The sequence below is a fragment of the Vanessa atalanta genome, chromosome Z (assembly GCF_905147765.1).
Source record: "Vanessa atalanta chromosome Z, ilVanAtal1.2, whole genome shotgun sequence".
Lineage (NCBI taxonomy): Eukaryota > Metazoa > Arthropoda > Insecta > Lepidoptera > Nymphalidae > Vanessa > Vanessa atalanta.
The window spans coordinates 11,782,188-11,894,597 of NC_061902.1; the positions used below are offsets into that span (position 1 = coordinate 11,782,188).

Consider the following 112,410-nt stretch of genomic DNA (forward strand, 5'->3'; position numbering starts at 1 on the left):
TCCTTGCAGGCGAAATTATGAATACTCTACTTAGGTGGGATATTCAAGCGGCGGTTGTGCTTTCGAAGCGGTATTATAATAATAATAATTATAAAATTAACTCTTTATTATATAATGAGGGTTTGTCCTTGTGTCGTTGACGTTTGTTACAGAGACTGAATTAGTTTTTAGACTCTTACTATACAATATATATCATCAGAATTGTTCAATTTCGTTGTCCAACTTGCTCAAATTGATCATGTGCAGGCAGCCTCTAACATAAGTAGTCTTCTCTATAAGTAGCCTCTCAGATACTTAGGTCGATTACGGATATAAGATCATACCTTCTCTAACTTATATATTATCTAAATACTTAAAATATAACGAAGAATGATGAATGTGCCCTTGAGCTATATACGCTTATTACATATTTTAATAATGAAATCAATATTTAAAATATATTTATTAACACTAAGTAAATTGATTTTATATTACTGTTTCTACTGAGGTCTTCGTTCGAAAGTTTTAAAAAAGAGTGTTGATAGATTTAACTAACAGTTTTTTTTTTTTATTTTGACTCCTCTACACTCATTTCAAGCTTTTTATATCAGACAATGTAAAGACTAAGTCATTATTAAAATAATATATCACGATTAACGATGAACAAAATGTTTTTGTGTTCACAAAATAAATGAGTTGTAATAATCTCGGAACAGATTATCTTTTTGCTAGGTTATATTGATATTAATTTGCGCCATTTATTATCCCGCGTATCAATAACTATACATTGTGGGCGTAAAATGAACCGTTCCATAAAAATACTGTATAAAAGCATATTCGTGTTATTCTGTTAACTACGTATTTTTTGGGAGCTCCGTAACTAAAACCGAATATTGTCTTTTTCATTTTGTACGATGCTGTCGAGCTCGTCGAGTGTTGAGACGAAGAGAACTTCACCCAATTTAAATGGGCAAAAGTTTTTCAAAAGGTTTATATTTCGTTTACGTGTGTATGGTGTTCATTCCTTTACTATGAGGTTTAAACGGTACATTGATACGATTCATTGATACAAGCAATCAAGTAAATTTTTTTTTTACTGTCAATAAAATTGTTGGTTAATATTTAACCATCTTCGTGACTCAGCGATAAAATGCCATTTTTGTCACTGGTGTAGTGATCGCAATTGTAAATCGTAAAGTAATTGATTTCAAAATCATCATATCATAGTTATTGAGTTTTGGTCGCATATATGAAATTTCAGTAGCAGTCCGGAGTTTGGAAGTTTAAAGTGTACATTCCCATGCCTCGAATAGCACTTAAAGCTGTTGGTACGCCTGAACTGTCGCCCGATCGTGTAGTGTATTATAATATTTTGCTTTTAGTTTAGATGTCCAGGGACATAGCACTCTACCAATTTAGAAACGTCGATGTACTGTATCAATCATTTAAGAAACTTGTAAAGTTAAGGTATGTTGTTACAACAGAGAAATATTTTTGATAATAATTCTATATTTTTTTCAAAGCCAGTTCCAATATACATTAACATAAAACCTCTAATTATATGAGTGTGGAAGTTTGATTTTGACTCTTTGGGCTTTATTCGTACGAAAAGATCTAACATCTAAAATAAATTTACAAATGTTCTACAGATATATTGAAATATATATTTATTTATTGTATCATAGTGTTTCCTGGCATCTACAGGTCTTCATCAAATCATGAGTTATTGAGTAAACTTCAAATGGTAAAATGAATAAGTCTAGATGACTTATTCGAACATTCGCTACTCACGAAAAATTAGCTCGATAGTAATCAAGTGCAAAAATGTACCATGGATCCTGGACTGAATTTTAATAAATCGTGTATGCAATATCTAGCCTCCAGTGAAGCAGACTGGTTAAATAAGCCCCAGCTCCTCGACTTTATTAGGAGAGAAGGCCTTTGTCCAACTGCAGCATGGGCATCCACTGGGGCATGACGATTAATTATTTTTATATACTTTTACCTAAGGGAGCTCAGTTGGTCCGGTGTACAGAATCAAATGTGTGCAAGCAATAATTAGATTTTATGTATTTATAGCTCATGTCGATCTCTGTAGCAAAAGAATAAATTGCGGGATAACTTACATAATCGACATTCGTATCCATTATATTATTGTGAAGCGACGAGCATTACGCTCCTAGATTTCTTCATTAGAGGAAAAGACGCCTCGTCCAACCACAGTCTACGGACCTTAGTTACTTATATATAGATACTAGCTGTATCTACTCATTTTTAATCAATAGCCCAAAATAAAGTTTCATGCTTCTAACTTCAAAAATGACGTCGGACGTTTATACAAACTTTCAACCCTTACTTCAACCCTTTAGGGGTAAAATAACCAGAAATGCTTAAATGTGTATATAATTATTTTTTATCAGTATACCAAAAATAAAGTTCCAATGTTTCAAACTTAAAAAATGACGGACTTCCATACAAACTTTCAACCCCTATTTTACCCCGTAGGGGTAGAATTTCCAATATTCCAATAAAACGCTCGGCGATGATAAATCAGTCAATCAGGACATGTTATTTTATAAGTATATATAGATAGATAACAATAATATGATTTATCACATAGGTTGATTATCATTATCCTTTTATTTCTTATAAATGCAAAAGTAACTCTAAGGGGTAGTGGTTTGTGCGCTATTGGTAAAGTTATATAAATATTATTACCTACCATGAATACAAAACAGAACAGCGCATATCGATATTTGATATTTTTCTGACAGCTTTGATAGTATTATTTTTCAAAAAATGCATATTAAGGGTTTTTCTGCAATATTTTCATAACATTATGTAAGATCGTCAAGTAAAGCTACACCAGTTAGTAACGAATACCGCTTGTTTTTCGCCTTTCGAACATTTCTTTTTGTAGTGCTTCTATCAGTGTAAACAGTGGCTTTTGTGGCTTTTTAACAACATTTTTTTAATTATCTTCGTAATACTTTTATAACCTGGAATAAATAAATATTTTCAGGCCTTTATATTTTCGTTGCCAAGCTGATTAAGCGCAAACTCTATAACCGTTTATTCTCACGCTAAAATAAAACCAGCTTTCGACTCACATCGCATTTTGTCTTACGGAACGTTATTATTTGTATGGTTGTAATTAGATTTTACCTTCGTTTTTTTGCGGCTGTGAAATAAGGAACAGGAAATATTTTTTAACGTATTGTTCCTGCGACAAACACTGTATTCATGTTTCGATGTTTCGATATTATATATTTGGGATGATAATGTGGCACCATCATAAAAATCTGAATCATATGAGGTAAGATATCAAATAGATAATTATACAGATATACAAATAATATACGATGTATATAAATATACGACAAATAAAAAACTTTATTGCGCTCAAACCAAAGTCAAATGTTTAAATCGCCTGATAAATAGATTAGTTTAATTTAATTGGATAGATAAATATAGATTACTTTTCATATGTAAGTTTTTATTCGTACTATTAATAACAGCAGTAATAGTAGCCGAACTAATCACCCACTTATAAGTGGTCTCAACCACCCAGTGATATTTTAATTGTGAGAATTGTGGTACTATTTATGTTCTCTGATGGGATATACCACTGGAAAACACTGCAACGATTTTCTTTTACTTGTAAACAGAATCACAAACTAACTTCTAACTTTCAAAAATGACAACCTATCATAAAAACTTTAAACTTAAGTTTCACCATATTAGGTGAGGATTTTTCAAAAATCTTTAACTTATGTCTTTAAGTCAATGATATAAGTCTAAAGACTGATTTCCATATTTGGAAATATCAGAAATGATGAATTACCATCATACAATTAATCACCCCTTACGAAATATTTTTTTTAAAGAGAGACCTCTTAGTGCTCATCTACATTCCATAAGGAATTCCTGTGCAAAATTTCATCCGGTGTAGGTTGTGAGTTTTATGTTAATTATCGAAATGTTATTAAGTAGATTAAGTATAATATCGCAAACTTTAAGATCGAAGATACTATGCCCTTTTGTGTTTCTAATCACACTACCTCACTCTTCTCCAACCTAAAGAGAAATCCAGGTTTGTTTTGGCGTTTGAAAAACTTAAGAGTGATACATACATACTCAGATGAGCTTCAACAAAGCCATACCTCAAAGTTAATATATATTAATTTTCTATAAAAATATTTGAATTATACGGTTACTAAGTCTGGATATAACGATATATAATGCATTGAAAATCACAACTTTGGATGTAAAAATGGCGCTTCCTTTTATTATTTATGCTCTAGATAGACTGTCAACGCTGAGAACGCCAAAAAAAGGTGGCCAACAGTTGGCTACTAAGTACACGCACACTAGTAAAGTAGTAAAGATGTTTGGCGAGTGTCAAGCGTAGCTGTTATGCACTTGAAGATTAATTTTTCTTTCATTATAAGTAGGTCCGCTTATTTAATTATTTTATAGTGCTAGAATCTATCTAGTTACATAAATAATTTAAGGTTGTGTGTTATAAGTTCGTATATGCATTTACGCACGCTTTTCAAATTTCTCGTGTTTTCTTTTCATCCAATGGCATAGATTATTATACTGTGTAAATTATTACAGGTTTAGGTTTCCAAGAAGTTAACTTATTCAAAAATGATGATTAAACTATTTTTTAATATAAAAGCAAAACACTAAAAAAGTTATTTCTGTGAAGGATAAGGTTTAAAAGCAATTTTAACGGTAGAGTGACTAACTTACTAGCTAAACAAAAAAATAAGTAAAAAATGTCAGTTTCCAGCAGCTTCAACATTTTGTTCCGTTCGCCTTTGAAACGATGGTCAGCTAGAGTTCTGATGTCAAAGCCTTTGTAATAGACTGCTGCCGCCTCCAATATAGGAAATGTGATCTTGGCTTTTGCTTTCATTGTGCAACTCCGCAAGTCTTATTAAGGACAATATTCCTATAACTGTAAGACCAACCTGTGGGGCTATTACGGTCAGAGCATAGCAATTGTTGCTATAAAATATTTGTTGCGGCCTAATATCAAATCAAATCCATATTATGGATCTATACAATATCATAATACACCATAAAACTGATTTATCGACTACAACATGATAGCAACAGTTGCTAGGCTCTAACCTAACCTAACCTAATAGACCCACTGTTCTTAACCAGCTTCGAAAAATGCAGGACGACACACAATTCGACATATACATCTTTTTTACGTATGTTCATCGATTACTCGAATACAGCTGGTTTCTTTTAAGCTTTCTTCTATTGGGTGACTTATTATTTATTGAGACATACATATTATTAGTCTTATATATTTTTTATTTCTCAGTAAAGTGTCAGCCGATTTCGATCCTTCAAACTGCAATATATCTATAGTGATTATGAAACTATCAAGTATTTTCTAAACACAAACAAAAATAAAAATAAATAAATTAACACCAAACCTTTTCCTCAAAAGGCAGAAAATATCTTAGCCCAGCAGTAGAACATTAGAAACTTTTAGTTTATATGAAATTTTTAAAAATAATAAAAGTTCTTTCTGAGAAACTGGTCCACGCTTCTGCTGACCCACGAGCTGGTGCTTACTTAGCTCAAAGACTGAGCCTCGCGATTCAGAGAAGCAATAGTACTGAGTCCTGGATAGAATGCTACAGGACAAACTTTTGGTGGCGTGTTTTTTTTATAAATTATATCATTTCTGTTTAGTTTATTTATTTTTGATAATCTTTTATTCTTCTTAATTTTCTTAGTTATAAATTACAAATTAAATTGGCCTTTAATGCTTTCACAAACATTAAAACAGTATAAACTTTACGAATTATAAAATTTATACATTGATTATTTTAAAGCCTTTTTGTTTTAAATATTCTGACTTAAAAATTCTTATATTTTTAAATTGTTTTTTTATTATTATTATCAATGTAAATTATAGACCAATTTTAAGTATATCTATTATTTTAATTGATAATTTTGTAAAACTTCGTTTAGATTTAAACAGCAATTTTAGCAACGTAAAATAGTAACGACGTAGAAAAGTAAAGATAACGATGCAAAATCGACATCGTCACGCGAGGCCTTTAATTAATGAATAGTTTTTTAATTCGAGGCGAATTAAAAGAAAACATAATATTAATCATTATATGTATAATTAATTTAAAACATATATTCAGATTAACAAAAATAACAATCAAATGATACATGAATTTGAATTTATCAAATGAAATTATTAACACCGTAGATAAAGGATCGTTTTCTATAGATAAGAAAAGGACTGATCGATTAACGTGCTTATTGGAGCACGGCGACGGAACCGAAATGGACAATCATTAAACTACCTAAGTCTACTTACCTATACCGAAATTATGAACGTATCTTTTCTAACTCGCATATTAATAGTGTGTTTTTTTTATTTATTTCAATAAAAATAAATGTTAAAATTAAAAAGAATAATACATTATATTTTCTGTAAAAATACTGAGTATTAACTTATAATATATACCTTCGTTAATTCTCAGTATTTTTACAACTGTTACCAAAGAATACGGCTTCTTCTTCTATCGTGAGAAAATTCGCACGTGTCAATTGAAAGTTTTGTCACATGTGTACTGACCATCCAGATTGGACGTTTACCCAATATTGAGACACTTACATAATGTTAATTTACTTTTGAAATGACTCACAGTAGATAAAAATTTGTAAGCAGCTTATAAATAAACTTATAAAATCTCTCTATCTCTTATAAAATACTGATAAAATAAAAGTCACTTAAACCATACATTACCAGATATTATAATTAATTATTCCAGGTAAAAGGCCAGACTCAACTGCCATTTGGAAATAATATAGTAGTATAGAACAATTAATTTCATAATTGTACGACAAACCGATGCGTAATATTATAATAAAGAGAAAATATGATCGTTTTGAATCATTTAATCTCATTAAAAAAACAATATTGGCACGCGAATAAAGTATTTTATTAGTATTATAAGGTGTGTGGTCCTTTTTACTTGCCGCAACAAGTAAAAGAAATTCTCTTTGTTATTTAATTTGTATCGCTGATGATGGACTGGTTTTTCTTTTAGAATTTTAATATGTATAAGCAATTGTATTTAAGGTATAGGTTACGGCTCTCTATAATAGAATTAATCCTGTACTGATTTTAATTTCAATGATCTTTTCTTTATTTACTTTAATTAACAATACTTTATTCTTATGTTGATTTTATATATCATGCTAGGTTATGGAAGAGATGGAGGGACCCCCTATGACAAGATTACGTATTATACTCACTAGAAAGCCCCAACCTTAAATATGCTATGTATACTAGGGTAAAGAAAAAACACTTTAATTTTTTTAACTGATGTAGAATGATCCACTCAATTTTCTATCCTTACTTATATTATGAATTTGAATTTAAGTTTCTGTTGTGAGTAACTGTTAACTCAAAAATATAACAATATTTTTTAGGTTTTCTTGTAGTATAATTTGATAAGAATTTTTAATATTGTTTTACTCGATAAACAGTTAAAAATATATATTCTAGAATCAATTTTCCCGCCATTACGAGTATCTGTCAATTTTGATGTTACCAGATTAAAAATATAATGTTTAATAGACAAGTGAAAGATACTCGTCAGTAATATACAGATAATAATAATTCATATAATATTCAATATAAAGTATTACATTCTTCTTGAGTCTTACACTATATTGGTTTGTCTGTTACGCTTTCATATCTAAGTACTCAACCTATCATCATAGAAGTACCTAGCACCCCATAAACGCGGGCGAAGTCGCGTATGGAAACTAGTGTCGTTTTAATCGGTACATTCCGTTGTATGCATATTATATGATTTTTTTAACTTTGCTTCGAATCTTCTTGATTCCGTTTTTTGGAATAATTTGTATTTATAGGTCGTGTCCTTGTGTCTATGTACGTATGAATGTTTGTGAATATTTCTTCGAATCTAACTGAATAGTGGCTTAAATAGTAATTGAAAAGTAAAACGTGACTTGAATGTAGGGCACTGGTCTACGAGGCCAGCATCACGTCAAGGACGATATTTGTTTTTATTATGCATCGTAATTCGTACTTGTCTGTGAAATATGGCGAGGAACCCTGCATGTGTCGTGAGAAATATATGATAATTCGAATATCTTTTCTCCTTCCACCAAAATTAGGCCATAATCTAGCAGAATTTATGATTAGTTTTAAATAACGAGCATTTGATTCGACGGATAGGCGCGATTAATTTTCAATTGTTTTGTAATTATATTTACTCATTTTCATATACAGATTAATCAATGCTATAATGATAGACGATGGGGGAATGAACATTAATATACAAGGCAAAGTTGTTTGGAAATTATTAGTAGCTAAATGGATGCAACGAAACATATATTATTGTAATTTAATTTTAAGGTAAAAATGCATAAATAAAATCGAAAAATGAATTGAATTTAAATATAGAACGTATTTAATTACTAACCGTTTGGCTAATGGGATATCTCAGCCGTAAAATATTTAAAGAAACTATTCGAGTTTTTTTTGTAATAGCACACTTTAAAAAAACATAAGACACACACCAACATAAAATTGTCTAATGCTCTAATCTAACAAATCACCTTATAATTGTATTATTATATTATTCATTTACTTACCGTAAAAACTATGCCAGAAAAACTAATCAAAATGTAAACTAACATTCGTAAAATTAAGGAACATTATTAATTCATATAATTTTATCTTCAACCCTATATGCTATACTAATATACACCATATAAAAAGGATCTTGAGTGCTTGTTTAATAAAGTTAAATAAGGAATTCCGCAAAACAATAACAAGTTGATGTCTTAATCTGTTTTCAAAGTGACGTACTTACTTCGTAAAATATTATAGTTTTGAGTTTCCCTTTTATGTTATGCGTATTGATCATGTCTGGTTATTATTTTTATAATATATATTTATTTAATTGCATTTCGGCAATATTATTAACGCACATTATGTACCTTAAAGCATTATTATAACTCAATAACTTTACAAATTTTTTACTTATATCAACTCCACATCCTGTGTGTTTCAATTAAAATATTAAATCTAAGCCGAGATGGCCCAGTGGTTAGAACGCGTGCATCGTAACCGATGATTTCGGGTTCAAACCCAGGCAGGCACCACTGAATTTTCATGTGCTTGAGGAGGCCTTTAGCCCAGCAGTGGGAAAATTTACAGGCTGCTAATGTGAAAAAAAAAATTAAATCTAAAATCAACTGCCCAATGTTAATTTGGTATATGAAGAAATATATTTTATACACTGATAATATAATATCAAAGTGAGTAATTGCAATGAAATTCTAATATATAACATTGGATAATTAAACAAAATTGGGTCTAAATCAAAATTAAACCTTATATAGTTTGTAATTAAATATATGTATAGTATTAACTCACGAGAGAATTTAATATAAATATTAAGTACACGCTATTCAGCCGTCACACGCACGTAATACTCATACTCTTTAGTTTTACAGTTAATATTAAAAAAAGGTATTTATGACTTAACTATATCACTATATGCGATACGGTACAATAAAAAACGTAGGACCTGTGAAACAAAATTTAAATGTAATTTCAATATAAATTAAAAAAAAAAAATTTAATTTCCTTCTTATATTATAATGCTGCGGAACCTACAGTAAAGATCCCGAGGTCGGTCCCTACTAAATATTTTTAGTTATTAAATTGGTCTTTCGTGCTGTAGAACATTTTCTTTACCATTGGTACGGCGTCATGCGGTCGTGTCGGATAGCTTCGATCTGATTGTGACATTGATTAAAAATTGCACCAGTGCTTACGCATACCCTTTTATAACAATATTCTTTATTCAAAATCCTTTGTAACGTATCTCAAACATAATAATTATATAATATATGTACAGTGACAATTATACTATATTGTATAAAATATTTAAATAATCAAAATGATACAATATGGCATTTTATTTATTTATTTAAATACTTTATTGCACAACACACGAGAAACCAATAATATTTGACAAATGTTCACAAAGGTGGTCTTATCGCTTATAGCGACCTCCCTCAGACAACCTTTGATGATAGAAGCTTAGAATATCAACAGGTAAGTGCATATATAGTTAGAGAGGGGAGATAATAACTATAATATAAGAATACTTTTATGAAATTATAATAATAAACTACACACAAGTACATCCCATTAATATACACATAAAATATAATATATATTATATGGACTATCAAAATATATATACATAATTAAAAACGATATATTATTTCATACTATACATACATTATTCAGATATAGTTTTCAAACGATGCTTAAAGATGGGCAAGGATTTAGACTGCCGAATATAAGTAAGTAGTGCATTCAAGTTTGATAGTTTTCAAAGTAAAAGAGTAACTATAGTTTTGTGCCCGGCTGCAGGGTGTTATCCTCACTAGAGCGCATGTTGTTTATGCTGTCACATCCAAGAAATTTAAAGCGTTCTTTGAGGTAAGGTTATGTTATGTTCAACATATAGTATACCGATAGATAGTAGACCGATATTGAGAAATATGATCAAACGTACGCAGACCAAAGATAAATCTTATGGCCGAATTTTGCACGTTTCTTGTAGTGGTAGTATGTGGCCATCAAACATGATTGTAGATAGTAGATGTCTTTAAACCTTGACAAAAGCTTAAGACTGCCAAAAATAGCCACTTACGACTTTCTCAGATTCACTTGGACACCGTAAGATTTACAACATTCACTGATTTCGCAGCTGTTTATATTTTTCCAGATTATCGATAGTCGCATTTCTTTCATATTTAGCCTTCGCAGCATTACGTTTAGCCATGAGTGCTCTGATATCCTAAGTTAGCCAAGGAGCCAGTTAGCGCTTAAGCTTAATAAGGCATGTTCTTTATGTACATCCAATAAATCGCTTAATGCTACTTTTTCATTGAGCTGGCATTATAAATAGCAGTCCAGTCGATATTATTCAAATGTTATTAATTATTATGTTATTAAGCTCTTGGAAATTACGCCGCATCACTATAGTTGGTTTCGCCCGCGGATGTCGAATCCTATAGGATAAATCAACTTAATCATGGTAACAAATGGCTTCAGCGGGAAATTGACCATGAACATCAACATGACTAAGAGAGAAAACAACCATTAAGTCCAAAAGTGAGGGAGAACAATTCGGAAAGAAATGAGTCGCATTCGTTAGAAGTACATTAAGGTTACAGCTATCAACTACATTCTTAAAACGTCTGGCACGTTGGTCATCTTTAATTAAGCAGGTGTTTTAATCACCCATAATTATCTTGTGAACAACAGAGGTACTAAATTGTACTAATACATTTTCAAAATTATTAATATAATTAATATTGAGCGACGGACTATAAAATACGCCCGGAATTAGTTTGAAATGAACGAATAAGACCTCAAAAAAGATGTGTTCCGATGAATGACGAGCATTGTGAAGGAGATATACTTAAAATTGTAAAGTAGGATATGACTACGGTATATTGATACACCAGTGCAGCCTTTTAAATTTAATAATTTATTTTAAAAGGTATGAATCCTTTTCATATTCTCATGTCATTTTAACGGTTTCAGTGCCATTGTTTAATTCCTTTTGACATTGCATTGACATTGTTGCACAAAAGCTTTATTTGAAACAAAAGCTGCATTTTGGAGAGCGTCACTTCTTTGTGCATCAAAATGGCCAATTGTCATTATGTTCATACGAATAATCGACGCAGAGGACATCAATGGAATCAGCATGTGTAAGTGCGAAGCTGAACTTTGGTCAATTTAATACTCCTTATAAATATTTAACAGGACTATTTCTCTATGACTTATGTAATAAATGATATATTTAATTTCCCGTGCATTTGCTAGTTCATGTTATAAGGCTATTAGCGAACTGCTTGCTTATCAGTACTGCTTTATAATTAGTGAAATTAATAATTCAAAGATAGAGATATTTTATTGAATTTACAAAAAAACATAGATAATTTATTGTATTATACAGAACAGGTATGTACGAATGCGTTTGAATTCGTACGTCAATGTCATGTTACGGTCTGTCATGTCAGCTATTCACACAGCTCTCGCCTGTTCGAAATTTTCTATGTACAGAATCCGGAAAGAACTCTGTTACGGTTTAAAAACTTATTTCTTTTGTCGAAAAAATATTTTTTAAATGTAACTTGTGTTTGTCTGTCTATATCTTTTTATAATATAATTCATCTTCAAATTCGCCATGACATTGTAAAAGTAATTCGAATGTTTTCAATTGGACAGTTCTTCGCTATTGATTTTTTATAAAGTTTTACAAAAAAAGTTGAGAGGTGTCAAGGGACACCCGGATGGAACGAAGTTCTTATTATTATAAGAATTTATTATTATTATTTTTTATTATTTATTATGTACAAAAAACCTGTATACACTCAACAAAAATAATCGTTGCGACACCACACTGTTCAATGCGAAATAGAAATGAAAATATCTGGCTTGCTTTCTATAAGAGAGAGAGAGAGAGTCAAACAGAGAAACATGCGCACGCCGCACAGCTTACAATAGCTTACTAATATGTTTTTACTAAATAAATAATAATTGGTAATTTCAAATCATGCATTTTGATTTAATACATTTTTAATGATATAACAAACATAACGTTGCTGAGGAACAACATTATAAAAAAGGATATGACACTTACTATAGCAAAAAGTGTCGTTACAACTTTTCGTTAGAATTTTTTCCGTCTAGCCCCCTTTCACAACGCGCGATAAGTAACTTCGTTTCAATAAATATTATATAAATTAATAATTGAAGTAGAAATTTAAATTATTTTTTACAATATTCTTATTTTATTTTAATTATTGTAATGAATTATAAAGTTACTAATATTGTATAGTAGTTTCAAAATCTGAAAAATATCAAAACAAAATGTCAAACGTTGGTTGGACTGTCAAAATTATTGCCTAAGCCAAAACTATCCACGCTTTACTTAATAAGTTATCCATTGATCGACCTTTCAGAAAGCGGACTTTAGTCGACTCTAAGCTCCGATCATATAAGCGTTCATAAATATGTCGTGTAGTGTCTTAAGGATTTAATGTTCAGTTTATATAGTAAAGTAAGCAAATGTTTGCAATTTCAAAATTGAAGAAGCAATTAATACTAAGGAACAGACGAAGAATAGTATACGGAAGATAATTACAAAATCCTTTAAACAGAAATATAACGTTTAACGGAATCTTGTCCTTGGTATTCAAATTAAATACGAAACTTGCTTAAAGCGTTAACTCGAGCTAAAGCGTTTTGTTCATTTGAATTCGGACTTTTTGGTTTAGACATCGCATGCAAGTGAATGAAATTTAAGTTAACGGCATTAAAGCCCTAAAATCGAATTCAGCAAAATAGTGACTGTCATTTTTCACTAAGTATAACCGAAAATGCGTTTGTTTGGCGTTGAATCTGAAAACGTTCCCAGAATAATATTGGGATGAAACATCGCCAACATTTGCATCCAATGTGTAACCGATGATGTATACGCTAATGCGTGGTGACGACAGACAGCTTTTTGCCTTTTTAATTATTTACGATGGGTGGAAGTGTGTTATGGTTATTTGCATATTGAATTATATAGAAATATCCATTAATTTATAAATGTTATTTAATTCTAAGCTACGAGAAAGATCATATTACTTTCGGTTAATCGGCATCGAATTGGTGATAGGGCTTTCTGCAAGTCCTCTGGGTATGTACTCCCACTCATCAGATATTCTACCGCCAAACAGCAATACTAAACAACAATTTTTAGTAACATTGTGGTCTAAATTGAAGGGTGAGTGAGCCATTGCAACTACAGGCACAAGTGAGATAACATCTTTATTCCCAAGATTGGTTGGCGTATTGGCAAAGTAAGTTGTTCTATGTATATATGGAATGGTTAATATTTATTACAAGGCCTATGTGTATGGGCGGTGGTGACTACTTATCATCAGGTAATCCATGTGCCCATCCAGGTGGATAAGTTTATAAATATCATTAAAAAAACATTCGTTAAAACATATATTATAAGTACAATTATTTAAAACGGGATATGTTTTTTTATTTTTATGCGGTGGAGGTCTTTGTCTCGTGAACAAGACATTCGTAGATAATATCGAAATATCGAGCTCCACCAAACTTAAATAAAAAAAAATGGTAAATATTCCGTTTTAAATACTTGCAGTAACAAAAATAACCATGTTAATTTAAAATCTTAAATATTGTAACGTAATTTTTACAAGACTATTAATAACAAATTATGTCAGATATGTTTGTAGAATGTTCTTTGCTGAGTCGCAATGCCTGTCTCTGGGTAAAATTGACAATTATTCTTTCACCAGTTGCCAGAATAAAAAATAATACCAACATTCAATACACCGAAATGTCGCGTCTTTACCACAAACACACACAAACATTATTTCGTATTACAAAGTAACAATTGCACGAAATTGGAATTTTCGCCGTTCACATCCTCAACGCCCTTTCCCTGTCTCAATACTTAGACGGTACTTAATCGCATGTGTCGTTTTATGAGAGGATCTCTTTTCCTTAAGAACACAGTTCATCGTACCATTAGGCAATTTGTAATTACAGCTTACCTTTCCAAAATCTTAATTAAGAAAATCCAATATATGTGCTGCAACTGAATACTGTTAAAACCTTCTCCGTAAAAAATATATATCTAAAAATGTTAAAATTTCAAGGTAAGAGGTCAAACGGTCTATCAAGCACAAACCTATATACCAAGATAGTGTACCTGTGAATAAGTATTACCATTTTGTTGTACGTATAACGTAATACTTTGAAAATCCTATCAAAAGACTTCTGGTACCGCATTATCCGTCTTATCATAACCCTTTACCGTAAGTATCTGTACTTCTGCGTAAAAATCATCTTTAAATAAGAATAATATGTTTGTTTGCTGCTATAATAAAGTGACTGCATTAAGTAAATTATATCTATATAAATTGTTTGTCTATTTTATAAAGAAGATTTAAATAAAAAAAACGTCGTTATAAAATTGTCATGACAAATTTTCAAATGCTTCTTGTTTATAGAATGAAAGTTTGACATTTATTACGCATAACCGGATTTATGAACATATTATCATTATGATATATCAGTTTATGAAGTTCGTATAAAACTGAGAGCAATATTTACAATCTCTGCATTTAATAATTGATAGCTTCGTTCGTATCTTATATCGCCGCAGAGTCCAAGCTCCCCAAAAAATTAAGTCGTGCCAATGAAAAAGTTATTTGGTTTTTCAGTCGAAAAATTTTCCTTCTTTCAAGACTCCGGACTACTCTTTTTAACAGTTCAGAGTATTTCCAATGTCGTTATTTTAAAACCATTTAATAGAGAGAGTATTCTTGCACTATAATATGGATATATCAGTTATCTAGTTTTTGCTTCCTCGAGTATAGTAGCCGATGCAGAAATCTGTCTGAAGGTTATCATTATTTAATTGCTAAAGTTGATAGATTTCCTTTATTTTAAATATTATAAGTATCATAAAAAAAAAAATTCAAGGTTTACCAGTATTTATGTAGCTATACATGTACATATACATATATTTATTTATATGTAAGCTCACTAAGCTATATAATTAATATTAGATGTAAACGATCAATATCGGCTCCACCCAGAGTTATAAATATAAAATGGATGATCAAGCTTGACTAATTGCTTCCAAGCAGACGTTCTAGATTTAAATTTTACCTTTTAGCATACAAAGTATTAGCGTATATACAATGTGATCAAAGAAACCTCAAAGGCGCTTTGAAGCAACACTTTTGCAATATTTAGAAAACTGTGCAGGTCGTGAATTACTGGTGCAGGTTTAGAATTATACAAAATATGTGTAATTATCTCGTTTTAAATAAGGAGTTTCAATTAAGCCTTTGTACTTTTTATAGCCATACAGGGAGTCGTATAGACTAATAAAAGCAATACTAATTTATACAATGCTATAAACAAGAAAAGTAAGTAGTAGTAAGTCCTTATTATTTGATATTATGTACTTGCATTGTTAGAATTAGTAGATACAAACTAACATTGTTGTCAGTCTTAGAACTAGTTAGGCGATCGCATCTGTATACCATTGTTGAGGAAGAGTTTGGAGTCCACTACCACATACCATCAGATGGAGTGGTGTATGTTTACCCGTTTATATAAAAAATTGCCTTGAAGTTTGTTCCATTACGCTATTGTACCCCATATTGCATAATAACATCCGACGTATGAAAGTTTTGTCACGACGTATCACCGGCGAACACGAAATGAATTTTAAAATCAGTGATACTGGTCCGGGCTTAAAACCACAATCTTCGGTTAAGTCACGTGCTATATACCACTAGGCCTTATCGATTCACTTTGGCTAATGAAATAGGTAGGTGGACGGAAAAATGTGCCGCTTGAACGTAAATGGTTACCACAGCCCGTAGACATTGGAACTGTAACAAATAATCACCTTTCCATACATCACCAATGCACGACCAACCGTAGGAAATAGGATGTTAGTCCTTTTGTGCCTGTAGGTAAACTGCCTCACTCACCCAACCGTTACATAACCATACTAAGTATTGTTGTTTGGCGTTGGGTTGTATTTACTCAGGCTTGTATACAGCTCTATCACCAAGTCGCAAGCAACATCAAAATTGTATATAACCAAAACAATCTACTTTGACCAATTGTATATTGATTTTTGAATAATTATATGCTACTGACGCAATTTGATTCATTTGACATTAACAAAGAAAACAATATTAAACGTGCGGTGGATTGATAAAATTAACATTTTATTGGAATTAGACACATTATCGGCGGTCGTGATTTAATTTTAACTTTATTATTAACCTAGATTACAAATTTAAATCAGTGTTAATAAACGCGATATGTATTATATTGAATATATTGCTAATGTAATAAAAACGAACGAACTGTAATTGTCCGTTTGTTTTAAGCCTCAATTATGTCAATTATTTATCACAGAGTATCTTTTACGTAAGTTACAAAGTGTAGTTACACTTTTATGAGTTAGCTGATTATATAAATTAACTCTGAATTATTGTCTGACGAAATATCTACTGTATATAATATATATATATATGTCTACAAAATATGAAAAGAAAAAAAGATAATTTAATTTAAATCTTTATAAAAATTAATAAAACATACATATTAAGCTGTTTCTAGTAATAAAACATATGATATTATATAACCTTATTATTATTTATATTTAACTGTTTTAAAAGAAAATATTATTGTTCGAACTTTCGGAATTCAATTCAAATAATTTTACAAAACACATTATGTGCCGACCAGTACTTACAAATTATACGTCTTAATTATGATTTATTTAAAGATGGCCCTTATTGTATGCCTTTTCGTGAAAAGCGAATCTTTGCTTTTTTTATTAAATGGAACGAGAATTATGTTACAAAACAGACTTCGAACTATTCTTAAGATCTCTATCTTTATTTGAAATCAAAATTAGGAAATCGTGAGAAATATTTTAGTTTTTGTTGGTTAGGGCTTTAAGCAGCCTTTCTGGGTGAGATACCACCCATTCATCAAATATTCTACTGCCAAGCAGCAATACTTAGTATCGTTGTATTCCATTTTAAAGGTTGAGTAAGCCAGTGTAGGTACAGTTTTACTCCACACGGCTTTTGGTGATGTAAGGAATGGTTAAAATTTGTTTTGTACCAATAGAGGAACATACTATTTTCACGCGACTGCCTCTACCTGGTAACACAACATACCACAAACGAATACCGAAATCAGTAAACTATTACTAAGTAATAACAGTAAGTTACAAACATTTTTACGGAGTAATTCAATAAACAAAATCAATTTGATGTCAAGTTAAGGCATAAAATAGATCGAAAAATAATTTTGTTAAGATAAAATAAGAAAGAAAAGTTTTGACGTTGACATCAATTTATTTTCTTATTTAAATGTATATTTCTTATAATATACATGACTATTCTTTTTTATTTTAAGATTCTGTTCAGAATACGAGTATAATGGTCTTCTTCAAGCGTAGAATCTCAAAACATTCGATCAATTATAAACACAATTTTAGCACTTCAATAAAGTTAAAAAGGCTTATTCTGATTTGAATCCGTGGCCTCTAGTTAAGTGTTATGATAAAGTTTAATATATGTCATATAGAAGCGATCTTGATATTTGGCCTACGTTCTTATGTTTTTGTATACGCATAAATAAATGGACGATGAAATTGAGAGATTACAAAATATTACAAAACTTACGATTATCCATAATTCTTTTCGATAAACCTTATTTCTGCGAAATATATATATGTATATATGGTATGTATACATGTATATGTATATATTTATATGTACATATATATATAGAAATGATATACCAATCTATCGTATAAATATTTCCATAGATAGGTATATGTTATACTACATGTAATGAGTAGTTTCGTACATATCGGACGTGATAGGTGTCCATTGCAAGCCGTACACGTTGCATAACAATGTCTGAAATCCATCAGCATCTGAAAAGTGGAATAACGGCATTCAGAAAAATCATTTTGAGCAAAGTCTGATATACAGGATGGTAGTGCGAAATTCGCATAACGAGGCCAGTTTTCAATTAATCACTCACCTCGACTTCCCAGTATGTGCGCTGGAGCGATGTCTTGTTAGATCTATTATACACATCACGGCTATCCGAGTAACTAGTCCGCTTTAAGTCTATAGTTGAATCGTATGTTGAATCAAGTAGTATGGGATTTTATTGAAATTGAACTTATTGACAACTTGTCGTTACTTCGAAAAAGTTTTTACTTTTATAACTGTTTTTTCGACACTATTTCAAATTTTTTGTTTATTCGATTTTTCTTCACCTTCCCTTTTATGAAATATTTTTGGTTGGTTTTCGATGAATTTTGAATCATCCGAATAATATAAATTATAATGACCACAAGCAAAACATTAAAAGATGCAAACAATATTATTAATCATTACAAAATGCTTCCCGTGGCATTGTTCGAAAATGTATGAAAGGAATAAATAATTTACCAACAATGATTTCGTACTTTGAATGGCGTTACCAGACAACTTGACTTCCAATTTCAATGTGAAATGCATTGATATCATTTATAATAAAACAATTATTGTCTTTTAAATGGAATTTCCCGATGGACATATTCATCTGGAAACAATTATATTTTAACACTTCACAAACGTGTATTGGTTCAGTGCGTTCAAACAAATGAAATTTCGGTTTAACCTTTAGTTTACTGAACGTTTCAAGCTTTACTCGAGGTTTTGTGACAAAGAGCATTTCGTAATAGTGGTGTAGCATACCCCTTATGCCCAAATTTTATGCGTTCCCTCGCTCTTCGTGCGAGAGCGTGACACGTACTGTGTCGTAACTAATCTCTCTCTATACTGTTTGTCTACTAAATACTCGTCATCACGTTCAGGTCCTGGTTACTTATTCCGAAACCTACCCCTGGCTGCTCTTGCCTGCTGACTGCCTTTTCGTGACAAAAATATTACTATGTTACAGCTCGGTCCATTAAAAATCTCTGTCTGCTAAAAAAATGTTTGAAAAGGGGTAAAAGAACAAATACACTTTCGTATTTATAATATTTCTAAGATTATATTTAACAAAAGGACACTTTTAAGCCTTGTTGAAACAAACTGCATATCACATAAAGCACTGAATGAAAATTGATTAAATTTGTTATGAAGCAAACTTGAACCCCCCTCAACACGCAGGTGAAGCCACAGGTGGATTCTTGATTTGTTGGTTTTGTTATTTTTAAATAACAAGTTTTATGTTATGTTACGTACATGATCTGCAAACGAATCTAGATAGACTTGTACAATGGTGTAAAATAAATCAAAAGCAGTTGCAAACAACAACAAACAACAAATTCGATACATCTGCGATCTGCATATTTGACAATCATTAAAGATTCGATAAAAATGTTTATTCTATCGTAGCAGCCTTTTTTAAGTTACTTGGCATTATTTTAAGAAAATATAAGGATTTCAAAAACACATCAACAATTGTACAGCAGCTTGGTCCGAAGTAAACTTGAATACTATTGTCAAGTGTGATCCCTCGCTTAGAAAACCGACTCAACCGTTCAAAAGAGACTCGTTAAACATTTAGTGTTTCGTTTTAAGATTTCAAGTCATTTAGAGTCCCACAAGGAAAGACTTAAATATTTTAAGATTAAGTCACTGGCTTTTCGAAGATCTCTTCGAGATGTGAAATTACTTTATAAAGGTTTCAGTGGAGAAGTAGAGGGTTATAGTTTGTTAGGTAGATTTAATATTAACTCACCTAGAAAACCTTCTCGCTATCCATATCCTTTCTTTAAGAATAATAGAACTCAAATGAAACTCAAACGGAAATGTTCCAACATCATTTATTTCGCGCGAATATAAAAACTGTGTAAAAAACGAATATAATAACTAAGGTAATATTGGACCTTGGTGTGATGGGTTCTCATTGTTTACGACAAAGTGTGATGTGATTCTTACTTTAGAAAATATTCGTGTTTACTTGTTTTAAAATTTTTAGTTACAATTCATATTGTTTCGGGTAGAATATCAAAAGCGCCATTGTCTATGGGCGATCGTGACCACTTACCATCAGGTGGCAACCTTTTACTCGTCAACCTATCTATACGATAAAATTATAATAATAATATATAATAAGTAGTCTCATCGATTTATTTCATTATATTATATTAATAGCGCACATAAAAAATCTGTTATAGTCTCATTTTGAAGAGCTCCAGCCGTAGATGTGCAGAAAAATAAAGAGGATTTTTTATTGCAATTTCTTAAATTGTTATGATTTAATAAAAAAATAATCTTAAAGAGCGGAAAAAGTTACTGGCCACGTAGAGAGCGGCGTCTAAGGCCATATAAAAAAAAAAGAAATTTAAATTGTGCGAACAGACGTCGTCAGTAACGTTGGTTTACAATGAATTAAAATAAAAAAAAAACCTGTCATAGATTTCGAAATTTGTAAACATCTGTTCAATAAACGAGAGTTTCGCGTACGACCCACTAGTAATTATATTAAATGCGAATAAAATATTACAAATTGAACATTATTTTTTAAACAAAGTTCTTCCATCCCGTGTGTCTCTCTCAATGTCCTAACGCGATAAACTTAAAATCTACCGCATGGATTTTTTAACAGTGTTCACCAATGGGCGGATCGATTCGTGCGGAACATTTAAGTTTATAATTCATTTAGGCTTTGTGTAAATTGAATGAAGCTTTACTGGCGTGCTCCGCGTTAATCAATAGAATTATACGTGTTACGACATAAACCCACGCGAAGTCGGAGGGAGTCACTACTAATATTTGAAGCGATGTTGACTTTATCATTAGTAGCAACTGGAAAACCATTCCCAATTCGTGGACTCAAAGGGACCAGCTACGAACAATATTTTAATTGTTCCGTCTTGAAAAAACATACTTAGCTCGACTTCCCTAGAGACATATTCAAAACGAAATGCTTATCAAATATCGATTTTATTAATATTTATTATACTGCTATTATATTTTTATTTATTGCCAAATTTAAAAAATGTATTAGAACGCTTTTATGCGAAAGGTTATTATATAATTAGTGAGTTTATAGCACACCTTGGGAATGAAACGATCGCCTCCTGGCTATTTCTTTTCATATTGTAAATAATAAAATTGACGAAAAAAAGACCCGCTGAGTTTTTTTCGCCGGTTCTTCTCAGATCATTTTCTTTTCCGAAACGTAGTATTTAACTTGACAATCAATGAGTAAATTTAATTCTTTTAAATTGTATAAAGGAATTTGATTACATTTGATTCTTAATTGCGGTTTTAAAAATATCAAATATAATTTATGTAGTTATCATAAAAATCCATACTAACATATTTAGTAAATACTAGTCTAACAATTGGGTTAAGAAAATCCACCATCGATCTAATGTCAACTAAAAGAACTCGTAGGTTCATATTATGTCGTAGTAGACGTAGCCCGTTTTCATCTACGCTTCAATTTTACAGTGTAATATTTTGTCTAACAACTTATACTTAGTCTGTAATCATTTAATATAAGCGTAGCTCGTTCGCTACGCTACGCTACGCAGCGGCTTGTCCCGTCTCCGCACGGTTGCAATTTATTAATAAAGAAAATTAGAAGTGCGCTTAGCAAGAAAATATTAAGTAGGTAGTACCTACCGTACCTAGTAGATATTTATTTTATAATGTTTATTCTTAAATTATAAAAGTATATGTTACAAATGAATAATGTGAATAATATAATTATTTTATCAATATTCAAGGTTTATAGACAAAGATTTTAGTTGTTTTAAATTAAACCAAAAGCCACCCTTTATTATTACAGTCACAGAAAGAATTTTTGTTTCATGTGTTTTTGAATCGATTATATTTTTTTGAATATTCAATGGAATGATATAGCGTATAAACAATTACAATCTAGATTAAATTTTGGAGTGGATAAGTGTATTTATCTGAATAAGGATTAATTATGAATTGGAGAAAATGACTTCGAAATAACCGATGGTTATTTACTAATTTGTAATACATAGACATATTTATGTACAGGTATTTATCTGCAAAAATGTATGTGACTGACACGGACTTTCCTATAGGCCAATTTAAGACTTAAAATTTTCTAGTACGTATAAACACCATCATGCAGCAATTTGTAAAAAATATTTAAAATATTATTATTTTTATCTTTTTTATTATGTAGTTAGACGGGGCAAATGGGCTTCTTGTTGGTAAGTGGTCACCCCCGACATCATCGCTCTGCGAAATGTTAACCATTCCGTATAACACTAATGTACCACGAACATTGGGAGCAAAAATATTATCTCAATTATGCCTGCATTTACCCTGGCTCACTCACCCTTCGGAACAATGCTAAGTTTGGCTGTTTGGGGTAAAATATCTGATGAGTAGATGGTGCCTACCCAGACCGAACAAAGCCATATCATCATTTACGAACCTTCCTCGTTTATCGCTCATACTGTCAGTTAAAACTCATTGAAATTCATTAACATGTTCAGAAGAAGTTAGCGGAGATACAGACAGAGGCGGACAGTGACTTTGTTATACTCTGTTTGGAGATGTAAGACAGATTTACTGGCTTTAAACGTCAAATTTACTTAGTAGTTCTAACTTTAAGTTATAATTTTTCGGAAAATGATTGTATTGATTGTCCAATCTCAATCACCGGTTCGGAAAATAAAATTGAATAGCCTCGAACTTCGGAATCATCAAAAGTAACTAAGAACGTCTTTTACAGGTTTTTTAATATTGATATCACTTGTATGTAACCAACAGAGTGTATATGTAATTGAGTTCGACGCGTCCTACACAGTTGCTTACGAGATTCTGATGATATTAAAATTTTTCAATGTATAACTTGCTATTAAATAGATTAGATTAAAAAATATAGATAGAAGAAAAAATAAACGCCACTTTTTTAACTTATAAGTAATACCTACGGCTTAAAATTAAATTAAAACCCATAATAGAGTATATAAATTAAAGCGTTTTCTTATTATTTTTTTAAATGATGTATTGTGATTTTATTTATTTATTTTTTTCTTAATATTATTAAAGGGACTATTTTAATCCGGTTTCAATGTTATTTCAATTTAAATATAATTATTTAAAATAAATAAAACTATTAACTAACTCTACCACTCTGAATGGTTATAAATGCAAGACAAGAAATCTAACGAGTTTTCAAACTGATGTATAACTGAGTTATCTCAGTTGTAAAACGTACGACGTCACTGCTACCAGTTATTGTATTATAACAAACTCCTAAACTCCTCGACGTATGCATCCGTTAGTCGGACTGACGTCACCAATTTACCACCAGAGCTCAATCTTTATTTAAATACTGTGTCCATTACCGTTTCTGAACGCCGACTATTTACACATCAAATCAATTAGAAATATACTTTATTCAAATTTGATTACTTTTGAATCGTCTTTTTCCAGTTTGGAATATAGATTCTACTATAGTAAAATTTACATTATAGTAGTAGTAATGGCAGTATATATATAATTAATTATCGTTTTCATTTGAATCTAGAAAAGCAAGCAAACAAAAATTTTCTTATTATCCCTGACTTTTTACGGGAAATAATGGCATACTTTCAAGGAATTAAGTACCTTAAATAAATTGTGCTTTTGATATAGATCAATATGGCCCTTACATTTGTAATTTAAATGAATATTTTCGAAGATATTACAGATTTATAACGCAGGGACAATTAGGCTTTGTGTTGTCTAATGTGTGAAAAAAGTGAACAGCACCCGTGCGTGCACCCGTGCGAAGCTGGGGCGGGTTGCTAGTTATAAATAATTTGATTACATAAAAGTAGTCTTAGAAAATTGCGATTACGTTCGCCCATTACTTACTTTTAATTGCAATTAGAAATAGTTTGAATGTTTTTATTACACGGAAAATTAATAACTGGGATTCTTGAGGTTTTATATTAGGTTTTTTATGAATAAAGATAAAAAATAGTAAACGATTTTAGACTTAGACCAGTTTGAAACTCATTATAAGAATAATTCATTATGAAAGATATCATGCTCGATAATTATTAAACCAAGTGTTTTAGGAATCAGTTTTACTTTTTTACTAAATTAATAAAAATAAAAACTTATAACGTGGCCTGAAATTGAGGCCCTATATGCCGGTCGATTGGTCGCGACGCCTAGCACACGACGGTCCTCGCCATAAACGAAGTAAATAATTATGAAATATTTTACATCTTTGCATTTAATTTTACCTACAGTAACTACTGTTCGATGTGATAACCACAATAGGTCAAGGGTAAATATCGAAGGTTTAATGTTTTACACTGTTTTGAGTTACTGTTACACTGAGTCTGTATTTGTTAGTTAATTATAAAATTCGTCATGCTATCTCAACGTCGTATTTCAAATTTAAACCATTAGCGCTATAAATATTCATAGATCGTCAATACCACCTGATAAAATAAATAACTAATTAAGATAAATAAATAAACAAATGGGAACTACAATCACCCAATCGTCAGTTATTCTAATGCAAACATCAATACTATCTGTTGCTGCGTTCTAATTTAAAGCGTGAGTAAGCCAGTGTAATTACAGGCACAGGGGATATAGTAGACCGTGATTGATTGCAGATTGGCGATGATAATACATTTATATTTAAACATATTGTAAACCACTAACACCCGGCCACTCGGTCATATGATTCGTAAAATTGCATATACTAAATTTGACCAAACCTGAAAACCTAAAAAGTCGTCACTTCACCACCAGTGATGGGATATATGACATTATGTCCCCATGACTTAATTATACGGTCACTTCAAATCTATAAGTTTATTGCAATATTTATCAAAAAATATTTGAAATCGTTCATGAATTGTAATCGACTAAATTTACAACTATTTCTATTAATGATTGTCGTCATTTGTGAGTTAACAGCTCAAAGGAATATCTGATATGTAATAGACTTTGATCACGGTAATTAATGTGTCAGTATGTGCATCGTTGAATGACGTAAACTGTAATTTGAGATATTAAGCAATTTAAACGCAAACACCAGCCCGACCACAAATCCACCAGTGACCGGCATATTGACAAACTAATGTTTCTTTCAGTATAATTTATTTACTCGCAACTTTGCTTGGTAAACTGCTACACCGTCGTTATACTGTAAACATTTTCTTTTGTCCAAGCATTCATCTATTTTTGTATTTAATCAGATTTTATCCTCGCTTATACTTACCTTTATTTGCCCGAAGTTGTGCATTTGCATTTAAGGATCGAAAAAAAATCATGAATTCGCGTGTTTAGTTTAGACTCATATTATCTAATTATTTTTATCCGAAATTCCAACAAAAGTTGTCATAAACGACTTTATTGCATTATACCATAACTGCTTCGTTTTTATATACGGTAAATTATTTGAATCCAAATGTCTTCGGCGTGGGATTTAAATCACGAGTTAGGCCAATATAAATAAATAATTTTTGGGCAAATTATTCTTAGGTGAAAAATCCAAAATTCCTATTAGATGGAAAAAGTGCACAGATAAAATGCCTTTATATAAGGACCTAATATATAAATAAGTAATTACACTTCTTTTAAGAGAGAGAAGAGAGAAAATGAAATGTAGTATTTTTGAAAAAACATTTTAAATAGGATTGTTATTGTAATTATATTTTCGAAAATCTAAATATGGAAATTGTTCTTTAGACTACTCAGGTTACCAAAAACTTTTAATACTTAAGAAAAATCAGAGAGTTATGTATAAGTTTTCCGATCGGATATCCAATTGGGTAGACGGTTATATAAATAGTAGCGGTACGTTAGTACTGGAACTTAGCAGAGTGGAAAGAACTGCAAAGTTGTATAATAAAAATACCTATCGTTATCTGTTGCACTCAGTCTCACATGAATTACTAATACGGCCTGAGAGAAATTATTTATCTGTCCTTCTTGACTTTTATATATAAGTGTTAAGAGAGAAATGTCAGTCACATTTACAGAAATAGCACAACGCAGCACATTTCGCTCGAGTTAGATGAATCGAGTGACAGAGATAATGATATTATATTGTGTGTGACCGACAATAAGCAATTATAATCGTATGTGTTAGTTAAAGAAAAAATATTGCCTTTAATTATTATGTTTGTTAGACTAAGTTTTAAACATTACCATTGTTATTTTATATTTTTTAATGTAAATGTAATGTATGATTGTTTTATGTTTAAGTATTTATATTAAATATTAGCATAGATTGTGACAGCCCGTCATAAATACATAGGGTACCATTGAAAATCTGCGTTGGGTTTTTGGAACTCAACTTGGAAGCTGAATGGTACACCTATTTAGGACATGATAACTATCATTGTTTATCAAATTTCTTTTTTTATATCTTCAATCCTTTTTTGTAGATTAAGTTACTAATTAGATTACCAATAAAAAAAATTTGTTTTTTATACTTTTATAATTGTGTCGTGTCCTAAATAAACATTTCTTTTTTTCTTTCTAATTACACATTGATTTTCAATTTAACGATTAACGTTTACGTCTTACTTAGAATTAGTAAACAGTTCTTAGTTGAATTACTTTCGGAGAATTTTTTAAAAATTATTTCATGATTATATTATTGGGTCAACAATTGGTTGGTATTTTGTGTGACAAATACACAATTCCCAAATGTTTTATTTAAATCTGCTAATGTGCTGAATGCTAGAGTTTAATTCATATTTACATATCTCTTCAACCAGAACATAATTAACGAGATTAATAAATCAATTGTTTTGTGTTTATCAAATTACATTTTATTGAATTAATTGGGAATTGTAGTGGTATTCTGAAATAAGAAACTCGAAACTAACTACATATCCCGAGTGTAAAATGTCAGAATTATTATTATTATTATTCGCTATGATAATATCATTATAAAATTTATAGGATACATATCAAAATGGTAAATTGCAACATAATTCGGTTGTCAACATTTTTCGAGTGAGACACGAAGTTAATTCTTACAGAATCACACAATTGGTAATTATTAATTTGTCAAATTAATTATAATTTATAATAATAATTGGTGGTAACGCTTTGTTACAGCCCATCTGGGTAGGTTATAACCACCCACTCATCAGATATTCTACCGCCAAACAGCAGTATTGTTGTGTTCCGATTTTAAGGGCGAGTTAGCCAGTGTAACGATAAAACATCTTAGTTCCCAAGGTTTGTGACGCATTGGTGATGTAAGGAATGGCGTATTGATCACCGACCATCAGGTGACCCTTTTGCTCGTCCGCCTATATATATAAAAACACCGGTATAATAGTATGTTTATAATATAACAAATACGTAGATGAAAAAAGATTAATATTATTAGATAGATTATTTATTGCTCAAAATTGTGTAATAAATATTTAACATTAGTTTATATAAAATGACAATGCTCAATATATTTTCCAGTTTCGGTATTACGGAAACTAGATAATAAAATTTCGTTCAAATTAAAATACACGATTGTAAGTTATGATACAAGAAGTAAATAAATGCAGAGAAAAGAAACAGGTCGTGATTAGGGTTGGCTCAACAGGTGTGCCTTCTTGAAATGAAAGCACGTGTGCCTTTAGCAACAACCCTCATGGAGTGCGGTTAGCATTTAGTGGTGAAGTAACATAACATCATATTAAACGGCCGTTTAATGCTACTTTTTCAATGTAACTGTAATATCATAAACGTAAAATAAAGAAGGAATCCACTCACACTCGGTGTGTTAAAATTTTTTTATTCAAGACTTTTTGGACATAGTTTATGGGTTGGAAATTGGGAAATGTATTCTATTTTGAAAAGTGAAATCACAAATAAAAATGTTATTAATAATCATAGCAAGAATTCCATAAATATCCGAAAATTGTCTTTTGAACTTAGATCGTCCTTATAAAAAATTATTTCGATTGTATTCTGCTGACAAATCAAGGACGTATTCCAAGTAGTATAGTGTTAATCGTCTAACACCTATACTTTATTCAAAAACCAAAGCAGCAATAAAAAATTGATTCAACCTTACCGAACATGGTTTTAATTTTTTATTCACGGTTTACTACTACGAGGAAATACTCTAGCATTATTTCCACCATTTGAATAATATACATCTTAATTGGATGCTAAGCAATATTACTTACATAAATAATCAAATAAAATATTTGAAAATATAGATTGACATAGGCAGTAAAATAAAAGTAAAAATGTTTTATATATAAAAGGCACATACATTCAATATAAAATAAATGTCGCGATGTGATATTAAAATATCGCCAGTGAAATTATATTACCTCGCAATTTTATCATTCGTATAAATTTCATACAATATCCTGGACAAATACACGTTTTATTGTAACTTCACCAGTAATAACATCACGGCTTGGGTCATGTTGGGCTAGTAATATTTCGATATAGGATCAAATTTCTCACTTACAGCGCGGAGTCCGAAAGCTAACAACGGCGTTTACCTTTCCGTGTCTCAGCATTGGCATCGGCAAAAGCATGTATCCTTGCGACATATTTAACATTTACGTCATATTTATTTAAAAAGAATAAAAAATTATAACCATTTATTTATCTTTAAAACCACACAGACATGTTTATAGAATTCTATATAAACACCAGACAACACTCTAACCGCTAACTTCTGTGTTCATTTGCCGCCGGAACTCCAAATAAACTGGGTCGAATTTAACACGTCATTGTGCAACTTGCTCTAGCTGTCAAGTAAAGTTACAGACGCAATATTGCAATAACGCTCGAAAAGACAATTTTGTGCATCAGAAGAGTAACTATTCATAATAACATCATTAAATATAAGAATCGCGTTTAATAATTAATTTAATGTACTCTTAAAACGGAAAATACTATATTTATATTTCCAGATTTCGTTGCATGAAAATGAATTTTATTAAAACATTTTATATAATAATTAGTTGGTTATAACGAAAGCTTTACATGACCAACTACGACAAGTATGCTCAGCTCTCTTTAGCCGGGCATTCTAATCGTACATGGTTTCCTGTAAAGTCGCTTTAATCCAGCCATTGGGTCTACTTATGAAAGATTCAACGCAAACTTGCATCGTCCTTTTCCTAGTATCAAATATGAAGTGGTATTAAAATGTGTCTCCGATAAAGTATTAATAACAACAAAATAACAATTAATTTTTTTTAATATTAACCAAAATCGAGATCAAATTGAGCCGAGATTGCCCAGTGGTAAAAATGTGTGCATCTTTTGAATTTTCATGTGCTTAATTTGTGTTTATAATTCATCTCGTGCTCGGCGGTAAAGGAAAACATCGTGAGGAAACTTGTATGTGTCTAATTTAATTCACATGTTTATCAACTAACCCGCATTGCCGCAGCGTGGTGGAATATGCTCCAAACCTTCTCCTCAAAGGGAGAGGAGGCCTTAGCTCAGCAGTGGGAAATGTACAGGCTGTTAATGAAGTGAAAATTAATAGTTTTTAATTTAAGCTGGGTATAATTATCCATTATCAACGTGTCAATCTCGTTCGTTCCGTTCTCTGTTCGTAGTAGTTTTAATTGATTAGATTACCACCGTGGCTACGCGTCACGTGGACAATAAAGAGAGGCCTGACAGCTGATGGACATAAATCTGATATTTCTAAATCGTTCTGTATCTATTTTATTGGCTAACTGTCCCGATGTCGCACGGATTAAGAGTGACTCTTTATCTCATGTAATTTATTTAACGGACAAATATTCAGTACTGTTTTATGTTTATTTTTATTAATTTTTACAATATAAATGTTGTTTATTAAATAACTTTGCTCTGTGATAATAAAAATATGTCCCTTTTTTTCAGTGTGGCAAAATCGACCCTGTGGTAGTTTACTTGGTGGCTTTGCCTAATCTGACGGGCTTCCCCGTCAGATTAGGTACCACCCACTGTTCATATATTCTACCGCCAAGCAGAAATACTGAGTACTGTTGTATGGTTTGGTGGCGTATGTGCGATGTAAAGTGGTGACCACTTACCAAAGGATGTCATATTTTTCCGTCCGCCAACTAACGTTATTAAAGTATCAAATAAAATGTTATTAAAGTATTATTAACGTATTATTTGACCTCACCTGTTACATTGTGCAGGTCAAACATTGCAAATTCATTCGAAACATTTATAAACCGGTTTCACCAAACCAATTTATTTAAAATTCGCTAACACTTTTGGTTCTAACAATACAGCAGGGAATGTAGAATAAATTTAACTCATTTCAGTATGCGGTTGATATAAAAGTTTGTTTTTGAATCATATATTCATAGTTTAAGTCGTTATTTTTCGAATATGTTTAAAGTCTAATATGTTGTAATATAAAAAAAATACTTATTTAATCTAGCAGTAGTCAAAAGGCGTAAGAGACAATTTAAACATCGTTATTGCAAATGTGTCATTTTAAAACATGACATTTTATGATTATTATTATTATCTATTATTAATTTTATCATACTTATTATTTATTGAACTAAAATCCAATATATCTTTATAAAAATTGTAATAAATTATATTGTAACGAGTTGACTCTCTAGAATTCGAATTATATTATTAATTATTTAATTATTACACATCGTGTCAATGTATTTTTATGATGAGAATAAATTTGATACGGACAAATCAATCAATCAAAAGTTTACCACGTTTGACATGTTCATTGGTTTCTTATGTTTTGTTACAAAAACTTGGTGATTTGCCTAATAAAGATAAGATGATCGATGGGCCTAACGAGGGCATCGCAGGTGAGATACATGTTGTTGTTACGTTGCAATATTTTCATAAGTAAATGTTTCATCTATGATCTTCATATTATTATTCAAAAAAGAGAGAGCGGATATTTCAACCAGCTTGGTTTTTAGTTAGCACTAGCTGCGGTTCAAGACGCGGTTAATCGATTTGAAGTTTCATTTGGAACTTACTCGAACCTTAACCAGTATTGTAGAAAGGAGCAGACAGTGTCATTCACGATTTCTCGGCTTTAAGTGTTAATTACTGAGCAATCGCTAAATACGTGAATTTTATTCTAAAATCTGTCTTATTTTCGTCGTATTTCAAGGCTTCGTCAGAGAGAGGTTAATAGTACATTCTAGATTATTCTAAAACACCGTATGATGACGGTAGAATTTATGGTCCAATTACCTAAATTAAAATGGCCTATTTATCGGACTATAAAACACAAATACTTTATAAAAAAACCTCCCTTAACGATTCATTTAAATATTAAAATTGTATATTTTGAACGTTATCTGGGAAAAAAAGAGTTATTAACCTTTTGTAATCAGGTAATGGTAGTTTCAAGCCTGTGCCTGTTCCTACTGGTATTTAGAACTTTTGGAAAAATCTTATACGTAATTATGAAATATATATTAAGAAGCGACATTCATTGTTTTAATTACTTTGGATTGAATATTTTGGGCCCAAGTTATAAGTTGCACGAATAACCCGCTTTTGCAGAACAAAATCGAATAAATGTCGGCTGCGTTCCACCAATTGCCATTAGACATTACACTGTGGAAATAACTAAAATATACTACGAGCCGAGCCGTATCTAAATCGGTGAACAGTCTCTATTTTTACTGCTAAAGCTGCAGACCTAACTCTATTTAAATGAGGGACACATTGATCCTCAACCCTCACTACTACTAACATTTACATTGAATTAGGCTAAATGACTAACTTAGGTAATAACTTAGGTAGAGGTATATAAAAACTAATCGTCACGAGAAATTTTTCAACCACTGAGCAGAGTGTAGTTCAAAGAAGAACTTTACCAAAAAGTTTAAAGTAAGAAATTTATAGCGTAAAATTTTACATAGAAATGGGTACTTAACTATTATGAGAACTCTCAAAACGAATAGTTATGTTACATTAGGTAAGAAAAATGAACTGAAAAGAACGAGACAGTCAATGGAAAACGACACTAATGTATATTTTTCAGTTATTAAAAACATTCACTCGGTGGTAGGGCTCTGTGCTAGCCTGTGTCCCACACACCGCTACCGTTACCGCTCAGTCGTCATATATTCTATCGCCAAACAGCAGTACTCGGCATTATTGTGTCCCGGTTTGAACGGTGAGGGAGTCAGTATAACCTCAGGCACAAGGCATATTAGTTCCCAAAATTGGCGGCGCATTGGCGATGTAAATGTATGTATTTCTTATAACAGCATTGTCTATGAGGTATGGTGACCACTTACCATTAGGTAACCCATTTGAACGTCTGCCTATCGATATCACAATATATAAACAATATGTATTACAGAGTATATAGTTATACATACGTATGTTTAATTTTCTTATCTTAGTACGAGTAAATGAATTGGGCATAAATTTCTATTATAAAACATAAAATATTTATAAAATAACTTAAACGATTTTCAAATGTATACAAAAGTATTCATCAACATTAATTCATTAAAAATATATATATTTTTAAATCACAAGTCAAAGGCACTGGCTCCGTAAATAAAAACGGCAAAGTTAAAATGTATATATAGACATGTGACCGCAACAGTAAATAAATAAACATATGAAATAAGTATTTTGCAGAAATCTCAAACTGAAATACTAAGTTTTTATTCATATTTAAAATGCATATTAATGAGTATGAATGTTCAACGATCGTAGGTTTTTAAACGGCACAAATTGATACTAACTAACAATGAGTTCTAATTCATTATTCACTTCCAATAGAACTAGTGTTTCTTGGAATGACAATAAAAAAATATGTTAGTTTTCCACTCGAATGTCATTTGTTTCTACTTTTTTCGTACGAAATCGAAATACGGAATTATTTCAATCGATTAAATACTTCGGGAAAGTTGCTACAAGAACGTGAATTGAATTTAAGTGAAAAGTAAATTGAGGCCACTAATCCATAATATTAAATTTTTCTGAGAAAGTTTATTAATATTGAGATTGTTTTTTAAAATATACTTATATAATATACAAAGATATCATTTTAAAAGGCAATTTAGAAAAAACAATATCAATAAAATTATTGTCCAAAATAAACGATTGAAACGATTACAAATAAATAAATTACGACCCCGGCATCACGAGCTTAATTGCTATTTTTAATACAATATTTTTCTGGTATTATTTTCAGATCCGTTGTTCTTATACGCGTACATATATTATTTATGTATATATGTGTATAAATAACACAAAAGCGAGTATGTATGTGTGTGTTCACATTTATATATTAATGCTTGATATCCAAATAACTGACTACCATACAACGTATACATACATACATACATACTGCATGGTTATAATTATATTTTAATTTTATCTTTAATAACTACGAGCACTCCTTGATTTAAATCTATACTCTATAGTAATATTATAAATGCGAAAGTAACTCTGTCTGCCTTCCTTTATGTCTATCTGTCTGTTTGGGGTCCCGAGAACCCCCTAGGAATTGGAGGCCCGCAGAGTTAGGCCTACCGTCAGGATGTCACGGTAGTATGCGCAAGTGATCCCGTGACGTCTCCCAAAAAAACGAAGTGGTTTTTAGTCGGTTTTATATTGACTCACTGTACCTTCAAAGAAGAACACAACAATATTAATTATTTCTGAGTGGGTGGTACCTACCAATATGTCCTTATAATATATGTAATTGATACGTATTGATATGTATTTGTATATTTATACCTTCCTCTGGATCTTCTACAGAAATTATAATAATAGTATTACAAAGATACACGATAGTTAAAAACATGATAATTGTATTTTTATAGGTAATAACAATATACATAACTTCATTAAAAGTTAAATAATTCAATTAATCAATAATGTATTTGTTTAATGATAGTATCACACGTTCGTTAGCTTCAAAATAAAGCTGGACTCCAGATTCCCGCAAAGCTAGTCCAACTACCATTTGGCATAATATCCTTTCCCTTAGTCATTTCAATTACGTTAGTTTATTCTTGATTTTGTTCGTAATGTAATGTCGCCCATCGTTCATCCTATTACAGTAAAACTCTATCCGTAGCATAGTTTCTAGTATAATATTTTATACTGATGTTGTTTCAACATTTCAAGTTTTTCTATAATAAGGCTCACCTGCTGGTAAACTATTACTACTGCTCATAGACATCTGCAGAACCGAGGCTTTCAGGTGTGTTGTCGGCCTTTAAGGTGCAGGCTCTTTTTTGAATTTTCATCAGTCAGTCAATTTGGCTCTACAAAGTAAAAAAATCCTTAAAAGCTTTTGTGAATTTCCAGACATTAAGTGTTATCGATGGAGTTTCGATTTTTTAAGTTAAATTTAACATTTTATTCCTTTGAAGATTTTCGTTCAAATATCCTTTACAATAAATCTAAATCATTAATTTATAATACATATATTATTCAACTCTTATAAATTTTTTCGATGGTAACTAGATATGAACAACTTCGAGGTTCTTAAAGTTTCATATCCAGCATTAATATCTCGGATATGAAACTTCTAGTGTGAGCGATGAGATTACGAGCAATAATTTCGGGTTGAATATTTTCGACTCTGAGTTTTTATTACTCTTTATTTACAATCATTACTCTGAATGGATAAAATTATATAAATCCTATTAACCAATTTCCAATTAATTGCTTAAGAGGTTATTTCCATAAGCCACACTGCAAACTTTCTGTATAAAAAGTGTTAAAATCTCAATAGCTGGAAAATATAACTGGCTTTCACTGTCAAAAAATCGAAATACAAATGTATTTTATTCAAGTAGGCTTTTACGAGAACATTTTAATCATCATTTTACAGAACTATATTAAACGCATTTATTAAAGCTACAACCGGCTCGGAATTTAGATTCTACCGAGAAGAACATACTCTTCCAACATTTGAAATACATTGTGTTATTTAAATAAAATTATATATAATGTATCCTTTCTAAAAGGCAACAAGTACCTATTAGGTGCACGATTTTTTTATCGTGTATATAATCTTGTGTTAAATAATATACCTTATTCATATATGTATTTTAACAAATTTACGATACGGCAAAGTTAAAAATATCTCTAATAATTGTGTTGATGAAGAAATAATAGTATAAATATTGAATCGTTATGTATATAATCGAAATTATACAACATTATACTTCTGAAACAATATTTACTATTTATTACCCAACTAAGAGTTGGTTTAAATTATGAATGGACATGGAGTTTGGACACTATTATTCCGTAATTGGCGGCCGATGAGAATTAACGTTCATCTGTATAGTACATCTATATTTTAAAATAAGTTTAAAACCTTTACAGCGCAATTTTATTTAATAGCACTTAAATGATTTATTATAAATTATTTCATTAAATTAATCTTATCAGTTCTACACCAAAATTAACGAAGACGAAACTCAATTCAAATTTCATAGAACACCGTCGTGACCTTCACATTGAATCGTTCGGCAATTTAAACCTGATCGTCGATTTTACGGGCAATATGATAGCAAGAAAATTAGTTTAATTCCCATCCCTCCTAGTCTCATATAAACTTCCAACACATTTCCGATAATGTATATGTACCTACTGTAATTGGATTTAAAATTTGTTATCATTGAAGTTTCCCTATCATCGATATTCCAAATTCATATTCCAAAACTAATGACACTTCAATATAATCGATACCAATTATAGTAAAATAAAACAAGTGAAGTAAAATGACCTAAAAATGACCCGCATCTGAGTTAAGGCCTCCTCTCCCTTTAAGGAGAAGGTTTGCAACTTATTCCACCACGCTCCTCCAATACGGGTTGGTGGCATTATTACATATAACTTAGACATTTCCAGGTTTCCTCAAAATGTTTTCCTTTACTGCCGAGCACGGAATTAAACAAAAATTAAGAATTAAAATTCAGTAGTGCATCCCTGCGTTTAAATTTGTTTGAAATCTTCGGCCTCACATTATAGAATACTAATCAAAACACTTCCTCTTACCACTATTTTTCAGTCTGTATTAATTAGTTAATTAAAATGTTCTAGTCATAATTATTACTGTATTAATGTTTCGTTTATTTTATAGAAAAACAAGCTGTAATAGCAGGTATTAATATTTATAAGTGAATCTGATCTTGCAACTGAATTTAAAACCTGTACCAATCAATTTATTTTGTTGAAATTGCGCGCATCATTTTATTGCTGGTATTAATTCCTACCAAGTACCTACAGTATTTTAACTTTACAGTTTGTTTTATATCGATAATAAATTAAATCTTCATTCGTAATATTTAATTAAAGCTGAAATCCCTATAACTACAAAATACCAATTAGCGAATTATTAAATAAAGAATATAATTGTTTATCATAAATATTATTTAGCGTAACAACATTACTATTTCGTTCAGTACAAACTTCTAATCTGTTGACCCGTATTAGTTGTATGTATTACTTGTATGTTAATTCTTATAATAAGCGGTCATGTTTAGTCGATACCCTTCACGTTATTTACTTACGGGTGCGCTACCAGTAATTGATGGACGTTGTGACCCTCGTGTACAGTGTAAGTATTGTAAACGATTCTTAATCGAATATTGATTTTACAAGGTATATTAAATAAACAAATACTCTTAATGATATATCAATAAACAAGTAGCATGAACTTTAAACGCCTCCAATTAAATATAATAAAGACATTTTTCATACATTAAACATTTTTAGACGTACACGAAAACGTATAGACATTGGATCTGTAAGAAATATAAAGCATTCCTAGCATCGCCAATATGCCGCCAACCTGGGTAACTGAGATGTAATGTCCCTTGTGCCTTTAGTTTGCACTTGCACTTTATACCGCTCTCTAAAATTAATTCTTTGTTAAATCGTAACAATTTGTTTAATTGCAATCAAGAATCCTTTTTATTTTTCTGCTCACCTACAGCTGGAGCTCTTCAAAATAAGACCATAACCGATTTTTTATATGCAGCTATCGTTAAAATCCGGGACAAAAATCGGCTTACGCATTAATAAAATGGATTGTCAAAACGTGCCTTGTAGGAATTTTTGGTTCATATTCATTACAAACTCTCCCAGTCTGCGCCAAAGTACGTAAAAACTTATCCGCTTTGCACGAGACTCAATAAATCAATTCCGCATTGACGCTGTGTAACGAATGAAAATTAAAATGTTTATTAGCCGTTTAAAAATAAATATTTTCGTTTTATCAGAGAAAGTTCTCTTTTTAAAAAAAAAACACTTTTATTTCGTGTGAATTTTGTACTTTATTTGTAATGATACAAATATGAAGTAGAGAGTTTACGCCCCAAGCGAGCAATTAAGGTCATACGCTTTTTTTAAATATATTTTTATAATTTCACAATTTCTAAGTTCAATTAAGGTACAGACATGTCTTTGCATACCTAAGGTACGTATAGTCACTAAGCAGCATTGTATAATAAAATAATTTATTTAAAATAAAGTTAAAATGTTTTTTTAAATTTGCAATACTTATTAAATAAAAATTAAGCATGACGAAAGTGATATAATAACGGAGAATAATGTATATAACCAACATTATCATAACCATATATTTAGGTAAGCTACGTCGACATAAACCGATGCGGTTGATGTAGCGACAAAAGCGAAGCAACAAGCGCCACAAACACAAAGCCTTGTTGAGCAATACATATTTGCCCCGTTTGATGTGCACCTAAAGGCTGGAAGCAAAGCGCTGCAGTCTAGGATTACGAATATATTCCAGTAACTTCAGGGGAATTATTAGAATTAAATTACGTTCATATTAAGGAACGATGTGATGATGTCATCCTGATGATAATGATGATGTCCCCGATTTCAATCATGGTGGCCATTCTCAAGAGAATTCAGTCAACCGTACAGGGCATATTATAGTGCACAAGCAAAGGTGCACACTCATAATCAGATAATCGGAATGTGTTCAGGCACAGAACACGGCTTTACGAGTTTTACAAAGCACGTGAGTGTACCTCAACTCCCAGACTCCGGGCTGTGACTGACAATTTTTCTATAGAAAAAAAATTACACTGCACAAAATTAAAATACAACTATATTCAAAATATAAATTAGTTTCAGAAATATAACTAAAATAATAAATTCTGTTTTACTAACTGTACGAATGTGCCACTTTCCCCAACACGTCTTCAGACGGCCTCAACGGACATTGATGCTTTTAATGTTAAAAGATCACGGGTGTACGTCGCCTAATTTTATAAAATTGAAACCCGTATATTCCTCTATGGTCTGATCATATTCTTTTAACTAACCCTTATGAAGAAGTAAATGTACCTAGGGATTGAACCCATAACCTCAGGCTTTGTGACCTTATAGCCAACAACAGAGGCAGTCATAATAAACGTAATATAATAAACAAGACATGAAATTCATGCTTGTCATGTCAATAGTCTAAATTTAAAATTACAATATAATATTCCAAAAAATAGTCTAGTTCTATGAGTTTGGTAGTTTGTTCAGTTAAAAAAACGTCTCCTAATTTAGTAGTATAGATTAAGCATTGCATTAGTAGTATGCCAAATCATTAAATACAATAAATCTCATTGAAAATATATTATTTTGAGTTTAAGCGACTGTATTGCAACCGTTGTCTATTAAAAATAAAAGACTTGACGAAGAAAATCATACATCGTTCTGCTTGATGTTACGTATATAATATATATCTTATTTTAAAGAAATGTTACTTACATTTCGTATAAATTCTACGATTGCTAAATGATAGTATTATAATAAAAAGTTATTTCTATAAAAACGAGAACGTTGTTTTTTTTTTAAATATTTCTTCGATCATAATTTATATGTATTAATATAAGAGCATAATTTTAGTTATTACATACACGAAGCTATTCCAACGCTTTCTCAACGTTACACTGTGCACTATGTGAATATACACAGTGTAATACAAATAGTTTATTTGGTTGAATATGTCAATAAAGACTAAAAGTCCAAATTTAAAATATTAAGCTTTTAATATATTTTGATTTCTGATATAATTTTTATCCTGTATGATGACATTTACCTTTATTACACAGTTTCAATTAAGCGATTATTTATCACAACTAGCAACACTAGCCCTACAGTTCAAATTAAAAAAAATGTAGCTCACATATCAATTTATTTATGTAATTGCATTTTATTCAAACAGAGAAAACAGTATTATTGATGTCATTCGATCGATGTTAGTTGTCATTCGTTCATGTCATTCGTTACGCTTAGGTTCATTTCCATGATATTCATTGTCTGATATATTTATTATCCGAATTTAATATGTAGGTAAAGATTCTTCTTTGAATTTGATGTATTTCATATTATATTTCCCGAAGATTTTCTAATCATTAAATGTAACGCTCTTGAGAAGTTAAGAAAGAAAGAACAACAAGAAGAAATTAAGGACTCAATATCTATTGAGAACGTTGAAAATATAAGCAACTTTTATATTGAAGAGGTCTTCAATATAAAAGTTGCTATAAAAATATTAATTGGAAATATTACTCGATAACTTACTAAATAGAAAATAATTAGTAAGAGTGTATATACCAATTTTTTTACCAGATTAAAACATCAGGTTTCTTACGATGTTCAACTTTATCTCCGGCATAAGATGAGTTATAAAGGCAAATTAAGCATATGAAAATAGTGCATTCAGTACTTATCTGGATATGAATCGGCATTATTTTTTTAAGATTAAGTTTCACCACTATGCCATTACGGCACTCAGATATAAGAGAAAAAATTGTTTACTTATATTTCGGTTCCATGCGGTTACTACTTATTAAACTTACATTAATACATATGATTAGTATCATCGTTTATGGTTTCGATATACAAATAAGCCTCTTTAATTTTGTATATTTTACGAAATATACTTAAACTAATGTCGGTATATACTTAACGTAATCTTTATCAAAATAGACCGCATAAGCATGTTAAGAAGATTCTCATAGTTTCAGTTGCGCTTAAACTATCCATTTTGCAGCTCTTAAAGTAACAGTAAAACGCGTCGGAAAAACTGTGTGGGCCGTATGATAAGATTTATTACCACTTTCTAGGCTGACTGAGCACGGACGACGACACACAACGCTGATTTGTTTAAAAGCATAGTTTGTTTAAAAGCATCCTTTTAAAAACGATAAATTAATTATATTGTAGCAGGGTTTATTTTGTCTAAAAAATTATGATGTTTTAAGGTCATAAGTAGTATATGACTATCTACTAGACAAACGGGATAATCAGCATCAGATCCTATATCTGTGTGTATAGGTATATAATATATAATATTATGTTATATGCTTACAAATATCTGTATAGAAATATTTGGTAAGCCGCGAAACCTATTGAGCTTATCCCACTAATTGTGTTATTAAGTTTAATTCTAATAGGATAATTATGTTTACAGGATCGTTGTTATTGATTTCTCTAGCCAAACATTAAGGTCAAGTTAAATTTATAAATAAACAAATGAATTAATGTAAAAAAAGAAACATTTAATTCGGGATTCTTCTTGTTATACTTTACAGATCTAAATTAGTGAAAGATGAGATATCTTTGTGATGATGAAAATTAAAGATGCTGCTTTAATTATCCCATAGTTGGGGAAATGCCTATACTCTCGAGACTTGGAGGTTATTCCATCACGATGCTACACAGGTTATGGTATGATGTTATTCTTAACCTACGTAAATGGGATGAAATTTGTAAATTTGGCAGTTGCTCTAGATCGAAACCGCAAACTCTTGGTTAAGATATACCTATATAACCACGTCATTGGATACAAAGCTCACCAAGTCAATATAATAACTAATCAATGACAGGAAATACTTGCATGTACACTCGAGAATTTAATTTAGTTACAAATCAATAAGTATATTTTATTCAATACTAGCTATCCGAGCTGCGTTTGCAAGAAAAGATCACACACCACTTAAATTTAAAGATTAAATATAGGCAATTTTAAGCAAGTTTTGTTTTTTTTTTGGTCAGTTATCGGACCATCCGTTTCGCAACAAACGACTTTTTTAGAATTATGTCGTGTAAAATCCAATTCTTATTTAAGTATATTAAATGACAAAATTTATAAACATATTTATCTAACTTAGGATCGATAATTAATTAGAAAGAATGGCTTCTTATAAAACGTATAGTTCCCACTAATCTTTAATAAACAAAAATTTCTATTATGAGTGTATCTTACACACATGCTTCATCTTTATTTATCTTTATTTATCATAGATAATTTTCTGGTGCACTGTTTCGATTTACCTCATTTGGTTTCGCCATCGTTAGCCATGTAAGCAAATGACTACAGTTTTTCGACAAAATACCATCGTAGTTCCATTTCGTACAAAATATTTACAAATTATAGATAAAAACCTCAAACGCTTATTGCGCTTTCTATTACTGAAAACTGCATCTAAATCATATGAGAGTTGTAGAAAAAGTAAACGGAGATGAACAGACTTTGTTTTAGAATTGATGAAGCTTCTGTGGAAGCCCGTCTAAGTAGATACCACACAGTCATTACATATTCTACCGCAAAACAGCAACACTGAGCAGGTACTTTTGTGTTTCGGTGTGTGAGCCGGAGCAACTACAGGTATATACTTACTCATTTTTGATGTAAAGAATGGTTGATATTTCTTACAATGCCAATGATTATTGGCACTAGTGTATTGTGACAAATTACCATCCAGTGGCTTACCTAAAAAATATGTGCCATTCGTTTACGTAATATTTTTACCTTTAAAATATTATTAATCAGTAACCGTTTTTATATATTTTTACGGCGTAAAAAATACTTTTATGTTATAAAAGCTTAAACCGATTTCGAAATAAAAAAAGAAGTCTACTCGTGGCCTGAGGGCTTGCACCGTCACGCGTACCATACATCAAACGGATACAAATACACCGACGGGCAACAAAGTTATCCTATTGGGTTCCGTTTATTTAATTTTGAGGTAAGGGCTCGGCTTCCTCTTTGACAAACACATAGACAAGATGACATACATTTATCTTTTTTTTACGTTGCGAAAATATTGAAAATGTCACCGGCTAAAAAAGGAAGTGACTAGCCTACAGAGCAAATATGAGAAAAGTATTTTTTAATATGTGATAATAAAACTGCAAACATACATACATAAAAACACATAAGCAGCCCGTAAATGTCCCACTGCTGGGATAAAGGCCTCCTCTCCCTTTGAGGAGAAGGTTTGGAGCATATTCCACCACGCTGCTCCAATGCGGGTTGGCGGAATACACATGTGGCTGAATTTCGTTGAAATTAGACACATGCAGGTTTCCTCACGATGTTTTCCTTCACCGCCGAGCACGAGATGAATTATAAACACAAATTAAGCACATGAAATTTCAGTGGTGCCTGCCTGGGTTTGAACCCGAAATCATCGGTTAAGATGCACGCGTTCTAACCACTGGGCCATCATCACAAAACTGCAAGCCATAGTTAAATTTAAGATATTTATCTTAACTTTGCTTAATATATAGATAAGAGGTTAATGATTCATTTAAAACTTACTAATTAAGTTAGTCTACCAATAATAAAGTATTTTAATAGATATTCATTTTAACGATTTTCCTATGTGTAGGGTCCTTGACCAATTTGCCTTGACGCTTCATACTAAGATTATCGACACACCAGCAACACATCGTTTAATGGACCAACTGCCTTAAGGGCTTCGGATACAGCTGTGTCAATTTTAGGGAATTGAAATGCATTCAGTAGTCCGAGTTAAAGAAATTACTATATTGTCACTAATAAGTACGTTTTAGCACAAATGTACATAGTTTTATTATTATTTATTGAGTTAGTTACACCGTCGACTTAACGCCTAACACTTAAAATAAACAATTTAAATAACTATACGAAGTTTAAAGGTTTTAATAATATTGTATAAGTGTACAAATATAGATGGAAAAATACAACAGACATAGATCTCTGTATCAGAATAGACCCTGGCACAGCAAATTTTAGCATATATGTTATAAAATGATATAACATATCAATATTATTATTTATATCAAAATATATTAATATATCAAACATCTTCAATATACTTCTTACATTTAATTTATGTTACAAATATTATTCAAATCTTATACAGTATGTTAGAAATACTTTCATCTTGAGAAAAGGAAAATACATAAAACTACCCATACTGCAATGTAATGAAAAATGATATTTCCGGAGAAATTCTAGTGATATCTTAGATATAAAAATCATACGTAACATTAATGTTTGCGTTTCGTGCATTTATTTTAATGTATCTAATATTTTATTAAAATAAGATTGTACTTTGAAATTTTGGTCAATATCCGAATTTGCATCTTTTTCAATTATTCTTTACGACTTAACTCTAATATTAAGAGTAGCCCACTTCGAATAAATGTAATAATAATGTTATTATTAAAATATTTTTACATGCTTGGTTAGAAAACTGACGTCATTCAATGAATGGAAATATATGATTTGGTCGCGTGACAGGCTGTATTTACAGTTATTATGCTTTAAGAAACTATTGCTCGTTGGTCATCATGATAGCGCTGGTGTGACTTGTAGTTTAACATAAATCACATATATTATTAATGCACGTTTACTTCGATGCTCAGAATCAGTCTTAAAATAAACAGAATCGAAAAGGCAAACTTTAGCAGCAAGGCAACGGTAAGATCTTTGAACAATTCAGTACAATTAGAATGCTAAAAAATCGACACCACTTTGTATTTGTTTAACACCTTTCGTTTGAATTACTAGCGCTTTAACAGTGTCAAAAAAATGCTACACCATATATTCATATCTGATACCTCAATTTATTTTCATATTTCTTATAAACAAGATGAAAATCGTTGAGGCAGACACAGTCTTATTATATTCCGAAAGCTATTTGGATAATTTTAAAAAAACATCGAAAAGAAACTTCTAGACCTTCTATATTTGAATATAGAGTACTACTTATATTCGATTATATTGGTTACATATTATAATAAAAAACTTTAGAAAGAAGATGAATTAAGAAATATCTTAATCCTGAATACGAAACATCGTATTCAGGATGTCATAGTGAATCAAATGGGTGGAACTATGAGCCAACGATTTACACAAGTAAAGACATTTTATTTTACTTCATATCCCTTGATAATGCATAAGCCTTTCATGTCATTATTGATTTTTTATTTTTAGTTTGGCTTTGTCTTTCAACTCGAGAGGCTATACGATCCTTGTTACTTAAAGAGCTGTAACGCGAAATCGTGGCAGACGGACATAAATTTTCTGAAACAAACGATGCATCGAGTCGGAAACATGAAATAAACATAATAAGCCGAAATACTCAACAGCATCTGTTGCGAACATTAGGCCATAATTTAAAACTATTGTATAATAAATACATTTAATATTAGGTACTTTGTTAATTTTAGAAAATTACCTCGTATAATCAGACGATATTGTCCAGTGGGTACAAAACTTTGTCAGAATTCAACTCGATATAAAATTTATTAAAAATTACTATAATTATTTAAACGACCTTTAAATTTATGTTATAAATGTGTAGGTGTACTTGTTTGTTACGCTTACTACTTAAAGAATTGTTATCAAATTTTGAATACACGTTCCCAGAGCCGAGAGTGCCCAATGGTTAGAACACGTGCATCTGAACCGATGATTGCGGGTTCAAACCCAGGCAAAGCACCACTGAATTTTCATGTGCCTAATTTGTGTTTATAATTCATCTCGTGCTCGGCGGTGAAGGAAAACATCGTGAGAATGCATGTGTCTAATTTCTACGAAATTCTGCCACATGTGTATTCAACCAACCCGCATTGCATGCATTACGCACCAAGCAGCAGTGGTTGGATATGCTCCAAACCATCTCCTCAATTTGAGAGGAGGCCTTGGACCAGCAGTGGGAAATTTACAGGCTGTTAATGTTAAAATGTTACCAGAGTTACAGAACAGGGCAGGCAAACAGCTGATGAGTTAAGTATATGTATTAAGAAAGGTTATGGACCATAGACCATTATACGCTACGAACTAAGAGGGGACTATTACTACAGGAACGTTTAAAGCGGGTGAAAAAGCGCGCAGCTACTCTACTTATATATAGAGGTTTACGTGACGGATTACGAATACATTCCAAATATAATTTGTTCTCATATCAGCAGTCAAATGAAAATTCTTGGACAAACTGTACAACAATGACGTATGGACCGCTTAACTACTGGAATTTTATGAAATACGTACAGTACATACGTATATGGAGTAGTTTGAATAAAATACAGTCGACATACAGAAATATATATATATATATATATATATATTCCTGAATTTATTTTGGTTTGGTCACAAATACGTGATCTAGGTACGTAGTGTGGTTTTAGTTTGTGGCGTTCATACAAACTCTCTGCTCCCTCGAGCCCATACTATGGACGCACACAAAGTTGAGCCGACAATTGTAGAGAACTTAACGTACGTGCGTACAAACATATATCAAGAAGAAAAGTGGAATTTGTAGATCATGACTAACTTTGTCGTACTCTCTGTGTGAATCGTACATTCTATAGAATGTCATACGATACTTGCTATCTCATTATAATGATTTAATTTACATCCGAAAGCGAGTTAAATTAATATGTATTGCGGTTCCGGACTGAAATGAAATCTGAGATCGTCGGTTAAGATCGAAATGATCGATTCAAGCCATTGGATCATTGCGATGACTTTTAAAATTTATTAACTTATTAAATTATAATAAGATGGAAACTAGTGAAAATACCTATTAATTTATTCATCTTTTCAAAAATAATCAACAATACTTAACAATTTCTTGGTGGTAGGGTTTTGTGCAAGCCCGTCTGGGTAGGTACCACCCACACATCAGATATTGTATCTCCAAATAACAGTACTCTGTATTGTTGTGTTCCGGTTAGAAGGGTGAGTGAGCCAGTCTAATCACAGGCTCAAGGGACGTAACATCTTAGTTCCTAAGGTTGGCAAGGCAAATAAGTGATGTAAAGAATGGTTAATATTTCTTACAGCGCCTTTGTCTATGGGCGTCGGTGATTACTTACCATCAGGTGGCCTATAAGCTCGTCCGCCAACCAATGCCATTAAAAAAAATACAAATAACGACAAACGCATCGTGAAATGAAAATGTATCCGATTCTATCAATTAGAAGCGATGAGTATTCATCATTACCAACTATAATTAATTGCTTTTGCTATCTTTGTGCTGGTATTTAATCAGATTTCCCGTCTCAGAGCGTGCACCCCAAGATTAAATCCGTATACGTTAGGAACGTTAACGTTTGTAAGACGAAATCAAACTTATCTATACTGATATTATAAATGAAATAGTAACTAGTCTGTCTGCCTGTGTGTTTGTTAAGCTTTCGCGTCCAAAGTACAGAACCGAATTTGATAAAATTTAGTATAAAGTTTACTTGGTGGTAGGGCTACGTACAAGCCCGTCTAGGTTGGTTACTACTCCCTCACCAGATATTCTAGCGCGAAATAGTAGTATTCAGTATTAACGAACTCCGTAGTCGAGTAGTGTATATACCGGTTTTCATGGTTATGCCACTCCGAGGTCCCGGGTTCGATTCTCGGCCGAGTTGATGTAGAAAAAGTTCATTAGTTTTCTATGTTTTCTTGGGTCTGGGTATTTGTGGTACCTTCGTTACTTCTGATTTTCCATAACACAAGTGCTTTAGTTACTTACATTGGGATCAGAGTGATGTATTTGATGTTGTCCAATAGTAATTTATTTATTTATTGTTGTATTCCGGTTTGAAGGGTGAGTGAGTCAGTGTATTTACAGGTACAAAAAAACATAACATCTTAGTCCCCAAGGTTGGTGGTGCATTGGCGATGTAAGGAATGGTTAATATTTCTTACAATGTCATTGTATATGAGAGTTCTACTTAAATCATAGAATAATGAAGCAAGCTTGAACTTTCTTAATTTTTATAGGTTATATACTATACTATAAAGGCTACATTTTATACCTAACCCCTGACAACCAACCCCTAAAACGAGAGAGTCACATACGTCGTATAATATAAATCTTTGAGGTAATTGATATGTTTCAATCCATGTTTCATGTAAAAACTAGTTGTCTATAAAAAAATCGTGCTTGTATCGCATATTAAAATATGTTGTATGGTTCTAATCACAAAAAAAAAAAACTATAAATTGTTTTTTTGTTCATGTGGCACTATCAAATCTGAACGAATTTAATAGAAATCAAAATTATATAGTATAAGCCACATCCAAACGTTGTGTTGCATTGTATCGTAAAAGCATTGCAGTATTGCAGTATTGCATGCATTACATTTTTCCGTTCCCTATTACCGGGGAAGCCTGTACCGACTTACAATTTAATACCTTAAACAGATAACTCGGCAAAAGGAACTGCACCAATCTGTATTCTAATTAGAATACATTTAAAGAAATATAATTTCATTGCAAATGCGATGGTATAATATTGAATCCGATAACCATTCATAAATTAATATTGCCATTAATAAGTACAGACAGAGATGTTCTGTGAAATAGAGACCAATATACCAAAATTGTTGAAGCTCACAATAATTCGCATAAATAAAACCTAAAATTTATCAAATGTTATCCATTATTTACCGAACACCCTGAATATACGTCATCGGACGTAGGCGTGTATACTATATGTACTAATAGACTTGAGTGGGAACAGACATGATCTATATAGTATATGCTTTATAACTTTCCTCAGAGACACTATTATCGAGTCTTGACGTTATCGCTTCAACAATAGTTGAGTTAATCGATACATGGAACCTTCCATGCTATAATATAACTAAATTATGGATCATTAAAGAGATTAAACTTTGTTAACACTTACATCACTTTTTATATGATCGTGTAATTATTGTCGCTTTAAACGAGTAATGTTCTGAAAGCGTTTATTGCTAAAACATTGCATAGTCACCTAGAGAAATGTAATCTCGCGAATAACGGTATGTTTATCGTGACGCTTGTTAATTATTCTTTAATTATAGCCCTTATCGTTGTTAAATAAATTTATTTTATTTTATTTTGTTTTTACAAAATATTTTTCGTTTCTACCAAAGCTATGTATAGGAGTGCTTTCTCCGAATTCGTGACCAGTACGCTTTCATAAATACAACTATGAATATTATTTTTAAAGGCTCGTTGGTTTTTATGCAAGCAATATAGTTTCAAAGTTATAATAATATAAAAGGTTAGTTATAGAGCGCTACAAATATCAACTTAAATTAGTTTTATTTATAACGTGGATAAAGCAAGTAATGACGTAAGGTTTTATAATAACTTCTAGTTTTATAAAAATAATATTTTTTACATTATAATAAATGATTAAATATATCATGCTACCGTATGTACATATCTTCCTATATGACTTCTCGCCGCCGCAGCCATTCCAAAGGGTGATTACGTAAGACTTACTAAAGTGCGCAACTGTGCGTGAAAGCACAAATACACTGTCTATTCTCTCATTCTCATAATCCGATAGAATGGCAAATCTGACCCGTTTGGAAAGAGTTCAGTGGCAGGACCACAGTCTTTACATATTTTCCTCGGCTTGATTTCCACTTTCTGCCTTTCCAGGTCTTATCTAAAAAAAACTCACGACGATATTTTATTGAATTGACCTAGGATTTGGATTCCGATTTTTTGGCCTTATAAGGTAGTGATCTTGGTCTGGTTGCAGACAATTTGTCTCCCTTTATAACACGCATTATTCAAATCAAGAAGCTTTTTCAATTATTTATTATATAATCACAATATTAATTACATTTATTTATTATTATGACATAAATTGTATATGTTATCTCGAGTTATGTTTTAGTAATAAGGATGATTTATTTGGCGTAAAGCTGTTGGTTAGCGCAGTCGTAACTGCAAACTAATGTTTACGAGTTAAACACAGGACATTGGGGATGTGAGGTCTAGTCGAGGATAAGATGCAAGTTTGCTAAATATTCCTATATATCATACGACGCTTCACCGCCGGTTTTTCTGAAGCGACCAATATTCAGACAAACTAAAACAAAATCTTTCCACCTATAAAACTTAACGGACTGTTATATTCTTGGAAAATAAAAAGACATTTTTATTTTCAGATATGCAAAGGCTTCGGGACGTGGACTGGGCGGCGCTACGTCGTGATGGCCACAATATATTCACCAAATTAATTCGGACACGTGATCCTCGTTCGGGGGATGGCGAAGAGGTCACCGTGCCAACCAGACAGCGTCTTTCCGTAAGTGTTACCAATAATTTTAAGATTATAACAGATTATAACAGAGCTTTGTTAAAGATATGCTTTAATTGCATTTGTATTTCTTAAGCAATAAAATCTAGTATATAATCCATTTTTTAATACGCCTGAATTTACTTTACTTTTATAACCCAAGTCTTAACATGTTAGATAGTTTACATTATATTTATGAATAAAATTCATAATGTCAAAATTGAAAGTTTACACAAAGTAAATATTTTGCTTATCTCGCTAGAATTATGCCACGATAACTAACGACATATTGACCGCATTTAACGCAAAATTGCCTGGCAGAAAGGCGTCATAATTTTGTAACGAATTTAGTTATAACCGCTTTAGCTCAACAACACCGAACAAAGCCCGACTTTATTCATAAAATGCTTGCAACGACAATTTTGTTATTTTTAAAAAGGTACATTCTTATGTTTTTGAGCTAGTCTATAAAAAGTGAAAATATTTGTCGTCCAATTGTGAAAGGATCGTTTACTCGTAGAATCACAATTGCGGTAGCTACTTTTCATTCGCATTACACTTTCTATAAACATTTTAAATAAGTTCTGAATAAATTGAAAATATAAATTATGCATTTTACGTAACAGTAGAAATATTTTTATGTTACTATTTAGTTTTCATAACAAGAATTATTTAATAAAATATCGTCTCAATTGTTTCGAATAAAATAAAATAAAAATATTTTTATTCAATAATAGGTACTCTTACAAGCCCTATTGTTTTTAAAAGGCGCGATCCATTTATTTTTATTTTTTTGGATTTGAGACTGGAAAACAGACCACGTGATGTTAAGGGGTCACTACGGACCATAGAAATTGGCTCCGAAGGCATATTATTTATCCCTTATCTATACATGATACCTACCTTGCACTAATACTGGCATCTATAATCATTTTTCACCATCATAGTAATAGCATTGGAAAATTATCTGCAAGATAATTTCTTATAATTACAAATATATAACATATTTATATTTTAAATCTGTGCACATCATAAATGTACCTTAATTTATTCATATTAAATACCTAATAATTGTAAAAGAGAAAACACGTACTATTATTATTGATATATAAAATATTACTATGATTTATAATGTAAAACATTATTTTAATTTAAAAATGTAGATGTGTGATAAAACCAATGGACCATGGGAACTTCTGTATGTATGATAATATATTTTATTCATGAACATAACACAAATGCGCGAAAAAATTACAAGGATGAGAAATATTTCCATTACGTAACAATGCAATGCAATTCTCAATACAAATGCAGAACGAACGTACTAAGTACGCGAACCAGAATATTTCCGAGACTAAGATGAACGTTTTCGCGATATATCCGGCGCGAACAATCAACATTTCATTTGTTCCATTATTTATGGCAATGAATGCAGGAACTAAAGGTTAGTTGAGCACACTTGACAATAAAAGCACTATCGTAGAATGAAATAAATAGAAATAAAACGTTAACAACACAGCAATACTTGTATGAGAAGTTATTGTAAGAAATAGTGGGAGTTTTAAACTGCTCTCATTGTATATCTTCTTCTATCTTAACATTTATTTTATTTTATTATGAACGAAGACGCAATCTTTTAGAAACCACTCGTAAATGTAATCTATACTTATATAATGGTAAATAATATAATATATTTTATTGACAGCTTAATTTAACCTAATCATCATGAAGCTTTAAGGTCAGCTATCCTAGAGGTTCGGTGAAGAATGTCAAGTAGATCATAGAAAAGTTACCGATAGCGGTATTCGATGTAAAAATTATACGCCTTCAGCATATTCATAAACATTCTTCACGAGTAGAGTTCTGGAAAAACTTGCCAGTTTGAGAAGTTTTGCACACGCGGCTCTGAATTCCCTTTGACGTTGTACATTCTTTCACTACGAGTCTGCACCGGCAAATGCTAACAGCGAATTTTGAGTAACCCAATAGTACCGTCATCAATAATTATATATTTACATATTTATCTATCTTTTTGAGAATAAATAACTTCAACTCTCATTGGAAATTTATATATAATATAATAAAATACATGAAAGTTGGTAACTTCTATGCCGCCACAACGCAACGCTAACGATATTAATAATAAATACTTTGTTCTTAAAGTTCATATTTAATAGTATTAACTTTATATATGTATAGTAAGATTCACTTGGTGGTAGCGCTTTGTGCTAGCCCTACCCACTCACCAGATATTCTATCGCCCAACAGCACCCATTACCCAGTATAGCCGTGTACCCATTTTAAGGGTGAGTGAGCCAGTACAGTCACAGAAACAAGGAACACAACATCTTGGTCCCCAAGGTTGGTCGCACATTGGCGATGTAAAGAATGTTTTTATATTTCTTACAACGCCATCGTCTATGGGCAGTTCTGACCACTTACCATTAGGTGCTCTTCCACCTATATCATAAAAAAAAAACAAAAGAATTGTTCTTAAAACGTGAATTTCTCATAACAAGAATAGTACAATAATTATTATCAATTCATTATATGAAAAATATACAAACGCTTCAAGCGTACTACGTGATTAATACTGTATCAATAATAAACACTCGAGACATTAAACCCCTGCAACAATTAACGTTGTGTATGGACTCTGGGGATCTCATAATGAAAGCCCCGGATTTACGCCGGAATATACATAGGCTGAAAAACGTTTGCCCTGTTTTCCTTATAATATGAAAAAGCGAAAGGCAGGGAACTGGGAGCTTTGGCGCATCTTAAAAGAGAGCTAAGTCGTATCAGTGGATTGCGATTGGCTGATGATGGATCGGTGTAAAATTATATAGTTGTTGTTTCTATTATCTAATTTCATTATCATTATACAATAGACGGCTCACTAGTCGTTGCGGATAATGAAATTAAATTATTCTTTATACGCTCACGTATCGCTCAACGAAAAGGAGGTGGCGCGCGTAATTTGAAGAAATTCTCCCCCCTCATGATCTTCAAGTGAGCCAGGTCGTCCTACTTGAATGTAATTTACTATTAAGCGTCTCTTGTTCAAAAATTAAATTACGATTGACTCAGATACGTGAAATTTGGCAGGCTTGAAACGTTTACGTCGTTGTCATGTTTGGCTAACGCCCAGTGTGCATCCAGAGTCGATAAATTTATTACATTTACCTTATGCGATTACTATGAGAACTACATTAATCCTTTTTATCTTTTCATTTAATTATATTGTAAATTGATATCATTTTCTTGTCGTGCGGCTACCGTAGACTAGAAACAATAAACCTTATTTCAAACGGGGTAAGGGGCTACCATTAAGTGCATCCACCAATGGAGCATGTGAGACTTAACCACTCGCATGATTTATCCAATTAAAAGGGCCGAGATGTCCCAGTGCCTAGAACATATGAAGCTTAACCAAAGATTAAGGGTTCAAACTCCACAAGCATCATTGAATTTAAATTTGTTTAATGTGTATTAATAATTTATCTCGTGCTCGCTGACGAAGCAAATATTCGTGAAAAAACCTGCATGTGTCGGATGAAAATATGCTGCACGGGTAATGTACTAACCCAGTTTACCTCAAACGGAGAGGAGGTAAGACTTCCTTCTCAGGTAGCTTTGAGAGATTTACAGGAAGTTCCTTTTATCTAGTTTATTTAAAAGTAATTATGATTATAAAACCGTAACATTATTAGACTTGAAAGAAATGTTCAGACAAATTGCTTTACATAATTAATATTTAAATCAACTTTGTTAATAAAACTTTGAAATAATAAATGAAGCTACTAATATTGCCACAGAAGCCAACATATTTTCCATTAAGTAAACTACTTTAAAAAAAAGAACCTTCGATACTTTATTATTCATGGAACCGATACGAATTGTTATTTAATATGAAAAAAGTGTTCTTTATTAAAATGAAAGAATATTATAAATCCCGAAGTCCCTCATCTCAAGTTTAACGAAACCTTTATTTATGCAGCTACTTAAATACTAATTTACTGCAAATGAAACGACTTAAGTTGTAATAAAAATTACTTTAACGTCTTGAACTATTCTATTGAGTATCAATTACTAATTGATTTCATTTTCAATAGTCCTCGATGCCTTTTAAAGTTATCTGGTATGTCTGTTTTAATGAAAAATCTTTTTTGAAATGCTTCGCAGTTATCTTATAAATGCATAACATTACTTAATTTATCATAATATTTACTATACCAAAACATTTACTTAAGTTAAGTATTACATATAAACAATACAATATAACATAAATTAGAAGCAAAAAGACTTAGCAAAAACAAGCTTCTAAATATAACATTTGCTGAATAATATGCTTTTGACCTTTGATTTGTTCCTTCGTCTGGAGCAAGTCAATTATTGTGTAGAATCAATTTACGCTTACCTTAAAAATTCGATGTTGTGGGAAATTAATACGGTAGAATAAGATGATATGTGTTCTATTTAATATTAAAAAACAATGAACGACAGAGTAGAGCAATTCAGCTGAGCATCAAACTTGTAACAACGTAAATATTTAACTACTTTAATTCTACAATGTGTAAATAAAAATCATAAAGTATACTAGCTATAATTGCTCGAAATTGTTTGTCATACAGTAAATGAAAGTACGTGAACACACTATGCATATGAAATTGCCACCGCAGCAGTTGTTACATCGCTTCGTTACGTATTTCTTATTCATATGTTATCATTACTCTCGCTGACCATAAAGTGTTATCTAAAGTTTTCTTAGTAACGAATATTACGAAATATCCGAACGACCAGAAACATTGCGGTTTAAAGTCAAATATCATGGTTGTGATAGTTTAACCTGAGAAATTCCGAGCGGAAAGTCCGTAAGTAATTGCACGATGGTCGTAAACGAAATGCCTTTGCAGAACATCGCAATCAAAACAATTCTTGAAAATACTTCCTCTGAAAGTTTATATAAATCTGATAAACTTTCAGGTCTCTTGAGAATTCTGATGTTATGAAATTAATAGGGAATTATAATTATAATGAATCAACTATTTTCTTTCAAATGGACTGAACGTTGAAATTACATTCAGCATTTGAATTCTCAATAATAGCCCGGATATTACTTTCGGTGAATCCACGTATGCAATCCACTTGGCCATCTCGCTCAGACTTTATTGTGACCTAATTTAATTTACGAACATAGGAAATTCGAAGAAGAGGTATCGCTGATGAACCAAGCGCTCTTTACTTTCAGTCTGTCATTCGCACGCGCTCTTCTCATTCCAGATTCCGTTCAAATGAAAATAATTTATTTTTTCTAACGTTCGTTTTATTTAATATATAACTCAAATACTTAAAAAATAGAATATGTAGTTATATCCAAATTACCTGAATTCAAAGGTTAGTGCAGCTTTAATTAAATGATTTGAATTTGCATATATTAAATGTGCTATATCTTAGAAGGTTAAGGTGTTGATAGATTGATATGCCCTGTGTGTTTGTTATACACAGGGTTTGGTCAAAATACCGTCAAAACAGGAAGGCCCATGTCTGGACAAAAGCTTCAAGGTTGATGGATGCAAGGATTACTTGAATTTAATGACCTATAAATATACACCGCTTCTCGTGAGCGGAAACCCTACGAACCAATGAGTCAATGAGTGGAGGTTAGGTTGACCGGTCAATTTCCAATGTCTACGGATCCAAATTCGTGCCACTTGTGAATCAGGGCTCTATCTGGATCTAGCCCAACGAGATCTGATTCGCAGATGGTCGGACCTCTCTCTGGGGCCTCCATCAGCAGACCTGGCGTAAGTGAAGGCCATTCCATCCCATTGGAGTCGCTGGGTGGAATGGAGTTACGGAACACACATATTCAGGATAACGCAAATGCTTGCCGGATATGGTTGCTTATTATAATAAGGTGAGAAATGACACCCTCCTACCACGAGTGTGGTGCACCACAGCGCGTCACGCACGCACGAGTGTGCTACCTGGAGACCCCAGAGGCATTCCCTGGTGGATGGAGAAGGTTTCATTCTACGAAAGTGTCTATATTTTTGTTCATAATTTCGCAATAAAAATAAATATGATGCAAATTTTAATAAAAATGACATATTTTTATACTTATCAAAAACCATAGAAAACACATAAAAACAATCAATAAAATAGCTTACTAAATACCTTACTGAACAAGTTTCTATTTGTCTATTCTATGGGCCAGGTATTCACAAATATCTTACAGCGCTCTTCGGGTTCAAAACAATGACGCACTTAGGGTGCTGTTGGTGCTGCCTCGTTTCTGTAGTGCGTCGGGTATGTTTGCATGGGCGCAAGTTAGCTGATTTTTTGCTACTATGCGTAAAAGATGTGGCTCTTTAGTACAAAAACTACGGGGTAGCACCAACAGCATCTTAGGTATGATCTCTAATAGACTGGATTGTGTATATGTCAACCATTGCTGTGCCATTTCAGGTGGCATAAAAAATAATTAAAATACTAACCTAGGAAATAAGTTTTTATTGTTACTAACAAAATGAGTCATTATGTTAGTTAAAAAAATAAATATGTAGATCCTCTCGAATTTTATTATAAACTACAAGTACAAAATATCTAAATAATTCGGAGCATTCAAGGCATGCTTGCTTGGTACATTATAAGCAAATTTTTGTCTTGCAGATGTTACAGATATTATTCGGTTTTGTTTTCGATTTTCCTTCTTGTTTGATTTAAACTTTTGACCGAATCGACCAAAACTTAATTTTTGGAAGCAACAAAAAAGTTCGTCCACCGACGTTGAGTATATGATGGCCGGGAAAAATTTCAAAAAGTTTTTACTCACAAAAATTGCATATCTATGTGAGTTGAGCCCTGCGCGGTTAACGGAGCTGAACTCAAAGCTATATAAAGCGATGTTTGCTTCGGTTGCGGGTGATGAGAATTCTTTGCTATTTAAACTTGTGCTGGGCCACTTAGGCCCCGCGTCGGTGGTTGAAAGTTAACAATTACATCCCTATGAAAAGTAATTAACTTCGGATTTGCATCAAAATCATTCGCAGTTCCATATAGTTAATTTAATAACATTCTAACGGTTAACAATTAGTAGTAGTAGGCACTCCACTGACCACAAATTTATGATTCAGTAATTACTGAACAAGTTTAACGACAGTGCTAGAATCGCCTCTAAGACCCTCTTATTTGCAATTTAACTTATCAAATTTCAAGTATCTTACTATAATAAATTAAGTCTTGAAATGAAAGATTGGGAGATTTTAATTTTGTTGTTGGACAAAATGTGGTTAATTCGGAAATGGTTTTTGTAAATCGTATTATGTAATTAATTTCGCTTTAGTTTAGTGATACAATACTTTCATATTGCTCTAGCTATATCTTACCAAAATAGACATTATTTACTTGCATAACATTTACTTAGGGGACCTAAAAATATACAATACAGATTAAAATGAAAAATAGCTACCAGATAAATAAAAGCGTGTAATAGTAACAAGTATGCAAGGAGTGCATCCCCTGGAGTCACAAATCCGATTTTACTGTGCGAAAATGAACTAGTCATTGTGTCACCGGTGAAGGCAATAATACGAGAGTTAAATCTTTTATTTTATTTTTCTGCAGTATTTACTCCAAGATTTACGAAAGGCAATATAATTCAATATTTTTCTGTGTACAATAACTTTAATGTAGAATTTGTACAAGAGTTAGTTATTAGATAGGATAGAAATCCTTATGTAATTATAAATAATATACCTACATATAAAAACAAGTGAACATTTATTAAAAAAAAATTAAAATTATATTTAAAAATAATATTTAATTTTATTACTAAGCGCTTACTATAAAGTTTTGTTTCGGCAATAAGTTTATCAGAATACCATTTGTGTGGTCGTATATTTACGGCAACATTGTGTATTTTAATTTATTCGAGAAAGTTTTACTTATAAAACTTATACAAGAATATAATATCAAAAGCGCAGCTATCAAAATTTATTTTATTACTTTTCGACATCAATTTAACTTAATCATCAACTAAAAACGAAATTAAAAAAAAAACCGTTACTATAAATTCACTCTTAAATATAAACAGAATAATATAAAAAAAAAAAATAATTAATAAAAAGAGGAGAATTGGAAAAGAACTATTTATTAGACGTTTACACATATACACGAAATACGAAGTGAATTCTTCCAGAATAGCACTGTTTATCCTCATTTTTTATTGCCTTCAATCTCAACCTTCACGTACAACAGGACATTTTGTAATCACGAGCGACGCTCGCTCATCTAATGCACATCGATAATTGTTAATCACAAGAAAAAAACTATATGTGTATGTAATTCATATTCCAAAAGCCTCTTAAAGGTGATTTTGAATTCATTTGGTTTATAATTATAACAAGGAAATATAATAATTACCTCATGATACATCGAAGAGAATATTTCTTCTTTAATACGTTTCAAAATATTCAGAGGTAAAATAAGAGCAATTGTTTACTCAAAAAGGTTAAAGTACTTCAATTTTATTATTTATGTGGTAGCTGAGCATCGTCCAGGTATGATATTAATGTTGTTTATCTTCGCAAGTCTTTTAATGCTCTGTAAATACATTTGTTTCTGTTCAAAACCAAAAGGGTGCAATTCTGAAATCGTCCGATTTAGTTTATGAAATCCGTTGGGAGCCCAACGGATTTCATAATTTCGTATTATTAAATCATTAAGCATTTCGTTAATTATATATATTTGTATAGTTTAGTATATCGTTTAATAGAAAAAATATTATTACTGATACATTTCACTTTCTAGAATAAAAATCTTCGGAATGAAAAAATGTCTTAATATATTCCTCTCCTAAGACAATTATGATCCTAGGTTTTTTTTTTAATTGTTCATTCTAATCTTACATCTATTACGATAAAGCATTGCAAAATACTTTCTTTTTTATTTCACGATCATTACGTATTCGTATTTTTTTCAACATTTCATCGGATAATATAAATAAATAATATTTAAATGCTATTACAAAACAGATGCCATAAACAAAGGTATTATTAATTTTTAATTATGAGTTTTTATTTATCAGAGGATTTTGTGTGATGTTTCAATAAGACTACATGATAGGCTATTAGACAATGCACTTCCTCGTTAAAGCGATTGTATCGCTATCCACTATCTACTGTATTGTGATGTAGAAGAGAAAGCAGCCGATTGCATTTAGCTTACAAATGTAACACCGTTATATTGCGATTCAGGTATGTCTTTGTAAGCGATTGAATAGGAAATATAACGATTCCAATAGGAAATCGATACTAAAAAAATTGTAATGGCGGAAATATGCATGAATAATGTTTTCATAGTGTTGTACACTTTTCTGTCGTTACGATATAGCAGATAGCTCAGTTTTCTTTTGTTTATGTTCCTTTTTAAGCTCCATTCACAATCGAGACTATAAATGTAATATAATGTCTTATATTTGATGTGAAATGTGAAATCAGTTGCTTCTCCGCGCCATTTCACCATAGTCAACGTTACTCATTAGCTATAAACCCGGAAACTTAGGACATTCAAACTTTTTAGTTTCATAACAGTAATGGATTTATTTATATTTTATGCAGATTTTGCAAAGTTATATTAAAAACGGTGTTTTCTTTTAATGACAAATAAACCAAAACATGAACCTTTGTTCAAGTTCTTGACATAATCGACTCGTATTATTATTGTAATCCATTGCACCGTGGACAAAATTCAACCAAATTAGTTATCGACAATTTACGGAAAACCATTTGCATGTTTCAAATATATTGTTTTCAATTAGATAACACCAAAGCTCGTCAGTATATCAAATAAAAGAAAAGTGAATCAATTCACAGCAGTACAGACAGTACCGGTGAAAAAGGTACTGAACTGTTCTGCCCAAATTTTCAACATCTGGCTATTTTTAATAATATTCCAATGATATTAATATAATAATAAAGACAATAATATTTTTTTACTACATATTTTGTAAGTCCTTTTTCATAAACTCAAATGTCTTTAGCAATTTTAATATAAGATTACTCACATAAATATAACATTTCTTGGAAACAATTATTCCTGACTGATTTACTGAGTTTATCATTTATCATTTATACATGAAAAATTTACTTTGTAACCGTTTAAGACGTCAATCAACACGTTCAATCTATAACCTAACATAAACGATGTCATATCGCTTATGTAAATTTAATAGAAATCACGCGGGATAAATTAATTTTATGAATAAAACAATATAAACAAAGTTATTAAAGTTCATACGATTTGCGGTGTAATATAATTTTAAGTATCTTACTAAACTATTAACATGATTTTTCACGACATTCCGTAAAGGGCTACAAGAAATTTATATATCATTTTAAGTCTATTTTTAATTAAATTCTGCTTTTAACAAAGTTAGTCCATCGGTAGTTAGTTTAAAATCAATTGCAAAGTTTGCACCGAATACACCAACAGACAGACATACAAAAAAGCGAATTAATGCAGCATTAATCTTCCAGTTAGAAAGTTAGTTTAAAATCGATTCCAAAGTTTGCAAAGTCAATGAAATTACTCGTTATGTTTAAGGTCTGTCCCCACAATTGTTTTAAGGGAAATAAAATATATATTACTAAGTATCTTATTAATGCTACAGCAATAAATATAATATAGATAAAACATACCCTCCCTCATATCCTCCCTCACGATACACGAAAACAAATCTAATAATATGACTACTTGAAAAATACATTGTCGATAACGTATTTTTTAATTGAAATGAACTTTGCCTAAGATGTTATTTCTTCATATCCGTAAATCTAGATTACCGAATAGAAAAAAAAAAAATACCGAAGAAATGAAATGTTCTTTGGATGGAAATTAAATAAAAACTTTATTTCTCACAATTCTAATATATCATTTTGTGTGATAAGTGCTTCTTATTCTTTATAAAAACATTTAAGGATAAGTAAGAGACAAGGCGAGACAGTCTAGTGGAAGAAACACAAGTATCTTAACCCAAGGACACAATATCGAATTCGAATAAGTAAAGGTCTAAGAATTGTTAGATACTCTTTTCCCGATTTTATTATGGAATTCGATAAAATGAAAAATCGGGTTCTTTTGTTTTTACAGCTGAATATTTCTTAAGAAATGAATCGTTATATTATTAAAGAACTTTTTAATATTTTCTAATGAAAATGTACTCTTGAATCGACATTTCACTTCGGGGAATTAAGGTGATCTCTATTTTCATAGTGAGATGATACAAATGAAGCCATGCGCACAAAAATAATCATAATAAGAAAATATATAGAAAACATATTTTATTTTGCATATTTCCTTTGAAATTATCTTCTTAATTTTTTTATTTTTTAATAAATAGATACTACAAATAATATGTTCTCAATTCAACCCAATACTCCGCAGAAAATACAAAATTATTAGTTATCATTCCAATATTCGTTATTATGTTGCTATTTATAAATTGTTGAAAGTATTCATTCAACGTTACTAGGTAGTTCAATTCCGACTGAGTGCGCTATGTTTCATCCTTATAGCTGAAGTGGTTTCTGATAGAAGCAAAATATATAACATTTGACGTTAAAGTAATTTACTTTTAAGTAAAATAAGAAAACGAGCAAACATATATAGGATTAAACATGATAATATGCCAAATACAATACGTATTCAATTAATATGCATTTTGCTGAATGGTATTTAATATTGCCCTCTAAGCAAAGCTCATATGCTCACATTCTTGAATTACTTACCTTGCTTTATGCTTAATTACCAAATTAAGATGATCTTTTGTTTAACAGAGATGCCTTACAACGCTAGACCTTACGTCCCTGGGCGTGGGATCATGCGTCGGAACGGGGATGTACTTAGTGGCTGGCATGGTAGCCCGCAAATTTGCCGGACCTGGCGTAGCATTGAGCTTCATTATTGCTGCCTTAGCCAGCATATTTTCTGGTAAGTAAAATTTAAATATTTAATCGATTTAAATAAAGTACAAGTAAGTAATATAAGCATAAGTCTCAATTTTTTTTTAACTTATTTGAAACTTGAAATTATGATTGGATATTGTATTGTTCACCTAAAGCTAAAGCCGTTGAGTCGTCTTATATAATAATAAATCAGTTTTTATGTATATATTCTTATTTATTTTCTGAACTTGTAATTAATGATGTTAAATCTAATTTACAAAATTGTCTTTTATTTTCATTAGGTGTCAATTAAATCATAATAACTACTGTGTTGTAATAATATATGACGTGATAGGTGTTCATAAATTGTTTTTAAGGGGCATGTCATAAGGGTGGCTGACGTCATATCTTTAACCATCACTTATGTTACTTCAAACCAGGACAGCGTTGAATTTAAATAAATAAAGACCAACCAAGTATCCGATATTACCATTTAATTTGTACTTACAATTAATAATTATTTATCTGAATAAAGGTTTTTAATAACATAACCATGATGAAGAAATAATGATCAAAGTTTAAACAAATCAAATTAATATTTACTGAACAAAAACATGTAGAACTCATTTAGCTTATTAGCAGAACGTCTGCACCGATCCACGCTGTTCACCAGATAGATCGAATAACCGCGCTAGGTCGGCGCAGGTGGTTTTGTGAGTGGTTATCCCGATGCCATACGGCGACCTTAACGGAATTACTAACAATTTGACAACTCTTTTGATTACAATTAGGAGTAGTTTTGACGGTAGTTAAAATCGTCTTCAAATAAATAATGTGTTATAATTAATGTAATAATTTTAAGCTATTCGCATTTACGTTTCACAATGACTCGTGTTCCGTTACATTTCTACCAATACTAATTACCTTAATAACTAACTATAAAAATATCTATTACTTATTAATCAATAAACTTTTACTTGTATTGTATGGTACCTACCCAGACGGACTTGCACAAAACCCTACCACGAATTTGCCACTTGCACTCATCAGATAATCTACCGTCAAGCAACAATACTCGGTATCGTTGTGTTCATTTTAAAGGGGTGAGCCAATGTAACAAAAGACACAAGGGACATAATAACTTAGTTCCCAATGTTGGTAACGCATTAGAGATGTAAGAACTTATTAAAATTCTTACGGCGGCAATGTCCGTGGGCGGTGTTGACTCAAGTATCCACTTACCTATTATTATATTACATAAACAAAACCTTTATAATTATGACAAAATTATTAATAAACTATTTAATCACACTTGTAATCCTTTAAGTTCATTTCGAGCCGCCAAATATTTAAGCCGATACATATAGCAACACCTGTCCTGTCTTGGTCTACAGTATAATCGACCTCTAACCAAATTTCATCAGAACCCGTCCAAGCGTCAATCGTTCAAGCGCAATTAAGGAACAAACATCCGACACAAACGCGTTTACAATATTAGTGAGATTATCTACCGTAAAAAACACTCGAATGACATTTCAAATACACGAATCAAATCAAATTATTTATTCATCATCAAAGTACTTTTGAATCATCATGTACAATATCTAAAGCTACCACCGGTTCTAGGTAGACTGTACCGAGAACCGGCCAGAGAGTAATTTACAATACCAACTATTATCGCCATTCGGTTCGCGTTTCTGTATTATTTTCCCGTTGGTCCTATAAGCAGTTATTTATATACAAACGTTATTTTATATACACTTCGAGACTACGCCGCTTACTACATGTGTGTGTGTTTCATTACGTACGATTCACTAGTTCAGTAGTGATAAGGTAAGAAACAGAAGTGGAAGTAATATATGATTTATAATGATATATTAACCGATGATGTTTTATATTATTTATGATTTTGGAACCAAATAGTGGATAAAATGATAGAAATGAATGGTATGGAAGAGAAACCGGTGAATAAATGTTGGGACGAGAAAGCCAGGTCTATAAGGAAGGTCGCAAAAGACGTTTTAGGAGAGTCGAAAGGAAAAAGTTTGCTTCATAGGCGGCGGTGGAATGAAGAAGTGCATAATGTACTGAAAGAGAAGAAAGAAAACAATTAGAGAATGACAGACTGTAGAAAATGTGAATGCAAGTCTAAAACATGAAACACAGGAAGTTTACAAGGAATTGAAGAGGAGATCAAAGAAGGCGGTAGTAGTTGCCAGAGCCAAGGCACAAGAGAAGTTGTACAACTCATTGGACAGCCTTAACGGCCAGAAGGAACTCTAACGAATTACGAAAGAGAGAGAAAGACAATCGAAAAATATAACACACCGAATGCATGAAAGATGAGGCTCGTATGGTTTTATGTAAAGATGAGAAAATAAAAGAGCGATGGAAGGTTTATTTTGAAAAACTTATGCATGAAGAGAATGACTGGAATGGTATGCTCCAAGAGGCACAAGTAAATAAGGGATTAGTAAGATAAATAAGCATGGATGGCAGCAGTCAGAAGCATGAAAAATGGGAAGTCTTTGGGGCCAGATGATGTACCAATAGAAGTATGGAAAGTGTTAAAGAGTAACGGATGTATGTGGTTGACTTTATTCTTGAATAAGTTGTTGCATGAAGAAACCATCCCACAAGAATGGTGCCCATTTTCAGAAATAAAGGAGTTGTACAGGATTGCAACAACTATAGAGGGAATAAGCCCATGTCACATACTATGAAAGTATGGGAGAAGGTGATAGAAAAAAAATACTTGCTGCTTGTGGACGCCCTGACGGTGGAGATACAAGAAGAGGCACCGTGGTGAATGCGGTTTGCCGACGACATTGTTCTGGTTAATGAAGAAGGACCTGAAATCCAGAGATCCAGAAAAGATTGATGGATTGGCAACAGAAACTGGAGAATGTTGTCTTGAAAATCAGAAGAACCAAGACAGAATACATGTTCTGGCGATCATGGTGATTTCAGTTGTCGCTCCGGTCCTGAAGCCATAGCGCTTGATGGCACGGCCCTTCCAGTCTGCTCCGACTTTTGGTATTTCGGTTTACTTATTCAAGGCGATGGTAAAATATATAGAACAGTGAAGCACATAATTAACACAGGGTGGATGAAATGGCGGCAGGTAACGGGAACAATTTGTGACCCTCGTATTTCCCTTAATCTTGACGGGAAGATCTATACGACCATGGTCAGACTTGCTGTCCTATATGGAACAAAGTGTTGGGCCACAAAAGGGATGAATGGAAAGACAACTGCATGTGGCGGAGATGAGAATATTGAGAGGAATGTGTGATGTTGCGCGAATGGATAGAGTAAGGAATGAGTCCATAAAAGGAAGTCTGGAAGTGGTACAGATAACCGAGTTAGAAGTTATATGGAAGCCGGCTGTCATGGTATGTTGTGAGGAAGACCTTGAGCATGGATATAGAGAAAGGAAACGACCAAAGACACAAAGGATGGATTGTGTGAAACATGATATGGCTGGAAATAATGTTACTTGTGAGATTACGCCAGACAGAGAAGTATGGAAGAAGAAAACATTTTCAAAATTGGGATAAGGGCAGGAGGATGATGAGGATTTTAACATCGATATTAATACTATAAATACGAAAGTAAGTCTGTCTGTTTCTCTTTTGCTCTTTTACGTCTAAACCACTGAACTGATTTAATGAAATTTATGAAGCAATCTTGAAATCCAAGGAAGGACAACGTTTTATGCTTAACACCAACTCTTAAACACGAGAGAGTCCATGGATGATAACTAGTCATATATTTTTTTACATTTTTACATTAGCAGCTTGTACATTTCCCACTACTGGGCTAAGACCTCCTATCCCTTTGAAGAAAAGGTTTGGAGCATATTCCACCACGTTGCTCCAATGAAAAAACACATGTGGCAGAATTTCGTTGAAATACGGCACATACAGGTTTCTATGTTACGATGTTTTCCTTTACCACCGAGCACGAGATGAATTATAAACACAAATTAAGCACATGAAAATTCAGTGGTATTGGCTTGGGTATGAACCCGAAGTCATCGGAAAAGATGCACGCGTTCTAACCACTGGGCCATTTCGGCTCGGTTAATATCTCCGGCCCCGGTTAGAACGATAAAAATAATATAAGATAAATATAAGATGCGTAATTAGATGGATAGGACATAGTATCAATCTCAAATATAATTTTCCTCTTTTAAAATCGTTTATTCTCTTCTTATATTTTTGATAATTTGCTTTATTTTTTCAATGACGACTGTCAACCCGTGACCAACGCCAATCCAGTCACCGCCGCTCCATCTACTTCACTCGAGCGTACTAAAGACGATATTATCGATTTAAGTGTCAGATAAAGCAATAGATGGCATCTGCTAAATATACAGAATGTCCCAGAAATCAACGTCAAGCGGGCAATGGGCGATAGGCCAATTGATGAGGGATGATTATATCAGAAAAATGAGATTTTTTTTTTATAAATAATTTAAACCACGAATCTTGACCATGTTTTCATTTTTTTTAAGTAACGGGTCCCTGAATATCCGTTTTATAAATTGTAAACTAAAATCGATCGAGAATCAATCTGCATATATATATTGAAACATGTACCGAAACAGTACAATTACTGGAATTCTCTAATGTCCGCATTCGCGTACATAACAATTAAAATCATTTATTTTGTATGCTGAATATCGGTAGATATTTGAGGATAAATTACAGCCCACTAGTTTAAATCTATTATCATCATTACATAGTATAAAACAAAGTCGCTTACCGCTGTCTGTCCCTATGTATGATTAAAAATCTTTAAAATTACACAAGGGATTTTGATGCGATTTTTTTTCATAGATAGATTGATTCAAGAAGCAGATTTATATGTATCATACATGTACAATATAGTAGAGAAACACTGATAATTTTAGAGGTTTCTAAAGTGATGTCGTAAATAAACACATTTTTTTGCCTTATATTGCAAACGCTGGCTGAACCCTACGAGATAAATCAAAATAATATACTACAGTATTGTACACTTCAAAAAAAGTCCGCGATGGTATATGTCTATCTCTTAGGGATAACCCACATGACCATTTTTTATCCTTTATTTTTTACGAGAAATAATGGCTTATTGTCGAAGCGATTTTAAGCAATACAACATTAATCCTTATCCAAGTATGTATACCTTAAATACATTGGGCTTTTAATATAGATCAATATGGCCCTTTACATCATGTAATTTCAATTAATAACATTACAGATTTAAACGCGATTTGTATTGTCTAATGACGTGAAAAACTGTGAACGTTGTAAGACATTCTGTAGTATGTATAGTAATTAGTATCAGCATTGCACCCGTGCGAAGCCGGGGCGTGTCGCTAGTTTATTATAAATTCATCTATTATGTTTTGTTTAAAGGGTGTGTTTTAAGGGTTGATCGCTAAGTCTTAGGTATAAAAAAGTAGTCTGTCTCCTACCTTGGGGTTCTAGCTTGCTTCACACTAAATTTCATCAAATTATGTGCAGTAGTTTGACCATCAAGGCGTAAAAGAAAGACAGACAGACATTAATACACGTTATATGTGAGATAAGACTTTTTAAACTTTATTTTCAGCCTCTTATTATTTTTTTTATTTTTTTCGTATGGTAAAGCAGTCAAACGATCAGAATAATCACGAGTCTATGTGCTAAGTTAGAGCATAAACTTTCCATTCCAAATTTCATCCAAATCTGTCTATCCGTTTATGTGTAATTGTATAACAAACGTGCAAACGTATAAACTTTCACATTTACAATATTAGTAGAATCTATTAGTTCATGCGTGCTTCCTCAGATGAGGCAATTAATTAATTACAATATGGTATGCTTCGGTGCTAATTTGTGTAGGATTAGTATATGAATAGGCTGTAAGTCTAGATTAGTTAAACCAGATTAGTACCTATTGAAGAGTAAAATCGAGTAAATTAGAGGTGAATTTCTCAAGTAGATGTAAATGACCAATTCCATACCTACAAACTTATATATACATTATTTACTGGGCAATAAGGACGAAAATTGTGTGTAGACATTATTTATTTATTAAAATGGCTGTGTTTCATGTTATTTATATTTTTTATCCGAATGAATAAAAAGAGTATGAGTTACTTAATTCCAGGTTATCTTATTATATAACGATTAATAAAATGATTTATTAACGTATTTTATTTGTAGGACAACGTTTAAAAAAATTTTAATTTTCCATTAGAAACAGCCCTTAATATTTCATTTTAATCGCATTTAACAAATTCATTTTAAAGTACAGTAATTCAAATTATTTTCCGATGATAAATATCTCGAAAAAATTACAATTTACATGCTAATCCATTTTTTTCTACTGACAAGTAGGTAATATGAATTAATTTTGCTCAGTGCTAGTTTGAAGGATGAGTAAGCCAGTGTAATTTCAAATCACAAGGACCATACTCGTAGTTTCCATAGTCGGCGGCGTAATAAAGGAGAAGTGGGTAATATTTCTTATGATGCCAATGTATATAAGAGGTCGTGACTTACCATTAGTTTAACCATTTGACAGTCTCCCTATTTTCAGTACAAAAATATATGTATACTACTATAGATCAGCTGCTTTAAATATTATTGACCGCCTCAACCTCACATTGACATTTTATAGAACGTTAACACCTACTGGGCGATCATAAGATCGTGTGCCCTAGTTTCTATACCAAACAATAAAGAAATATTTAAGGCATATTTTGTTGTACTCAATTCAATTACGTTAACATAATTATATGATTTTAGATACAATATTGGTTTCTTCAAATTAAATATCCTTAACCAAACATGTTCGATGAAATGTCTATATATTTATTCATTCCATTTGCTAATATGTAATCCTAAACTAAAACAAAAATATATAAAATATTTTTCTTAACATTAAAATAACTAAATGTAGCAAATATAAGTAAACACGTCATGGTTATAATACTAAAAACAAAACAGACAAGAACAACAATATTCATATTGATAAAATAATACATACGATATATATGTATGAATAATTTCTCTCTTATTTCTGTTGACCATAGAAGAATATACAGGTTTTCATTTTATAAAGATAGGCGACGTACACCCGTGATCTTTTAACTTTAAAAGCATCAAGTTTATGATAAGAGTGAAGACAACAATAGACTATCTCGTGGCTTGTATTTGATCCGCCCCTTCCGCTGAGTCCGTTTGAATATGTGTACTTATTTATTACATTTGTGACGCTTCTATGTATAAATATGTAGATTTTTATTGTTATTCTAAAAAGCAGACTTTTATCATAGTTGGTCTAGTTCTAGAGGCTAGATGAGGCTACAGATTTGACTCAAAGTCAAAGTTTTGACTCAAAATCTGGGTTATTCTATTAAAAATTTCTTAAAAAACAGCCAACCTTAAAAAGTAATTAAATACCATATGAGGGATGCGTGGATGGATCTGATTTTATTTACCCCTAAAACGCGATCAAAACCACGAGTAATATCTAGTATGTTATATATTCATGGATAATTTAATTATTATATAAGGATACAACGACCTTAGAATTTCCTTATATCATAATAATACACTTACATCCTAATTAATTATATATACAACAATAATAATAAGATAGTTTCACTTAATAATGTAAACTTTTTAGGATCGTGCTACGCTGAGTTCGGAGTCAGGGTGCCAAATACGACCGGATCGGCTTATACTTATTCCTACGTTACGGTCGGAGAATTTATCGCATTCGTCATCGGCTGGAATATGGTTCTCGAATATTTGGTAAGTGAATAGAAATTATAATTTAAACATGATAAAATGTAAATATAACGAAAAAAGATAATAGGTTCGGAAATCTTCGTAATTTATGAAATTAATATTACCAATGGAGTGAGGGTAACCAATTGTGTTTAATTTCTACGTTATATAATTTGCAACAACATATAATGTGGTTTGTGGTGAATAATCGTTGCGGAAATAGAATTTCAATTGAATTTATGATTTACATATTATTTTTTTCATAATAATAATTATTATAAATCTTTAAAAATACGTCAAAGCATATTAAAATGGCCCTAAATGTTTTATTGTTTTAATTAGAGGCACGTCTGACTAAGTTTAACAAATAATAATAAGGTCAGTATAAAAAAAAAGTAAAAATAATTTTAAAAATATCGTATCGGTAAATATCGAATATGTTATTTACGTGGCTAATATTGAACGCAACAAAAACAAAAATATATCATACATACTTCATGTTTTTTAAATATATTTTCCTTTTTCTATTTTCAAGTCGTAAAATAAAACTATAATGTCTATAACATTATAATATCTACATACAATAACTCTTAAACATTCTACAGTTTATAATATAACGTAACGTAACGTAACGTTACGTAACGTACAGTACAAATACATTACCCGACTTTATTTTGCTTATATATGTAATCCGTATTAATTGCATTTTAATTACGTTTTAAAAGATAGAAATGTAGTTAAAATTCTCTGTGATAATTAATTTTGTTCAGAATCAATTTACTCTTAATTCTAATCTGATAAGAACCCTTCAAATGAAGACGCGTTGGCGTTCAAACGTATTGATTGTCTTATTAATTAAGATAATAGTTAAGTATAATTAATTATTATTTTAGTAATGTGCCATAAAACATTGAAATATGTAATACACAAATAAAAACTATCGATAATTCTAATTTAAGTTACTAATTTTATTATTTAAATTAAATGTTTTTTTTTTATATTAATTATGAAATATAAACAAGAATTTGTTGTATGAAATCCTTAACAATGAATAATTCAGCGTTCCTTTAAAGGTAGGTTAACGAATAATGTTTTTTTTTTTTTTAAATAAACGATATCAACGTAACATTGGTATTTTGTGTTTCATGTGCAGATTGGAACAAGTGCCTGCGCCCGCGCACTTAGCGCTTGTTTCGACTCATTATTCGATGGTGCTATAAGCAAGTATTTCTCTGAAAAATTTGGCACTATTTATGGTAAGTATTCAAGTAGTATTACATTTATTGAAAACATATTTTATCACATTTAGTTTTTTTATAAAAATTGTTACAAAATGACGTTACAAGACTCAACACAATGATTGTTACAATACTCATGTTAATACCCAATATTAACTGGAAAATTATAAAAAATACCAAATACAGTATAGAAATTGTCAGGGCCCCCATAGGGCACCCCAAACATTTTTAGAAATATATTGATTGATATAATATATTAGAGATACTAACTCAATTTACACGGGTATAAGACCCCATTTTATTAGAATGACAATAACACACAACGTAATTACCGTTTTAAAGGTTGTCAGTTGAGAGACGTCAATGATAAAAATATAAGACGAAAATTTATTTTGTTACACAGCTGTCCCTTGGAAATAAAAATATTTAATCGTGTATCTGTTCCCTTCTTGAGTGAGGCACTTGATCTCTTGCTCTTGGGACAGCGCCAGCGCCAGACTTGCCTATTGTTTGAATTAGTAAAATCATCGACATATATTTATATTTCCTTAACCTCACTTGTATATTTTAAAAAAGCGCTATACATTTCTTATCCTGAAAAAAAAAAATCTGGTACCATAAATCATTTCTACGTCGTTACAATCGAGCCGGTACTGTATTTACGAGTTTTGCTCGCCAGGTGCAATTCCTGTACAAAAGATATTTATTTATTGTGCTATGGTGTTCGTCATTTCCTAGTATATAACGACTATTACATGATATATCAAACTATAAGGTTATGGCGGCATATGAACAGACATTTTACGTACCAAGAGCTTTGTGGAAGCCCGACTGGTAATTACTAATTATTCTATCTCCAAACGGCAATAATTTGTATTCCTGTGTGCCAGTTTGAAGGGGAAATGAGCCAGCATAATTACAGGCACAAGGGACATTTTAGTAATTAGCATAACAGCATGGAATCATTTGTGTCACTTATACCAGTGTAGTTATACTTATTTCCTTGTTGACTTTGGCATAAAAGGAAAATTTTATTAAAAAATATTGGGTACTATAATATAGTGTAATTCAAACGAAAAATATTTCAAACCACTATTCGTGAAATTTGATTAAATGTCTTGATTGTAATTTACGAACTACAATTAGACAGATCGACCGACTTGGAGTTATTTAGTAAACAACATTTTGTGAAAAATAGTCCTACAATCTTATGGGGTAAATGGGCAACTGAATGATTTCTCTTTTTTTTTTAATTTATAAGTACAAATATTTTGATGTCACATGGAAGGGATTTACGAGAAAGGATAATGCAGCTGAATACGGTCCCTCTACCCCTAAACTAATATTACCTAAGTCTCCCGCAATTCTCTTGTGGGTATTCAAATTCTCCAAGGTTTGGGCCTTGTTGTATAACAAGGTTAAATACTACATAGATTTTAACACTAATGTTAAAGATTTGAATATGGGTTGTGCTAAATATTTATACTTTCCAATACTCTTGTAAAAATATTAACTTTACTTAGCAACGTTTTATAATTAATTTTTAGCAGACTTTAAAAAAGGAGTAGTTCAGTTTTTCATGCTGGTATTGTTCGGTATACCTTAGAACATTGCATATTAATTCACGTTTGGGGTCGATCTCATACGTGAATTTTTTCTTCAATTCGAATTAAGATATAGTTTGTCGATTGACGACGATTGTCGATGACGTAGATATTGTCAGTTGATTTTTTTGATGGCCTAGGCACAGTTGAGCTGTGTGTTTATATGGTTTACCCGTGATTAATAAATAAATGACAACAATCATAACATTCATGTTTTTTTACAAAACAGTTTCCAAAAATCTGCGAGCTTGAAATAATAAATTGAAAATATATTTTCTTTTCGTTTAATCTTAAATATTAATAGCGTAAGCCGATTTTTGTCCCAATGATTGGGGGTCAATAGCTGCACATAAAAAATCAGCGGTATGGTGGTATGTAGATATAGGTGGCATGCAGGTAATTATGGTCTCATTTTATGGAGCTCTAGCCGTAGATGGGCAGAAAAATAAAAAAATGAAAGAAGTGCAAATTACTAAATTTATTAGAATTTATTTTAGAGAGCGGAAAAAAATTGCTGAAAAACGTAAATAAAATTATAGTAAATTGTTATCGACAAACTCCAATTCTAACTGAACTAATGTATACTATTTGACATTAAAAAATAATTTAAATAAGATATCATCATTTTGGCATTCATTTTGTAGGTGAGTAACTTGTAGTTTACAATGTAACGAAAACACAACAAATCCTGTCATAGGTCTCGAAAATCCGAAAAAATCTTTTAAATAAACGCGAAGTTACGCAGACGACCCACTAGTATTATTTAATATGTGCAACACCTATCTACATTTTATAAAACATTGATCAAATCTAAACCTAATTAATCGCTACGCGACCGAGAACGACCAATGAGCGCTTAGTATTTAGACAGATTAAAATAAATTCAAGAACGTCGTTGTTTCCGATAGTGTATTATTGTCACTTTCCTTTATTCTCTTTGACTTCTACTATCCTAGTTAAAGACAAATTAAAAATTCCTTTCTAACAATCATGATCGTAGGCTACGTTCAAACAGTTCGCTCCTACTTTCAATTCCTATTTATAGTTCTGGTTTTCTATCTAATTCTTTCAGTGAAACAAGTTCCCTGTAGACTTCAGAAAGACTGAAATCTTCATTGAAGTTTCCTTTTAAAAATTGTCTGTGAGAATATTTTCAGTATTATTTTTATGTATTGTTTTTTTTATTATTTAGTTTTTTCTAACTAGATAAAATATCACCTACTACTACTTTGTTTACTTTAATAAGAATTAAATATTTGGGGACGATTTTAATTCATGTGTAACTACAGGCACAAGGTATAATTTTATAGTATAGGTGGTAAACGTACGGTAAATGCTTATAATTTTTGGTGTAATTGATTCGGGAAACAACAAATACACTGCCGTACGTCGTCCGTTTTACTAAGTAACGACGTAAGTTTGTCATATATTTATATTTTTTGAGAATTTTATATTATTATATAATATTCCGCGAAATTTACCTCTATGCTAAAATTCAATAGAATTCTTTCAAAAGTTCGATCTTGATTAAATAAATAGGTAGGTGTTAGTATAGAGATATTAGATATTTATATCTTTTCGGGCAGGTTATATAAATTTAATTGTAAGTACTTTAAAGAGTGAATACTCTATTTCTTGTCGATTTTTTATATACTACACATTTAACTAAGATAATTTAATAATTTTTTTTATAAAGAAATCATTTATACTTATATCCCTTTCAATCAATCTAGTGTTAAAGAAAGAGACCCGTACCGAGTATCTATTGGCTGGTACTGTACTAATGCATCGTACCTTGTCCAATGAAATTCAGTAATACTGGAATTAATGCAAACAATTTCTCGGAACGTTCCTCGTGAAAAATTCGATAGAATATGCAGAGTGATCCAAAACTTCCACGCAAACCCAAAGGAGCAATCAGGTCGCAAAATGGCTTGAGTGTGAATTCGAACCGCTCTGCGTTGAATACGGTCAAATGGAAGAAGCTGGTACTGGGGCAACCGCCCAGAGATGAGATCAGTACTATGTATATCTATGGTCGAATTCACGCCTTGTATAGTATTAGGCCGACGTGAAGTACTGTATAACCGTGCTGAGCACACCAAGCTTTTTAGACGCAAATTTGGCTTTAACTTCCAATTGACTGCGGAACTGAACAAGGTGAAAAACATCAATGCCCAAGTATTCTGATTCTGGCTCTGGCAGCAATGAAGTGTTACCAAATTATGGAAATACGACAGGAGGTAACTTTTAGCTGTTATTGTTTTGTAAAAGTTGTGTATATTGGGATTGAATTGGACTAGGTTTAGCCAGCCTCAGTCCGATAATTTTTTTAACAAAGATTAGATTTCAAACACAAGTTTCCTCTGATTTTCGTCGAAGTGTTCCCGAGAAATATGACGCGCCCGGTGTATTAGGTGTCTACGGTACTGTCATCAGCATAGTATGCAGCCTTTTGTAACACCAGAATTGACGCATTTAAGTCAGAACATGCGCCGTCGATAATACCCTTGATGCTCCGATCTGCCAAAAACAAATATTTGATTATGGCAATATTTGATTCAGTTGCATAATTTCCCATAGAAAGGAAGCTTCGAAAGACGTGATTTATGTCATATGCTATCAAAGGCCTTCGCTATGTCCATACTAGTAGCTAATGAGTCCAAGGGGTAGGCCCTTCGAGTTATTAGCTTTCGCCCATCTATGTGTCAGGTAAACTAAAGATCATCAGCTGAGCGAACCTAACGAAAACCATGCTGGCATTCACTAATCATCTGGCGTTCCGCAGGAGTATACAGATACATAACATCTTACTTTAAATGGTCGGGAAGTATCGCATTCTTTATATGGGCTGTGATGAACATTTACCCTTGGGTGGCCCATTTGGGCGACCAGCTATAAATGATATAAAATAATTAATCTCATTTCGGAAAAGTTAGGTCAGATCATCTTTTTTATGTTAGTACAAATGTTAATATAAACCTTATAACTCTGATTTTAATTATTTTGCTGATTTACAGCCAATTTTTTAAAAGTTAATCAATTTATGAACCCAAGCAACAAATACATAATTTATCTAACGAGCGTTGTCATGGGCATTACTTCATTTTGAACTTTTAGTTAAACCATTAGTGCTAACGCTTTACAAAGTTTGCTCTGAAAATTGTTTTTAGAGAGCAAAAGAGTTTTAGCCGTAGTGCATAAATATTGTTCATCCACAGTAAGTTCAGCTCGCTCAGTACGACTTGAACTTTTAAAACTGCTCTATTCATTTATCTTTTTATAAGGTAATGATGATGGTGATTAACTTAAACCCGTTGAGTAAAAATGTAAAATAATTAAGTCAAAGTCAGTAGAAAAATATATTTGTTGACTTCAAATTTATTAGATAAGTTTAAATTACTATTTTATATATATGTATATATATATATTAATTAGTCGTATATAAATATTCGATACATCTTGCTTAAGCGCGTACCGGTAGCAAGGCATGTCCTTTGTTGCACTCAATATTTGATCCTGCAAATAATATTGCGAGCGTATAGGGATGAGATATACTTCCGAAATTCAATACCAGGGCATCCAAGTACGTAAAAATACGAGATTCAAAGACCAGGATTTCAAATACTTTGAAAATGGCAAACTTTGGTCTAGTTCGAAGGCAAAGTTGAAAATGCTCGCATAATAAATCTATCCGCGTAGGCCTATAAATAAAGAGCACACTCTTATTTAGGAAAAATATATTTGGAAGTTAAAAAGTATAACGTACTATAAAGTACCTAGTTTTAAAACCTGATAAAGTCTGTACGGCTCATCCTGTAAAATTGTATAATTAATTTGATTTCCCAGTAGGTTTAAGGCTAATATAGTGTATGTGACGTTTTATGAAACAAAATTTAATGCAATAACAAACCAACAATAAAATTCTAATCTAACTTTCCTAATTACGTATGTAGAAGACAGCAATTTTTCCATACCACACTTTGTTAAGATCAGTATTGTTGTGCTTCGATTTGAAAAGTGAGTTAACCAGTTTAAACACAATTTCAAACAATATAAATTTTAAATTCAATGATCAATACCTAAGTTCGTATAAAATGCCACAATGTATATCTCTCTGGGCGCAGGTGACCACTTACAAACAGGTTATAGTAGGGTCCTCGGCTGCCTGTCTAAAATATTAAAAACAATATTTATATGAATAACATTAAAGTGGTCATATAAGCCACGTACTTAGTCTATAATTGATTTCAAAACATACATCGACAATAACTTATATTTTTATAAATAATTAATTAAAGTAAAAAGTAAGTATAATTTAGAAAACGTATTATAATTTTCAACACATATTATAATTTTCAAGAGCTGATGATAATTTTATAGAATATTTCTTAATTTGCACGAAATAATTAGCTGTGAGAATAGGAATATAAATTCGAGGCACAAAACTCATTAGCTATTATCGTTAAAGCACCACTTACGTTCAGACAATCATTACAAGTGACCTTTGAGAATATGAAGCTATTATACACATGTACAAAATATTATTATTTATTTGTTGCAACACTCAAAATAAATACTGTGCAAAAGTCAGACTTAATGCTAATAGCATTATCTGCCAGCGTATCTTACGAAGTTCAGGTTGGACTGTTTGTAGATGTGCAAAATTAAAATAACAAAAACTAGCCGATTAAAGTAGTATTTCAAACATTATGTCCGCTGGGTAAATTAGTTAATACCATCTGACAGCCAATTCTAGTATGGAGATCTGCGCGCGCTCATAAGTCAAATCAAATATCGCGCGCTTCCCTGGCTTCCCGTTACACATTTCCGTCCCTTTTCACGAAATCAGTCCTACAGATTTCATCAAAGCGAGAGGAAAGATATTACACATCCAAATATGCATAAAATTATACGTACAAATATATAATATACGAGAGTATATATGATAATTATATCCTCCCACCAACGTGATATTTATTATTATCTTAATAAATATTGTATTACGTTATTTATAACACATACCCTGCCGTGCGTTTCAGTAGGCGTCATGAATTTTTCTATTAATATGAAAATAAAAATATAAAAAAGTTTTTTTTTTATTAATTTTAATGTCTTATAACTAGAATTATATTATTCGAGTTATATATATTATTAGGTATATACCGCAAATTCGGCTCTATGACAAATTTCATTAAAAGCTTTTAAGAACTACGACCTTGATTAAACATATATCTAGGTGTTATTATTGAGTTAGGAGATATGTAGAAGTATTTTGAAGTAGAATAGAGTGAATACCCAATTTTTGGTCGATCTTTTTACATGCTTTATATTTAATACGATCTTTTAAAATTATTAAAGAAATGCTTTTATAACAGCATGTTTTAATAACGTATGTTTTGGTTTGATTGCTATTATTTAACCAACGTCATACAACGTAAAAGTCACAAACTGTAAATGTACCACTGCTTCGCTCTTTCTTTGTGGAGAAGGATTAGAGATTATTCCACCACGCTGTCATTGTTTCAATGCGATGTCAGGTTAGACTCTAGTACGTTTTCTCTAATTGTTTTCCTTCAAAACACAAACTACCTACCTATAAACGACCTATAATGAACAATTGGATAATTTTATTAATCAATCGTTTCTAAGTGTCTGCTCTTTGGTATTCCATTATAATCTAAAATCACATCAATGAACATGCCAAACGAAACACGTGAAGCGAGACAAGGCGAATATATTGAACAGACAATGAGGTTATCGCAGAAACACAATACAGCTTCCAGCTCCTACAGCTATTCATAATCAAGTGTCCTATATTACTTACCGAGACGATTTCTATTACGGTCCGATATCAAATAAATTAAATTGCGGCCTGATATAGAGTCAGCACGTTTTTTTTTTAATTAAATTCTAAGGCTAATAGTTGTTGTTATACAGACAACCGTTTACTTATGTTAATAAAAAATATTTGACAAGACATATTACAGTGAATCGCTATTCGATGGAATCTATTTCTATACAAGAGATCGCTTTTTTTGAACGCGCATCAAGCAAAAGCCGCTGAATATTTTAACAATAAATTTGTACCGTTATGTTCACCGCGTTTCAGAGAAGGGTTTTGGCTTAACATTATCATACAATATGATTCAACGTATAACGTACCCACAGCAACGCGTGGTCGGATCAGCAAGTTTAAAATAAAAGTGAATAATAATTGAATAACTTAATTTATGCGAATGTAATATATTTAAACCCTAAATGGCCCAGGCCCGGATTCAAGCCCAGGCAAACATCACTGAATTTCTATGTGCTTAATTTGTATGAATAATTCGTCTTGTGCTCGGCGGTGAATGAAAACATCGTTCGAAAACCTGCACGTATCTAATTTCAATGAAATTCTGCTACAAATTTATCCACCAATCCGAATTTGAGTAGCGTTTTGGAATTAGCACCAAAAATTATCCTCAAAGGAAGAAGGTGCCCTAGCCCAGCAGTGGGACGTAAACAGGCTGTTACTTTCTTTATGCGTATAATTGTAGATAATATAATCGCTACTTTTATATAATCGACTTAACCCAGATAAATTAGATCTAAAACCAAGATAACGGGTTCAAATATAGAGAAACAACACCGATTAAGTGATTAATTTTTTCGATCAGTGTACGGTATTGAAGGACTGCCTGCACCTACCTGCTCGTGTCATCTGAAAATGAAATTCTGCCAACTCGCTAGATGGCATTGAGATTTACGATCTTTTACTATTTAATGAATACAAGATCTGATGGTAAATATATCAGATATTATATAAAATTTAATATATTATTTGTTTGAACTCGCTTATCCCACGACCTACTAATTCGATTTGAAAAAACATTCCGCTTTAGATAGTCCGTTTATTGAGAAATATATCAACATTTACATCGTACATAGTCTATCGAGATAACGAGGGCAAACCAGCTATGTTTACGGTTAAATGGCTCATATAATAATATAACTACGCTTAAAAGTTCGCCGTAATCGATTTCAAGGATTTAACACGAATTTATGCTTGAAATTCTGAAATCAAATCAAATTTCAGAATTTCACTTAATTATAACTACAAAAGACCTGAGATCTCAGTCTGACCTTGATGTCACATTAAGCGGTTAACAGATAATATTCTAGAGATAAGCTTGGCGACATCCCTTTGCTTGGACATTTAGATCGGAATATTAGCTTTGGACTAAGTTTAATTATTATTATTATCATTATGTAATTTAACATAATCGTATAGCTTTTAATAGTAAAGTTAGTAAAACGTGTCGAAAACGTTTGTTTAGTAAAGGTTATTATGAAACTAACGATAATTAGTTACCAGTAAACTGAAATTCTCTACTTTTCTCTACAATATGCATGTATTATATATTATTTATAATAGTTTCCTTTTGAATCACTCTGTTGACGAAAACGCATTAAATCCGTTATATACTTTCCAAGATCTTATAAGAACGTTTCAAAAAAATAAAAATATTGTTAATATTTATAATTAAAAAAAATATAGATTTTGTTTTCCGTTTATACCCAAGTCTTGGGTGATTCATCCCGTTCGTGCCTAATTTTTTATTGATCAAAATAAAATATTGTAAGCTGAGTAAGAATCATAAATTTTTCATTTTTCATCTTCCCATAAGACCAAGATCCCTAATATCTGTTTGACAAAAGATTTACATACAGAGTAATGTTAAGGAAACAATCTTGAGTTTAAATCTCTAAGGATGAGAAACTTTCGAAGTTTTAATGGAAAAAAATGACCCAATTCTTAACTTGAAAAAACGCACTGAAATTCGTAGAGGCTAACCAACCAAAATCTCGTACGAACATGACTGCTGCCGAAACTTAACATTTTTAAGCTTTTCTTGATTAGTAAAGGTAAAGTCAAAACTTTCTACCAATAACTAATCCACTAAAGAGAGATGTATAATGTATGAAATTAATAAAAAAATTGAAGGTTTTTCAAAAATATTAAATATTTCTGTATACTTCAATCGTAATTATTATAAAAGGAAAATTATAGGAACTGGATAATTATAGATATGTACAATTATTATTATTATGATATCCCTTGATTTCAACCATGGCCACCCTCGACCCAATGGAGATTAGCCTGGGATAATTGCGAGGGACATATTATTGTGCTCATGCATGTGCGCACTCCATATTCGATCACTTGCATAATGCGATAGTTCGTCGGTTTCCATCGAATCCGATAAGATCGAAAATAGTTTGGCTTCACGACAGTTAAACCCAAAAGCTTTTTTGAACTCGAGCTGGGGTTCCAACACAAAACCTTGAAACTGCAGCCTTATGTGCTAGCTGCTATACCACCAGGCGACCAAGGCAGTCAAAGATGGGCTCTATAAAAATGGAATAAATATGATTTAAAAAATGGGCTAATTACGCCTACGATACTAGCATTCATATATTTATTTGACCTAAAATATATGAGCTGATGATCTAATTTCTAAAAGAATAATGCATTCACTAGGAGTACATTTATATATTTGCAAGTAAAATGTTCCGCGTGTATGAACTGTAAGCTTTACAAATCCTTCGTGACAAATAGAAATGTATGCTGTCGGGAAATCTACACACGTAATAAAGCTTCGCCGAGATCGTTCTATATTTAAAATGGTTTTTGAAAAGATAAGATTATTTGCTGATATCGTCTCAAATGTGTATCTTCTTTTTGGATTTTATTGAAATTTATCTGAAAATCTTGTTCCGATCGACCAGCGCACCAAAAAAGATTTTTTCCTAATGATAAAAAATATTTGTGTCTTAATATTAAACTAACTATAATTCACGATATAAATCAACTGGTATATTTTATATTTATTTTTAGAGTGCATTAAATCTATATTAATATATAAATGCGAAATTAACTCTGGAACTCTCTCTGTCTCTCCGTCCGTCTGTCTGTTACGCTCTCACGACTATATCACTGAACCCATTTTGATGAAATTGTGATTCGTGATTTTCACATTTTTTGGCAAGTTTACTCCTAAAATATAGTTTAAGTTTCCTTTATTTCTAAAGATAAACGTTATAACTATTTATTTAAATTCTTTGTTATATCAAATTATAATAATTAAATATATCAGCAATACTTGGCAAGGGCCAATGCTGGCTGCGAGCAAGACTTGGGAAAAGGACCATTTGATCGGATTTTTGGGTTGCAGTGGTTGGTCAGCCTACACACGAGAATAAAGCTGTTTCCATAGCTCACTAATATTATAAATGATAATGTGTGGATGAATTTTTGTTACTCAAACACGCCAGAACAGCTTTTTCGCAGACCAAGGGATCGGATATGATATATTTCATAGTGGTAGTTTTAGGCTCAGAGAATGGTATAATCTACATTTTATCCTGGAATAATGGTCGGTGTTAAAAATATAGCAAAAGTGGAAAGATTCGTTTGTTTGTAATGAATACTGATGTCTGATGCTAATTATTATTTCACCATCAGAAAGATAATTTATCCAAGAGTAACATTGGCTTTTTTACCAGTAATATTTTTGCCTTTAACAATGGTATTTGTCAAACAAGATAGAATTAAATGTGGTACCGAGCTGTTTAAATAAGCCACAATAACAGATTCACAAGCGCTAACCTACATCCTGTATTCTATTTTTAAAATTTTTGACACCTTACATTTTATTTAAAATTATCCATCACGATCACAGATTCTACAAATATGCATTAACTCGTCCTACTACTTTCTGGTTTCACTTCATCTAAATAACATCAACAGATATTATTATTTATCTGTACCTCTTTTAATCTAGAACGTTCGAGAATAATCACGCTTAAATTATAATCGATTGCTAGATATTTGCTTTAAGACTTGGATCGTGCACGTTGTGATTGCAATATGTGTTTGAATGTGCAACGTTTGTGAGTTATTTGTATTCAAATAATTAGACTGAAGTATAAACGGAAACTCATCGATACATTTTTATAGATTACTTTATAACATCCGGGGTCTCGTGATTGAGATAGTGCTATAATTTGAGATGCTTCAAATATATAGAGAACATTCGTATGATAGTGGTTTCCTTGTTACAATCTACATTATACAGCAAAAAAACATTATTTAAATGAATAATCTAAAAACCGAAGTCCGAAGACTGACTGTAAATCTAGATATCAAAATTGCTCATTCTCTCATGCATATCGAGCTCAAATATTTCGTAGTTGTACCCTTGGCTCATATTATGCAAATCGTTTCGGTGAAATGTCCATCACGGTTTCAATAGTTAATGCTGTTAAATTGGAATGTCGGATACAATTGAAAATGATTACTTGCTTATATAAAGGATCAAATGGACATAATGGTCACGTTAAACTTGACATTATGCGTATGTTAACCGATAGGATAATATCACACTGCAGCGTAAACATTAACCACTTTCACATCACGAGTTGATTAGAACTTTAAATCAGAAATTTAACAGATGTTTTGGTAATAATAATAGCGGACTGGCGAAAAATCTTTCTTACATTACCAATGCATTACCAACCTTAAGAACTTAGAAGTTATGTCCCTTGTGCCCGTAATTACAGTAGCTATCTCAAACCGAAACACAACACTGTGTATTGTTGTTTAGCGGAAGGTTAAGCGATGATTGTATAGTACTCCGACGGGTTAGTAAATTAACTTATATACTTTAAATCTTCTCGATGTACATATCGTTTTTATTCGGGCTGTAACTACATAACTCTTTCATTATTTTGGTGGTCAGTTTCAATAAAGTTGTCATGTTTACGAGCTGACTGAGTCGCGCTAAATACTTTATTTTATTAAACAAAGTAACTTCGTACTGGTATTATGTTTTCCGTGCCACAATAAAAAAACAATTATTTGAGTAGAGACTTTTTTTTTTATTAGTATTTACATTCACTGCATCACAATCCTCAAAAAATACGAATTTTTTTTTGGGAGATTATTCATTTAAGCAAATGAACATACTCGAAATAGATTTATTGATGAAAATTAAAAATAGGAGCTATCATTTTCAAATAAAATCTGATTAAGATAATTTATATATCATAAAATAATTTATAAAAATCAAAAGACTTAAAATTATCTAGGGATGTTTCCCTCACTACACAAACATCCGCTACGGACGAACTTCACAATTATCAATCTCCAGGAACGCCGCCTTTCTATGGAAAGGTCAAAGAAAAAAAATAAAAATCGTGCTGATTCGAAGCAAGAATGGAATTTTTCACATATATCAAATACTAACTATATGATTAAATAAAATGGAAAATATGAAAATTATATAAGAATTATTTAGAATGAAATAAAATAATATTACTAAATTACTAGAATAAATTAAAACACAAAATACAATTCCACGCAAACGACATCATTTAGCGACATAAAATTTATATGCCATTAAATAATCTCCGAAATGTATATATTCTTAAGAATTATAAACGTTTTCTTAATATTTTACAAACAGAATTATTATTTTCTATCGCAACTGCGTAACGATTTATCTTCAGAATTTCCTTATGATATTAAGGGTGGTTACTTCATCAACCCCACCTTAGGGAATGAGAGAGCCCTCAGCCAGGTATTCTTATAATTTTCCGACTCAGTAGGTATATGGGTTAACGTAATACAATCCTTAATATAAACAAACAAAATAAAATCCTTAACTGAACTTATCTATATATATATATTGAATTATTCCATGAATGATTACCCGACGTGTACCTTTCTATTTTATACCCGCTGGACGAACTCTCTTACGCGTTTCCCCCGCATGAAAATTTGGATTTACCGATGCTTGAACGCCTGGTGCACCGCAGCACACCAGAATACCTACTTAAAAACAGGACACCGTCACGTTGGCGGGTCGTGACCATAATGATTAGGATAGGTTAGTTGCGGACATCCAAGCTAGAGGGATTCTCGGTATACTATAAACCCCACTCTCGTGGAGCTTACAGTGAGGCAAGAAGATATATTACGTATAGCGAACTACATGTAAAACATGTGAATTTTAAGGACAACAACCCACCCTTTGTAATGTAATTACTTTAAGAAATTAATTTGCGTAATTTTGATTTAAAACGCACACACCTCAATTATCAACCAAACCCATTCCAAATGCAGAATAAAATATAATCATATACGTATTTGGGATTAAATATTATGTAAATCGTTCTTATAAAGTCTCTAGGAAACAAAACGACTAGAATAACTATCGAAATAAATCGTATTTCATAAGAAATAGTTTATAATCACTGAGCATATCGAATAGCCGAAAATACGGCCGAATTTTAGAATCTACTTCGAAACCAACTAAAATGGGAAGGCACTTTTAAAATTATCAGTTTATAAAAATAAATACATTCCATTTGAATATTCTTTCAGAGTGGCCCATGAATAGCTCTCATTTAACTAATAACTTCATAAGAGCCTCTGCTATTTTAGCGCAGTGTACAAATATAGAATCGTAATATTCCCGTTTGTTACTGGAATTGAATCGCGAAAGTAATTTTAGACCGAGATGACGGTACTCTAGAAACAACTCGCTATAAACGATTTCGCTGACTTCTATTAATGTATGTGTGATACAGATGTTTAACGTATGTATGTATGAAGTCGATTGTAAATAATTCAACAAACCATGAATTAAGTTACTAACTTACTAATTGTTTCAAACATACGTTCCTTGCATAATTCAAGAGGATTTTACTAAAGCTCTACTAAAACTCTAATGAAATATTAGATTGATAACGTTTGTTCAACTGATAGTAATTTTAATAAATCGTTTCTCAATTATTATCGCTAGTGGTTTGTCATAGTTCGCTTTAAGTATTTTACGTTAAATATAATTATATTTCTCTTAAATATTCAATGAAAATTCGAGTACATTACATTTAATTATTTCGTGAATGAGTGCTCGCACTAAATATGAATATATGAATTATACACAGTGAGAAATTGAAATAACAAGAGAGTAAGTAGCAATATTTTCAACCGACTGTTAAAAAATAAAGATTAAACTTCAAACGCACACTGGCATTTCATCAAGACGTTATAGCCTTTTTTGTTTTATAAATTACTTGTTGTGTTTAATATTTAAGTTTTTAGTTTTATTTATGTACATACGATTACAATACCAATTATTTTCAGGCAAACCACCCGACTTCGTCGCCTTCGGTATCAGCATCATGATGACCATGGTGCTCGTGGCTGGCGTCAAGAAGTCTCTGTTCTTCAACAATTTGTTGAATGCGATCAACTTAAGTGTGTGGGTATTCATAATGGCGGCAGGCGTCTTCTACGCGGATACAAGTAACTGGACTCAACACAATGGTTTTCTGCCTTTTGGATGGTCGGGGGTGAGGATACTTAATAATTCTATGTGTATATTGAACAACGTGTTTGATATTCCACACGCTTAACGATTACATTTTAAATGGAATTTTCTTGTAGTTACTATGTATTAATTAATTTTTAATGCTCGGAAGTGAAGAAAAATATCATGAGAAAAACTGCGTGTTGCGAATGAAGTTATGTAACATGTTTATCCACCAACCTGCATTAGGTATACGTGGTTGAATAAACTCCAAACATTCTTTTTAAGTGGAGGGTTTTAAACTGTTAATTTTTACTTTATATTGTCTTGCATTGTATTAAAACACAATTTCGCTATACATAATAATTTTAACCATGTCTTATATAAAATAAAACATGTATCAAAGTCACGTATCACCCCACAGGTTACAGTTACAGGTTAGTTACAGGTTGCGTATTTTAAAAATAGAACTCTTACTTTTTCTAATAATAGGGACCTAATACTATATTACCGATATATACCCAAAAATTTACGAATAATTTTGTAAAAACACAACAGGGTGTCGTTTATGTCTGTTTTAACACTAAATAATTTTTAAGTAGTAGTTTAGAATCAGAAATAATTTCATGTAATTATTACTAACAGTATTAATAATATGTTTACTTTCTAACAAATCGAGAGATAACTTTAAAAATAACATATTATTGTATACTAAAAAAGCAAATCATCTTAAGTATTTTGTTTTCATACGTATAAATAGTAACTGTTACCAAAATATATTACTCGAATCTATTTTTACTAAATCAATAAAATACAATTCGAAATAGATTACTTCACGCTCTAATGTTTGATCAACACTAAATAGATTTTTAATTATTTGAGTGCAAATGCTTTGTGAGCCTATTTCGTCTTCTAAGCGGAATCTATTGGAGGTGATCTGCCATTAAGGTATAATCACATTTCCATACGTAGAACACGTAATTGCTTTTAAAAACTTCATCCTGCTTTAACGAGTTTTCCGTTGAAGTCAGAAACTAAATAAGTGAAGTCACCGACTGTGTAGAAGTTAAACCCATTTTGTTTTAAACAATACACTAGAATATTTATGTCGCTTAAACCTTAACCTGTCAAAGTCACTATGTTCACTGTATCGTAGCGGAATATTCATTATTCCAGACATCTTTGAAAATGTTCAATTTTATCAATATCTAGTCCTATCAGATCTTGTTCTTTCAGAGAGAAGTATCTTGTCATTATTTGATTCATCAGACTTTGCGATCGAGGCCAGAGAGATAGAATAAGCGTCTGTATAATCAATCAGATTACGCCCATCTGACGTGAAAACCAAAGCGATAAATACAAAACTCTAGACTCTTAAGTTGTTTCTTCGTAAACAGGATTATTTATTTATGTTTTTATTACAGAACAATTTAGTATCTCGTATTTAAAAATAAAAAAAGTAAAGATCCATTATAAGTTATATTGAAGAGCCGAGATGGCCCAAGGGTTAGAATTCGTGAATCCTTACCGAATTATTCGAGTTCAAACCTGAAGTAAAAAGATAGACACTAGTGGATTCTCATATGCTTAATTCGTATAATATAATATATAATTCATGATCAACTCACCGGTGAAAGAAATCTTAGCGAGAATATGCCACTTATATATCCACTAAACTACGTTGAAGCAGCAAGAAAAAACTCCAAAAATATCTTCTCAACATATGGGGAAACCTTAGACCAACAGTGGGACATTTTATAGGCTGTTTCTTCAAATTAATTATACGCATTATATATTCAATTAAGTTTGACTTGCTGAATATATATAAAATCTACTTTTTTGCCTCAGGTGTTCAGCGGAGCGGCGACTTGCTTCTATGCTTTCATAGGATTCGACATAATTGCTACAACCGGCCTAGAAGCGAATAACCCAAAACGCTCCATCCCCCTGGCTATTGTCTTGAGTCTGGGCATCATCCTTCTCGCATACGTCAGCAGCTCCATAATGCTTACATTGATTGGTAAGTTGTTTATTAAGACAATTTAAAAATTGAGTTTTTATTGATAATTATTACCTAAATAATAAATAGACAATAATTTTGCATAAATTAAAACTGTCTGAATGCTAGCAACGTTATTAAGAAATATTTTTAGGTTAACTGGTCTTTATTTCTCTTCTTATTAAACCTTAGTGGTAGTTTGGCTGCTGCACATCACATTTATGCGTTTGAAAATTTCGAATATTATTTTAGGTCTAATATAAATTACATCATAGTTTTCCATGTCTAGTTAGCAATATAAACTTAAATGGCTTGACAGTTTTGCCATGGCTAACTCCGAGCCAGACACTATTCTTATAATTAAAAATACATTTTATCAAACCATTTTAGTACAGGTAAAATTTCAATTCAATAGAGTGATGTCAATTAAAGAACTTAAAAATAATTTGCAAAAAAAATCATTGCTTTAGACCGATTTAAATGTCGATTACATAATCCGATCATGTCAGTCTACATTAAATCGCATAGAGCTGAAAATTGGTATAGTTCTGAGGCATACTTTAACAAATGAAATATCGAAAATCCTTACCGATCCTACATCTGCTATAAAAGCATTCAAGGCCAGAGGTCAAATTCCCCACCGGAGCAAAAGCGGAGAAATATATCAAACCAGCTGACCTAAAAGTCTTTTTTTCGAGACTTTACTAGCTCTTACACTAAAAGTTATAGTACAACTTATTTCTCACACAAAAACGAGGCTTTAATTGAAACGTTGCGGTTGACCGGTATATAAATCGGATTGGTCTGTTTGTTTTTGTTTTATATTTGTGATATTTCATAACTGAAAAAACATTGGAAATTGAAAAAAAAATTTACAAAACTATTGTTATGATATGCTTTTATCTGAGTTATATTTGGAATCGTGATTAATTCTTCAACACACGTAGTTTAAATACGTTGAAAAACTAGCCAATACTTCACTTTAATTAATTGAAATATATGCTAAGTTTGGTAGTATTTATTAAATATGTTTGTTTTTTCAATAATCCCTGCATTAACACAATAAATCAACATAAAACCTTATCCTCCGAGCCGTGTATAAAATTTTCAGGTACTTCAAATTATGAAAACATATTAACAAATCAAATCAAAAAGAGAATTTAACCTAGAGGAAGACTCGTCTATAGGCTACAAAAGTATTTTTTATATAGATTTTTTATTTAATTACGAATTATTTACATAAAAAAATATACCATACATAGGTATTGATGACAATATTGATGTATATTATTTTTCAAAAATTGAATAAAATCAATGAAGAATATATTTACATTATTCGTTTCACGAAAACCGGTCCAAAAGGTTCTGAGAATAAAATATCTTCTCCAAAATACTAGGACTATTTATATCTTTTTTCCTTGTGCCGCTAAAAGTTTGAAATTTTGAGTTAGTTTTTAATCAATCAGACGCAACTTTTGGCCAAAGCTTAGAACAAATGCACGTGAGGGCCGCTAAGCCCTACATACTCGGTTATACCCTTAAAAAAAGTGAATTAAAAGTTGTCTGCAATTTAATTTGTATATTTATACATTTTATGAAAAAAACGTTTAGTAAATATGTAAAGTCAGTTTTGGTTGAACTATGCAGAAAATTATATTAAATTAGAACTAACGTTTATTTTATCAGCTGAATAATGTCAGAAGAGACACGTTCCGTTCTGCACATTACATTACTTTGCACGGGACATGCATTCTAAGTACTTCAAGTATTAATACTGTGTATTTTTTATAATAAACTAGAAGGGTTCACATGGGTATAAAAAGAAACGGATAGCATAACATACGGGTAAAGAAAAAAAAATGTATTTAGGACCAGAAACCTTCCCGGACATACGCAGAATAATTTTCATTACATCGGATCAATGGTTTAGGAACGCACAGAGAGTAAATACAAATATGAATTTCAATTTATACTCATTTTTTTTAATTATGGATGCTATTGACTACTCGTTATAGTGGCAAGCTTATAAGGGTATGGGTTCAAATCCCAGGTCAAGCTAATAAACGTTATTGACTTATTCTTTTCAGAAACTCTCAATAACAAATTCCATAACCATTAAAATCACGTCCTTCCAAAACAAGGCCTTTAGTCCTAAATCTGAACGCAGGATGAATTCAACATAATAATGATTTCACTCGTTTTTAAATGCAGAGAGCCTACATAATGAAATAAAAATAAGCAATCGTTTTAAATGGGCGTTAATAAATAATTACTACGATTCATCGTACTCTATGTAATTCATTACTTAACCTAATTACAGTAAGGCTGATAGCATTTTCACAACCATTATAGGCGGCCATATATTTTACGGCAATTATTTTGAACACAAGTCAATAGAAAAGCGGCCAACAACTTGTACCTTTGACTCTTGTAAAATGTTGCAACTACTGAAGCCAGTTAAGTGTGAAATCTTAAGTCTTTTGCAAAAGTTACGCAAAGGAAGAAATATAATTTAAACTTTTATTTTATTTCAACATGAACATCTTACTAACATTGATTATAAAAGTAATTATAGACGTATTTTTTTGTCATTTTAATATAAATTTCCAATATTCTTTCCTTTTCGCGGTAGGGTTTTATGCATAGCCTATCTGGGTAGAAGGTGGTATATTCTACCGCCAAGCAGAAATACTTAGTATTGATGGGTTACGGTTTAAAGGGTGAGTGAGCCAGTGTAACTACAGCACAAGCGACATAATGTCTTAGTTCCCATGGTTGGTGGCGCATTGGTGATGGAAAAAATGGTTAATATTTCTTACGGCAATAATGTCTATATACCTCTATCGAAATCTAAGTCGTCCAAAATGTATTCCTAGTAAATAAATTTTATGAAATCGTGAAATATTTATTTAACTAAAATCAACAGGTATTATATACTAAAAATAAATAATTAAAAATCAATTGCCAAGTTCGCTATATATACGTGCAACTAATGTGTTACAATTCATGAATAAAACGGCGAATCCAAACACAGTCATTTACACAAAAATTGCATCCTAATCTGTACCTTAGAAATGGTTATATCAACAAAAATAATATCCAATATTACATAAAAAATGAACGGAAATTACTGTATATCACGTGATTATATATTAATCTAAGTTCCCACCGTGGATGATCTTCTAAAATTTACTCACGTCAGTTCAACCTATTCAGTAAATTCAACTTTACAACGGTATTCTGTGACTACTACGTAGACGTATACACGTAATAACCACACGAGAGAGATTTACTCGTAAATAATTTACTGTAGTAGCGACGTCGAGACAACTTATTTAAAATAACTACAATTCGCCCAGTGGTCGAAATGCGTCCATAATCATTATACAAATTTAAAAAAATTAAATATAGTTTCGAAAAAAAAAAAGTTATTCTTATTTCAATTTATTGTATCAAACATAAGACGTTCGAAAAACAAAAGGTTTAACCGTTTTCTCTTTGCATATTTATAAAAACAATATATATAGATAAAAATATTATCACAATAATACAAGACATTTAATCTGTATCTGTATTATAAACAAACAGATATGTATTATTTTAATCAAAAACTGTAATTCATTTTATTTACATAACATATTACAATTATTATTGCTTGAAATTAAGAACAATATAACGCGAATAAACAAACACAGCGGCGTCTAGGTATTTTCAGTTCAAATTATTTAACGGGAAATAAAAGCTAACATAATTCCAGTGTATTTATTTTCTATTTGCATAGTAATCAGGTGAAGTTAAATCGATTGAATTTCATTCGAATAATTAAGCTAGCTGAATTAGCCTGACAACAAGTTCCAGTGATTCCTATTTACCTATTGTGAACATTTTTCTTCTTAGTTCCCTACAACGAGGTGAACACCGACTCCGCCCTGGTACAGATGTTCGCTTACGTGAATGCGCCCACTTGCAAGTACATCGTTGCTCTCGGCGCCCTATCTGGCTTGACTGTCTCAATGTTCGGATCCATGTTCCCAATGCCCCGAGTCGTTTACGCTATGGCTCAAGATGGACTCATTTTTAGGTAAGTAAATGAATATATATGGATTAATATATAACAATATATGTTTTTATAGAATTATCGCTTTATGTTACACCTGTTTACAATCAAACTCTTTTTGGATGTGTTAATATAAAAAATCGAATCATACTTTATTCAAGTTATGGTTTCTTACATAATTCTGTAAAACATTTAACAATCATATCTGTGAAGAAGTAATTCGGAAACGTGTTAACATCTATTTTACTTTACACTCCGTAATACTCATGAATAAACCTCCATTGTTTGCATTCTTGGAAACATAGTGCTTTGACTAATTTACATTGCATTGTAATCTAGCTATCTCCTAAGAGGTTTCTGCAATATCGTTATGGTACAAAAGCGCTGCATGAACTTTAAGACGATTAATTCGAGTGAATTGAACCTGCGTCTGCAATTTAATCGGATTATATAAAAAAAACCCATTAAAAGTTACTGAACATTTTTGTTTAAATCCTCATATAATTGAGATGTAACTGCGACATGTACCAAATGTAGGCACAGATCCCGTTCTCAACAAGTTCGAACGACATTGTCTAATAGAAGAAAGAAATACGCACAATATTAGTAAATCAATACCGAATTTTAAAACACCTTACAAAAATATAAAATCTATTGACAGACAACTGGCAACCGTGTCTGAAACCTCTGGAACTCCTGCTCTGGCTACGATCAGCGGTGGGACCGCAGCGTCCATTGTCTCCCTCCTTATTCAGCTCGAGGTTCTGGTTGAAATGATGAGCATTGGTAAGTACATTACACTAAAATAAATAATAATAATAGCCTTATTAAAATCAGTAGCGTGCTTTCTATAAAAATGTTTCATACCTTGCATTAATTAGTTTGTAGTATGAAATTCTTGCACGCCATGTTTTATTATGAAGTACAAATCGGACACCCATTTTATATGGAAAATATAACGAATTCTGTTACAAATTTGAGTTCTGATAGCGTATTTATCGCTTTCTAATTATTTCTCGTGATAGAAATTTCAAACGTTAATTGCAAGGCAAGTTAAACGACCTTCTATAATTCCTTTTATGAATTTCAAAAGCCGTTTCTAACATTTATCGTAAGGTTTGTTTACATAGGAACTTATGATATAATATCTATTTATTTAATCAAGCCTTATTCAGAAATATAAAACATATCGGTAATCATTTAAATTTTTCAATTCTGTATTCAACTCGCGTGTATTTGCGACGAATAAATCGTAATTAATTTCCTAATTGGATAACATTATTCGTTAAAATTTCGCATGAAATTTTTACACTGAGCAACATTTATATTATAGAAAAAAGTCACGTATTATTTAAACAGTACACGCCATTAGAATGCAAGAGAAAGAGTTATAATATAAAATAATTATTGTTTTTTAAGTTTTGTTTAGTAAACAATTTTAACGAACTTAACTTTCCGTAACGTAATGTACATACAAATGTAGGTATATATATATAATAAGTTAAATTAATAACTGTTCAATAATTTTTAAATTAAATGTTTAATATTAATGAACTTAATGAATATCGTTAATCAAAACAAAAAGTTATCAATACAAAATTATGTATGAATTTCATTTGTAAATTGCGCTCTATAAATTCAATATTTGGGACCGCACTACCCTTATTATAAGGCCTCTACTAGTTTAGTCTTATAGGATTCCAACGAATTATGTAATACTGAGTTTTCCAATCAAGTTTTTATTGTATTTCTTCATTGCACTAATTTTATCTAATATCTTTTAAAATTTACTAATTTCATTGAAAACAGCGAAAAATAGCTAATGATAACTTCGAAAAATCCAAATGTGCGTGCCGTGGGATCGGACTTTTGTTTTACAATCCAAACTGCCAACAATTTTAAAACAAGATTTTTGACCGCTGCTTAATATTATATATTTATAGCTTAAATAAGCTAAATTATTAAAAAAATAAAATTACTTAATTTTCAAATGGCACCGTGGCAGATTTATGAAGATTTTCGTCACTATGCGAGCAACCCTCGTCTTCAGCTAGTAAAACATTACTTCTTTTTCAATTACTTGTTAGTTATTAATTTTATAAAGATTTTTATGTTGATGGGCGTAAACATGTCATGAATTTTAATGAATCGCCTTCTATACAGATACATACACTAGATAGAAATATACCATCGCATGATAGAGATACATATCATCGATCCGGTCGAGATCGCATCAAAAGATGATCGTTCTCGCTCTCAATTCAATGGAGCTAAACACCAGGAAATTGAATATGCATTCTCTTCTAGCGTCTAACTTTATGTGCTATTTAAAATAAAAAAAACAATATATTCTGTTTGAAGTAAACCCCCATGTTCCTAATTTTGGGTTTATAATCAATACCAATAATAATATTAGTATAAGGTTGGATTATATTATAAATGTAGTAACATAAGAATTGATAACATTAAGTGCTTAAATATATACAAATATGAATTAAAAATAGTTACTGTATAAATCTTGACCGCGTGGAATGTATTATATTGATATAAAGAGGTAAAATTTGTTTGTTTGTAGGGGGTAATCTCCGAAACGATTCCTCCTATTTTAAATTTGTATTAACTGTTAAAAAACTACATTATTCTTGAGTGACTGAGCTATAAATTATATTTATTAATATTGTTTTATTTAATAATAAATTTCACCCGAGCTAAGCCGGGCCGGGTCTTTAGTGTGTTTATATATTCAAGTTCGTCTAGAGAAATTTACTGTTGCAATCAGTAGCAATTTGGAATCTTACCAGATTATGTAAGAGAATAAAGAGTGGACGTATGTTTGTGCTAACCCAGCGAGATTTACTAGTCTCCCTTGAGAAGAACCAGCACGCCCGGAGTCTGGGGACATCGCGCTAATGTATTATGGAGATTGTACAATTTATATTTAAATCGAGCAATTTTATCGTACCTATATTGCAATAAATGCTAAATATCAAAATCAATCTTCTAAATTATTGTCATATAACCGTTTTATGAATGCCTTTTATGTCTGTTTCTCAGTTTATCATCATTGCATCTGTAACGTAACTGAAGCGAATTTGATGAAATTTGGTAGTGACTTTGAACCCCTAGGAATAATATAGGCATTTTTTTCCGGCTAAACTCTAACTAAAACGCGAACTAAGTCACGGGTGATAAGTAGTTTTTGATAACGTATACAACATCACAACGACAAAACTTGGCTTCTTGTCTTTTGTGCATTATTCTAATATATTGTAATGTCCTAAAACTGCTCATCCGAATACGTAACGGGTATTCTTATTTATTGAAAATGCTTTAAATTAATATTTACAAAAGAATCAATATAACTTATCGACGTACAGTACATTGATATGTAGATAAGTATAGACATTAATACTACAAATCTCACAAACAACAATGAATTTTCGTATCCGGAGAAGATATCCCTTAAATTAAAGGGAACAATTTTTAGAACTATTTACTTAGTGGCACTAAGGTGAGTAAGATGTGTGGAGTGAAAAGGCTGAATAGAATACGAAATGAGTAAGAGGAACTTTGAAAGTAGCTGTCGTGACAGGAGACGGATTATGATGATATGGACATGTTATTCGTGAATAATTACGAGAAGTGTTAGGAGTAAATGACCAAAAAAAATTTGGACTGTGGCGTGGAAGTAACTGAGGATAACGCTAGAAATAGAGGTATGGTAAAGGAGAAATAAGCGTCGATCACATATAAATGGTATTAAAGTAAGCAAATGTGAAATGTTGAAATTTAAGCTTATGTGAAAATCAAATATAAAATATTTATTCGTAGTACATACATTGTATGTAATTGCTTAAAGCATTTCACAATCATTTTAATTAATTATATTATCTTTTAAATAACCCTTTATATAGGAGTGAATGCTTGTCCTGTTTTATTATATATGTAGCATAAATCTGCAATCATTTATACATTATCCATAATATGGAGCAAATATTTGGTTGGTTTAATAAAAAATTGTTTTTTATCATAAAAAAGTTAAAACATAGTTTTTTTCTTTTAATTGGCCGTGCTGTGTAATGCCTCCTCATGTCCTTATTACAGATTATCGGTTAAGCATTGATCTGATTAGGGTTATTAAACGGTCTTGCGGAATATTTTTTCACTACCGTAAAATCACTGTTCTTAATACTGACATTTTTGTGGGCACAGGATTTCGCGCGTGTACAGATTTTTTTTAAACTGCCCTCAAACTTGCTCAATGGGATTAAGATTCGGGCTACGTGCTGGCCAATTCATAATACGAACCCCGTAATAATGGACAGTATATATATACATATATATTATTTTAGCCACTGATAGAGCAAAAAAATGTTGGGAAATAAAGTAAAATCACAGATCTTAAATAAGTTTACAGTTTTTAATTTTTCTATGACATAAATTATACCAGGTAGAAGCAGCGACAAAAGAACCTTTTTAAAATTGATATTTAGGTACCACTGATTATTAAATTATTTTATATTTAATAATTTAGAACACCCTTCGCCAAGCCGGTTTAAACTAAGTTGGCACATTGGACTATAAAAATAAAAGTGGGAACATCACCAAATTTCCAGTAATACATGGATTTTGCTAATATTTAAGGGAACAGGCATGCTGTACTCGGAGTAGCACCAGCAAGATTCACGACACGTATAGTAATATATTCAGTATATCGAATTTGAAGTTTGAATGATTTGCTAAACCGATGATAGAAATCAATCTTTACAATTAATTATTGATAGTCAAACTAAAAATCTACCAACTTCGGAAATAAATAACTCAGACTTAAAGAACAAAGGTCCCAGTTACAAATTCCGGATCAGGCCACTCAAATGTAATTCGAGTTACTTACTTATGACTACTAAAAAAACCCAATGACCAATCATCAGTCCACAGATATTTAGTTGCTAGTTTTACTTCCTTGCCTCAAAAGCCTGAGTCCTGTGCCTTACCCTTCTCATTACAGCAAACTCGTCTGGGTACCCAGCACTGATCATATATTCCACCGCCAAGCAACAATACTTTATATACTTGTGTTTTGTGTTAGGTTTGAAGGGTGAGTGAGCCAGTTTAACTACAGACACAAGGGACATAACATATACATAACATAGACTAATATCTCAATTCCCAAGATTCCCAAGCTTATAAAATAAATGGTTAAAACTTCTTGGTATCAATGTCTATGGGAAAAAAGACCATTTGCCCGTCCGCCTAACTAAGCTACAAAATAATTCAAATTAATGGATACAATGAAAAGTAGTCTCTTAAACATAATTGTTTTCCTCAGTTCCAAATAAAACATTAATAAATTTTTGTACATTAATAACGCATAAAATGTATATAAAGGATTTTTTCAGCTGCCCCAAGTGACATTGCGCCCACATAATTCACCGTGTCACGTTCAGGACTCGGAGGCGACACAAAAGGGAATACTCATCAATCTTTCAAAGATTTTTCTTCACCTACCTTTATCTAGACACCATATAATACAAAACTATATGTTTATTATTTTAGTCTTAACGGTAAAGTTCCGCCTCGTCGATCACTACACAGACGGAAAATAATTAGAAAAATAATTATAATATGATAATGTCGTCACATATTCTAGTGCACAAGTGTGTGTACAAATCCATTCATTAGTGCATTCATAATTCCACGGGACCGCAAATCCAACACGTCAGGAAAGAGTTCAGGCGCAGGACCAATGTCTTTACGTGCTTTCCGAGGCACGGTAGAATACATATTTCCAACCTACAGACTCCAATCAGTTACTGAGAATTTTTGTACTTAATAACTTATTATCGGCCAAACCTGGGGTTTGAACCCAGTATCTAAAAAGCTACAGCCCAAAGAGACAATAAAGTCAAGTATAATATGATTTCTATATAGATGTATATAACTTATTAGAATTTACATTCGTAATTGAACACACAAAATTGAAAGACAATGGAGATAAAATTCTGTAAAGAGAATTACCGATATTCGCAAATGTTTTTCAAATCTATGTACATACAAAATGGTGTATTCGTTCAGTGTAAAAAAATTTACATAAATCACTTATGATTATGATAAAATCACATCATTCTATAGCCTTTTTTATTTCAAATCAACGTTAAAAATTTCGAAGTTCCTTACCTAAGTTTTAAGTAACTTTCTCACTCAACTCTTTTTTCTTGATTTTAATTACGGTAAAATACTTTCATAACACATATTGAAAGGAAAAATAAATACAAATCTTAACTATGAGAAACGGTGGCAAGAATGCTAGCAACTCGCTCTCTCTTTGAGACGCAATTCGAAGCCAAAGAATTGGAATAGCATGACGCTTCTACGAGCAGAGGCGATGAGACGGGGTGTTAAAGCTTAAATTCTATTGCACTATCATAATATCACTATCAGTAATAAATAATAATTTATAAGATAAATAAACGTCAAATAAATAATTAATAATAATTTAACATTAAAATATTAATAATAAAACAACAGGTAAGATTTTCAGTTTTCTTCACAAATACAATACCAACGTATTTAATGTTGTTATTTCATTTAATTCTTTGTTTATTTTAAGTTTTACTCAAATTACAGAAAGCTGAGATTCTTCTATTTTCTCAATAAATCACTTAAATTCTTGAAAATAGTTTTAATATACTTTAAAGCCCAAGTTACATTACTTAGAAAAAAAAAACTTAATATAACACTTTTGCTATTAAAAAAGTTGTACTCTGATTTTTTATATTTATTCAAACACTCAACTGGTAAAAATAATCTAAACATGCTAAGGTGCTACATAATATGTGACATAGACTACATCTAATAAATATTCTAATAACAATAAATATACTCAATACTCATGTTAACCCAATAAGTACAACATTTAAAACATATTATATTTATTAAGATGATGAGGACGAAAAATATTTCAGTATTCATAATGTATTAGTAGTATAGTCCACAAATTGGAATGAGTTCCTATTTACTTTCCGTGCTTATACAATATTCGTTAGTATATTAGTCCTGCACTATTATAGTTACAGTAGCAACTAAATTATGTTTAGAATTCCAATCGGATTTGTATTTTTATATATATATAGGTATATAACACATCGCATGTTGTTCGTTGCTATTGGTCGACACAATGAATACAAAAAACAGGCAATCTTCTTAAGTCCTCAAGGAGAGCCTTGATTTTGATGATTTTTGATATTATTATTACTTGTAGCGTTTTCTACTGTTAAATTTTGAATTCTTTAAAAGTTTTAAAGTGTGTATAACTAATTAAATTTAAATACATGTATTTTTTTTGAATATTGTGACTGTGTGACTGTATTGTGTTGGCGAATTTTAAAATTTACTTCAAATACTAAGCAGTCTTTACCTTCTTAGGCACTCTCCTTGCTTACACCTTGGTGTCCACCTGTGTGCTGGTTCTTCGCTACCAGCCGCATTCCGACAACCTCATAGAACTCTTACCGCAAAGTCTCCGAACACCAGTGGACCCTGAAGGCACGGCTTCTGCTCAACGTGAGACTTCGTTTGTAAGTATAAATATTTTTACAAGGAATATTTATCAAAAATCTTCACGAACTGTATATTTATGTAACTGTTTCTCGCACTAAATCTAAATAAAATATGAAACGTGACTACTATTTTTCTAAAACAAACATTCTCGCCAAAAAATACGTTTAAAGATTTTTCGTTTAAAAGTTGAAGCAGAACTCGATGAGCGGAATTCAAATCTTCTTCACGCGAGATCGACCTAAATTTTCGATGGAAATTTAAATCAAATGGGTGAATTGAAAAGACATTTTATTTCACGGACAATTTTACGTGTCGCTTTAACTGCTCTCGGACTTTATGAATCACTGAATTAAACATTTAAATAAATAAAGATATATTATATTATTAATAAAATTGTTAAAATGAAATTTAAGTAACACAGTTTTTCGTCCTAGATAAGTTTTACCGGAAAAGCAGAAATCTACGTCACATACTCGTGATTACGAAGCTTCGTTTAAAATTAATTATTCATTCAAAAACTTTATTTTAATTTCGAGATCGTATATCGTGGACCGGTAATCAATAGGCGTTGCAATGCCTACTTAATGCCGATCCATGATATAATATTTACATATTTTGTGATCCCTTTTATAGTATATTCAAACAATTATATTCGTCCTTATTAGTAGTATGTTTTAGTCAAATTAGTAAGAATTTTTAAAAAATTGTTAATTAATTAGTGTAGATATAAGCGATTTGGAGTAAATACTTATATTTTTCAAATAAAGATTATCATTATTATTATAATGCCAGATAATTAATTAATAATTATTATTATAATGGAGTATATTATGCTGGTTAAGACTTGCACAAAAATTCCGGCAAACAAATGTTTTATTGTTTACTTCATAACGAACAGAAGCATACGAAGTATTTAGCTTTGCTAATGAAAATTATGCAATTTTTCGAACCTGATCTTTACCACAAATCGTATTACATTATGTACCTATACTAATATTATATATGCAAAAGACAATCTGTCTGTCTGTCTGTTGTTCTTTTATGATCAATCCACTAAACTGAATTTGATGATATTTTGTATGAAGCAAGCTTGAACCACAAGGAAGGACATTTGTGTGTGTGTGTACTTTTTATAGCTAACTCTTGACGACCAAAAATCTAAAACGCGAGCCAAGAAGCAGGTGACAAAGAATTCCTTCATAAATTAGGGACAATATTATCGTCACAACATATCAGTATAAAACACTAAGATTTAATGCAACTAAAACTTAATATACTTAAGCTTGATATAAATAACTGTGTACAAAAAGTTCTACATATTTATAAAATGTAAGCAGTGTCAATTGTATAAACAAAGTGATCGGGACAAATGACAATTCTGTCGAAGTATACAGTATACAGTCCTTAACAAGGCGTGGCTCCGTATCCAAAATATCATTTAACTGTCATACGATTAATTCAAAATTCAGTATTCTGGAAAACCATATTTTATGACAAACTCCTTGTATATATATTACCCAATCGTAAATAGACTACAGCTAAATAATACGGAAACTCTGTAAAGTAACTGATCTTGAAACTTTTCTATAATAACATTCATTGTTTAGCTTCCCAATAATTTTATTGACTGTCAAGATAGTTCAAATCTTTTATCTCGTTGCAAAACTTTTGTTGGACTTTAGCTACATCTGTTAAAATTAAATAAGTCGAAACAATAGACTAATTAAAAAAAATATTAAGCATTAAAGAATCTTATTTATTGTCAAAATTCAATTTTTTCGATTGAAACACCAGCCTGAGAAGAAACGAAAAAGAAGTAATGTAAATAGGATTACGTGAAGATTTTATAAATATATTGCAAAGGTAAACTTTTAGTTTAAAGCATTTTGAACGTACAATTTGCGATACGTAATTACAATATTTTAGACCGACTCGTTCAAATTTTGAATGACTGTAACAGACAGAATAATTTTAACGAACGTAAGAGCAACCTTTCAATAGATGTTTTAATTAATTTTACATAAATAAATTCTAAAGGATTACGAGGTCAACTGTTAAATTATTATCGGAGGCAAAAAGAATTAACAGCAGGATTGCATCTCACGTCATACAAAATATGTCATGTTAATAGCGGCGTAATTAATTTTATGCGAATTTCAGTGTATTGAATGTCCTCATAAAACTCACTAAAGAAATTATTTTATTCCACTCGGAATATAATGTGTATCCTGGACTAAAAGGCCACGTAATGAGCTCACGTCTTAAAATAATTAAAGTAAAGTAAAAATAGCATGTAAATGTTCCACTGATGGACTAAGAGACCCCCTCTTTCTTTTAAGAGAAGTTTTGGAACTTATTCGACCAAGCTGCTCAAATTTCATTGAAATTAGATACATGCAGGTTTCATCAGAGTATGTTTCTTCACCACCGAACACGAGATACATTAGAAACAATGAAGCAGAAAATAATTAGTTCTTGCCTGGATTTGAACCGACAAACATCGGTTAAGATGAACGAACTCTAAATACTGGACAATCTTAGTTCATCGTACAAAATAGTAATAATAGTACGAAACAGTTGTAGTAAGCAGATACTCATCTGCTGTCAGGGCGAACTTTCTTCGGATCTGAGAATAACTATGAGCACTAAAATAAAAGATAATGTTTGTTAGTTGTTCCGCTCTTAAATTAGTACCATCGCAAAGAGATGGTAATTTTACCTCTGTGGAGATAGAAACCAGTGCAGGATTAAACAAAAGATTACGATTTTTCTTTAAGCAAGAAAATGATCATTACTTCCGCTTTAAATATTGAAGGTTACTTGACTGATTAATACAGTTTCCTATGTTTCCTATGTTTATGTCCTAGCATCAAGTTAGGTAGTCTGATGAACTTGCTCAAGAAATGAACTATCTTGCGCTAAATGAATTACTATAATTACACTGGTATTTTCTGATTTGCGCTCAAGACCATACAAACTCCAGTTATTATGTATAGTGCTATTAACTCCGTGCGATTTGATACGAGCTTAAAGTTTACATCCAGGCTCCAATGGTCGTAGCGTGATAGTCATAGTCTAAAACTTTTTTAGTAAATGATCTGTTTAATGATTTTTTTGCAGTCTAACGCACGTTTAAACGTAGAAACTTTTCAGCTTTTTGTATTACTTAGCTAATCTTCCCGGTTTCACACAGTACAAAAAGAGTCTATATAGAACTTTAAGATTGAAGAACAAACATAAAGAAAAAATCTTGAGTTTCCGGCTGGGAAAGTTGAAACTCTACTATAATACCCTTCTCTTGAATATCTAACAATATTATTGATGAAAATTGCTTTAAAATCTGTTGTGTAGGTTAAAAGCGGCTTTGTTATACTGTGTACATTATAGATAGATATATTAAAACGAGTCACTGATATTCATATTTTGCTCTCTGCGCCGTATGCTAAGCTGAAAGCTTATGAGACGAGGTATCAAGATCGGATCTGCGACTTTTATGACGCTAGCGGCTGGCTATTTGTACCTACCTATACAAGCATTGACATAAAATATTCTACAATAGCTAGAACGTTCGTGTAAATAGTTTGTTCAAATCCTGATAAGAGTTAGTACTAAAGTTCGATGCAGGGATAAGTCTTCATTATGTCATCTAATATAACTATTAATACATACAACACTAGAGCGCTTATAGTGAATAGTTTTCTCCTAATTAAGAGAGCCGATGTTCACTCATCACGTGTTTTTCGTATATTTCTTTATAAAAGAACCAATACTGAATACAAGAATGAAAATCTTTCTTCATTTATGTAATATAATAATAACTCGTTACTATTTACGTTATTGAAATTCGGCATTTTAGTGAGTCTAATAAAATGAGATGTTAATTTAATACTCTTTTGATTTATTCATGGACACCAAATAATAGCTTTAAATTAATATTAAAGTTGGTTATTATAAAGTTTGAAATCAGTTCTCCTCATAAACAGCTTCTCATGACCCAGTTTCTTAAATCGGTCTAGTAAATTATTCACAGTGAAACAAAACAACGAATAAGGTACTCCTCAGGAATAGTGCCGACCTATTTCTTGTTAATACAACCTTACTCATAATAAATATGCTATTTATTTATCTTTTTAATGAACACTGGCAACTTTGTTTTTGGTGAAAATATTGTTCGCCAAAATAGTTTTCTTAATTACTATTATTATTATTACTATATAAGAAATATTATAATTAAAATCAGTCACAAGTAATAACGAGTAATAGCTCTATTACGTGTATTATTTAATTGTTAACAGAGTTATTCAACACAACCTACAAAAAATAGCCTTCTGGCCAAATAGAATATAAACTAATCAAAGACAAATATGATTAAGATATACTTAGACAATTTTTATACTTTTGACTTGATATATCCATAAAAATAAGAACTTACGCTCATATTTCGAAACGACACAGCGAAAGAAAGTTACTACTAACTACCGCCAAGTACTTGAGACTTGAACGATTATAACAAAAGATAAACGACACAGAAAAAACTTCATAACATTTATTTTTGCTCTTTTGATACAAAAACCATGGAACTCTTGGCATAGTTACAGGACAAAAGTTTTAAAAAGTATGGCATAATTTCGTACACAATTTAAACGTATACTTTGTGATATTATCTTCTCATATTATATGATATTTTCAATATAATCAACTTTATATTTTCCACCGATGAGGAATATTGATATCATTTAGAACATAAAACGTTAATTTGTTTTGCACACACATACGTTAGTTATAATATAATTCTGTTACATGACTCACAAAAGTAATTATAATAATAAGATCGTCTAAATAGATCTGTTATTAATATCGTGATTTATATGTAACATATAAAATATTCCATCGGGAAATGTTACCAAAGATTATATTGCTTAATAACAAACAAAAGCATACGTTGAAACAGTGATCAAGTGACAGTGTTCTATTTCACTTTTATTGTTTCAGGCTCACGGCCCGACTCATATAATGCCAGCCAGCCAACGTGTTATGGTGCGACGTGTCACCCGCAGGTAATAACGATCATTGCGACGCGTTGCCAAAGCGAACATCTGCTATAGCGAAAGGCCGGCCGTCATTATATGCCTATTGTAATTTTGATTGAAAGCTGTGCCTGCGCTCTGCTAAGCGAACCAGTCTGTTCACAGCTCGCCCGACTCCGACGATACGCTTCCCGGGGATGATAGTGAGGAATACGGTCGAGATGACGCATTCTTAGTCAATTCCAACACCGAAAATAAGTTCTATGGTAAGAAACGTAATGCTATTTAAAATATATCATATTATTGTGTGCTATTCTTATTAACAATCCACAATTATAGTTTCAGAAAGAATTAAGCGCCTACCGATCGAGATTATTATATTGATATAATACTTAGTATATTGTACTAGTATCTTAACTATTGTGTGTACTGTTATGTAATGTTTTGTTTAAAAAGGAGCTGTTCCTGGAGGATGTTCTACGGGTACTTCGCGTTGCGCTCGCTTCTTCGATGCTATCTACCGCAAGCTACACGCAATGTCCTACCTCTGCCCTGGCCTGCTTCCGTGGGTCGACTGCGGTCCTGCAACCGAGAATTCCGGTAGGATGAAATCACTATAAATAGACGACCTCCGTGGTCGAGTAGTGTGTACACCGGTTTTCATGGGTACGCCACTCCGAGGTACTGGGTTCGATTCCCGGCCGAGTCGATGTAGAAAAAAGTTCATTAGTTTTCTATGTTGTCTCGGGTCTGGGTGTTTGTGGTACCGTCGTTACTTCTGATTCTCCATAACACAAGGGCTTTAGCTACTTACATTGGGATCAGAGTAATGTATGTGATGTTGTCCAATATATATATTAAAAAAAACTAAACACTTTAGATACGAAAAATAATAAACTTCAGCATAATTCATATTTTTCTCCTATTATGACACCCAGTTGAATGACCTTACATTCAACTGTAAATAATAGTCTGGTATAATTAATAAAAAAAGAAAATCTTTTAGGCCGTGAAGATCAAATAGTTTGCAAATAAAACCTTTCGACTTACCGTCGAATACGTAATATAATAATTCATTATATTGTGAATATATTTAGCACATGAAACTTGCTGGGATTAAAACTTAAATTTCAATTAAGATTCACGCGTTCCATCCCCTGGGCTATTTCCGCTACACTTAAATATAATATAAGCAAGATTATTTATAATAATTATACCGACATTAAATATATAAATATTTAGGAGAACGGTGCTAACGGTGTAAACTGTACAAGAATGATTAAGGTATATAATATTTTAAATTAACATGGTTATTTTTATTACTAACAGTATTTAAAACGAGACTCAGTCTCGTGAACAAGACATTCGTAGATAATGTCGAAATATCGAGCTCCAACGAATAAAAATAAAAAACATGGTAAATATCCCGTTTTAAATACTGTTAGTAATGATTAAGGTAGTTTGAAACGTTATTTAATTGAGTTATGATGTGGTTAGTTGGTCATATTTCATACGCTGTGACTATAAAATAATATTTTATCTCAGGTCTATATGTCATCAAGGCGGTCGGCGTCATGTACGTGCTCATCATCATCTTCGATATTTTTGCGGCTTACGGAAGTCCCGGCGAATCTACTTTTACAACTGTTATGATGGTTATTCTGCTTATCGCCATCTTTGGAATACTGCTAGCTATTTCTCGGAAACCACAAAATCGGTATGAACTAACAAAATTAACACAGGCTTTTTAAAATTATAATAATCATTTTCTTTTAATCATAATAAAATTTAATGCAAAAAAATATATTTAATTATTTGTATACAAAAATGTATCTATAAACAAAAAAAAATAAAAGATGAAAAGTTTAATTAAAGCTAAATTCTTTCTAAAAAGTTATTATTTTTTTTATTTTGATACAAATCTCTTGATATATTTTATACATTTTTCCTTCCCTTGTACGCGTTGGCCCTTGATATAGCCCCGGGTATGTCATAAAAAAGTGTTGAGTTCGAGAGTCCGGAATCAGGAAGTTGACCACTTCTCGTTGCCTTGGAAAACACATAAAATTATTGGGTCTGTACCTAAGTCTTTCTAGTTGTGTCCGATTTGCCCTCACATCGTATTATAAGAATGCATAAATAGAGTTATCTTGTATCCTATAATACGAATATGTTCTGTTTTCCTTGAGAATGGCAACGGTGACTAAAATTGTCCATGTGAAGATCAATACATCTACTCTTTTTTATCTCATACTTTACTATACTATTGTGACAATAAGTATTCTTCTTATAACATGTATAATTTAAAATGTACTTACATGACTGAAGACTAAGGTTATTTAATTTTCTAAAAGTAAATGAGGTCGAATTAGCTTACGAATTCGGGTACGTGACATGTGTGTATTACTTGCCTTATGTTATGGATGTATATATTCATCAAGAATTCTTTAAGCTGAATAAAATATAAGATTTTGACAACTGTTACCTCTTTTTTATTTCTAATTATAGAGCTACACTGGTCTACGCAACGCCTTGTCTGCCCTTCGTGCCCACGATCGCCATTATGGTCAACATTTACCTGATTCTCAATCTTTCAATTCTGACTCTAATTCGATTCACCGTCTGGATGATAATTGGTAACTATTTATATATGAAGCTACTACTGTCACAGCAATTTTATTCAATGCAATAATTAATGAAAATTTTACGTCACAAGCGCTGCAGCGAAATGAATTGATTACATCACAGTCAGCTTTTTGCTATTTAATAAAACTAAATATAATTTATAATTTGTTTTTATATTATCGATTACTTCTAAATATGATTGAAAATAAATGTGTTATTTAGAAAAGTAAGTATTCAGTAATTTAAATACATAATATATTTTTCTCATTACAGGTTTGATAGTGTATTTTAAGTATGGTATTAAGAATTCGAATCTTGAAACTAACCCCCCCGTGCCCCGCGCGCCCACTCCTCCACCACCGAACCCACTGGATCGCACCACTATTCCGCCCGCTACGCAACCACCCCCCACAGGCGACCGCAACATCTTCGAAGGCGATGGACTCTATGGCAGCCATGACCAGTAAGTGTATAAGAGTCTATTTTAAATAATTAATACTAATGTTTATTTTCATTACCTATATATCTTTATGTATTTTTAAAAAGTACGTAACTGTCGTGTAACTCAAATATTGAAAAATCGCCATGTTAGAAATTTATAGCTATACAAATAATAGGTACTCGGACCCTCTTTTGGCTTGGCACGTTGCTGACTTAGAACCCGTACAATCGACAAGCCGCGGCTACACTGGATCTTCTTCGTACATGCAGGTTGAGACTCGGTAAGAAAACCTTCTTTTTGCTTGAGAAATATTTGTATTCGCTCGCAATTATATATGAAATTAAGTGTTAACGAACAATAGAAATTTATATATAAATTATAAAAAAAATCGGAAGTCTATCCATAAAATTTAGTACTTTAGTCATATGTACATTTTTGACGCATAAACAAATACTATTTATACACTATATGTACCTATATAAATCATAAACATAGTAATATGGTAGCGTGATACACCAACAATATTTTAAACATCGCCTCACCGAAAAAAAAGCTTAAATGTGTCGTCACACGTTTGAGTTTTTTTTTTTTAGTTACGCAAGTTTAATATTATGTTTATGGTGTAAACTCAGATTATAAAACAAAAGGCAAATGGAGTGCGCTGAACGAACATTGTGCCATGTGGGACACATAAAAAAAAACCACATTTTTTTATCTGTAACATAAAATAAATCCCACATTTTTTTATGTGTAACATCTCTCCTAGAATTTGCGAGAGTGATTTCGTGAAAAGGGACGGAAGTGTGAAACAGGAAACCGGGCCGCTCACTATTTGATTAACTCGTATTCTTTTTTTATGTTAAAATCTAGCATTTTATTAAATATTACGAATATTATAAGAAATTGAAAATATATTATTAGACTTTTTATTCATTTAAACATATAATCCATGGCTGCGAGAAGATGTAACGCAGCAAGTTCGTGTCAAGGCACACCAAGACAACATTTTTTTTTTTTCATGAATATTTTATTATTCCTATAATGTTAGTTCTGATTAAAATTAAAATAATTTCGAGGAAAACCATCTCCATGTAACACCAAGCGATATTCGTAGAGGTCTAATCATCAGTAACAAATAAAAATGACAAATTAATTTAAAAATGCTAAATTTACACACTTACTTATAGGTAATTGTGTAATCTAAATAATAATCTATTATTCCGCGTGTTCCATTCGTCTTGTGTTTTATAATCTGAAGATGTAAATGCTATACATCATTTTATAATATATATTATGATTTAGATACAACGAACGTACTAATAGGACAACCTCGCATACCTCCAGCCGACCACCATGGGCCTATCCGGACGTCACTTATGATTCCTGGGACAACTAAATACCCTGAACTAAATGGATTATTTATTTATATTATAGTTATCTAAAAATTAGTAAGTATTTACTCTGTATTAATGTCAGTAAAAAGTATTACTTATGCACAAACATTTGCAATACCTTTTATTATTTTTTTTTTTTATTTGAGGTTTTTTTCTTTGTAGGACGATGACGTGTAATGGTGTTTGTTAACTTTTACGTTTTCAAGGGTATTTAGAAATGACTACGCAATTTGCCACGGACAAACGATTTGATTGATATATTATTAAAACACAACTTGCCAAAATCAAGTACTACTGGACTAAATCGCTGTTACTATTTACAATTTATTTTAATTGATGTGTATTATATATTACCTTTATTTTTATAAATTCCCATCTACATGTACTTAAAATTTTAATTGATTTTAATGCAAATTGTATTTTGTTTACCTATACAGTATTATATATTAATTATATTAAAAAAAACTATTTACCTACTGTAGAAAATTAAACATTTTATCTACTGACATAAATATTCTTTGACATCAGTTATTTACACTGATTATTACCAAGATATCATTTTAAATAGGTAGTTGATATTTTTTTAAGAAATTTTATCCAAAACCTATTTTGATTCAAAAACATATCAAGCGAATTTTTAAAATTCTTAATTTTTTAACCAAATAATTATCTATAAATATAATTTTATTTAGTATAAAACATAACTAACTTTTATCAGAATAAAGGTTAACTCCATTATTTTTAATCTTTCCTATAAATTTTTGTGAGACATTTTCGGAAATGTGATATTTTATGTAATATTTAAACTATTCTTAACCCTAATATAAATTGTCTAATAAGGACTTATTGGAAGAACGATAGTCATAAACGAAAAAAGAAACTTAATAAAAAAACAAATTAATACACACTAACATCAATGATCAAATTAGTTAAAACTTAGACGGTTAACGTTTCCGCGTATTTTTTATGATCGATGAGATAAACATAAACAATTGAAAGGACAAAATCATTTGACAGAATTCGTTGGCTTCGTTCTAAGAATATTGTAATCTAGGGACTTAATAATAAGGTTGAAACGTAACTATTGCTTATTATTATTTGAATTATTTAAACGGCTCAATTATCTCATTTTACATATAAATATTAATTAATTTAATTTTTAAATCAAATATTTGTTATTATATTACTTATATATATGTAGAGCTAGAAATACTAAAAAGGATATATGACCCAATGGTCTCAGAGGCTTGCCTCGTCTGAATTGCGATATTTTATTGTAATCTTGTATGTAACATTTAAGTCTTATTCGCGAAAACGTTGTTGTTGTTTGATAATTGTTAGCTTTTCATAAAGAATAATGATAAAAAATACTTAAAATTTTCGGGGAAAATGTATACAATCGTTAGGAAAATTTCTCAATATCTTACTTTCAATGTTAACTACATTTTTAAAATTCTCTCTTTAGAATGAAGGAACGAGGAAAGGCCTTAAGTATATTAAGAGTATTGATTAAAATTGAAAACGACAAATAATTTTGAAATTATATCGATTATTCATTTATTTGAAATTATATTACAAAAACGGTCCGAGAGACAAAGTATTTTTATTTACTCTTTGGATTTGTGACGTGCAATATCTAATAACCACAAATTGTAATGCAGATTAATGAAAAGATCTGATTGCGTCAAAAGAAATATAATTATGCTGACTTAATATTGATCAACTCAGCATGATACATTCAAATATATTATTAACTTATGAACGTAATACCTAGTTATTAAGTAATTTGTTAGACGTCACATTAAATTATATCCAGTTTATTGCGTTCTTCGATATTAACATAATATTTTTCTTTAAACAATCGCTACGAATCTAGTCAAGATGCAACGTGATCTCTGTTTTCGTTTTCTTAACTATCTCATAGCGCCATTTTACGTTCCTATTGTTTTAATTTTTAACGTCAATACTATTATTATACTGTTATGCATAAACGTAGTTAGTTTATTATTAACCACTGTTGTTGTCTATATATGATATAATCGTAAGCGTATTTAATCGATTGATGTCTATTTAGAGTCATAATGCAATGTAATATTAGTTAAATGGCCACGAAGATTTTGTTAATATAGTTTGAATTGTTTATCAAAATAGTGACGCACACTTGCAATATAATTGTATATTATACGTATAGAATGTTAAAGGATTTACCATAGACGCGGTTTGATATATATGAAAATTAAAAAAAAGACATAATTTTTGCTGGCCAAGGACTAAGAGGAAGTGATAGGATTTTTTTTATGAAAATATGGGCTATGCAAAAATTTTATCGTATATTTTTTATTTTATTTAGTTTTAAAATGTTTTGTTATAGAATACATATTTTTTATGTACCTATATCGTACATTAGTAAAAGACTGTGGCCATTTTAGTAAGTAAATTTATATTTAAGTGTCTCAGAACGAACTTTTCTGTAATATTTAAATTTTCCTTTTTTCGCTTTAAAAATTAAATAGTACATTTTTTAGTTCACTTGATTGACAAATACTATTGATTTATATTTTTGATCGTTAAATACTGCAATAGGATCAACTTAACATAAAATTATATTACAGAAGAGTCGTTCTGATTTAGGATATAATGGTAAATGTGTTAGTTTATATTACTATTCATGCTAACCTACCGTTTCCAGTACATCACTGTGCTGTCTCGTTACTGCTATCGCTGCTCTTATGTTCCGAATCACTGCAGCGATTATTTGGTGTTGAAAGGTAAACAGTTGGCAATAGGAACGTGGAACCGCTAGTTTGAAAATGGAATAAAAACATGGTAGCGCCATCTAGCGAAAAATATAAAAACTACGACATGACAGTTTAGTCTATGTTGTGAATTATTAAAACAGATAGCGCACCATACTCGTTTCTAATGTCAAGTTTTCGAACAATTATTTGCAAAAAAAAATGTGATTATGAATGTAATAGAATTAGTGAAATCAATTCGATTTGTGCTGATAGATAGAAAGAATCCAATTGCCAACTTTTTTTCTATGTGGATGTGTTTAAAAGTGCTAAGATGTTTGTAAGGGTCTCCTTGGTAATATAGTTAGGTTCGTAAGAAATGCTAAATTTATTAAGAAGATATTATACACTTTACCGTAAAATATACTACAGATGTGAAAATAAAGAAAATTTAAAAATTATAATATAATTTCACGATTACACCTCAATATAGACTTTTAAGAGTTTTCGGAATGTGTTTGAAAATATGTATTTGCGATATCATATTGTCTTGTGCTAATATAAGATTAACCAAAACAATTTTGGACCAATGAGGATATTTGTACGTATAAAATCTTAGCTGCTATGATTCGGAACTCATTTTTGTGATATATATAACGACTTAAC

General features: G+C 31.3%; 1 protein-coding gene across 1 annotated transcript; it reads left to right on the forward strand.

Annotated features, from left to right (window-relative positions):
- Positions 1–31,426: 31,426 nt before the first annotated feature.
- Positions 31,427–109,331, forward strand: LOC125076331 (cationic amino acid transporter 3). Its single transcript, XM_047688450.1, has 18 exons — positions 31,427–31,457; positions 49,849–49,988; positions 61,820–61,973; positions 69,596–69,723; positions 70,853–70,955; positions 85,740–85,948; positions 87,754–87,925; positions 91,802–91,985; positions 92,623–92,747; positions 99,387–99,538; positions 104,514–104,578; positions 104,714–104,814; positions 105,005–105,148; positions 106,094–106,265; positions 107,057–107,184; positions 107,447–107,636; positions 107,791–107,895; positions 108,918–109,331. Exons 1-18 carry the CDS (start codon positions 31,427–31,429, stop codon positions 109,009–109,011), a joined length of 2,397 nt encoding a protein of 798 aa, XP_047544406.1. The 3' UTR covers positions 109,012–109,331.
- Positions 109,332–112,410: the final 3,079 nt, after the last annotated feature.

What these genes read in the sequence shown, in the direction of transcription:
- LOC125076331 (XM_047688450.1), top strand. Translation starts at nt 31,427, where the DNA reads ATGATCGATGGGCCTAACGAGGGCATCGCAG. An exon ending in CAACCAGACAGCGTCTTTCC is followed by an intron (nt 49,989 to 61,819) that starts GTAAGTGTTACC and finishes TTTGTTTAACAG; the next exon opens with AGATGCCTTACAACGCTAGA. An exon ending in GGTTGAAATGATGAGCATTG is followed by an intron (nt 92,748 to 99,386) that starts GTAAGTACATTA and finishes TTACCTTCTTAG; the next exon opens with GCACTCTCCTTGCTTACACC.